General features: G+C 39.5%; 1 protein-coding gene and 3 pseudogenes across 4 annotated transcripts; 2 read left to right on the forward strand and 2 right to left on the reverse strand.

Moving 5' to 3' along the window:
* Nucleotides 1-1,205: 1,205 nt before the first annotated feature.
* SOAT1 (sterol O-acyltransferase 1) lies at nucleotides 1,206-63,052 on the reverse strand. Of its 4 annotated transcripts, none has more exons than XM_059056371.2 (17): nucleotides 62,797-63,042; nucleotides 51,280-51,451; nucleotides 50,804-50,932; nucleotides 30,964-31,022; nucleotides 15,298-15,446; nucleotides 13,842-13,901; nucleotides 13,012-13,119; nucleotides 11,639-11,921; nucleotides 10,820-10,898; nucleotides 10,177-10,258; nucleotides 9,828-9,873; nucleotides 9,005-9,134; nucleotides 7,306-7,403; nucleotides 6,085-6,183; nucleotides 4,911-5,046; nucleotides 3,929-4,074; nucleotides 1,206-2,414 (listed from the first exon to the last, which is right to left on the reverse strand). In XM_059056371.2, the coding sequence occupies exons 3-17, from the start codon at nucleotides 50,922-50,924 to the stop codon at nucleotides 2,358-2,360; spliced, it is 1,653 nt and encodes a 550-aa protein (XP_058912354.1). In that variant the 5' UTR covers nucleotides 50,925-50,932; nucleotides 51,280-51,451; nucleotides 62,797-63,042; the 3' UTR covers nucleotides 1,206-2,357. The 4 variants fall into 4 exon arrangements, with proteins under 4 accessions (XP_058912354.1, XP_058912360.1, XP_058912366.1 ...); XM_059056377.2 differs by having other exon boundaries at nucleotides 1,207-2,414; nucleotides 51,280-51,374; nucleotides 62,797-63,031; XM_059056383.2 differs by lacking the exon at nucleotides 51,280-51,451 and having other exon boundaries at nucleotides 1,210-2,414; nucleotides 62,797-63,052.
* LOC131752203 (E3 ubiquitin-protein ligase RNF168 pseudogene) lies at nucleotides 33,328-35,198 on the forward strand (annotated as a pseudogene).
* A 15,302-nt stretch (nucleotides 63,053-78,354) lies between the features above and the next one.
* LOC131752374 (transcription elongation factor A protein-like 8) lies at nucleotides 78,355-78,859 on the forward strand (annotated as a pseudogene).
* A 23,044-nt stretch (nucleotides 78,860-101,903) lies between these two features.
* Nucleotides 101,904-103,837, reverse strand: LOC131752265 (T-complex protein 1 subunit gamma pseudogene; annotated as a pseudogene).
* Between the last annotated feature and the right edge of the window lie 7,395 nt (nucleotides 103,838-111,232).

Below are 111,232 nucleotides of genomic sequence, written 5' to 3' on the forward strand. Positions count from 1 at the left end.
CAGCCTCAGTTTTCTAATTAAGCTCTAACATGAGGAAGCAACTTTACCTAGGCAATTGCAGTAATTAATCCACCAAAAACAAAAAACCCCTCCATTTTTCCTCACTACCCAGAATTGAGAATAAGAGCTTCTAACAAATTTATGACAAAGTTAGAGATCTTAGTTGTTCTCTTAGATAACACACCCAAACTAATGATTACTATCATTAATACTTTATAGGAAAGAAATTTTAAACTCATTACTTTTCTTTTTAAAAAAAATTTTATTTATTTATTATTTTATTTTTGCCTGCATTGGGTCTTTGTTGCTGTGCGCGGGCTTTCTCTAGTTGCGGCAAGCGGGGGCTACTCTTGGTTGTGGTGTGCGGGCTTCTCACTGTGGTGGCTTCTCTTGTTGTGGAGCATAGGCTCTAGGCGTGCGGGCTTCAGTAGTTGTGGCATGCGGGCTTCAGTAGTTGTGGCACGCGGACTCAGTAGTTGTGGCTCTGGGCTCTAGAGCGCAGGCTCAGTAGTTGTGGTGCACGGGCTTAGCTGCTCTGCAGCACGTGGGATCTTCCTGGACCAGGGCTCGAACCCGTGTCCCCTGCATTATTGGGCGGAGTCTTAACCACTGTGCCACGAGGGAAGTCCTGGAATACCCTTTTAAAAATAACCTTCTTGGGCTTACCTGGTGGCGCAGTGGTTGAGAATCCGCCTGCTGATGCAGGGGACACGGGTTCAGGCCCTGGTCCGGGAAGATCCCACATGCTGCGGAGCGGCTGGGCCCATGAGCCATGGTTGCTGAGCCTGTGCTCCGCAAAAAAAAAAAAAAAAAAAAAAAAAATAGTAAAATAAAAATAACCTTCTTTGAGGTACACTTTTGTCTGTTGAGGTTGGATTTGCCTAAACTCAACTGGACCAAAGGTATGGGAAACTTAGCTGAGAACTTGCGGTACAAATTAAGTTGTGACTATTAAGAAACTCTACTTACCTTCTTGTGAGATTCAAACTAACTTTTTGAAAACAATTTGAAAAAGATTTCTCAAAACTTTCTGGATAGCAGTAGGGCTGCTAAAATACCAAGATAGTTTCTCAAGTTGGCTGCTTCTCAAATTTTGGGTAATTCATAAGTCTCCCTTCTTTGGGTTGAACCTACATGGTCTTCAAAAACCCTTCCAAAGCTCAGTCTTTACCAACATAATCATATGTCATTCAAACAACCAAAATAATTCCTACACACCACACTGTATTAGCTATAGGCATCTGATAACATGGAACATCACACAATAAAGTACATTTTCTTGAAAATGATCACCTATTAATTTATTACAACTAAAGTACACTACCATTAAAAGTATAATAATTGAGCAAATGCAGAAGCCAGCTTCTGGATCTTTAATATTCCCTTTAATATTAATGGTGGTTATTAATATTATGTTACAGACTTACTAGTCTGAAAAATAATTCACATCAGTATTTATTAGATAAAATAACTGTACCAAAGGTTACTTCGAAATAACTTCAAAGAAGTCATTACCTGAAAGTTTAAACAACAAAAATTATCTTCCACATAAGTTCCACAATAAAATAATTTAAACACATGATTGACTCTGCAAGTTCTTTTTAAAAATTACTTTAGAAGTTAAAAGAGGAAATATTTTTATTTGTCCTGTGCCACTTCTTTTTCCCTTCCTACTTCTGTCCCCCTCAATTATAATATTATGGATGCAAACTCAAGAGTTCAACGTGAAAGGGATAATTTTGCTTCACAGATATCATGACCTACACTGTATAGCAAAAACAAGATAAAAATAGAACTGAACTTTAAAAAAAATACAAATTAGGATATATAACAAGATTATCTTTGAAAAAATAGATATTTTCTCTCTACTAGAAATAGCAAAACACTCCACATTATTTTCTTTCCCAATTGCATGGTTAATTAGCATACATTCCAACAATGCACATGAACAAATTTCTAAGCCAGGGGTACTTAAATGATTTCTTCATCAATGTTTTGGCTAATTCAGTGGCCAAGAAAACATGATGTTTAGTCTCTAATTCGATGCAATCAAGAAACAAAACAGAATTTCTGAGGTTTAAGCTGATATGACCCAGCAAAAATCTGTCATTATATCAGCTACAAGTCTCCCTTCTCCCAAAAAGGAAAAAATTAAGAACTGCTTAAAAGTGTACAAGCTTCCAGGAAACTTCTAACAACTCAGCTTCAGGAAACCTAGTAATGGAGTGAGCCATCTGTAAAGCCTGGAGTGGTCCAAATAACACAGATAACTTCAGTAACAGCTGGAGACAGATGCTGGCCCCAAATCAGGTAGAATACCCAATCTTCAGTCAAGGAAGGAAACAAAGTCCAAGCTTCTAAAACACATAACGACAAGTCCAGGAACGTGGCCGGATATAATCCAGAAATGTGGGCTTTGAGGGGAAAAAAAAAGAATGGAAGAGTTTATTTGTGTGCACTGTACGTATGAGATATGGGGTAGATGGGGGTGTTAATGTTACACATGGCACATCTCTAAAATGCCTCCCAGCATTTCAGTAACCTTCAAGCTATAAGCAGCTCACTAATTGAAAAGATGTTCATCATTTTTATACATAGCACAGATTTACTTGATTTAGAAGCTTTACATGAAGCTAAGTCCAGTAAAGTCTACACAACTGCATGGACTTCTGAGCAAATTCTAAAGAGGCACTACCTTTTTTCTGTATCTTGCATTTTGTTTTAGCACAGTCCTATTTTTAGTAGCCCAAAATCTAAATGGCGGTAGGTTAAGGATGACAATATACACACATTACTATAATACAAAGCTTAAACTACTGAATTACCTAAATAAGGAACAGATGAAATACTATGAAAGTTCAGAAACAGAAGAGACTAGAGCAGGAATTTTAAAAAGCTTCATGGGGACTTTCCTGGTGGTGCAGTGGTTAAGACTCCACACAGGGGGCCTGGGTTCGATCCCTGGTCAGGGAACTAGATTCCACATGCATGCCGCAACTAAGAGTTTGCATGCCACAAGCAAGGAGCCCATGTGCGACAACAAAGGAGCCAGGGAGCTGCAACTAAGACCCAGTGCAACCAACCAACCAAATAAATAAATAAATAAGCTTCATGGACGACACTGCATCCAAATCAGATCTTGATAAAATCTGACAGGTGAAATCTGAGTGCAAAGAGCAGAGTGACCAGAGACAGAGTCCAGAGTCCACAGCAGTTAGTTCAAATGCAAAAAGGGGACTCATAGGAAATAAGGAGGGGATGTGAGGGCAGCATAGCAAAATCAGGGTGGACAGTAGAAGCTTTGGGAGAGAAACTGATTAATTTGACTTTGAATATCTTCAGTTATAGGTATCCATGAGAAATACCCAAGCAGATGTATCAAGAAGCCCCCCACCCCCGATATTTGGGAGTTTTCTATAAGCAGCTGAAAGCTAAAGCTCTAAGAATGAGACTCTTACAAAATTACAAACAAGAAAACAACAACAAAAAAAGGGAAATGGGCTCCTAGGCATATGAGTCTAGCTGGACATTTTTATAGAGTTTATTACTTTGGGAAGGAAGAGGTAAAAGATGCATATTTGGGGCTGGGGGTGGATACACATGCCACTGGGAAAACCTTGGAGAAGATCTACATTTTCAGGGCACAGGAAGAATATTAGAAGGAGCTAAAGAAAAATCAGATAAAGAGAAAAAAAAGAGAGAGAGAACCAAGAACTAGGAGAGTTCAATGGGAAGAAAACCAAAGAAAAGAAAAAGTTCAAGGACAGTGCAGTAAGATAAGTTACTGCTTTTACTCCACATTTCCCTCCCCTTAACATTAATTTATCACCATCTCCACTACTCCCTTCCCCTTAACACTGCCCACCAACGCTCACAATCAGGGGACAAATAAGGTTACTTCACCACTCCAGCCTGATTGATGACTCACATTTTTCAAGGGGCAGTGTTGACGTGCATACCACTCTTGAGAATAAAAGCACAGGAGGACTCCATTGCCCGCAAAAAGGGAAGTCCACATCAGCACATTCCAAATTGGCCTTTTCCGACTGTCATTGGCAATGAAGTTGAAAGCCACTAAAGTTAGGAAAACAACAAAAAATATATATAGTCATCAAAACAAAATCTACCAGGAGATGAGGGGCCTCAGATATCTGCTACAATCATTTAGCTATCATAAACAGCATCAACTGTGTATATACACGTTCTATGCTGGTCATTGGTCCCATAAGTACAAATGAAGCTTCACTGTTGAAATTTATTAATCAGTGATTATTTGGAAATCAGTCAGTATTCAGAACAGGTTAAAACATATTTCATGGATGCATTCATATTCTAACTTGTCCTTCTCCACCCCACCCAAAAAAGGGTTATTTTTTTTCAGAGGGTAAACACTTAACAGAGTTTAAGAATGGCGAGGTTATTTATAGCTATATATATATATTTTTTGTGATACGTGGGCCTCTCACTCCTGTGGCCTCTCCCGTTGCAGAGCACAGGCTCTGGACGCGCAGGGTCAGCGGCCATGGCTCATGGGCACAGCCGCTCTGTGGCATGTGGGATCTTCCCAGACCGGGGCACGAACCCGCGTCCCCTGCATCGGCAGGCGGACTCTCAACCACTGCGCCACCAGGGAAGCCCCTGTTTATAGTTTTTATGAGCTACCAAGTCAGTGTTATCAAAAGTCTTCAAGAGCTTATTTAGTTCATTTCTCTACATCAAAGTGTAAGCATCCTGCAACAGAGTTGTACATAATTACTCAAAATTAATGTTCTTACCATCTGATAAACAAACATTGCCTTGAAATGGTATTACTATTTACTATCTAGTTTTCTACATTGATTTTATATTTTATTTTCTAAATTTCTCTTTCAGCATAATACTCAGTACTCATGGGATGCCAAGATACTTACTTCCAAAGAACATAAAGAGCACGAAAAGCACTGGATAGAAAAAGTTCAAACAAACAGCCAAGGCATATTCGTGCACTACAGCAGACACAGCAAAGACAGCTAACATGGCAGCTGACCTGAACTTCTTTGTGAAAAACTAGGGTAAAAGGAAAATATTAGATAGGCAATTTTCAGAAAGTAAGTAATTAAACATGAACTACATAAGACTTATAATTAACACACACTAAAGGCACCTATTTAATTATATTCATATTTGATTTTCTAAGTCTACTCGGAGTAATCCAATGTACTAAAATAATGACAAAAACATTTATGCTTAAAAATCCTTACTTTACTAAATGAGGCATTTTCAAAACCATTAATGTTGAAAGATTGAGCATATTTTCAAAAACATTAATAACATATTTGTAACTATGGTTGACAAAACATAGTTTTCATATATAAACGGACACATCAAATCTAGAGTAGCATTGTACAGTAGATTGGGCAGGTACCATTTTTACAGGTAACAAAACTAAGATTTAGAAACAAGGGACTTGCCTCATCCATAAGTCAAATTACATTTATAAATGAAAGAACATTTTAATACTGTGCTATTTGCACCACAACACACTGTCATTTAGCCAAATAGTGCCCTTATTTAACAATTCAAACCTGCAATCCAGAGATACCAACGTTAATCAACCATGAGACTCAAGACTTTCTTCAGTCTAAATAAGTTATGCTCTAAAGAAAGTCTCAAAGACATATACTAATAATCTATATCAGAGAGTTGTAAATCCGAACATAGGTGGTTTCTCCACTTCTAACAAAGGAAGAAAAACAAAAAAACAAATGGAAAAAGCTAGGGGAGATTATTTGCTGGCAATGAGACTCCAACAAAACGATCCATTACTGGTGGATCATTTCAACTTCTCCAAATGCCTGCAAGCATTCTTACTTTGTAGTCATGTCAAATAAAAGTCCAGAGCAAAAAAAATGGTCTTAGTCCTAGTAACTGTAGACACTGGTCTCTAAGCAGTGCTATTCAAAGCAGGTGGTTTCTTAAGACATTAATGGCTCACAAGAGAACTGAAGACAACTAAGTATAACTTCCTCCAGCTGCACAATAGTAATACTTTCTGGAAAAGAATCTCCATTTCTTAAACAACATCAACTAAATCTTGCTGCTTACCCAGAGAAAGTCCTTGTAAGCATAATAATATAGCCAGTCATGGACCACCACATTCCAGGTCCTGTAATAGTTAGAGTATGATGTGGAGTTCCACCAATCCTAAGGAAAAAAGCAAAGGTATACATATAATACACACAGAACCAAAGCAAAACCTACTCCCAGAGAATATACACACATAATATAACACCTAGAGTGTGTTATGATAAATTGTTAGTCCATACACTGGTGTCAGAAAAATCTTCAAAGGCATTTTGGTTATTAGTGTTCAATGTGACATTAATCCTAGTTCTATGGATGATTAAGTTCCCAGGTTCACTATCTCTTTATCACACAAGTTATGGTGGAAGATATACAACATAATCATTAAATCTAATGTTCATCTAAATAACAATCAGTAAATCCCCCTTACCTTGCTGAAACACAAAGAGAGAATTCTAAGGTCACACAAACTTAGATAGTGTGGTAACCCTCAAGAGCAGTTTTCTGGTATCATAAATAGCAAAATTTAAGTTGTACCACGAGTGAGCTGGTGGCAACCTCCAAGTCCTGGTGCTCCTTTATATATATCCTGTTTCTTACTCTAAGATCAGACCAGTGGAATAAGACATATAAAGTTTGCAACCCGCACTCCCTGCTTCTTTGAGAAAGGAGGGGTAGGCTTGGAGTGTTGCCAAAACATGAACAGACACAAAATTCTAGAGGGCTTTAGGTGGGATTACAGAACACTGTGAACCACTCTGTCTCTACTCTACAACTTAATTCCAACTTTGGAAGTGTAAGAATACTATTTGAAGCAGAATTAATGCCTTTCAAAATAAAGGAGGGAAAAGTTATTTCCTTCATAAACTGTTCAACAATCTTAAATTGAATAATTTGCTGAGATCACTCCTACGGCACCAGACAGCCGATTTCAAATGAATAAAATGTCAGCAAAGTCTCAGAATGCCCTCTGGACACCTGCTTTCCCACTGTAATCACCAATACAGGATCCAGTAGGAACCAAATGCGGTACTAAGGGAGCAGATTTAGAGGTAGAAGACAAGACAAGACTACGCCACTTAAATCAGTAACAGAATTTCAGACTTAATATTGGTAAAACCTGTGGAAGAAAATGATTTCACAACATTTATGTTAAAAAGCTAGTAGCCAACAACGCTCAAATACTTAACAATGAGGACACAAATAAAATGTGAAAAGAAGATGAGTCCAAGTACACATTACCTTATAAAACATCCTGTCACCAAAGCGTAACATCTCAGCAAAGGCATTGAGCCAGCAGTGCAAAAAGGCAAAAAAACTAAGGAAGAGTATCAGCACAGCTAAAAATAAGATGAACAATATTAAGATTCTTCCCAAATCACTCACATACCAATCAGTTAATTATATGTCGTCAGTTGCTTAGCTGGAATTATTTTGTAAACCAAAAGCTATTATTCCAGCTTACCCATTCCAGAAATGATACAGTGTATTTTGAAAGTTAATTATTTTAACCTAATAAAGAAATCACTTTCTTCCAAGTGGGTTTTATAGACAAAAATGACCCAGCCTGTTTTTAATGGAAATGCCTAGATGTATGGCTTAACTTGGTAGTAAAAGCCATTTAAAATCTGGCCGTGTATTCCTCTAAACCAGCTGTTTAAAACTGGGGGAGATTTTGCCCCCAGGAGATGGCTGGCAATTCTGGAGACATTTTTGGTTATCACAATTCAAGAAGTGGGCCTTGTGCTATGATATCTAGTTGTTAGAGGCCAGGATGTGGCTATTATCCTACAATGCACATGAGAGCCCCCCAAACAAAGAATTATCCAGTCCAAAATGTCAATAGTGACAAGGTTAACTTATCTCTGCCTCTACTCCCAATGTAGCAAACATCATCTGCAACTGAACTTCTGCCATTCCAAAATACTCCATGCCTTTGAATCCATCCCACTACCTGGAAGCAACTTTCCACCACCTCTCTGCCCGGGCAAACGCCTATTTTTCAATACCCAATGTTAAATGTCGTCTCCACTATGAGACAAAGTTCAACAGCACCTTAGTATATTATATATTACACTATATTTTAAAATACCCATTTACATGCCCATCCTTTTCATTCACTTGTTTTTTCAAAAAGTATTAGTCTACTATGTATAAGACAATGTAGGAGAGACTATGACTGGCTATAAGACACAATCTTTTAGCTTATGGAATTTGCAGCTTAGTGAGGAAGACACACACATGTAACACATATCCCATCAGAGGGACAGATAAAAGAATTTATTGGAGTAAATCTTGAGGGGCAATCAGGGAGGATTACTAGCAGATGTCTGGGAGAGAGGGAGAGGAAGAAAGAACGTGATGGCAGAAAACAATACCAACATTTAATGGGTAGAGAAAAAACAGTAAGTAAAGGAAACTGTAAATATAATTAAACTGCAAGCTTCCAGAGAATAAAGAGTATGTATGTCTGGTTTACTGCTTTGTATGGTATGGCCAGAAAGACAGGAGAATGAGAGCGGCAAGACAGACTTCAAAATGTGGTCAACAGCACCAAATGCTTCATGGAGATCAAACAGAATAAGGGCTAAGCCAACTACTGGAGGAGATTAGAGATTTTAATAAAGCCCATTTCAATGGCCTCGTCAGATTAGGAGCAAGATTACAGTGACTGAATAGTGAACGGGAAGATGAAGCATGAATACAGACTATCCACAGTCAGAGAAAGCAAAACTTGAGTGAAAGAAGACAAATGGAAAGATTGGCCAGGGACTGGAAGGATGCTTCATCTGTCAGATAGATGGAAAGAGGTTAAAGATGGGTATAGATGCATAGATGAGTTTATAGCGAAAAGCAGGTAAATCAAAGGTGCTCACATGCAATGGCTTTCTATTTTCCTTGCAACTTTATGAATAGCCAAATTAACCAGTACCCATGTTACCTGGCAAGATGGAGTTAAATATACATAAGACCAGAACACGAGCGCTGAAGGGCTCCTGTTTGATATTCCGAAACAAGGGGGTGCAGAGCCTTTCAAAGACGTAGTACACATAAAAAAAGCAACCAAAAACCTGGAACATAACAAAGATAATTATAATAAAGAGACCTTGATCAGGAAAGATGAAAAGTGATTTTTTTTCCTTCAAAAGAACATATATATGTGACCTGTAAACTAACGTTTATATATATATTCCATTTAACACTAGTATGTAAGATTGCCGAACTGTAATCCTTCAGGGATAGTATTCAAGCCTAATTTCTACCATACCTATTCCCAACCCTTTACCAAATGGCATTTTTAAAAGATCAGACTCTGAAATCTCTTTTTCCTGCTACATGAAACTCATAACAAAAGAACCTATTTCATAAATGGGTATTTGATTGACACAAGATTTTAAAATGGGATCTTCTGGGATTTATGATTCTGATAAGGGGTCGAGGGAGTGTCAGACCACATCCACACAGATATACATCCAAAAATAAAACAAAAAACAGAAAGTGAGGGGGAAATTAATGTAGATGCATACTGAAGTAACCAAATGGAGTTATTTTACTTAAAAATTTTTTTTTTAATTGCAGAAAACTAGTTTTGATGTATTGGCAAAGCAAACACCATTTACTGAACTGGGACTAGTTTAAATAGTAAGAGTTCTAGAACCCCCAGGAGACGTGAATTAAACACTTTAAATATATTAAATTATTATTATATTCAAATCCCCATCTCCCACCAGCCAACAAACCTTAGGCACTTAAAAAAAATTTACCTGTGCAAACTGCATAGCCACATAACCCCATCTTACAGTGGGAGTCCTAAAACAGAAGAAACAAAATTACTTTCTAAATAAAGTAAATAAATGAACTTTAAAAAAGGTCCTCACAGTATCTTCCCACACAGAACATCATTTTGACATAGGAAATACTTGTATAATTCTGTCAAGAATGACTGAAATCAAATCAGATTGCTAGAATCAAGATTTGGGGTTTCCCATGCCAGTAAGAAAATTAAAGCCCATTCTAACTGCTCTGTAGCCCTACATGAACTGGTCTACCTACCCCACCTCCTTCCTGGCACACTCCTGGTGCTACCCCATTTCTGCTTCATAATGCCATTACCTGGGATAGTTGTCACGATAGATGAGGGTAGGAGCAAATAAGAAGTACAAGTACTGGTTGACTGTGGGTACTGGAACAGTGCCTGGAAAAGGAAAAGTATGCTTAGATGGGAGGCTCTTCAATTTCTTTCAGCAAAACTGAAAGAGGAAAATAAGCACAGAATAGGGAAGACAAAAAGCTACCTCTCCTTAGCTCATGTTGTTTCTTCCTGCTCTCCCAAAATGACTTCTTATTCCTCAATTAATTGAATATTACCAATCCCTCTAAACTAAGTTACTCCTGTGACTTAGACATAACTTCTAGAGTTTGAAGCAGCAATTCAAGAAAAGTATAAGCACACGGGGTGTAATGACTCTATTAACATTCTATACAAATAACGCAAAAGTTGCAAGAGTCTAATGATCAATGTTTTAAATTTTGGGGACCAAAGGTAAAACAGGAACAATCAGGAAACAGTGAGAAGGTCTTCCAAACGAATACAGATCATATATACATTTTTTTCTCCCCTCCCAACAGGTTTCTTTCTTTTTTTTTTTTGGATCCTTGTATTTAAAATTAAACATAATGTCTACAGAATGTAATATGCCATCTCAATAAACACCAATACCCTGTGAATAATCCTTTGACTTATGGAATTACATACTTGATTTCTCCTTGGCTGAACTGAGTACCCGAGGCACATTCTCTCTGACAAATGAGTGGGCCTTCATTATCAAACGAATCTACAAAGGAGGGGGAAAAAAGATGAATTTTCTTTCATTGTCTGGTCTCTTATAAGCAACCACAGAACAGCACTAGATTATAAACATACAAAGAACTTAATTTTGTATATACCAACTCAAACTCACTTTTATGGACTAAAACAAATGAAAAACAAACTCTAAAGAGAGACATGTTATTACTCAAATTATTTCACAACTAACAGCACCATCTGTTACAGGTATATTACAAATTAAGAAATTAAAAGCCTATTCAAAGAAAGTCTCCTGAAATGGTCCTTTCCATCAGTCAAACAGAGCATTACAGACAGCCAAACCGAGCATTACAGATAGCCAATAAAAGTCAGAAAATTCTGAAGGGCGTACAAACAAAATAAATCTTTTAGATGGCTATATGACAAAACAATGAATCTGACACTTCAAAAGTAGAGTTTTTAATTACAAAAATATTTTATACTTTAGATGGCTTCTACAAAAAGTGTTCAAGAACAAAATTTGAATTCATCCAGAACAGTTCAATGTAATTTATTTCAATTATCAAGAATCAGAGAACATTGAAGCTAGAACTAATTTTAAAAGACAAGATGATGTAGTTTAACACTTTTAATTTTATAGATAATAGCACAAAGAACCAGATATGAAAATTTATCCAAATAATACAACCAAAAATAACAATTATTATTGTTATTATTATTATTATTAACTAAGCATAGCATTGTATTGAGCAACTCTCAAAACCTTACCTGTTCAAGTATAACAATGAATCGGGAAGCTGGTGGTAGTGTATACACTAATACAACATAAAGTGGTCCCAAACCTAGAACTCCAATCTGGAAGACCACAAAAAGGAAGCAATGCAAGAGAGAATGGACTACTGGATGAGAACTCCTGTGATAGCCTCTGGCCCAGCGTTGAAACAGGAAATAGGGAACTGTAAGTGTACATAAGAACATGGTGCACCACGTCCACATAGCAACAGTAAGTTTGCCAAAAGCGTAAGACATGAGATTGAACTCAAGCACTAGCCTGGGGAAAAAAAAAGTACAGAGAAAGAACACAGAAGTGGATTTTTAATAAGCACTGATTTATAAAATTAAAAACTTTCAGACCCAAAACTTTCTACTTTAGAAGACACAACAACACTAATACACATAAGTCATGGATATAACACTTGTGCTCCTAAGCCTCAGCTTCACAACTTATTTATCTATTTTCTAAAAGCTCTAGGACAGGGCTTCCCTGGTGGCGCAGTGGTTGAGAATCCGCCTGCCGATGCAGGAGACACAGGTTCGTGCCCTGGTCCGGGAAGATCCCACATGCCGCGGAGCAACTAAGCCCGTGAGCCATGGCCGCTAGGCCTGCGCATCCGGAGCCTGTGCTCCGCAACGGGAGAGGCCACAACAGTGAGAGGCCCGCATACCGCAAAAAAAATAATAATAATAATAAAAGCTCTAGGATACTATGGTCTTTAAACATAAGATACCTAAACTACTAACCTAACAAGACTCTGAATTTCTCAAAGATTAGATTCTCACATTAATACATTTTAAACTCTAAAATATGCTATGGCAAAGTAAATACTTAAAATATTTAAATAGCAATCATTTATGTACAAAAGATGATTTTACAGAGTGAAATAGTACAATTTGAAAATCTAATATACTATTATGATTATCTCAAATTTTAATTTACTAATAAAGCACATAATTCAATGTATGATTATCACACTGTCGTTTTTAGTTATAATTTGATTTTTATATTAAAAATGTTTTTCAAATGTTAAATTCCAATAAACTACCTATTTTTAGAAACAACCTAAAATGCATACCATAGCAGAAAAGTTGTTAAGTCATATATACAATATTCTCTCATTTAGGAAAACTACCTAGAAACTACTAAGATGGTCTATTAAAATAGACCATTTTATAAATAAGTCATAAAACTTCTAATATTCTTTTTAGTTGTACTTTTCAGGAGAGAGAACTCTCACCCTCAAATCAGCTGCTTTGGAATTTTCTGAAGCAATTTAATCAAATCATCTTTTTTCAAAATTTAAATATAGTGAAAACTCCCAACACCCCATACATCAACTAAGCAAACAGGTATACTGTCTTACCTTCCTTCATCAATGTAATCTACTACAAGTGTGCTGAGAATGAAGAGAATGAGAAGGGCAATGAACATGTGATATATCGTTCTGATGTGGTCCACCTCAAACAGCTCACTGTAAATGTAGTTCAAATAAAATTAATCGATATTTAATTTTAAAATACCATATATTAAAGACTTACTTCAAAGCAGTTCAGAAGATGCTTAATCCACACTCCAAAAACATCTCAAACAGTAATCACAGAACATTACTCATGAATATCAGTATTCTAATGAAGAAATCAATGATAATCAACTCAGACAGCATTTCAAAAGAAATATTCATTACCTACTCAAAATGCACCTTTAATTTTCAGTTCACAAATGAAGTCGCCACAATTAATTTACATTGCCTATTTTTTTTCCCATAAAATCTACACAATCGGGGCTCTAAAATAAGTAAATCTGAGAAAACTATCAAGTCTCAAAGTTGGCTAGCCAAAGAAGAGATGAAAAAAATTTATGTATCAAGAAGACAGCACCATCGAAACTCTCTTGAAGTGGTTTACCTAATTAGAAAATTTCTGTTCTAGATGCACAACTTCAAGGAATTTATCAGAGGACCAATAATCATTCTTACCTCCAACTCCTCCTTTGAAACTAGATACAGAACCAAAAGTTCAGAAAGGAGGAGCAAGAGATGGCAAATGTACAAAAAGAAGTATCAAAACCAATGTATTTACATGAATACAGAACAAACCTATTAAACATTCATAGAGTACTCAGTGATTCTAACCATCAGAATAGTTTGATTTTTTAAAATTCAAATAATTAACAAAAGCAACTAAAAATACTCACTCTAAGAGAGATCGCCTTATAACAAAAATCTTTCCATGTTCTGGAGGTGCTCTCAGATCTCTGGGAAGAGCAAAAAATTAAAATATGAGTACTTCAAGTATTACAAGAAATTTAAACCTATGGATAAGAAAAGCAATATTACCAACTACAGCTTACAACATTAACTGCCTTCTCACTATGATCCAGGTACTGTGTTAGGGTTTTATGCATGTTTTGTCATTTACTCCTTCCGAACAATGCTGTGAGGTAGGTGCAGACGTTATCTGATTAGGAAGGAAGAGATGTTAGACAAACCTAACTAGAGCAGCACTCAAAAAGACCCCACAGGGCTTCCTTGGTGGCGCAGTGGTTGAGAGTCCGCCTGCCGATGCAGGGGACACTGGTTCGTGCTCCAGTCCAGGAAGATCACACATACTGCAGAGCGGCTAGGCCCGTGAGCCATGGCCGCTGAGCCTGCGCATCCAGAGCCTGTGCTCCGCAACAGGAGAGGCCACAGCAGGGAGAGGCCCAAGTACCAGGCGGAAAAAATAAAAATTAAAAAAGACCCCACAGCCCAGCCCCTATGGAGATGCATTCCTGGCATCACAGGCTGACAACCACTCTTCCTTCTAAACACCCCTAAGGACAAGCCTCCAGCCATACTTTACTCAGTTCACATACTATTTTTCATCCGTCCTCCAAAACTGCACTGATGTTTATGATACCCTCCCCTAAGGTCTTCCAACAATCCCCAACAGCCTCCTGATCTAAAAGGTTACCTCCAGTTACTAAAGCTTCACATTTTAACATCTAACATTACCACCTTCTTTAGGGCTTCTTGCAGTACTATTAGCACTTCTGCTATGGCTAGCTATTCTGGTCAAAACAGTTCTCCAGAACAGGAGACTGACAGAGACCTAAGAGGCATAAAACCAAGGAAAGCACAAAATGGCAAATTAGCACACACTGGCCTTTGATAGCCTTCCATCTACTGCTCTGGATGACTGACCAATTAAAATAACGTATACTAATTGCACTGTACTTTATTACAAGTACTGTATGGAGTACAATAGAGAGGCAGTATGAGACATAGTGAAGAGCATGGACACTGGGTTCAAATCCCCACTGTGTAATCTTGGACAAAATTTAACTGCTTTGTGCTTCAGTTTCCTAACCTGTAATATGCAGTTATATTATGTGCCTCACAGGGTCATTGTTTGGTTTAAATGTAAAGCATTCAACAAGTGTTAGCTATGTTATTTTATAAGTCAGCATGGTTGTAAATGCGGTATGCATGTCTGTTATAATCCACATATTAAGTGAAGAAACCCACCCTTCAAGTGTTTAAAATGCAATACATGGCTAATAAAAGGTAGTGCGGTGTGAATCCAGGCTTTTTTAGTGCAATCCACATTGAGACCACTGAGCTGTGCTAGAGTAGACTTGTGCATTAAAAGAAACTATTACTGGTACTTACTTAGCTCTGTGGCTGTTCTCTCCTTCAAGAACAGAAAAGGATGTGAGAGCACAACCACCATTGTCTAATGATGCGGATTTTTCAATGAGATTGGTCACGAAATCATCAAAGTGACTGCCAACTTCCTTCATAAAAAAGGGCTTCAATTCCTAGAATTTTAAGACAAATAAAGGAAAGCATTAGGAGCTAACTAGCTTATGAGTTGCTGACATTTTTTTAAAGGGTTCTCCTAAACAGAGCTGGATCAAAAGGAATCCATAAGTGAATTCACAGGAATAAAAACAGAAAAGTGACTTCTATAGCTGACCTGTGGTTTCAGAAACTGCTACTGAAAAAGCAACTTGATGATTTGTCTTTTTAAGAATGTATACCCTTTGGATTTCCCTGGTGGCACAGTGGTTAAGAATCCGCCTGCCAATACAGGGGACACGGGTTCGAGCCCTGGTCCAGGAAGATCCCACATGCCGCGGAGCAACTAAGCCTGTGTGCCACAGCTGCTGAGCCTGCGCTCTAGAGCCCATGAGCCACAACTACTGAAGCCCATGTACCTGGAGCCCATGCTCCGCAACAAGAGAAGCCACTGCAATGAGAAGCCCACGCACCACAACAAAGAGTAGCCCCTGCTTGCCGCAACTAGAGAAAGCCCGCGCGCAGCAACGAAGACCCAACGCAGCCGCAAAAATTAAAATAAATAAAATAAAATTTTTTAGAAAGCATGTATACCCTTTTAGGCATAAATCAAAGTAATCACCTACTAAATGAACTCCTACGAATGATATACAAAAACAAAGTAACAGAAATGCTAAAAATGACAGTATTTTTTTCACTTCAAATTTTTATATGGAAAACAAAAATCAATATTATGTCACCATTATATAATTTTAAGTCCCCTTTCTTCTCAAGCAACCCCTCAGTGCCAAGTGTCCACAGCTATATATTTATCTAACTATAACACTTTTAAACTATAACACACTTTTATAACACAGATTATACATTTTAACACTTTAAAACTTACAGTTTTTTAAAAGTATGAGGCAAAAAAAAAAATTTTCTTCAAATTATAATGGGCCACCTACTGTGGATGCTCAAATTGTAAACTGTGGTATTTTAAAATTGGCAGGACTCAACTACACAAATGAAAACAAAGTGTTACTTACTAATTTTTCAAGAAAAAAAAATGCTCTCTCCTCTAACTATATTATTTAGGTTGAACCTAAAATATCTGAAGTAGCCTTTTTTCTGGATTCTGTTTTTGTTTTTGTTTTCCTGGACTGTTTTAACAAGAGCTTGGCCAAGTCTTTTAAAAGTAAAGCCTGAGGGCTTCCCTGGTGGTGCAGTAGTTGAGAGTCCGCCTGCAGGGGACACGGGTTTGTGCCCAGGTCCGGGAAGATTTCACATGCCTGCGGAGCGGCTGGGCCCGTGAGCCATGGCTGCTGAGCTTGCGTGTCCGGAGCCTGTGCTCCGCAACGGGAGAGGCCACAACAGTGAGAGGCCCGCCTAACGCAAAAAAAAAAAAAAGTGAAGCCTGAAAATATTAATGTATCTAATGGAACTATATGAAGATTTTCCAAACTACTTCCTTCCAGAGTTCCCAAATGTTTTGGGGATCCCGGGCAGTGAGAACTGGGCACAAAAGCCTTTCTGTGTTCCCCATTTCTTGTTTGTAGGAAATAGGCTTCATTCAGCCTCCTTGACCTTCCCCGAGTTCAAAAGGGAAGGTTCAAACAGCTGCTTATCAGGGAAGGGAGGGGATGCAGAAACAAGGGCGGAGCAGTCAAGAAACAATAGTGCAAGCCTCGGGACAGGGTCCTGGCTCCTCCTCAAGGAATATACTATATCTTTGAGCGCTTCTGCAGAACAAAGGTCCCTACCCAGATGGAGGATGGCAACCTTAGGCTGAGTGCAAGATTCCTGGAGCACTGCCCTGTTACCTCACCACCAACCAATCAGAAGGAAGCCATACACCCTACAGCCCTCACCCCAAATTTTGCTTATAAAAACTTCTACCCCCAAACTGTAACAAGGAAGAGCCAATTCTGACTCCAAGTTGGATCTGTTTCTTTTACTTTAATCTTTGCGTTTCGTTGCTTTTGTTATTATAATCAGTGTCTATAGCTGTAAGCATAGGTAGTGGCCTGCCACAGGGAAACTTGTCCCTCTGTCTGTCAAACTAAAAAGCCTTTGTTCAGCTCACAGAGAGACATTCTGACCCTGCCCACCTGTGAATGGCTGTAGAAAAGGCAAAATTAACACATCCCCTCCTATTTTGCAAGATAAATGGCCTCTTTACTTTACTTCCTCACCTCCTCCCCATCTCTTCTATAAAAGAAACTGGCATCCACACCCTGAATAAGATGGTTTTGGGGGAACCCTAGTCCGCCATCTTCCCAGTCTGCTGGCTTTCTGAATAAAGTCGCTATTCCTTGCCTCAACACCTCATCTCCTGGATTTATTGGCCTGTTCCTGTTGTGCGGCGAGCAGAGTGAGCCTGGACTCTGTAACACAAACTCCAACGTTTCAGTTTATTTGGCCTCACTGTGCGTCGGGCACACAAACCTTGTTCAGTAACAACAGCTGATGGAGATGAAAAATACAAGATATACACATATGAACAATATACAGTAGACTACCTAAATGTCACTTGAGAAATATAACCATTAATGAAGACTCAAAGAACATATAAAAGTTTAGCAAAGAAAGCAAACCAGAGATGACTGGAAATGCCTTTTTTGAGCTGGATGTCAAGCTGAAACCTTTAAGGATCCCAGTAAGTAGGACTTAAGATTAACTGAAAAGTAGGAGGAGGAGACAATAAGATGAAAACCCAAGAGAGGAAAGTATTAGCTAAACAGAAAATGTGAATGATGCTGCCTGGTTTTAAGGACAAAATATATAGAACCTATGTTCCCTGGAAGAAATAAAGTGTTTCATAAAATTATTTGTTCATATTAAGGTTATCAAATAGTATCTTATTTTAGCTCCTTTTGCTTGTTTCATTTCAATTATATGCCCATCTTCATTCTGAAATTCTTCAATAGGCATGATGCTGTGACTCTGCTCACCGCACAACAGGCCAGTAAATCGGGAGATGAGGTGTTGAGGCAAAGCATACGACTTTATTCAGAAAGCCGGAAGACCGAGAAGACGGGAGGACTAGGGTCTCCAAAACACCATCTTATTGGGGTCTGGATGCCAGTTTCTTTTATAGATCAGAAAGGAGAAGATGAGGAAGTAAAGTAAAAAGGCCATTTATCTTGCAAAATATGAGGGGATGTGTTAATTTCTTCTTTTCTGTAGCCAGTCACAGGTGGGCAGGGTCAGATTGTCTCCCTATGAGCTGAACAGAGGAACTTTAGTTTAACATTCAGGCAGAGGGGCAGGGTTCCCTGAGTCAGGCCATTATGTATGATAACAAAAGCAACGAAAAGCAAAGGTTAAAGTAAAAGAAACATCCAACGTGGAGTCAAAATTGGCTCTTCCCTGTTACAACACTTCCCTAACCAAAAACAAAACAAGCACACAAAAAAGTGACACTCAAAAAAAAAAGGAGCGGGGGTGGGTGGTGGTGGTGGTGGTGATTTTCTCATTAAGCTCTAGCATTGGACTACTTAATAAATGAAGGTTTTTTTCAGGTACACAAATGCTGTCTCACGTAGAAATATACTAAAAGAGAAGAAAGGAAAGAATTCGTTCATTCCATGTGGAATGATGGTAACTGCAGGCTCAGACCCCAGACTGGTCTCAACCAGAAGGTTGATTTCAGATTCCTGGAACAGCACCCGGTTACCTCACCACCAACCAATCAGAAGAAAGTCATACACACTGCAGCCGCCACCCCAAATTTGCCTTTAAAAACTCTTCCCTGGGGCTTCCCTGGTGGCGCAGTTGTTCAGAGTCCGCCTGCCGATGCAGGGGACACGGGATCGTGCCCAGGTCCAGGAAGATCCCACATGCCGCGGAGCGGCTGGGCCCGTGAACCATGGCCGCTGAGCCTGCGCGTCTGGAGCCTGTGTTCCACAACAGTGAGAGGCCACAGCAGTGAGAGGCCCGCGTACAGGAAAAAAAAAAAAACAACTCTCTTCCCTGAAAACCACCCGGAGTTCATGTCTTCTGAGCATGAGTCACCTATTCTCCTCATGTAAGCAGATAGGGTAGGGGGTCCCCGGAGAAAGAAAACTAGGCATGGCTTTCTTGACATATGAGAAGCCATTTTTGGCCTAAGTAATATTGTGATCTAAGCCTGGTCACAATGCTTGCCCTTGAACAGATTTAATAATTAATGATCTTAAGGGAAGTAAGAGAATGCAGAACAAAGGGAAAGGAGTCAAGAAACAATAGTCCTAGTTCCTCCTCAAGGGATATACATAATACCTTTGAGTTGAGCAGAAACTAAGGCCCTCACTCCGGTGGAGGATGGAATAATGATGTTGACCCTCATGACTTCAACTAAAGCTTAGACTCTGTGGACCTTTGCCCCAATTCTATGCTTCTCAGCTCAAGCCCATTCATGAATATGCCTGTACCCTTTGCTTAAAACTTCCCAATTTTGCTGCTGGGGAGACACTGCTTTGGGAAAGATCCCCAGTGGTCTCCAAGTAATAAAATCCTTCTCCGGCTCTTTGCCTTGGTTGTGTCTTTTGGCTTGACACCCACCAAGTAGTGAAACCAGTCTTTCGGGTAACACTTGCTTGGTCCTTGCAATAAACTTTTCTCTGCACTAAACTCTGATGTTTTGGTTGTTTGGTTTCACACTGCACCAGGCACACAAACTTGGGTTTGACGACAACAGCATGAAGGCATTTCTTAATGCTGATGATATAAAATTCACATTTTATGGCAAGACGAGAAAGATTTAAACATAATATTTTTCTTTGCCTGTTCGACCTCCTCCCTCCCCTTTAGTGTGTATTATGCATGTGCATTAACCAGTCCTCCTTAGGAGATAACATTCCTTCTTAATCTCATCAAGGGTCACAACTCCTTAGCAGATAACCTTCCTTCTTAATCTTGTAAGGGGCTCTAAAGACCATGTCCTACTACCTGCTTTGTACCTCTAGATCTGGATTGTGCAAACTGCCAATAATCTGTCATTTAATGTACAGCCCTCTATCTCAAAAATTTAATATAACTGTCTATGACCTCTCACAGGCAGACAGTTCTTGGAGCTTTCTGAGAGGCTGTTCCCTGGTTATAATCCTCAATTTGGCGCGAATAAAATTTTCCACTTCTTTCTTAGAAGGACTTACTAATTTTTTTCATCAGTGATGCCTTTGTCCTCTTTCTCTGAGGAATTAAAGTTGATTGAAGCTGCTGCCACTGGGACACAAGGAAGAACTCTATTGTGGACACTATTAAGTTTCCTTAGCCTCCTCCTTTCATGTATCCAAGTACTGATAGAAATAAAGAGTGACTGCTTATTACCATCATTCACTTTGTAAGAGGGAAACACAGTACAAGAAGTGCTCCACTTCTGCCTTCTTCTGAGTTCTTCTACTGCATGAAACTCGTGTTAATTAGAACTTCGAAACGTGACCACAATAAATCTGTCTAAAAATGTCTATCAATAACCTGAAAAGGAGACAAGCTTACAGGCTTTCTAATTTACTTATCTTCTCAATCTCATCTCTATTAACACTAATTTCATCCAGCCCATGGACTATATGATTGTCCCAGCACAACAGATGGACAGAAGGACAACAGAAGGAAGGAGGCAGGCAATAAACTAGAAACTAGAAAAGCAAGGTGCTTAGATAATCTATCAAAGAACCTCATTTTTAAAACAAGCAGCTAAAGGAGACAACCTCTAAGATTCTAAGAATGGGGAACAACGACCAAGAAGCAAAGATTCGACGGCTGGAACACAGTGAAGGCACCACGAGTGATCAGAGACGAGGCTGGAGAAGCAAACAGGGTCTACAGTTCATGACAGGTCTTTTAAGGTTTTGTGGGGTTTTTCTGCCACGTCACTCAGCTTGCGGGATCTTAGTTCCCCAACCAGGGATTGATTGATTGATTGACTGATTTAGGCCGTGCCGTGTCTTAGTTGCGGCACACGGGATCTTCAGTTGCAGCATGCAGACTCCTTAGCTATGGCATGCATGTGGGATCCAGTTCCCCGACCAGGGATTGAAACCAGGACCCCTGCATTGGGAGCATGGAGTCTTACCCACCTGACCACCAGGGAAGTTCCCCCAACCAGGGATTGAACCTGGGCCCTCGGCAGTGAAAGCAAGGAGGAGTCCTAACCACTGGACCACCAGGGAATTCCCCCATTTTAAGAATTTTTCAACTTATCCTAAGGGCAACTGAAAACCAATGATGTTTTAAGCACAGGTTTATAAACATATTCAGACTTGCACTTCAGAAAGAGAACGCTTCTAAAAAGCTTTCCAAACAGAGGTTGCTTTGGACTGAGTCTTAAAATGTGAAAAGAGCAGGGTTGTTTATGGATGAAGTAACCCTTACAGAGGAATGAAAAAATTAAAAAGTAGGCTGAGAGAAAGAAGCACAAAATAAACATGTATACTCTGAGTAGAGAGTATAAAATATTATACTCTGGAACTTCCGGGTTGGTGAACCCACGGTGACTCAGGGAGAATGGCTCACTCAGAGAGCATGGAAGCTCCGCACCCTTTCCCCATACTTGCCCTGTGCATCTCTTCCACCTGCTGTTCCTGAGCTATTATATCCTTTTATAATACACTGGTGATCTAGTAAGTAAAAAAAATTAAAAAATAAAATTATACTCTGGGCTTCCCTTGTGGCACAGTGGTTAAGAATCCACCTGCCAATGCAGGGGACACGCGTTCGAGCCCTGGTCCGGGAGGATCCCACATGTTGTGGAGCAACTAAGCCCGTGCGCCACAACTACTGAGCCTGCACTCTAGAGCCCACGAGCCTCAACTACCGGAGCCCGTGCTCCACAACAAGAGAAGCCACCGCAATGAGAAGCCCGAGCACCGCAAAGAAGAGTAGCCCAGACTCGCTGCAACTAGAGAAAGCCCGCGTGCAGCAACTAAGACCCAATGCAGCCAAAAATAAATAAATAAAATAAATTTTAAAAGTACATATATTATACTCTGACTTCACAAGGTCATATCACTAGTTCATGAATTACTTGTTTCTCTGATCCACAGCCTGGCTTTGCACAGAGAATCTTTTAACCTCACAGTGGCATGGAACCAGAAACCTGACCTTTTTGGGCAAAGCAAGTAACATAACAGAACAGGTAATACAGTGTTTAAATTGAATCCCCAAGAGAGGGCTCCCCTAACAATTCATTCTAACATATACTGCATCTTATTCTTTTCCATCATTGCACTTAATACAATCTAAAATGCTTTATATTTCTATTTTTTGGTGTCTTAATGTCTACCTCCCCCACCTTTTAAAACCATGTCTATTTGTTAACCACTCTACAGTCACCTCTCAGCAAAACAACTGCCAAGACTGTAGGTGTTAAATATATTTCCAAACAGCTTTTGATATCAACTCCTGCCCCCGAAACCCCCACTCATACCACTGCTTGCTTTATTCAATATTATAAAGCAGAAAGTAGATATCTAAAACAACACTACATAGCCCTGACTTCTTTGTGGAAACTATAAAGGGAAAGGGAGTAAAAACCACTACTCTTGTTATTATTGATAATGGCTGTTAATAACTGAATGACTGCTTTATGCTAGATACCCTCTTAGGGACTTTTAAATATTATTTCTAGTCTTAAAACAGGCTTTGAAGTAGGCAATAGAATTCCTATTTTACATATGAGAGATCTAAGCGTGAACAGGTCAAGTGATGTGACTTACCCAAGGTCACCACTTATAGGCTATAGAACTAGGATCAGAACTCCAGTCTATCTGACCTCAGAGTTCGCATTACATTATACTGCTTTCCACTGGGCTTTATATAAAATAGTTTCTATATGATTAGCACCATAAGCCAAAAAAGTAAAACCTAAAAAGTCAATGATGTACATACATGTAGCCTGAAAATGGTAGGTAATCTAGTAAAAAGGTGTTCTTTGGCTTAGTTCTATTACAAACATTTCATTTGAAAGCATCAATGTAGAAGAGGTTTAAAGTCCTAAATGGTGCACTGTAATAAATTCCTTCTACATAGTCAAAAAAAGTCTTGAGTATAACTGTTACATAATCCTCAATACAGGAAGCCAAAGGTTCAAGATAAACCAGGAACTAATCAAATTAGAGCTCTGAATTCTAATCCCTTTTTATTTAAAATAAAATTCATTCTGGGCTATTTCCCAATTTAAGTTAGACTACAATATTCTTTTTTTTTTTTTTTTTTTTTTTTTGGTACGCGGGCCTGTCACTGTTGTGGCTTCTCCCGTTGCGGAGCACAGGCTCCGGACGCGCAGGCTCAGCGGCCATGGCTCACGGGCCCAGCCGCTTCGCGGCATATGGGATCCTCCAGGACCTGGGCATGAACCCGCGTCCTCTGCATCAGCAGGTGGATTCTCAACCACTGTGCCACCAGGGAAGCCCCCTACAATATTCTTGATATCATATTGTTATCAGTCTAAACTGAGCTGAAACACATTTATTTACCTTAATCTACTTAGGTAGCTCCTGCATCTTAACTATCCAAATGGTATATATTACAGTTTCTCATCATCACTGCCTACTTTCTTCACTTCATTAGCCATTATTAAATGCTAGAAAACTAGAAAGGAGTAAAAATATTACATTCCCAGTAGTTACCAAACGATGCATCCGTACAAATGACTATCATGAAATAATTTTTTAAAAATCACATTTTCAAAGAATATTTTAACACAAAAAAAGCCACAAAATGATAAGAAAAATATACAACTGAATATATAAATGGATGCTGATTTTGCTAATGTATCTGACACACATGCCTGCATGTGTCTCCTTGGATCTGTGCATACGATATAAGAAGGAAAACAAATTACTGGAGAAAATAATCCAAAATATTATCTCCAAGTGGTGGGCATAGGGGTGGTGAATGTTTCCTTTTTATACTTTGTCTCATAAATTTTCTGCAATGAGCCTATATTACTTCTATAATCAGAAAAAAAAACTACATTAATTAAGAAAATATATTCCTCCTGTTCTTGAAACAATCCTCCTGTTGTGATATGGTATCACAACATTAAAATAAAATCTTTTAAACCTTGCACTTTTTTTCTAAAAGAAAGTACCTTATCTAATCTAAGATGCCACTGATCTTTGGCACTATGGAAAAAAAAAGCTGCCAAGTTAATTACACTACACAGCATAGCGTTTTCTTGTTTCCAGAGACATTACAAAACAGAGAGTAACCATCACCTGTAAGATCTTCAATAGAGCTCTAAAATCATGTAATTTCTTACCAAGAATACCAACTTACAGTGACATCACCTTATAGCTTTCAATGAACATTTTAAAGGTATCTAACTCAATTGCCATTCCTCTTGCTTATCCATTTTATACACAGTGTTCTCGGCTAGCATGAGAACAGAAACAACGTCTTCAAAATCTCAGCACCTAATGTAGTGCCTGACAGACAAAGGAACCAAGTAGATGTTGTTCATGGAACTAAATTACTTAACTTTCCGAAGGGGCAATGTGGCAGGTACATTTCTTCATTTTGTAAATAAGTGATGAAATCATAAAGAACAATGAACTGACTTTCCCAAGGTTCATCAAAGCAGACTAGAGACTAATATATTTATTTATGTATTTAAGTAAAATGAGAAAAGGCAGAAAGGGAAATAGAAGAATATAGTCACACTTACACAGCCAAAAGAAGGTAAGGTTTGACCAGAAGGTCCCGGGTAGTAAACTACAATGGATAGTTATTATAGTGACTGTTAATTGTCAACCTATCGTTTCCCACCCCCTTCCTTAGTACTAGAACCCCTAATTTTTACCTGGGTACCTAAATGCCCGGAATAAATAAATTTCCCAGTCTCCCTTTGCACCTAGGTGTGGCCAGGTGACTAACTTCTTGCCAATGAGATACAGGCAGAATCGGTTTCACAAAACCTCCAGAAAAACTTCCTTAAAAGACAGCTGGTACCTGTTCCTTGCCCCCTTTCTTCCCCTACATCAGTCCTGCTCTCTGAAACTCAGATGAAATGGCTGAAGCCACCTGGACAATGAGAAGACAAATCACACACTACAAATGGTGAGGCAGGGAAGTAGAAGGAGGAGTCGCTGAGGACCAGAGTCACCATACCAGCTGTGGACCTCTCACCTCTGGATCATTTATACAAGAGGAAAATGCACTTCTATCTTGTTTAAGCCACAATTATTTGTGTTCATCTTGTGTTGCTATTACGGCACAAGCTAATCTCAACTTATACAAATGATCAAAGAATTTCTGGGCAGAAAACACTTAGACTTGTCTTTCCAGCAGTCTGCCAACAAATCAAGTAAGTTGGCACTATACAAAAACTTCTTTAGTTTACTTGAACTAGTGATAAGGCATGAAGAGGAGGCCTCATTTGCAGACATGCCATTTGAGTCATACTCATTACAGATTGCTCATTTAATGGTCAGGCAACTGCACTAGATACTGATATGAAAAACAACACTAGAAATGCTATATAAGAAGCAAGCGAAATATGAATATGTATTTTTAAGAAGCGGAAATAGAAAGTAATTTTTCATCCCTTCAATTTTCACACTAGACCTAACATTTCCTCTATAAAATTGTGTACATTAATAAAAGTTCTACAAACATCGATAGTAAAGATATCCTCTTTTCTCTTCTCAACATACTCACTTTCCTCTGGAAATTGTCCTCAAAGGTGAGGACAGGCACCCTGTGTCCAGGTTAGGGCTATACTATAGGGCCCTGCCCTTCTGAACAAAATTCAATTCTCTCTGTCATAGACCTGAAACTCTGAGCTTAGAAAGTGTGACTGGAAACCTTATTAATTGAAAAATTCAGAAACGGCTGAACTCTTGCCACTAAAATAAATATCCTTTCCAAAGCCTGAGTGTGTTCAACTTCTCCTAGGATTCTATGAGATACATTAATCTCTCAAATACACTTCCTTTTATGCTTAAATAAGGCAAAGTAGGTTTCTGTTATCTGCAACCAATAGAAAAAAATATAAAACAATGTTAAACAAAGCTAATTTCTCTACTAATGTAGAGAATGTAGATCTGATGTAGCTGGTTGGAACCTAATCATTTCAATCTCCCTTGGGCTGTTCCAAGATCTTTAAAGGCTTGTTACAACACAATTCTAAGGATTTCAAGAGGTCATGATTCAGAGTTACACAGTGCTGTATGACCCCACTAGCACCATATTTTTTTAAATTAAGTACTTCAAAGTTTTTTTATGACAGCATTTAGACCTAGAAGTGACCTTAAAGAATTCAATCAGTTCAACCCACTAATGTCATCACCTCTCTCATTTCTCTTCCCTTAGGACTAAAGAGCTTGCTCAGTACTTGACAACCTTCTTCACGCCTTTCCTTAATAGGAGCTCCTCTATCTGTATATATAAATTTTCACTGAATTCTTTGTAAGTTGCCATATTTAGCAAATAAAAATATAGGAGACCCCCCCCAATATATATATTTAGGACAGTTGGTTAAATTTGAATTTGATAAACAACTAACTTTTTTAGCCTAGGTATGTCCCGAATAGTGCATGATAACCAACAAACTATCTGTGGTTTGCCTGAAATTCAAATTTAACTAGGCATACTGTATTTTATCTGACAACTCAGTGCCATGGAGCCGAAAGAGTTGCCCAGTAAGAGCTATAGGCTATCTATTCCCTTTACAACAGGAAGTAGAGAATTAGGAGCAAAAGTTTAAGTTAGCTACACAATGATGACACAGACTGTTAGAGCTGAAGGGGACCCCGGAGATAACTAGTCCAGTGTTCTTACTTTAGACATTAGGGTAAGAATGGCCAGCTGGGTTGGAACATGACACCAAATTACAAATGACTAGAAATATTGTTCATTTTCATTTGTCTCTAAAATTATTTCTAAAAAGCCACAAGGGAAAAGAACAAGTAAATTTCATGGCTCTGAACAATATTCACATACCTGCCACCTCAATGGTCATTTCATGTTAGTAAATGTTACTAACAAAGCAAAACAACAAAAAAACATAACCAGTTAGACATCACTGTTATGAATGGGATAACTTAAGTAAATAAGATTACATACATAAAGCACCTACCTAATATAAGGCCTAGCCCATAATAGGACTTCTAAATGTAGTTCCCTTCTCCTCCCTGTCCCTACTCAGTCTAGAATACTAAAATATTACAGTAGCTTCCAATCTGGTCTCAGTGTCTCCAAACTCTATAGAGTATCTTTAACTTTGATATCAGTATAGCATTCCTAATGTATCTCCCTCAAAAACACTGCAATTAATTAATAATGGCAAGATGTTCAATCTCTTCAGATACCAAATTGCCAATTAAAACACTCTTAAGTCAAATCGCCCATAAGTTCACCAAAGGAATTTTGGTGATTCATTCAGAACAAGCAGTGTATAACAAATAAATGCTAAGACCTTAGAAGTATAAAAGGGAGGACATCATTTCAAGCTGGGGTATTTAGAAAGCTTTAGAAGCAGCAGCATTTGAGTGAGAATTTGAAGGATATACATACAGTATTTTGATTGGTGAAGGTAGGAAGTTAAAGGAAATTTCAAGTAGGAAGAGCATCATGAACAAGGGCATGAAGGTAGGAAAAAAATGCCTTACAATCTAGCCCAAATTTTATTTTTCTTTCTGTCATGCTCCACCAGGGGCACAGATGCTAATCAAGTGTAATTTCCAAGACACAGTTTAAGTTTCTTTTCTCCATAGCTCTGTTCAAGCCATGCCCTCCTTCAATAACCTGGAACCAGTCTTGCACAACACAGAGTAATAAATAATACTAGCTACACCAACCTCTACCTTTCCCTCAGTGTCTATTCCCTTACTTCATCCATTTCTTTCTCTCTCCTTCAAATCTTTCCAACTGACCAAACTAAAGAATAATATTATTCACTGATTAATATATAAAGTAGAGAAGTAGAATATTCTCTTTAAAAACAAAGTTTCAACTTAAATCCTTGAAACATTCCCTCCATTCCCCCTCTCCCCTCCCCTTTCACTTCTCACTCCACATTCCCTTTCCTCTTTGGGTTACTGACGCTATAATTTTTTAAAATTCCCCTCCCACCTCAGATTTTTAAAATAAATAGCAATGACAGCAGGGATGGACTGCGCTTTCACGAATGTGAAACTTGCCCTCACAAGCAGAGCACAGTAAGGGCTTTGTGTTCTTTCTGGGAAGGGGACAAGGAGCAAAAGAGGAACAGAAGGGGAATCTGAAAAGGAATGGAAAGTGTCCAGCCCGTCTAGAGGAATAAAGGTCAGGAATACTCTGGTAAGCCATTAAAACAAAATTTCTTTATTGCAATGACTAAATTTGCAAGAATGGGTCCTTAAAAATAGCACATATGCCTACATACTAAATAGTTTTCTTTTGTTAGCCAAAATTATAAATTATCCCTCAGAGAAGTGCAAGTTACCAAATGATCAAGTCTTCAATCTCTTATAATGGGACAACGTATTTTTAACTGGAAAAGACATTCACCAGAAATGGCCTTGATCATTGTAGTTTTAAAGGCTTATACAGGTAACCTAATGGAATCAGGAAGAATAAAATGTAACACACTATTAACTAGGAGTCTAGACTCTCAGTTTCAAGTATAGTCAATATACCTTTTGAATACCACTTTATAAAGCAATGTAAAGTGCTTATATTGTAGAAAACACATATATACCTCCGGAATTGGGGTGGGGCAGAGGAGCGGCGGGGGGTGGGGGGGGGTGGGGGGAGAGAGATCGCAATGTTAAGCAAATAGGTACTTGTAGTATAAAACGTCTAGTGAGAGCACCATCCCTGGACTCAAAAAGTGCCGGATCTCCAACAAACGAGATGAGAGTGAAAATACCCCAGGACTGGAAATAACTGAAAAACTAGCTCTCACAATTACAAAGACACTAATATCAAAGTGATTGCAAACAATCTTGCATATACTGTTTTATGAAATAGGATAAAAATATCTAAATTTACAGTATTCTATATAAACGCATATATGCATGTATGCATACGTAACTAAATTAATAAAAACAGGGCTATTTCATCCACATCATTGGATGTTTATATATTCAAGTTGGCCAATAATTTTTTTTTCTTTTGCTGAGCACTTATGTATTTTTGTACCATATAAGTCATTTGCTTTTCAGGTTTATTATTTATTGACTAATCTCCTGTGTTAGAATGTGAGCTTCCTGAAGAAAGGGCCCTTTATTTTGATTAGTTATGTATCCCAGTGCTAATAACAGAGCCTGACATGTAGAAGGTGTTCAAAACAGTGTCAGTGAATGAATAAACTGAGAAGCAAATTGCCTAAGTTCACAAGGTGGGTTATAGAGGTGGGTCTGTCTGACTCCATAACCCAAGCATTTCCACTAAGCCTATGTTAGTACAAGTTATACGTATGCTTGGAGGAAACCATTCACTGAAATAAATTTTTATAAAGAATAACAGACATGTTGTATTTCAAAGGACTCTTAGAAACCTTAGAAATTTTGGAAGTGATCTTCTTATTGGGAAAACAAGAGGCTGCCTTGGATTTGAAGTCAACTTATATTTGGCACACAGAGTATTAGATTTTTTAAATATAAAATTATTTATTTTCTTTATTTATTTTTGGCTGCATTGGGTCCTCGTTGCTGCGTGCGGGCTCTCTCTAGTTGCGGCAAGTGGGAGTCACTCCTCACTGCAGTGTGCGGGCCTCTCACTGTGGTGGCCTCTCCCACTGCAGAGCATGGGCTCTAGGCGTGCAGGCACAGTGGTTGTGGCTCACGGGCTGTAGAGTGCAGGCTCAGTAGCTGCAGCGCACGGGCTTAGTTGCTCCGCGGCATGTAGGATCTTCCAGATGAGGGCGCAAACCCATGTCCCCTGTATTGGCAGGAGGACTCCTAACCACTGTGCCACCAGGGAAGTCCCAGGGTTTTTTTGTTTTTTTTTAAGTGCTCTTTGTCCTTCAGAATTTCCTGAGGGCACTGCTGAATTCTAACTTGTAGAACTGTTTGCCCTGCTTGAAACGACTGTTATTTATTTATTTTTTGGTTGCGCTGCACAGCTTGCAGGATCTTAGTTTCCTGACCAGGGACTGGACTCGGGCCACTGCAGTGAAAGCGTCGAGTCCTAACTGCTGGACTGCCAGGAATTCCCTGAAATGTCTTGATGTTGTTTTTAAGTTGATATTTCTATTTCTTCTACATCCATAACAGGGAATCTACTTCTAAATTCAGATTCAATGTTTATTGAAGGCCTATTATTTACTACGAAACATGATAGATACTTTCATAAAGCACCTACACAAGCACTTACACAAGCGTTCAACTGTATCATGTTTGCTAAAATTGAGTTTTACTGGTAAAAGCCAAAAAAATGAGAGATGGATGATAGTACAGAAAAAAAAAAAAAAAAAAAATCTGGTTCTTATGTAGGATGACGAGATGGCAGACCTTATTTTCCTGTTTCATGTCGACTGATAAGAAAGGTAAATAACTCTTTGAACAGTTTAGCATTAAAAATTGTAATGAATAAAACTCTTTACCCTAAAACTCTACATTTTTGTTTCTGGAAGAGGGAGTTACTTACCTCTGCCTCTGCTGTCAACTGTATCTTCTTTGCTATCAGCTGTTTTAAATCAATCTGACCTAAGGAAAGAAAAAAATATAACTTTTAATTTGATGGAGATAGTTACCTATCAGCATTATTTAAATTGTGAAGTTGAAAAACAAGCAAAAAATGACGACTATGTAAACTATGGTACAACCACAAAACATGACACAACTCTTAAAAATGAAGCATGGGCAATATAAATAGAAGGAAATTTATACATAAAAATGCTAAGTTGAAAAAAAACACTACTACTATATGCACACACAGTACTTACAACTATATTAATCATAGGATGCTGACAGTACAGGAAATTCTGACAGTACAGGAAATTAGTTTCTGTGAATGGATCCTGCAACTATGAGTAGTAAAATGTACAAGCAACAATAGAAGAATTAAATAAATCAGACTTCGTCAAAAATTGAAAAAAAAAAAAAAAGTTTCTGCTCCAAAGAAGTAAGAAGACACAAAACTGGGAAAAACACTTGCAAATCTGATCCGGAACCTGCATCCAGAATATGTAAAGAACTACAACTCAATGGTAAAGACGAACAGTCCAACTTAAGCATCTGAAAAGACATGTCTCCAAAAAAGATATACAAATGGTCAATACCATCTGAAAAGATACTCAATAACACTGACCATCAGGGAAATGCAAATCAAAACCACAAAGAAGGGCTTCCCTGGTGGTGCAGTGGTTGGGAGTCCGCCTGCCGATGCAGGGGACACGGGTTCGTGCCCCGCTCCGGGAAGATCCCACATGTCACGGAGCGGCTGGGCCCGTGAGCCATGGCTGCTGAACCTGCGCGTCCGGAGCCTGTGCTCCACAACGGGAGAGGCCACAGCAGTGAGAGGCCCGCGTACCGCAAAAAAAAAAAAAAAAAAAACCACAAAGAAATATCACTTCATACCCACTAGGATGGCTATAATCAAAAACACATAAGTGTTGGCCATTGTACACCTTAAGCTAATACAACGTTATGTGTCAATTATCTCAATAAAGCTAGAAAAAGAGTTGTACAAGCAGGAAATTTTGAGAAGAGCATTATTTCAGGGAATGGATGTGATAGCTTTTCTGTAATACAATGATAGAGTGTTAATAAACACTTGTAACAATGATGTTTATAAGCTTGGTAGAAATAAAACAGAGTTTATTATTTACTATTTTTTTAATTTTTTTGTTTGCATTGGGTCTTCGTTGCTACGTGTGGGCTTTCTCTAGTTGTGGTGAGCAGGAGCTACCCTTCGTTGCGGTGTGCGGGCTTCTCATTGCGGTAGCTTCTCTTGCTGCGGAGCACAGGCTCCAGGTGCACGGGCTTCAGTAGTTGTGGCACATGGGCCCTAGAGCATGCAGGTTTCAGTAGTTGCAGTGCATGGGCTCAGTAGTTGTGGCTCATGGGCTCTAGAGCACAGTCTCAGTAGTTGTGGCCCACGGGCTCAGTTGCTCTGGAGATCTGGGAGCACCTGAGAAGTTGTGGGATCTTCCCGGACCAGGGATCGAACCCGCATCCCCTGCATTGGCAGGAGGATTCTTAACCACTGCGTCAACAGGGAAGTCCCAAAACAGAGCTTTTTAAGTGAGGAGAAAAAAGCTTTGACCAGAACATGGAGAAATTAAAACCCTTCTACATTGCTGGTGAGAATGTAAAATGACACAATGCTTTTGAAAAAGTCTGGAAGTTCCTCAAAAGGTAAACACAGAGGTACCATTTAACCCAGAAATTCCACCCCTAGGTAAATACACAAGAGAAATGAAAACAGACTCCCCCCTCCCATTTATAGAAAATTAAAAATCCAAGCCTCCAAAAAACGATCTAACAAGATCGTTCATTATCCTATGATGTTCAAGTAACTAATATTAACATTTTGGTAAATATTATTTGTCCTTTTACTTTGGCAATTATTAAATATAATATTAAAAATATATATACTATAAAAACAGAGCATTATGAATACTGTTTGGTAACCTGTTTTCATTTAACATATTGTTGGCTACAGCACTGCAGCCAAGATGAGGCTTTCTGGCTGACGGAAGAAAGGCGAGGGATGGGCTCAGAGCCCCGGGAAGTGCTCGCTCACGGCCCCACAGCAATGGTAAAACGGGAGTCGCACTCCAGAAGAGCCCGGCGTCCGGGGGGGCGGAAACAGCAGTTCTTTCTCAAGCGGTGGCCTGGCAGCTGCGCACCTCACCGGCCTCAGGCAGCCAAGCCCCGAACTAAGAGAGCATCCTCACCTGGTAAGAGGGAGGAGGGGAACTTGGTGCGAGCCTCCTGCGGCGCCAGAGAGCCCCCGGAGCCCACCCTGCCGCGGCGGTTGTTAATGCCTGGGAGCAACCAAGGTTCATTTGTTTTCTTTCCGGATGTTTGTCTTAAACATGGACAAATACACCGCCTTCCAGGGTCGTACTGTTTACCTTGCCAGCAGAACATCTTTTTACTTCAAGACGTTTGATACTCCCAATCTCTGAATTCTGGTGTTTATGTTGAATATGCCTTATTAGCATACTAAAATGGCTGTACCCAAAGACGCCATCCCTTCCTTGTTGGAATGCCGGTGCCAGATCTGTGTGGAAATCCTAATTGAGCCTGACACTCGCTTGTAACCACACGCTCTGTAAACCATGCTTCCAATCGACTGTCGAAAAGGCAAATTTGTGCTGTCCCTTCTGTCGAGGCCAGGTCTCTTCATGGACTCGGTACCGTACCCGAACAAATTCTCTTGTCAATACGGAACTGTGGGAGATAATTCAAAAACACTATCCAGAGGAATGCAAGCTTAGAGCCTCTGGGCAAGAATCAGAGGAAATTGTTGATGACTATCAGCCAGTTCGCCTATTAAAAGTAAACCTGGGGAATTAAGAAGAGAATATGAAGAGGAGATAAGCAAGGTGGAGGCAGAGCTACAAGCCAATGAGGAAGAAGAAAACAAAGCCAGTGAAGAATACATACAGAGATTACTGGCAGAGGAGGAAGAAGAGGAAAAGAGACAGGCAGAAAAAAGGCAAAGAGAGATGGAAGAACAACTGAAAAGTGATGAAGAGCTGGCAAGAAAGCTAAGCCTTAATATTAACAATTTCTGTGAGGGGAGCATCTTGGCTTCGCCCTTGAATTCTGAAAAATCTGATCCAGTCACAACCAAGTCACAGAAGAAAAGTAAGAACAAACAAACAAACACTGGACATATTCAAAAGTATTTGTCACCTAAATCTCAACTTGGGTCAGCATCACAGTCTGAAGTTGTACAAGAAGACAGGAAAGACTCCATATCTAAGGAAACTGACAGCAGTGATGTGAAGAGCCCGACATGGCAAGACACAGAAATTGAGGAAGATATGCCAACACTTTCTCCTCAGATATGCCTTGAAGTTCAACAACAAGGTGCACAATCCTCAGTGGAGTCACCTATACCTCAGTTATGTGCCAGTGGTAGAGAATGGCGCCTTGAAGGAAAAGTCAAAACAAGACCAAGCAATCATGAAAAAGAGTTATGTGTCATAAATCATGAGGGACCTGAAGCCAGAGTTCCCTACTCTGGAGAAGCTGCAGTTAAGCCTTGTGGCAAAACAGAGAGTCGGTGCACTGTATCAGATATGACACAGTTGAGACAGAAAATGAAGAGTCTCACCTACTGATCAGTAAAGATATCTCCAAAAGAAAAAACCAGGAATCTTTGTCTGAAGCTGTCAAGGATCCATGCTTTTCTGCAAAAAGAAGAAAAATGTTCCCCAAAGCTTCCTCAGACCAAGAAGAAACAGAAATCAACTTTACCCAAAAACGGATAGATTTGGAATGTCTACTTTTTGAGAGACGTAAACAAGAAGAACAGGACAGGTTATTAGCATTACAGCTTCAGAAAGAGGTGTATCAAGAACAAATGAGGCCAAACAGGCAAAAAGGATCCCCAGATGAATATCAGTTATGTGTTACATCCTCACCTCCAGACAAATTACTAAATGGACAAAGGAAGCATTCCAAAGATAGAAACTTCAAAAGACAAACTGATCTAGAGCATCCAAAACCTAGGAGAGGCTCAAAAAATGAAAATTGGCAACCTTCTTTTAAGATCCAGTTGAAACGTTCAGTTAATGGAAGAAAGATAACAAATTCTACTAGAGATAATTGTAATGTACCTAAAACTCCTCATTCCCTACAGCCTAGTAAGTCACAGAAAAGTATTTTTCAGATGTTTCAGAGATACACAAAGTAGTGCTTGGGTAAGGGGAGTGTTGTATAATCTAGTGAAGTTCTCTATCATATATTCTTTATACATTTTTCATTAATTCTGCTCCGTGGGCATACTCACTGTCCTTAATTAAAGGACGGCGTGATTACAGGGGAGGAATATACAAATGTGTTGCTGCCAAACTTGGTTGCAAGGAAGAGTCCCACTCCTTTCCTTTTTTAATAACTGGTGTACTAAGTTTAAGTTGACAGTCCTTATGGATATAAAAATGCCTTGGCCAACTCTCAAGAAATCTTCATTTCCATGCATATTTCCCCCCATATGCATGTTTTGTGGCCTTCACGCACCTTTTTGTACTGACTAGTAATCAAAGCAACATTATAATATACCAAGTAGCTAAGGAATCCAGGCAGGGTTTAGAATCTAAGTTTTCTTGCAACTTTCCCATATATTTGCAGAGCACTTGAAGTACATCTTCCATAACACTAAAGTAATCTAATTTCCATGTCCACTTCAATTACTTTAAGTATTACAGCATTTTTTTTTTAACTTAAAATGGGTTAGGATCAACATAAAAGCAGAAAAATCAGTTTTCTGGAAAATTAGGACTTAGTTGACAGAAAGGAAACTAGACTCTTGATGCAAAAGTAGCTAAGCTTGGGATGAGGCGGAGTGGGGTAGATTGACAAATTTGGAGGCCTTGAAACTGAGTGGATGATTAGACAACTGGGTCCAGGCTGGAGTAGCAGGTGTAGTTTGGCAAAGTATTCTTCCTCGTGCTTTCTTTGCTAGATGGCACACAAAACATTTGGGTTTTAACAGCTTTTCATACCATACTATCTAATCTAATATTCCAAAAAAAAGGGGGAATTTACTGTAGGAAAGTTATGTCACAGTATCCTATGTTGTAGAACCTGACTAACCATATGTTTATTTCCTTATGTTAACCTTTGTATTGATACTGACTTTTATTTGTGTTTATGGACAAAAATAGAAAGTATGATATTTGGGTTTTGCCCTGTCTTGCCCCCGAAAGTTAAATCAGAAGGCTGCGATTTCATTTTGTGAAATTCAACTTAGAGACTATTAATATGAACAACTTTGAGCAAACAACCATTTTAACAGCATTGCTGCTAATATCTAGTTAGCCATCCTTTTAAGGTAATAATGCAATAAAATGTCCTAGAGCTAATAATTCTAGCTTAAATTTGTCAATGTTTTTATACATAATTAAGATTTTTTTTCTCCCCCCCCAAAAGAACATATTGTTAATATCTTTGCATATCATTATATATTCTTCCACATCATTTTTATTGGTCTACTATTCTATTTTTATGGCTGAAATAGAATTTATTCAATCCTCTATTGGACATTTTGATTCTTTATATCGTTTCACAATATTCCACTTGGAAAAAACGCACGGAGAATGTGAAGGTCCAAAATGCACCTAATAAAAGCTCTATAAGGAGAGGAAAAATTTGAAGTAATAATGGTTGAGAACTTTCTGGAAGTGTTAAAAAAAAAAAAAAAAAAAAAGCAAATCCTCAAAGGAAGATCAAAGAATCCCAAGCAGGGTAAAGATACATCATAGTGAAACTGTGTAACACAGAGGTTTATTTAAAAACAAAACAAAAAGACTCTCAAAAGCACCCAGAAAGAAAATATCACCTTCAAGAGAACTGCCATTATGTTGAGTGTCTGACCCATCAACACCAACAATAGAAGCCGGCAAACAGTGAAATAATATCTTCACTGTTGATAATAGTAAAGTTTATGACTGGGAAGGAAGCTAGAGGTCATATCACAGAGTGCCGGTGCGTATCACAACAAGGGCTTTGAGGAAACTAAGAATTTTAAGCAGAAAACTAACTGATCTGATATTGGAAAATCCCACTCTCTGGCAGGAGAGGAAGAAAGGACCACATAAGAGAAATGCAATAAATCCTGACAAGAAATGACATCACCATAAGCCAAAACAATAGCACTGAGAATGGATAGGAGAGGATAAATTTTGAAAATATTCCCAAATTGGTAACTTATTAGGTAAGAAATACAAAGGTAAAACAAATATCCATTTGATTTTTCAATCAACTGTAAAAATACTTTTATTTAGTTCTCTACCATCTATGATCAGACCATGGATTCATAAATAAGCTATTTACTTCATAAATAAATGAATACAGAAACTTCTTCCCTTCAACTAATTACCATAGGGGGATGGGGAAGAAGATACGAAAGATTAATTCTCACTACTTGTGCATCACTCCCAAAAGGAATCTGTCTATCCATAAATAACCTAACCACCATTCAAACTGGCTTTGAGGAGTCAGGGACTGGAAAGCAGGGAAAGAGTTTTTTCTCACTTAGACTAGAATCTCTAAAGGCCCCACTCCTGGGCTTCCCTGGTGGCGCAGTGGTTGAGAGTCCGCCTGCCAATGCAGGGGACACGGGTTCGTGCCCCGGTCTGGGAAGATCCCACATGCCACAGAGCGGCTAGGCCAGTGAGCCATGGCCGCTGAGCCTGCATGTCTGGAGCCTGTGCTCCGCAACTGGAGAGGCCACAACAGTGAGAAGCCCGCGTATCGCAAAAAAAAATAAATAAATAAAAATAAATAAATAAATAAATAAAATAAAGGCCCCACTCCAAGTGACAGTAAAGTTATATAAAGTCGAAGAAAAATATATTAAAAATCCAATTCAATTCATTTTCTTTCACCTTAAAACTAACCTCACACAATATTCAAAATTACTTTCTTGCTACCCACCAAAACTTAAATGTCATAAAAATCAAAATAATGATGCTCTAAAAGCTAACATCCAGTGATTTAAAGAACTATATACAGGGACTTCCCTGGTGGCACTATGGTTAAGAATCTGCCTGCCAATGCAGGGGACACGGGTTCCATCCCTGGTCCGGGAAGATTCCACAAGCCGCAGAGCAACTAAGCCCCTGTGCCACAACTGCTGAGCCCACATGCCACAAATGTTGAAGCCCGTGCACCTAGAGCCCATGCTCCACAACAAGAGAAGCCACCACAATGAGAAGCCCGCGCACCACAACGAAGAGTAGCCCCCACTTGCCACGATTAGAGAAACCCCGCGCACAGCAACAAAGACCCAACACAGCCATAAATAAATAAATAAATAAATAATTTTTAATATATAAAAATAAAAATTAAAAAATAAAGAACTATATACAGACACCCAACCACATAAGTCAACTCAAGGTTTCTAAATTTCTAAAACATTGACCGTGAAATAGGGATAAGCCAGGACTGAGGGTCACGCAATTTCTGAAATACCTGCCTAGATCTCTTAATATCACTAACTGATAACTGATCATTAACAGATAATACCTATTAGCAGACCCAAAGATAAATCCTTAAAGAAAGCTACTCTAGATTTTGTTTTTTCCTAACCCTCCTATCTCTAAGAAGTCAGGCTTGCGACATTTATCTTCATGAACATGACCTCACACTTGTAAAGTCTACAAGATTGAATTGAGTATTTAAAAATTTACTCCTTGAAGTATCAAAAATCTAATTTGAACCAGTTTTGATAAAGACCTTCCTAAAATTATTACATGCTTTACCACCTTAGAAAAAAAGAGAGACTGTACATAATCTTTACGTCGAATGAAAGATCATTTATTGCACTGTGCTATTATAGTGACACCTTTAGTAGAACTGAAATGAGAGCAATGAAGCCCACACTAAACAGCTCCAGAACGTTGTGCCTTTCTACTAGGGTTGCTTCTTCACGGCTCTTCACCAAATCTGATTCCTGTAACAATCCTATACTTACACTACTATTCCAAATTTACTGCCAATGTTACCCAGAAGGAAAAGATAAATAACCAAGCTTATTAAATTAGTAACGCACTTATTCATTCAATTATATACTCACTCACTAAATAAAAACCCTCTGAGAACCCAATACATACGGGGTACTAGGCATGTATTCCAAACCCCTCCTTTAGGATCTCAATAGAAGTATGCAAACATAGATAATTACAATACACAGAAGGGCTGTGGGATCATCAGAGTGGAGAGAGCTTTGGCAGAGGAAGTCAATATTAGAGCTGTCTCAACTGATAAAGAAAAATCACAGTGCACAAGGTGTTAGAAAGATTATTTCAGGCAATGGAAACAGCATGAAGACTTGTAAGGATTTGGGTTTTCTGGGACTTGACCCAGAGTCAAATGCCTTTAGGTGCCAAGCTCTCTTTGCTTTACAATACTGTACTTAATATAGGCTTTTGCCTAAGGGCAGCTTTTAACTCCTTACCTTCTAGGTTACCAGTACTTTCTAGATCAGTACTGCCCAACAGAAACATAATGTGGACCACATTATGTAATTTAAAATTTCCTGGGAACCACGTGAAAAACTAAAAACAGGTACAAAGTGAGTCTTTGAAACGTGGTATGTATTTTACAACTTTGGTGTTATCTCAATTCAGACTAGCCACAGTTCAAGTGCTCAACCGGACCAGACTGAACAGTGTAGTTCTAAATCAGGGGTCAGCAATTTTCTTCTGTAATGGGCCAGAGAGTAAGTATTTCAGGCTTTGGGCGCCATATGGTCCAAAAGCACTACAGCCATAAATGAACAAAAGTGGCTGGGTATGACAACTCCTGTTCTAGATGGCTGAATTTACTGTGAGTCTGGCTGACAAAACTGACAGGTATGCACAGTTATTTTTTAATCTCATGTGACTGTGGTGAACAATGCTGGTTGCTTCCGCCACAAGGGCATGTGTTTCATTCCCCTTGCCAGAGACTGATTTAAGAATGGGCATGAGTGGGCTTCCCTGGTGGCCCGCGCACTGGTTGAGAGTCCGCCTGCAGATGCAGGGGACGCGGGTTTGTGCCCCGGTCCAGGAAGATCCCACATGCCGCGGAGCCGCTAGGCCCGTGAGCCATGGCCGCTGAGCCTGCGCGTCCGGAGCCTGTGCTCCACAACGGGAGAGGCCACAACAGTGAGAGGCCGGTGTACCGCCAAAAAAAAAAAAAGAATGAGCATGAGCACCAGTCAGAGACGGCTACTCAGGTTTACTGAGAAGAGTGTAAAGGGACTGTTTTATAAATGTGTGGGCAAATTTAAGAAAAGCAACAAAGGATGGTGTAGCATTCTAGGGCTAGTAACAAGCAACAGGAAAGCTGTTACTATCCTGAAAGGGCAAAGGAGGGAAATGGTTTAGGAAACCCAAAGAGAACTCCCTGGAGAGAACTATTAGACAGAAGAGATGGTTACCCAGCCCAAAGGGAACCTACGTTATAAACACACACCTTACCCTCTGCCCTTGGACCTCCTATCAATGCCACCCACCCCAACCATGACTGAACCCTACCAGAAACCAGAGGGCATGGAAGCCATTTGATTGTGCCTGGGGAGGCTGATGCTCTGGACTCTAAGTAGGGTAGAAAAGAGTAAAGAGGTAAAAGGAAGACAGCATAAATTGTAATCTAGTTCTGGCCAATGCGACATGAGAAGTCTGTTGGGCAATTTCTAGTAAAGATTTCATTGCTCTAAAGAGAGACACAGGGAAACGGTGTTCCTTCTGATGGAAATTATTCTTTTGCTTTCCCAGTTTTCTTACCCAGCCTAGAGTCATTAACCCTCTGTCATTATTTCTATCCTTCCCTCATCAACGCCACCAATTTCCTGGACCCACCTAGCCACATCCCAATCCCAGATATTGCCTGCTATCTGCTTTCTCTGATTTCAAACTACCATGCACTGCAGAGATATAATACAGAAAATGGGCCCACTATAAACTGTTGCTGTCTAGAGTTAACCAGGCCTGCAATAAAAATGAAATCTTTGTCTCGGCCTCTTGATGAATTTCTATAACATTCCTCCCAAGCATAGTTCCAAACATTTTCCACCTTCAAGTCCCAGCCTTACAAAGCAACCTTCAATTTATCATTTTGGGGACCAACTCCTGAAATGTCTTCTGTCTTATTTTTCACTATCTTTAATCCTCTTGCCACTGTTCCTTTGTCAGAGGAAGGGGTAGCCCATCTCTTTTTCAAGACTACCCCTTTAAACTATATTGCCTTGATCCTTTATATATCCTTTGAGAAACTCTTCAAATCATTCAACACACTGAGCCATTTATATTGTCCACATTACATTCAGCACCAAAGTAGTCTTTAAAAATTTTCTGAAATTATGATATGGATGTCATAAGTGGTACTCAAAATTTATCTGTGAAGTATTACATATTTACCTAACCTTTTGGAAACAAATATGTAACTGAAACAAACTATCACTTCATAGAATTTACTGCTTAGGATGAAGATTCTCCTTTTTAGTGAAATTTTCTTTAAATTACATAATAATAAATATGGTACAGAGATAATGGCAAAATTATAAATAACTGAAAATTTGGAAACAATGTCCTTTGGAAACAAACAACAGCCCTTTCCAATGAATCGCTTATCTTTCAAGACCCAACTCATGCTGTCTTTTCCTTTTAATATAAAATGTCCTGGAAAGTGGTCTGTACTTCCTATCTTCACTTTATCACTAGAAATTCATCTCCAACATGTTTCTGCAACTCTTCCTTTCCTGGAGTCACTATGGCCTCCAAATTTCTAAATCCTCATCTTCATTAAACTTGCTGCAAGGAGTTCCCTGGTGGCCTAGTGGTTAGGATTCCAGGCTTTCAATGACAGGCCCCCGGTTCAATCCCTGGTCAGGGAACTGAGATCCCGCAAGCTGTGCGGGATGATATCATATATCACTTACATGTAGAATCCAAAATGTGATACAAATGAACTTATTTACAAAACAGAAACAGACTCACAGACATAGAGAACAAACTTCTGGTTACCAAAGGGGAAAGGGGGTTAGGGAGGGATAAATCAGGAGTTTGGGATTAGCAGATACAAACAATTATATATAAAATAGATAGGGAATTCCCTGGAGGTACAGTGGTTAGGACTCGGGGCTTTCACTGGTGTAGGCCCAGGTTCAATCACTGGTTGGGGAACTAAGATCCTGCAAGCTGTGCTGTGCGGGCAAGAATTTTTTAAAAATAAGAAAAATAAAAAGATAAACAAGGTCCTACTGTATACCAAAGGAAACTATATTCAGTATCCTGTAATAAATCATAATAGAAAAGTTATGAAAAAAATACATATATATAACTGAACCACTTTGCTGTACACCAGAAACACAACATTGTAAATCAACTGTACTTCCATAAAAGATTTTAAAATTAATTAATTAATTAAATTTTAAAAATCAAGGCCTACTTATAGTGACTAAATTCCTAAAGATGACTAAGGAGTACTAGGCAGTGATGAATCACCATTTTTCAAGTTTCACTTCTTTTAATTAGCATTTTCTTTGTCTCCTTGTGGTAAGTACAGAATTAGCTAATGCGTAGGCACTGACTAGCAGGTTTTTACTGCCTAGGGAAGTTCAAACTCATTTTAAAATCCTGATTATTTTCTAAAAAATTCTCATTGACCATGCCTTAGAAGACTTCATCCCAGCTTCACCTTGCTCTCCACAGAGATATAAGTAATCCAAAAGAGTCATGTGAAAGCCATCTTTATGTCTAAGGATGGTTGGGTTTAGGAGTAGTCCTTGAAAGAATCAATCATTTATCAATCTTAGAAGCAAAAGGGGAGATAAAAAAAAAAAGTATAATCCAACTATAGGGACTTCCCTAGGGGTGCAGTGGTTAAGAATCCGCCTGCCAATGCAGGGGACACAGGTTCGATCCCTGGTCCAGGAAGACCCCACGTGCCACGGAGCAACTAAGCCTGTGCACCACAACTACTGAAGCCCATGCGCCTAGAGCTCATGCTCTGCAACAAGAGAAGCTACTGCGATGAGAAGCCTGTGCACAGCAATGAGGAGTAGCCCCTGCTCGCCCCAACTAGAGGAAGCCCATGCACAGCAACGAAGACCCGACACAGCCAAAAATAAATTTTTTTAAAAAAGGTATAATACATCTAAATCCTCTATTGCTCCATCGACCTCAAAAACCTTTCAAAATTGTCTACTAATCACATGTCTGTACTGCTACAGAGAAAGGAATCTAAACTAGAAATGAGGGTCAGTATATAAATATCATACAGAAAAGGAGATTTAATAGATAATGTTGAAACAACTGGTTGGCCATTTTGAAAAACTGTCAAATTAGATCCCTAGCTCACTTATTATTCAAAATAAATTTCAGATGGATCAAATACTTGAATCTTAAAAAACCCAGGGCTTCCCTGGTGGCGCAGTGGTTAAGAATCCACCTGCCAATGCAGGCAACATGGGTTCGATCCCTGCTCCGGGAAGATCTCACATGCCGCGGAGCAACTAAGCCCGTGTGCCACAACTACTGAGCCTGAGCTCTAGAGCCCATGTGCCACAACTACTCAAGCCCATGCGCCACAACTACTCAAGCCCATGTGCCACAACTACTCAAGCCCGTGTGCCTAGAGCCCGTGCTCTGCAACAAGAGAAGCCACCGCAACGAGAAGCTTGTGCACCACAACAAAGAATAGCCCCCGTTTGCCTCAACTAGAGAAACCCTGTGTGCAGCAACGAAGACCCAACACAGCCAAAAATAAATAAATAAAATACATAAATTTAAAAAAAAAACATGAAAGTAAAAAAAATTCATCCATCTTCCTTTTTCATAATCTTGGGATGATTTCTAAGCATGACTAGAAATCTAAAAGCAAGAATTATGTGATTACATTAAAAACTAAACATGTTAAGGCACACTATAAGCAAAGTCAAAAGACAAACAGCTAGTTAAAAAATATTCACAGTACATGACAGTCAAAGGGCGTAATACCCTTACTATAGAAAGAGCTCTTCACAAAAATAAAAGAAAAATACTAACCATCTGATAGGGAACAAAAATGGGCAAAGGAAATGGATGGGGCTTTTGAAGAAAAAATATAGTAAATATATGGAAAAAGTTCTCTGCCTCACTTATAATTTATAAGAACAAATTTATGCTATATACTATACTGTTTTTCACCTGTGAAATCAGCAAGTTTAAAAAAAGATTGGTGGGCTTCCCTGGTGGCACAGTGGTTGAGAGTCCGCCTGCCGATGAAGGGGACACGGGTTCGTGCCCCGGTCCGGGAAGATCCCACATGCCACCGAGCAGCTGGGCCCATGAGCCATGGCCGCTGAGCCTCTGCGTCCGGAGCCTGTGCTCCGCAACGGGAGAGGCCACAACAGTGAGAGGCCCGCATACCGCAAAAAAAAAAAAAAAAAAAAAAAGATTGGTAAGACATACTGACAAGAATATAGGGAAACAATATAGATGGGAGTATACAATGGTGTAACATTTTAAAAAAGAAATTTAGTATATCTACATTTTAAAAGCAAAAACTCTTTGACTCAGCAATTTCACTTTAAAGAATGTATCCTACAAGTACACTAGCACAAGTAAGCAATGATACCATTTCAAGGATGTTCTCTGCAGCACTGTTTAGAATATTGAAACCCTGGAAGCAACCCAAATGCCCATCCATAAGGGACAAGTTAAATTACCAAGCATTTGTGCAACAGAAATACTACACAGATATCTTTAAGAGAATTATACTTCATATTACACTTCATATACTGAATAAAAAGATGCCTAAGATTTACTAAGTTTAGAAAAAGCAAATTGTAGAAGAGATCCCAAATACGATCCCACATGTAGGAAAAAAAAAAAAGCAGAACATGATTACTTAAGGGAATATTACTTCTGAATTTTTTTCAGAGTATATATTACTTCAACTTTTAAAATTCATAAGCATATCTCAGCAATTTGTTTCTTAATGAGACCAAACTATCTTGTATTTCTTGAATGAGGATAATTAAAGAGGAAATAGGCCCAATCTATTTATCACGAGGACAACAGATTGAAATCTTAAAGGTATATTATGGGTAATCTACAAAAGCAATAAAAGGATGTACCAATCACAATTGGTCTATAATTTTTAAGCTATAAACAGATTTCTAGTCTGTAATCAAAATAATCCAGAACTGGACTTCCCTGGCGGCATAGTGATTAAGAATCCACCTGCCCATGCAAGGGACACAGTTCGAGCCCTGGTCCGGGAAGACCCCACATGCTGTGGAGCAACTAAGCCGGTGTGCCACAACTACTGAGCCTGCACTCTAGAGCCCATGAGGCACAACTACTGAAGCCCGCGCACCTAGATCCCATGGCCCGCAACAAGAGAAGCCACTGCAATGAGAAGCATGTGCACTGCAAGGAAGAGTAGCTCTCGCTCGCCACAACTAGAGAAAGCCCGCATGCAGCAACAAAGACCCAACACAGCCAAAAATAAAATAAATAAAATAAAATAAATTAATTTAAAAAATTTTTTTTAAGTTATCAGCTAGTAACTCTCATTTCTTTTAACTAATCTTCCTAAAATGAACCAAGATATCCAAACTCATTCTTTTGACCTTAAAAACTACAAAAGGTACTAATTAATATTCAATAACTTTACTGCTGCTTTTAATTATGTCTCATTGTACAAAACCTTTTTCAAGAAAAGTGGAATCTGTCATCTCTCAAATGCCATAGAGTTTATTCAAAAGGTCACATCATCCATGACTGAAGAAAGGTTGAAGAAACAGGCACTCTCATATGGCTACTGGGAGTGCAATATTTCCAGAGGGCAATTTGGCAATACCCACCCCAAAAAATCTTATGACCTAAAAACAATTTCTAGGAATGTAGACAAGGAAAAATCATAAACACTTGAACGTTTGCTTATCTGCACTTTCTAAAACAAACATGTTTTGCTTTTTTTTTTTTTAACATGTTTTGCTTTTATTCTAAGAAAAAAAAAATGTGTTCTCAACCTACTCAGTTGATCAAAGTTCTATGTAGACTGGCCAGTTTTATGATTAGATGCATAAATTGGATGAAGGGGCTAAATTACAGAACAACAATGATATTAACTTTTTTTCATATATTTTTGCCAAGGGACTCTCAATCTTTACAAAAGGCAGGTTGTTCTCTCTGTTCAAATACTTATGTACATATCTCAAAGAACACTGAAATTGAATAGAATTAGAAGTATATTAACCAAGTTAATATTTGTTAAACAATTAAAACAGTGCCTGGCACATGATAAACTGTTAGTGGTCATCATATTTACTCATTAATTAGCTATCAAATGAACAATGCAGCAAAATAAACGGTAGTCAAGAATAGGCATTACCTGTAAATTAAGAGAAAGGTAGAGAATGTCCCCAGCCTGATAAAGGGCACCTACAAAAACCCACAGCTAACATAATTAACAGAAAAACTGAAAGTTTTCTCCCTAAGATCAGACACAACACAAGAATGCCCAATGTCCACTCTTGCCAATTCTGTTCAACATTTTATTGGAAATTCTAGCAAGGGCAATTAGGCAAGAAAATGAAATAAAAGGCATGTTGATTGAAAATGAAGAAATAAAACGAATTCTTATGTGCAGATGGCATGATTTTGTATATAGAAAATACTACAAAACACATACACACAAAACTCTTAGAGCTAATAAGTGAGCTCAGCAAGGTTGCAGGATACAATATCAATATACAAAAACCAGTTGCATTTCTACACATTAGCAGCAAATGATTGGAAAATGAAATTAAGAAAATTCCACTTACAACAGCAGCAAAAGGAACAAAATATTTAGAAATAAATTTAACAAAAAAAGTGTAAAACTTATCAACTTAAAACTACAAAATATTGTTGAAAGAAATCAAAGAAGACCTAAATACAGGCATACCTTGTTTTACTGCACTTTGAAGATATTGCAGGATTTTCTGTTTTTTGTTTTTACAAGTTGAAGGTTTGTAGCAACCGTGCACTGAGCAAAGCTATCGACACCATTTTTCAAACAGCATCTGCTCACTTCATGTCTCTGTCATATTTTGGTAATTCTCACAGTATTTCCAACTTTTCATTATTACATTTGTTATGATGATCTGTGATCAGTGATCTCTGATGTTACTATTGCAGTATGCGGGCCTCTCACTGTTGTGGCCTCTCCTGTTGCGGAGCACAGGCTCCGGACGCGCAGGCTCAGCGGCCATTGCTCACTGGCCCAGCTGCTCCACGGCATGTGGGATCTTCCCGGATCAGGGCACAAACCCGTGTCCCCTGCAACGGCAGGCGGACTCTCAACCACTGCACCACCAGGGAAGCCCAATAAAGTATTTTTAAATTAAGGTATGTACACTGTCTTTTTTTAGACATAATGCACACTTAATAGTTTACAGTACAGCATAAACATAACTTTTATATGCACTGGGAAATCAAAAAATTCATGTGGACTCACTTTATCGCGATACTCATTTTATTGCGGTGGTCTCGAATCAAACCCGCAATATCTCCAAGGTATGTCTGTAAATAGAAAGACATCCCATGTTCATGGGTTGAAAGACTTAATATTGTTAATATAGTGTATTAGTTTCTTGCACCTGCTGTAACAAATTACCACAAACTTGGTGGATTAAAACAACCAAAATTCTCTCTCAGTTCTGGAGGCCAAGCTGAAATCAAGGTGTCACAGCAGGGCCCCACTCCCTTTGGAAGCTCTAGAATCCAGGCCTGGCTCTGCAGCTTCTGGTAGCTAGCAGCATTCCTTGGCTTTTGGCCATTGCACTCAAATCTTCAAAGTCAGCATCTACACATCTCTCTCTGCTCCATCTTCAAATCACCTTCTCCTCTGTGTGTCATCAAATCTCCCGCTGCCTCCCACTTATAATATACAGGACTGCATTCAGGGCCCAGGTGGATATTCAAGATAATCTCATCTCAAGATTCCCAACTTAATTATAACAAAGACCCCTCCGCCCCCTTTTCCTGCCATATAAAACAGCATTCACAGGTTCCAGGTTTTAGGACCTTTTGTGGGAGGGGGCATTTTCCAGCCTACCACATATGGCAATACTCCCGAAACTGATGTGGATATCCACATGCCCAAGAAAGAAGTTGAACCCTTAACTTATACAATATAAAAAATAACTCGAAATGGATTATTGACCTAAATGTAAGACCCCAAACTCTAAAACTAAAAGAAAACATAAGACAAAACCTTCATGACACTGGGCTTAGCAAAGATTCCTGGATATGATACCAGAAGCACAGGCAATAAACACAAAAATAGACAAATGAAATGCTATCAAACTTTAAAACTTCTGTGCAAAGAACACAGTCAACAAAGTGAAAAAGCAACCTATGGAATGGCAGAAAATATATGCAAATCATATCTGATGAAGGGTTAATATCCAGAATATTATAAAATTCCTACAACTCAACAACAAAAAAGCATATAACCCAACAAAACAAAATGGCCAAAGGATATGAATAGATATTTCTCCAAGGAAGATATACAAATGGCCAACAGGTATGTGAAAAAGTGCTCAACACCACTAATCATTAGGGAAATGCAAAATCAAAACCACAGTGAGGTATCAACCTACACCCATTAGGATGGCTATTATTAAAAAGACAAACCAACCAACAACAACAAAAACAGAAAATAACAAGCACTGGTGAGGATGTGGTTAAATTGGAACCCTTGTGTGCCACTGGTGAAACTGTAAAATGGTGAAGCCATAATCAAAAACAGCATGTCAGTTCCTCAAAAAATTAAAAATAGAACTACCATAGAATCCAGCAATCCTACTTCTGGGTATAGCTCCAGAAGAATGGAAAGCAGAGTCTTGAAGAGATATTTGAATACCTGTGTTCATAGCAGCAGCAATAGTCATAGTAGCCAAGAGGTGAAAGCCAAGGCACTCAGAAGTACGTGGGCCTCCAGCACATAAACAGTAAACTGTGGGACTTCTCGGCCTCCATCTGAGCCAACTCCTCATAATAAATCTTTTTATATATCTATATATATCCTATTGGTTCTGCTTCTCTGGAGAACTCTGACTAATACACAACCCAATTGAGAACTGCCACTCTAAGAGCTGTGTCTCAAACTTTAACCTGCATGTGAATCCCCTGAGAACTTACTAAAATGAAATTTTTATTCAATTAAGTGTGAGGTGGGGCATTTCTAATAGGCCCCCAGGTGGTGCAGATGCCCCTGGGCCTGGCTGGTAGGCCACGAGATGACTGGCATGGCGTGGTGTCCTTTAAGCCCTGACTACTCGAAGGTCACATTTTACCCATCTGCTTACTCCCCCAAAGTGAACCAATGTTAAAGTAAGTGGAGAAACACACGCAATTTTCAGATCAGCGTTACTTACATTAAACCAAGGAGGAGGTCAGACTTCTTGTTTTAGGCTAAACATTTCAATTTTTATTATCTGCATTAAAACCTGGAATGATTAAAACTTAATGAACTGAGGCCATAAGGAGTACTGAAACCATGTAGAAATTAGAATAGTCTAAAAGCTTTTCTTTAAAAAATGGGACATAGTGAAAAAATCATATCTGGTAACAGAAAGTTTCAATAAAAAGACAATGTGAATTAGCACCCAGTCCCTAAATCATGGATGGGGAAAGCTTCTACCCAATGTTGGCTTACCCTTTTGCACAAATTCCACATTTTATATCACACTAAAACTAGTCCATATGCCAATATAAATATTTCATAAATAGCTAATTAAGAGTCCAACAATCAATAAACTACATTATGCAAACTTAAGCAGCAACATTTATATTCCTGGATCCAGCTGCTGTATTTAATTTACAATTAAATTTAAGTAGGAAAAGCAAAAGCTTTTCTTTATGAAGGAAGTCTCAGGATGCCAAAGACAACCAGTCTCAGAAAGTTCCACACCTATTTGTTAACCAACCAAGCCTCAAATTTCAAATCCTCATTGAAATCAAACCTATACAAATGTCACTGCAAAAATAAATAGCCTGAGGCAATAGATGACATCAGTTGGAGTTGTGTTTACAGGTCTATCAATCTTAAGCACAAACCTTGACCTTAACAAGTACTGTGTCATAGTCTTCTTTGTATTCATGTTGAGCAAACTTGGACATGAGAACTAACAAAACTCCCCCAAGATTTATAACCTAGTATTGAACTAACTAGGTTAGGTACCCTACTAATTGCTCTCGTTATGCTCATTATACCTATTAAAAGAGTAATTAGTAGCACTTATTTATAATAATCTAATTATGTTAATGGAAGGAGAGGGGTTCTCATTCACTTGGAACTCCATGAGGGCAAACACATCTGTACTGATCACTGCTGTAGCCTCAACACCTAGCAGGACACCAATAATTTTTGACAGGTTAGGTAGTTGAAGGAATGAATAAATGAATGAATGATGTCTAAAACATAGTAGATACCCCAAAAATGTTCAATGAATTCATTTAAAAGGGCTTACTTTCTAGTTTCTTCGTTAACAGATATATAAAACTAAAGCATACATTGCAAACTCCACTTACATCAATAAAGCTCACCTCTATGAGAGGTGCAGCAATTTACACACCAGTGTCACCAGCAGTATCTAAAGCAGCTGTAACTGGCAACTAAACCAAATTGTTCCTTTCTATTCTCTTAATTTATTTTTCTCCCCTGCACTTTACAGTGCCTACCAGCATATCCATTTATAAGAGCTAAAAAGATGGCAAACCTTGTTCTAGAACACTGAATTTGTTGCCTATTTCATTAATTCACCTCAGAAACAGTAAAAGCCTCACCATTACTAGGTGTCTCTTGGGACTCCTCTGTACAGTCTCTCTGGCCTTCTTCCTTTCCCTCAGCATGTTTACTGGACTTTAACAGCCGTTTTCTTACAGACATCTTCTCTTCGCCCACCATCGTGTTGACTAAGAAAGAAGATATAAAAAGCTTTAAGTATCTGGCTTAGGCAAATTTCACAATAAAACCATACTTTTAGGGGATGCAACAAATGATGTATTCTCTTCCTTTTGTTTTACTTTAATCACATTTAAGCATTTTCCGAGTACAAGATACTATAACAAATACGAAGAAATTGGTCTTTACAAAGGAATTGGCTGGTTTCAAAACACAGCCCCCATTCTTAAAGAAAATTTAGTTGAACAAACAAGGCATAAGTACATGAAAAATTAAGAATTAAATAAAAGTTAAGTACAAAGATGCCACAAGGTAGAGCACAATCAATAGTCAAGTCAATGGCAAAAACAATACATACCTGAAGTGCAGAGAGAGAAGAGATCATTAAGAGGTGCAAAGGTTTCACAGAACAGAAGGTATGTGACCTGAGTCTTGAAGGATGAGAATGGAGCACTTCATGGGTGAGAAAGGATGAAAACAAGGTCCTTGTAAGCCCTGTTCAGGGGACCATGACTGATCACACTACTTCACTAGAGGACAAGAAACAAGCTTTTGTTGAGTAATTACTAACTACCAGGACTCTGCTAGGTGCTTTATGTTTTCTCATCGAATCTTCAAAACTCTGCAAAAAACCTGTTATTACTCCTTGTTCATAAATGAGAAAAAATAAGGCTCCAGGTAGTTACTGCCAATGCCTTCCACCCACACACCAGGAACATACCAATGGCTGAACAAGCTGAGTTTATCAAGAATGCACATCATGGGAAACTGTGGGGCACCTTGGTAAGAGAATATTAGAAAGGACTTATTTAGGATTTGGATTTGACTAAGTGATTTTGGGGGACAGCCCAAAGAAGTGGGGGTTCACTCTGGCTTGAGTGCTGGCAGAAAGCAAGGACAATGTGATGACTGGGTACACCAACAAATCTCTGTGGGGAGGCAGACTAGAGGGAGGCTAAAGCTGTAATTGGTAAAGCATCAACAATTATTCCCAGTAGCCTGGAGAGGGGAATGTTGGATATTTTGTGACTTGGGCAACATGCATGTCTTTACCTGTGTTAAGACATGATTAATAACATGGTCTTATTCTTGTCTTGACCCATCATATTCAACGAATGGCTCTGTGTGATGCTGATGTTCAGTGAAATGGTTTGTGTTCAACAGAATACCCAGAAGACCTAGCTCTTACGTTCCAGGCTAGGTCACAGCAACACCAAGGCCTAGCTGACTGCACCTGGGCAGCTCCAGGACACCAAGGGCTGTTTGCTTCTTCTCATTACAGTAACTAGCCCAAGTCCACAAAGCTAATGGCAGGGTCAGATTTGAACCTGGGTCAGATCCAAACTACAAACACCACCCACTATTTGGATTTTTTTTTTTTTTTAAGTTGGTAACAGAAAAGTGGTGAGGGAAAAAGACTTTGAAAAAAAGAACTGGGGTCAAACTGTAAAGGTCTAACAAATTAGGACTTTTTTCAGTTAGGCAGTAGTGAGACATTTCAAGCACTGAAAAATATGACCAAAATCAAATTTTAGGCAGATCAATATCAGGACAGTACAAGGTTTACTCCAAAGCAGTGTCTTACTATGTAGACGTTTTCAGCAGTCTGAAGCAAAACATAATGAAGTACTCACTACATTATTTTTAAAATTCTAAGATTATGTTTTTTTAAAATGGTTATGTTTAAATGTCCTTTTCTGTATGAAATGGAGTACACGGTGAGCTTGATTGTTTTCTTAAATATCACTGCTTGGCAAAGTAAAAATCTGACAAATCTAGATCAGTTTCCTTTTATTTTTTTCCAAAATCAAATGAAACAGAATTATGGAATAGTAAATGAATGTATCAAGTAGAAATTTTAGGAGACCAATAAGATCCAATTAAAAAGAGGAACCTAGGAAAGAGGTCAGGGCAACTGGTAAATTTTAAAATCATTTGTGTAACACTGACAGAGGAAGCCAGAAGAACATCTAATTCTCCAACAGAAAAAATTAGAGAAGTGAGAACTGACAACTAAACTCTGAGGGATGCCCTCAAGTAAGACAACAAGAAGTAGAAAAGAAATCAGGGACAAAAACAGAAAAAGAAAAGATGCAAAAAGAACCAAGATGTTTCAAAAAGGAATTATACAGGAATTAATAGTGCGGAATTAAAAAATAGGGACTCTACTTCTGAGTGCTTATGTGTTTTACGTGTATGATTATTTTAGTCTCTATATAATCTTTAAAGTAGGTACTACTATTTTATTCCCCCAATATTGTCTTTGGTCACCATGTCTTCCCATACACTCTTTCCTGTCTCTAGAAAGCTGTTTCTCCTCTGCCCTTTCTAGCTAATCTTACCATTCAAAGTGTCCCAGCAGCAGCAGTAATAACAACAGTTTTGACTTAATGAGCAGCTGTTTTGTCCCTACGAGGCACTGTGCTGCTAAATCCTTTAAATTTTCTTATTCAACCTTTACAATTTGAGAGGTAGGCATTCGCTCATTTTACAAGTGAGAATAATACAGGTTAGGGAGGCGATTTAATTTGCTCCAAATCATATAATTCTCCAACTGCAGAACAGGGATTCAAAACCAGAACTACTGGATTCCACAGCCTGCACTGTCATCACCAGATGGCTTTGACTCACCTCCTCTGCTAAAGTTTCTTTGACCACTATCTCTCACCTCACCCTCCTCTGTGATCCAACTGCACCCTGTACAACCTGTCACACTAGGATACTCAGTGAGCAATAAATACTATCTGCCTCTTATACTCAGCATAAGCTTCTTAAAGACAGGGACTAAATGGTATCTTCTCTTTGAATTCCCAAAATCCAATGGGGCATATCTGGAATATGATAGGTATATATTAGTACAGAAAGTGATGTACCAGTTAATACCACAACCAATTATTCTGAGTAATAAGTTCTCTAAACTCAGAGAATCAAGAGGAAAATATATGCTGGGAGAATGCCAATGAGAATCATCTTCACTGTTAACAGCTTTATACCTTCTACTCAACAATAGGACCTACAACAATCGTTCGTTCTTAATTGGGGGTGAGGGGACCCCCTAGACTAAGGGTATGCAAAAGCTACTCTGAATATTTCAGTAACTGAAATAAACAATTATACATTTATCACATAAGGCAAGCAATACAGGCTAACTAAAGCAATGTTATTTTGCTTTTGGCTGAGACTGTATCAACTCAGTGAGAAATCAGTTAGCTCTCTCTTGCTAATTAAAAGGTGAAAAAAAGAGGTTAAAAAAAATTTAAACCAAGTTTGACAAACAAATGCTGTTAAACAGGCAAAAAGGAAAAAAAAAAAAATCTAAGCCTGGGTACCCTGTAGAATAATGAAAAAATTTAAAGGAGTCCTTGGTGATGAAACTGGGAACCATCAACCTAGTTTACAGAATAAAACCTGACTTCAAAAGCTAAAGCACAGGTATTGAGTTTGCACAGTTTGCCATAGATCCATCGACATTTTAGAAGTGAGCCAAAGAAGAAAACACTAACTCTTCATGAAAAGCTTTATGTCACAGTCTATGCTATTTGGCCTCAATTTCCTCCATTAGCAGGAAGAGAGAACCATAACACAGCCGGGAAAGCACAAGATTTGGTATCACAACACCAAGAGGTAAGTTAACATCTCTGCTCCATCATATTGCATCCTCAGGTAAATCCTCCAACCTCTCAATCTGTTTCTTCATCTAGACAGTTTAAAATACTACTGCACACACACACACACAAAGATAATACACACTAGAGTGCCAATATTCTATTAACAACCTAGCTTAAAAAATTAAGTGAATCTGATCCCTACATATCTATGCCCTGTATACTAAATGACACAAAGTCATATCATCCCTCAAATTCTACTTGTGTTTGCTCTTAATATGTGATAGATGAGGGTAAATCAAGTTCCATAATTATACACTTTCTCAAATGCAGCTCAAACACCACGTGGCTTCCAAGAAAACATTAACAAATTTCGTTATTGTCACACATACAGATGTTAAGAAGGATAATACTTATGTCTCGCCTCAATTTTAACCAAATCCTCATATCATGTAAATCATAAGATTATGAGATGATGTCTGAACTGAGCTCCTCCTGCCATGTATGTCAGTAACAGTACATGGCTATTGCGGCAGAAAATGGAGGGAAAATACAGTAATGCTCGGTTCAACTGTTCCTTCTCTACACAGACAGATCACTTTGGCCTCTGTGTGGAGAGCAGACCACAAGGAGGGCAAGAGCATAAGAAAGGACACTCTGGCAATCATCCTCCTAGCAGACTCCTGCAATCACCCAGGTGAGGAGGAGGAGAGCTGAACTTTCTGACCACTCATTCAGGACTGTGAATCCACCCCCTTACCAATCTAGACACTAGCTAGCCAGACTACTTTAGCTGTTGCAAAGTAAAAAATTCAAACTGTAATTAATTCTAAGTGGTTTCTAGGTGCTGACATGGATCACTGCCCTTATATGTGAGGTGTACCATAGTTTTTTCTTGCCCTCCTATTAACACAGGACAGGAGTGGAAGTTATCCTCCTCGTTTCCTCTTACTTCCAGGTCACCGTTCCTCATTCCCTTCCTTAAATACCTCCGCCAGATTATTACACCTGATACTTCTCTTTGTTGTATGTTCTGTCTTCCTGATCACTCCCCTCCTTTACTGAGGATGTGAACACCTCACTCACTCCCCCTTTCTCCCTTCCACCAATTCTTCCACACTTCTTTCACTTCAACATTTATGTACTAGATCCAAGCTCCTGGCCTCCAAGCTCCTTGACTTCTTCCTTTCTCCAAAAAGCTGTTCTTATGTCCCAATCACATCTTCCCCTAGAACTTACTGTTACCAACAACTGCACCATGTCCATAATTTTAATTTCTAGCGTCTAACCCTCTGATCACCACCAGTTCACTTACTGTGATACCCTCGTCCAGACTTCCCTGAGCTCCAGACTCCTATCCAAAGGCCCACCGGACACCTTTATGTAGGTAGATGTCTTACAGGCATCTCAAACTTTAACATGACCAAAATTGAACTACTCATGTTCCCTCCAATTCCATTCTTCTGTCTTTCCTAATTCAGTTAATGGAACTAGCAGTCAGTCTTTGCCCAGATTAAAAATGAAAAACCCGAAGTTATCCTTGATTCTTTACCTTCCCTTAATCAATCCAACAGCAAGTCCATTTTACTCTGCCTTCAAAATATATATCCCATTCTAAACTTTTCACCACATCCATCACCTTCACCACAGTCTAAGCCACCGCCACCTCTCACTGTAGTAGCCTAACTGGTCTCTCCTCATCTTCTTCCTTCTGGTCACACAGGGCCCAGAGTACCCTTTTAAAAGGTAAATCTGAGCAGGTCATTCCCCTGGCTCAAAATCCTTCAGGCACTGAATTCTGTTCCAAGCCCTCACCATTGTCTAGTAACTCCTCCATGATCCGCCATTCACCTCCCGACCCTCCACTTCCACTACAGTTCTCATTGCTCATTCCCATTACTTTGGCTTTCTGCTGTTTCTTTGTCAAGCCAAGTTCACTCCCACTTAAAGGTGTCCGCTATTTCCTCTATCTGGATTATCTCCCCCAGACACCCTCCCTCAAGGATTTCCCCCTCACTTCATTCAAGTTCTCAAATACCCCCTCCTCAGGGACTCCCCTATCTACCCCAACTAAAATAAACACTCTCACACCCTGTTAGTCTTATCCCTTACCCTGCTTTATTTTTCTTCAGTGCATTTATTTCCCAATACATTATAGTTTTAATTGTCTACCCCACAAGACTAATCCCCATGAAAAGCAGAATTCTGACTTGTTCACCTTTTTAATCCAACTATCTAGAACTTTGCCTGGAACAGTCTGTATTTTATACATGAATGAATGAATGGTTATCAAGCATTTTCACACACAGTAAGGAAATAAAACAACTTTCCTTCACATGTTCATGAAACAATCATCAAGAAGATAATATGAGAGTTGGAACTCATGTTCATTTCTAACTCTATCTGTTAACACTAAAAGATAAATATAGACCCCAGTTTGGGGTTTAAGTTGTATGGATGTACACAAAAATGATCCGTTCTAGAGCTTAAGACTTTTCATCAGCATCTGCCATTCTGCACCCAATTATAAACTCAGGCTGTCTAACAGACTTTGAAAAACAGTTTGCTAACAAATGCAATGACTTTTACTTCCCTGGAAAATCTCTCAAACTTGAGAGATTCAAATAATTAGAACAAACATTATTAGAATTGCTGGTTAGTTCCTTTTAATGGGTACTTACCACTGGCTACACTTTCTGATAAGATCTTTGTGTATATTACCTCCTTTAAACTTAACAATAACCCTGTGAGGTAGGTAATCCTGTCCCCAATTCACACAGAAAAAGGTAGTGACAACCAGAAGCATAATTATAGACAACCATAAAGAAAGAAAACTTTACAAGTAGGAATCAACTTTAAAAAAGAGAAAGCAAGCATAGGTCTTTTCATGTAGGGTTAAAGGGCTTATATTTCTTATGAGTCCCCCAACACATCATTTTATCAAAGCAGACCTGCAGGGACTTCCTGGTGGTCCAGTGGTTAAGAATCTGCCCCTCAATGCAGGGGACGTGGGTTCGATCCATGGCTGGGGAACTGAGATCCAACATGCTGCTAGGCAACTAAACCCACGCCTTCACAACTACAGAGCCCATGTGCTCTGGAGCCCGTGGGCCACAACTAGAGAGAAGCCCAAGTGCAGCAATGAAAGAGCCCCCGTGCTGCAACTAAGACCCGATGCAGCCAAAAACAAAAAGAAAAAAAAAAAAAGCAGACCTGCTGACCTTAGCTGAATTCATGCTGTTTTTTTTGTTTTTCGGTTTTTGGTTTTTTGGGCCGTGCCATGCGGCTTACAGGATCTTAGTTCCCCTACCAGGGATTGAACCTGGGCCAAGCAGTGAAAGCCTGGAATCCTAACCACTAGACTACCAGGGAACTCCCCTGAAGTTCATGCTTTAATGACCCTTGCACATCTTGTAAAAGGCTATGGTATTTTAAACATAGAAGGCAAGGACAAAAATTTTAATTTGCCTTGAAAAACAATTTTTTTAAGTTTTGACGCTTAAAAGGTATGTGTCAATTATCTGAAAATCCATGTATTTTAAGCACCTCTTTCTACAATGATGTTAGATGTACTGTAAATAATACAGACGTCTACCCCATTAACTGTTCTCACACACGCACACATGGTGTCAAGAGAAGGCATAACCAACCACTTAGAAAAGTTGAGTAAGTCCTCATGGAGGTGACATTAGAGCCAGAGTTCAAAGAAGACACAGAAGTTTGCCAGGCATCAAAACAGAACCAGATGAAGAGCACTCTGAAAACATGAAGATGTACAGACCTTGGTGACAGGTCCATTATTTCAAACATTTTATTGACCTCTACTATGTGCCAGGCCCTGGGATACAAAGATGATTAAACAGTCTGAGCCCTCAAGGAATGAAAAACTAGTGAAAGAAAGATATAAAAACATAATTATAGGAGTATTACAGAACAGTAATTTAGATGTATGTACATTATGAAGGGAATACAGGCCTGATGCCCAATAGAGTTTAGGGGCAATTAGGAAAGGTTTCCTGAAGTAGGTAAAATCTAGGTTAAATCTTAAAGGAAGAGAAGGAAAAGGCTGGAGCACAGGGTAAATGGAAGGGCAAAGACAAAAGGTCAAGGGCCCTTAGGGGCAATGCTAAGGAGTTTGGAACTTAACACACAAACAAGGAGTTGATAGAGGCTTTTAAACAGAGGGCAACTTGATTATCTGACTTGATATTTGTCTTTTAGTAAGAAACTCAGGCAGCAACGTGGAGGATGTGCTATTGGCAGTGCTGGGGCCCAGGGTGGGCTGCCCCAAAATATGCCTCAGCAGCATACTATTTTGAAGAAACAGCGGTTGCAAGGGGGCGACTGTGACCCTCCTCTCTGTCTCCCTGAAAGCAGGATATAAATCCCCCACATAAAAGGTGCCCTTCCTGTATTGGGAGGTAGAAAGACATCCTTATCACCAGAGATGGGGAGTTCAGGGCCCAGGGGCCTGTATAAGGAAACACCTGCCACTTCTTTGCTAATTTACTACCCAAGCCCAAACCTTGCTTAAATTCCTTACTAATTAAGCACCCAAACCTAAGCTTCTTTGTCCTGTCAATTTCTCTCTAATTTATTGTTGGTCTAAAACATATAAAAGCTGCCTACTTTGGCCACTTCTTAGGTCTTGTTTCTATGAGACCTCCATGCACAGGAATCAAAGATTCTTTTTTCTCCTGTTAATCTACCTTGTGTCAAGAATTCAAGAGGGGGTTAAATCAACTATACTCCAGTATAAAATAAAATTGTTTTTAAAAAGGTTAATTTTATGATATGTATATTTTATCAGAATAAAAAAGCAAATACTGGGGGGAAAAAAAAAGAGAACTCAAGAGGGGTAAAGGGGGAAATTTTGCCCACCTGGATCACAAGGAGAACAATGAGCTCTCACAAATGATAAAGGCCTAAAGTAAGGCTCAAATGACATGTATTTCTTAAATGGACAAATGATTTCATGAAGAAGAGATAACAGAGATCGGATAAATTTACAAACATTAAGCTGAGGCATCTATGAGATATCCAGGTGCCTACATCCAGAAGGCAGTTGGAAATACAGATCCTAACTAAGCCTACAGGTGTGCCATTAAGCTAAGTAACTACAGGAGAAGAGAAATGAGTAGATAAGTTCAATATGATACTCCTGTGAGTCAGCCCAGTGATGACGGCCAACAGGCAAATGAATATACAAATCTGGACTAAAGAGAGAGATGTGGGATTCATCGGTGTATAGGCAGCAGCTAAGGCCAAGCACAGGAAGGAAGTCTCAGGGAGAGACCATAAGTTAAGAAAAGAGATTACTTAGGAAATAACAAAGCTAACTTTCGCCCAGTACTTACTTTGGCTCATTTAATCCTCACAACAATCTATGTGGCAGATACTACTATCCCTTTTTTCTTTTGGCCACGCCACATGGCTTGAGGGATCTTAGTTCCCTGACCAGGGATTGAACCCAGGCCACAGCAGTGAAAGAGTCCTAACCACTGAACCACCAGGGAATTCCCACTATTATCCCATTTTAGAAGTGGTTAACATTTTCCCAATATTACAAGGCAATTAAAGAACTGTAAAAAAGCAAGGCCTAGGAAAGATTAGAGGAGAACCAGGAGCAAGCAATGTTCCAAATCAAGTTAGAAGATACAAGAGGTAACCTACGGTCAATACCATGGAAAATTCAGGTAGGACCAAAAAAATACAGGAGGGGAGAAAAAAAAAAAAAAAAAAAAGAACGTGGGGCACTGAATATTTCACAATTTGGGGACATTAATAGCTACAATTTACGTGCATAGTTAGTTTCAAGAAGAAGGATAAAGAAACATTGAATTGGGTTGCAAAATGAGTTGAGGAAGTGAAAATCATGATCATAAGACTAGTCTCACAAGAGGTCCAGCAATAAAGGAAATAGGCACCCATGTTTATCATGCCAGTAACATTTACAGTGCTGGGCGCCAGGGTCAGTGCATTCACATCCCTCACTTAAAATTTCCATTTTAAAAGATGCAAAAGATTCGGAAACACTACTAAACTCAGTCACATGACAGTAAGTGGCAGTAGAAACATTTACACCCAAAGTGGCATAAAGCTGACTATTTTAAAAATACAACACACTGAACAATTATTTCTTAAGAATCCAACCAGTTCACTGGTTTTGGAATGTTCAGTGTGGTAGTATCTAACTTGCCTTAAGAAAGTGAAACAAAAAGAATTGGATTGAACCACTGAAATGAATCACGTTGGAAAGAAGTGTTCACTTTAGCCTGCCTGCAGTGTTCCTTATTAATAAAGCTTTCAAAAGCACCTTTAAATCTATTTTAAAAAGAAACATTGAACAGGAACGCCTACTCTAGGTGACGACTTTGCTACATCACTCCCAGGTTCAGTAGGGGTAAAGAGAAACACTTTACAGATACAATTCAAAACATAAACGTTCCCTTTCTTCTTTCCAAATAAAGGTTTGCCCTAGTACAACCCTATATTTACATATCAAAGAACTGGATCATCAATTAGCAAAACTAAAGAACACAAATTCTCATTTACATCTGTATGGTCACTATAATCATTTATCCTATGTGATAAATTCCAAAAATAAATTTTGTTAACTGGCCTTTGTTAAAAACTTCTTCCTGTTCCTTCCCAAAGGAAACAGGTAATCTCTAGTTAATATTTTTCATTCAAAAGTTCCCTCCTCGGGACTTTCCTGGTGGCGCAGTGGTTAAGAATCCGCCTGCCAATGCAGGGGACACAGGTTCGATCCCTGGTTCGGGAAGATCCCACATGCCGAGGAGCAACTATGCCCGTGTGCCACAACTACTGAGCCCGTGTGCCTAGAGCCCATGCTCCACAATGAGAAGCCCGCGCACCGCAATGAAGAGTAGCCCCCACTCGACGCAACTAGGGAAAGCTCACGCACAGCAACGAAAACCCAATGCAGCCAAAAATAAAATAAATAAAAGCAATCATTAAAAACAAAAAGTTCCCTCCTCTGTCCTCCAACTCATTCATTCTTTCATTGTGCCAGGTGCTGGGCCAGACTCTGAGAACTAAGACCTAAATAAGATGGACTAGCCCAGCCTTCATGAAATTTACATGCTAGTAGAAGAAACAAAGCATCTAAGTAACTAACGCAGCTCATTACAAATGATGATTAACCGCAGCTAAGAAAAATAGAGTGCTAGGAGGGTTTAACCCCCCACACGATGTGTTTCCTGAAGAAGTGATATTTGGGCTGATATTAGAGGAAATGAGCGAATTAGAAATGAAGGAAACCCCTAAAGACCAGGAGATAGTAAAGAGAAAGAGGCTTTCTTAGAAGAACAAAAATAAAACCGGTGTGGCTTGAGCCTAGAGAGCTCAAACTGAACTGGAGATAAGAGTGGCAGGCAGCAGTGTTTGGATCTTTATCCTAATAATGTGAAATCTTGAAAGTTCTCAGCACATGACGCAATGAGACACGTGCATTTTTAAAGGATTACTCTTGAATGCATCAGAGCTCCTTCCAAAATCCATCCTCATGCCTAAACACACAACTTCCCTAACATCAATACTGCCCAACTTAAAGCGGGAAAAAAAGAAGAATGCTTCGAGTTGAATTCTACTCGAATTCAAGGGACTCTGGAAAAAAATTAGTTTAAACAGCACCCACCTAAATATTAAATGACCAGTAAACTTCATATATAAACATGGAAAAGAGAGCTTATAGTGGTTTCTCGCTTACAAATAACTTCTAAATATGCATATCATTTAAACTGCATGGCTATTAACATTTACGAATGACAGAAACTTAACCACATCCTAATACTTCAAAATAAAATGAGTTGATTAAAGGTTTTGGTACCCAGATTTCGATGTCTTGAAGTACCACCTATCCCTTCACACTTTTTTCCCCTAAAATCAGTCAGAAGCTGACACCCTGAGCGCGTTTTTGGTTTCGCTTTTTAAGGAATAAAATGTATTCTAATTCATAACTTTCTTTACTACTGGCTTGAAAGATGTCACAGGATTTGGGGGGACACCAAACAAACCTCCAAGGTTTAAAAGGTTGCCAGCCATACCGGCGCCCGAAGGTAACTTTCCCGCCCGTCCCATCCCCCAAACTGCCCAGGACTCGCGGAGCCTCCCCCTCCCCTCAGCCCAGTACAAGGCCAGGCCCCCGGGCCGGAGTTGCAGCCGCCACTTTTCTCCCCTTCTTCGCCGGCAGAGGCGGGTGGACCCTGGCAGGAAGTGAGGAGGGGACTGGGGAGCATGGGCATTACCTGGGGCCGGAGCCTGGCAGCGGGGACCTCAGCAAGGAGGGCAAAGCCGAGAAGCCGTCACAGCGCGGCTGGCAGGAATGTCGGCTCCTGGCCGCTCGCTCCCCGGCTGCCCCAGGCCGCCAACGCCGCCAGCCCAACAGCAAACGAATGTAACGCGCCCGACTCCCCAACCCCTCCGCCCCCAGCCTCACAGCCCGCTACGCAGCGTCATGCGCACGGCCAGCGCCGGCTGAGGCTTTCATTGGTGGCCCCGCCCGCCGTCAGGCTCCGCCCACCTCCCACGGCCGCCCCGCCCCGCCCCTTCCCGAGCAAGGGGGGTTTCCAGGGCGAGAGACCTTCGTTGGCCTTGGCCCAATAAGTGGGAAGCTTTGTGCGAGCAGACCTTGATTCCCGCGACAGTAGCTTGCTTTCCATTTCTACCCCAGCGATCCAATGTTCTGCAGAAATGGGACCGAGGCAACTTGCTGCCTGTCCGAAAAGGAGCCCTGCATTGTAGCGCAAGACTGACGAGTCTGGTGCCTCTTCCAGAGACTCGCAGAATCCGCCTATAGAACTGTGGATTATTGCAGTTTGAACTGACCCCCTAGGACAACTAGAAGCGCTAGCCAGAAGCGTTTGTCATGGGATGCTTTAATGCTTTGAAAATTGTTCTTAACTGTGTTCTTCAGCGAACTGGATAAGGAGACAGTAAGGTAAGTGAAATACCGGGGCAATGAAGTAATTTAAAAGGGGGCTTCACAATTAAAGAGAAAATAATGTTGCAGAGAGATTAGGACACAGATTAGTTACAGTTAGATTGTATCTGTTTAGATCGCTTAGATTTTATGAAGGCCAATACGTAGGTAAACTCAGAGTAAAGATATGTGAAAAGGGAATGGTATGGGCAACAGGGACTGAAGGGCCACACTCTTAGCCTGCAAACCAGTATGAGCTAACCTAGCCTGTCTAGTCAGTCCAACCCTACACTATCAGGTTGAGATGGCCACCCATGACCCGGTCAGGCTGCCCTGAACAACTGGATCAAGGTTACCTAAACTGACTACTTTCGGTGGACCTTTTAACAAGGAGATTTGTATAAGTTCCCCTGGCCGCCCAGAGCACCCAGCATTGTTCACCCCGAAGCAGAACCTGGCTTCAGCCAATTCAGGACTGGCAGTCATTGGCAGGCACACCCAGTTTACCTCTTCTACAGTTGTGATTGCTAATTCTGCCACCTGGATGACAATAGGATCTGATACATCACCTCTCCCCTCCTACCAGTTTAAGAGCAGCCTACACAGGGACTCCTTTCCTGAAGACTGCTCACCACTATATACACACACTAAAAAGACTCGTTTTTTTCCCCTTGTTTCATTTATTCATTCAAAAAATATTGTGTTTTGTTCTTGGTGCTAAGGATACAGGAGTGAATATAACAGAAGCCCAGCACCTAGATGCTTATGTTTCTAGTGGAAAAGATAAATTTTTTTAAAAAGTGAATAAAATAATAGCAGGTAGTGATGTGTTAAGAAGAAAACAAAACAGAGTGGTCAAGAAAGGACTTTTTGAGGAGACGATCTGAACTAAGCCTTAAATGAGGAGAAGGAGCCAGCTATGCCAATTATGGGGAAGAAGAGCATTCTAGCATTCCTCATGGGTGCGGAAGTGCTGATGCTGAACAAGGTTGGCTTGTTTGAGGAACAGAAGGCCAGGAGGCCTGAAACACCTTGTGTGGAGGGTGTGAGACTGAGGTTGGCAAGTTAAGCAGAAGGCTAATCCTGTTGTTTGGATTTTTTGTTTGTTATGTCTTCTCTTGTTTTTTAAGTCAACCTATTTTGTAGAGAATGACTTACAGAGGGTTAGAAATGGAACAGGGTGAAGCCAGAGAATGATAGAGAGCTATTGGACAAGTCCATGTGATATATGATGGTGACCTGGACTAGGGTGGTTGCTATAGAAACAGAAGTTGAAGGATCTCAGGATCTTTTCCTGTGGTGCAGGTGAAAGGTGGTAAACAAGGTGACTCCCGGGTGGTTTTCTTAAGCAAGTAGGAGGATGCCATTTAGTTCGAGGGGAAAGATCATTTAATATGACTGGAGGGACCCTGAATGCCTCTGCCCAAACTCCAAGCCTCTCCCACCACTGACCTGAAAATCTCACATCATTCACTCCTTGGGCTCAAGGCTTGGTTAAATATGAATGTTGGCTTTATCACATTCCAAAAACCACATGTACGGAACTTGTATTAGTTGCTAGGAATCTAAAGATGAATGAAAACAACTGTCTATTGGGGAGATTGATAATAAGTTAGCCATTTTAAGACAAGTAGGACAAGTATTATAATAAGAAGGAATAATAGAAGTGCCTGCCTTGGTGAGGGGGGGTGGGGAAAGGAAGCTGGGATGAAGTGAGAGAGTGGCATGGACATATATACATTACCAAATGTAAAATAGATAGCTAGTGGGAAGCAGCCACATAGCACAGGGAGATCAGTTCGGCACTTTGTGACCACCTAGAGGGGTGGGATAGGGAAGGTGGGACGGAGATGCAAGAGGGAGGGACTATGGGGATATATGTGTACATATAGCTGATTCACTTTGTTATACAGCAGAAACTAACACACCATTGTAAAGCAATTATACTCAAGTAGACATAAAAAATTAAAATTAAAAAAACGTTTTTTTTAAAGTTGCCTACCTTACAGGGTCACTGTAAGGATGAAATGAGTCAATGCCTACAGAGCTCCAAGTACAGACACTGGCATACAGAAGTACTCAATAAATATCAACAGTTATTTTACACTTTTCTACACTGAGGTTTATCATTATTTTTGATGTTGTTATCTTCTGGATTCTGTAGGAGCAGATGGAATGATTATCACAGCCTGCTACTCTAGGAGAGGGAAGGTTGAATGGAGGAAGTCTACCTGACTCTAGCTTTCTGAACCAGTAGGAAGAAAGAGAAGTTTAATTGGCAGGCAAGGGAGGAGGGACATTCTAAACAAAAGAAAAAAGAGGTCAAAGGCTAACAAGACAAGAGGGAGCCAGAACTAGAGCCAGCACTATGCAAGAAACTGGAAAGTAGTTGAGTATTGTTGAAGTGTAGGTTACTTACCAAGAAGTGGCAAGAGATAAAGTTGGTGTCAGGGCTTAAGAAATGGGAAAAGAATTTGAAAAAGAATAGATACATGTATAGGGATAACTGAATCACCTTGTTGTACACCTGAAACCAACACAACATTGTTAATCAACTATACTCCAGTATAAAATAAAAACTTTAGGGCTTCCCTGGTGGCGCAGTGGTTGAGAATCCGCCTGCCGATGCAGGGGACACGGGTTCGTGCCCCGGTCCGGGAAGATCCCACGTGCCGCGGAGCGGCTGGGCCTGTGAGCCATGGCCGCTGCGCCTGTGCGTCCGGAGCCTGCTCTCCGCAATGGGAGAGGCCACAACAGTGAGAGGCCCGCGTACCACAAAAAAAATAAAAATAAAAAAATAAAAATAAAAATAAAAACTTTAAAAAAAAAAGAAATGTGTAGACCATGCTGAGACATTCTGACTCAGACTCCCATAGACAGTGGGGAGCCAGTAAAGGATGTTAAGTAGGGAAGAGTCATGATTTAGGAGACTGTACTGTACTAAATGAAACTGAAGATGGAGAGACCAGTTAGAAGGACATTACAGTACTATGGTTGAGAGATGATAAATGCCTAAACTAGGGCAGTAGCAAGTGGGGTGGGCATATTTGAGAGAGATTTAAAAACAGACAATTAACAGTATTAGAGAGTGTTTGGATGTGGTGGTTCAGGACGTATCCAGGATTTTCAGCATAGCAGGCTGGGTGGCAGAAGTTAATGCTGACTGAAGTAAGAAAATGCTTCCTGGAGAAGGAGGAAGAATAAGGTTTAATCAGGTTAATATTTAAGCTGCACTAGTCCATCTCCACATGAGACCTAAAGAAACTGAACAAGAAGCAATCAAGATTTGTTTAATTTTACAATAAAAATAGCTCTAACGTTTTTTGCTGGTTGTGTCAATAATGCATACTTACTGCAGAAAATAAAATCAAGTACAGAAAAGCACAAAGATAAAAGCCATCTAAAGTCCTACCACCCAGGGATGCAGCTAAACTTTGATGTGGGGAAGGAAGAGATCAGTGGCTTGAGCCTGGGGACTAAGCCATATCACAAGAAGACACTGGAGTCTACAGGGAGCCAGAACGGGAAACTGAACAGGAACCAAATTGGGTTTTAAAATACAAACATCTCAGTTCTTTTTTTTTTTTTTTAAGAAAGGTTGTTGTTTTTTAAAAAATTTTAATTAATTAATTTTATTTTTGGCTGTACTGGGTCTTTGTTGCTGCCTGCTGGCTTTCTCTAGTTGTGGCGAGTGGGGTCGCCAAGATTCTCATTGCAGTGGCTTCTCTTGTTGCAGAGCACCAGCTCTAGGCATGCGGGCTTCAGTAGTTGTGGCTTGCAGGCTCTAGAGCGCAGGCTCAGTAGTTGTAGCACGCGGGCTTAGTTGCTCTGTGGCACGTGGGATCTTCCCGGACCAGAGATCGAACCAGTGTCCCCTGTGTTGGCAGGTGAATTCTTAACCACTGTTCAGCCAGGGAAGTCCAACATCTCAGTTCTTCAAAGGGTCACATCTCCCTTAATGATACCAAACAAGCAACAAATCTTTATCCCATTTCAAATATGTGTAATTTCTCCATTGGCACTCAGGCATAGTGAAAACATAGACTCATCTGGAGTTAAGGTTTTGTGACTAAGTTAGTACGAGGCAAGAGTGTAAATCAGGACAACCTTTATTGGTATGTCCCTGAAAACTCTTGGAGAGTTGGACTCCTCTCTTTTTTATGTATTCTGGAAGCATCCAGCAAAATATGTAAGAGCCACCTGAAATATATATTGAATGAGTTAATGAAGCCAACTGAAATATGAGATTGTGGGCAGATCCCAAACTAATGAGAGGTCAGACGCAACTTCATTCCTTCTCTTAGTGATTCAGTCATCTTGCATTCTGTCATCACGTGTTTTTCTACAAACAGATTGCTTTATATTCAAGGAAGAGTGCCACCTATCTCTGTTAAGTAGACTGCAGGTTGATTCGATAGACTGCCTCTAGCTCTAAATAGCAAAGTATTACATTTTAGGCACTGCCATAGATGTAATAATAGTTCAGGTAATATACACACGTAAGAAAACACCCTCAAGATTTCCTGAATCACCAGATGATTTTTTTTTTAATCTTATTGGAACTAAGTTGGTATAAATCTAAAGAAGATTCTGGTCAGTTAAGATGATATGGTAAGACCTAGAGAAACCACTAAGAAAATAACTCCAAAAAATATAGGGAAAAAATCATTAAAGAAATTTAAACGTTACACTAAGGAATATTCAATTAAAGAAAAAAAGAGTAAGGTAGGAAGAGATGAACAAAAAAGACATGAGACACAGAAAACAAAAATTATAATGGCAGACATAAATTCAGCTATATCGATAATAATAACATTGTGTGAATGAACAGAATACATTAATAAACAAAATCCATCTATATGCTACCTATAGGAGCAGTTTAGATTCAAAGATACACAGAGGTTGAAATTAAAAGAATGGAAAAACATGTATCATTCAAAAAGCAATCATAAGAAAGCTGGAGTGGCTATATTACTATCAGATAAAATAGACTTTACAGTAAAAATATTTAAGTGGTGCAACCACTTTGCAAAACAGCCTAGCAGTTCAGCATATAATTGCAATACGACCCAGCAATTCCACTCCTAGGTATATATCCAAGAGAAACATTTGTCCACACAAAACCTTGTGCAAAGTATTCATAGCAGCATTATTCATAATAACCAAAAAGTGGAAACAAACTAAATGCTTATTAACTAATGAATGAATAAATAAAACATAGTATATCCATATAATTGAATATGATTCATCCATAAACAGAAATGAAGTACTGACATATGTTTCAATGTGGGTAAAACTTGAAAATAGTATGCTAAGGGGAAATAAGACTGTCACAAAAGACCACATATTATATGATTCCATCCATGTGGAACGTCCAGGATAGGTAAATCTGTAGAGACAGAAAGAACGTTGGTAGTTACCCAGAGCTGGGAGAACTGAGTGGAAATTGGAAGTGACTGCTAAGAGATACAGTTTCTTTTGGGGGTGATGGAAGCGTTCTAAGATTGATTGTAGTGATGGTTGCGCAACTCTGTGACTACACTAAAAACTGTTGAATTGTACACTTTATTTTATTTATTTATTTTTAAAGTACGTTGCTCTTTTTTAAAAAATTTATTTTATTTATTTATTTTTAGCTGTGTTGGCTCTTTGTTGCTTTGTGCGGGCTTTCTCTAGGTGCGGCGAGTGAAGGCTACTCTTCTTTGTGGTGCATGGGCTTCTCATTGCGGTGGCTTCTCTTGTTGCAGGGCATGGACTCTAGGCACGCGGGCTCAGTAGTTGTGGCTCACAAGGTCTAGAGCGCAGGCTCAATAGTTGTGGCACACGGGCTTAGTTGCTCCGCGGCACGTGGGATCTTCCCGGACAAGGGCTCGAACCCATGTCCTCTGTATTGATAGGCGGATTCTTAACCACTGCGCCACCAAGGAAGTACGAATTGTACACTTTAAATGGGTGAATTTTATGGCATGTGAATTATATCTAAATAAAGTAATTTTTAAATACAGAAAAAACTAATATAGAAGTCTGAATGGTGGTTACCTTTTGCCAAGTTATCAGTTGAGAGATGGCATGAGGGAGCCTGCTGCTGTGTTAGAAATATTCAGTGTCTTGATCTGGGTGGTGATTACATGGGCGTTCACAAATGTAAAAGTTCTTCTAACTATATACTTAAGGTCTGTGTACTTCACTACATGTAATACATGAGACAAAAAGAAAAACTTTTTTTTTTTTAAAGATGTTGGGGGTAGGAGTTTATTAATTAATTTATTTATTTTTGCTGTGTTGGGTCTTCATTTCTGTGCGAGGGCTTTCTCTAGTTGTGGCAAGTGGGGGCCACTCTTCATCACGGTGCGCGGGTCTCTCGCTATCGCGGCCTCTCTTGTTGCGGAGCACAGGCTCCAGACGCGCAGGCTCAGTAGTTGTGGCTCACGGGCCCAGTTGCTCCGCGGAATGTGGGATCCTCCCAGACCAGGGCTCCAACCCGTGTCTCCTGCATTAGCAGGCAGATTCTCAACCACTGTGCCACCAGGGAAGCCCAAGAAAAACATTTTTAAATGCCAGTTTTATTTAAATAATATGACTTAAAATATTGATATTCATTAATTTTATTTTATTTTTCCATTTAATTTTAGTATATTTTATAAATGAAATAACTTTTAAAACATGTTAAAATAATTTTTATTTTACATTTTACATGTACTTTCCTAATGAAAATATATTCAACACATTCAATTTTTGTACATTTTAAATTCTACGACATTTTGTATACTAATACTTTGAATCATTCCTGTAGATAGTTCACAAAAAATTAAAATCTTAATGATAACATAATTAATGATTTTGTTGATGATGGCAAGATAAAAGTTATGAAATAAATACATGATAATATATGAATTACATATGTTTTAATTTTATTCCCCATCCAGATATCATTGGATCATCAGCCCAAAATCTAGACACATGCAATACTATTTAAATTGTGATATTTGACATTTTACTTCTCTTTTAGTCATACAAAAGTTATAGCTTTAGATATATTTTCCCATTTGATTGTTATAAAGGTTTGTTTGTTGATAAAAGAAGATATATTTTATTTGATAGTCCTGTGTGAACTTGATTTATAACTTTTAAAGACTTAAAAATAAGGCACGTGGGCCTCAATTTATTCTTTGGTTCTCAATCCCACAAATGTTATTGGTGGGCCTACAAATAGCATGTGTGACCTGCCTTATTTACAGTTATCTATATACTTTCTAACCACCTACTTCAACTTCCTGTATACACACACAAACACAAACATACACACATACACACACACAAAATTCTCTGTTGTTCCTGAAGAACAGAGATGGTCTTACCCATTCTTGATTCCCCTGTGTAGTGTGTAACACAGTAAGTATAGGAAACAATAAATAGATTTTGAATTTAACTGAATCACATATGTAGGAAGTGGAGGTACACCTCAAGAGATTTCGTGAGAAATCATGGATTTAAGAAATCAAAAAATAGACAGGAGTGATAGGTGTGAAGAGTGAAGACTTTTGCCTTCAAGACATCTAGAGCGGGCTTCCCTGGTGGCGCAGTGTTTGGAAAAATGCCTGCTAATGCAGGGGACACGGGTTTGAGCCCTGGTCTGGGAAGATCCCACATGCCATGGAGCAACTAAGCCCGTGAGCCACAACTACTGAGCCTGCGCGTCTGGAGCCTGTGCTCCGCAACAAGAGAGGCCACGATGGTGAGAGGCCCGCGCACCGCGATGAAGAGTGGCCCCGGCTCTCCGCAACTGGAGAAAGGCCTCGCACAGCAACTTAGACCCAACACAGCCAAAAATAAATAAATAAATTTATTAGGAAAAAAAAAAAAAAAGACATCTAGACCATACGCAATGGAGAGCAAGTTTACCCAGTTTGCTTCACTAATGTACATCCTTTGGCACAATGAACAATCTATGGAGGTGAGAGGTTCACTGACTCAGAGTCGGGCTGGGCAATGTGTGGTAACGAGACATGTCTTTCGGTATATTGTTTTAGAAGAAGACGTAGGAGCACATTAAACTTCATACTCAGGGATGAAAAGCCACTCTCTGGAACTATATAAGATCCTCTGTGCAATGTTCTAACAGTCCACTTTTAATTTCCACCGGAATCTTAACTCTGCAGAAATTACCAGTAAAAGTTCAAGAAATAATTGTGGTGGTTTTAGCAATATAGTAAATAGCCATCTGTTAGAAATTTGACTAAGATTCCCTAATAGGTTGTCAGGGCTGAATGAATTTTAAATAACAAAAATAATGTCAAGCAACAATTAATTTCACCAAACTTCTATCAGCTGGAAACAATCCCCCTTATTGGCTGAGTTTGAACAGTTGCAGAGTCAGTATGAAACAATGGATCCAGGTCTTCAAATTTTAGGTCATAAGGCAGACTTGCACCAATGTTAGAGGGTTGTTTTCCTTCTGTAGGAACACAGAATGTAGATCAAATCATCCTGGTTCTGAACAAGAACAAGTTGGCTTTTTACCTCCTCTATTTTACCAACTAAATGTTGTGACTTGAAAGGTTTGGCAGGAGCCAAAGCAAGTCAGAAGATATAGGATGTGTTCAGGAAATAATGAGTAATCAAGTTGGCCAGGAGACTCAGAGCTTCTCAAAACTTTTCTGCCAAAATATCTCCTTACAGAGAAAGAATAAACTCAAATGTCCCATTCATCAAGAAATTTAAGCGTTTGTCCCCATATCCCCACTCAATGTCTTTGAAATCTCACGTTTTATCTTTAAAATGAATGCAAACTTTGCATACCAGTCTATCATATCAATGGTGCTATGTAAAATAATGTTTCTAATGTCTATTATCAGAGGAGAAAACAAGTTTTCTATTTCTAAACCTGGCTAATATACTTTCTTGGGAAAGGAGGTTCATTATACATGTGGCAAAGCCCTTTATGTAAATACATATTTTTTGAATTTTGTGAGAATTGTCAGGAATATATACATATATTTTAAATATTATTATTAAACTGTTCTGTTTTCAAACCTAATTCAAATTCAAAACCTAATAAACAGTTTATTATTAAACTGAACAGTAAGTAACTACCACTCAGCTTAAGATATAAAACAGCCCAGAACCTTAAAGCTCCCAGTATACCCCTCCCAGACTATTCTCCTCTGCTTGTTTTCCCTCCAGGAAACCACTATCCTGAATTTTATGTTACTCATTCCTTTGCTTTTCTGTATAATTTACTAGTTTACCACAAATGTAGATATTCCTAAACAATATAACATAAAGTAGCATAAATAGCTTTACTTATTTGTGACCTTGATATAAATGATATATATATATTCTACAATTTGCCTTTTCAGTTCCACATTGTTTTTGTGATTCTTTCATATCAATATGTGTGGTTAGAGTTCATTCACTTTCACTTGTGAAGAGTATTGCTGTATATTTATCCATTCCAGTGTTGCTGGACATGTTGTTTTCAGTTATTTGTAATTACAAAGTGTTGTGTCTCCAGATGCATGTGGGAAGGAATTTCTGTAAGGTAAATATCCAGGAGTGAATTAAATTTTAGTAAATAGTGCCTATGGCACATAATATTTTCTAAAGATAGCAACAAAAATATCTTCCATCCAAATGCTCTTTTTACAATGGGACTTTGACACATCTCCCATCAAGATGTGGAGTCTATGTCCCCTTTCTTTGATAGTGGGTGAGCTTTTGTAACTTTCAATCAATAGAGAATGGCGGAAGTTACTGTGTGTGACTTTCAAAGCTAGTTCATAAAGGGCCATACACCTTCTATTTTGTTAGCTCAAATACTTGCTCCTAAAAGACTTTAGCTTCCTTATAAGGACTCTGACCAACCAGAGGCCTGAGGCCACCATGCTATGAGCTCAATCTAGCTGCCCAAGTGGAGAGGTCCCAAGGAGGGACGCTGAGACAACATGAAGAATGATTCCAGCCAGTTCCTAGTGGCCCCAACTCCCACATGACCCACTGGAACTGAATGAATGATTCCAGAGCTGCCCAGCCAAGCCCCTTCCAATTTGCCGACCCATAGAAACTGTGGAATGTTATTTTAAGTCACTAAATTTGAGGTGGCTTGTATGCAGCAATAGAACACCAGAAAAATACCAACTTGTCTTCCAAAATGGTTGTACCAACTTTTGCTAGTAGTGAATGTGAGTACCTGTTGTTCTACATCTTCATTACCCTTTATGTTTTGCCTGTACGGTACACATGATATGAAATATGATTATAGTTTTAGATTGAATTTCTCTGATTACCAGGGACTTCGAGCATTTTCATATATTTAGTGGCCATTTGTGTTTTTACTTTCATAACATCAAGGCTTTTGCTTGTATTTCCATTAGATTTTCTCTGTAGAATTTTAAAATATTATGAGTACTAATACTTTGTCAGTTATATACATTACAAGTCTTTTCTAGGTTGTTTATTGCATTTTCCACTCTTTTTGTAGTGTATTTTGATGGACAGAAAGTAACAATATTTTCTTTTATGTTTTCACCTTTTTCTGTCTTAAATTCTTTCACCATGGGATCACAAAGAAGGTTTTCTTAATTTATTTTAGAAGTTTTACAAGTTTTATTTTTCATATTTAAGTCTTTAATCATCCACTTGGAATTTATTTTTGTTTGATATGAGGAAAAAACTTTAAATAGGTCCAATTGAGCATCTTTTCTGAACTGAAAACTCTATTGTATCTCAAGTTCCCAAAGCATGGTCTGTTTCTGTGCTTTCTTGTCAGTTCCATCAACTTATTAATCTTTTTGTCAATACCACATTGTTTCAATAATTACAACTGAATGTTAAGATTTTTTTCAATCTAGTAGGGCATGACCCTCTTGCCTGATTTTTCTTATTCAAGAATAGGCTATATCTCCCTATTTATTTAGTCTTCCTTAATGTCTTTCAATAAGCTTTTATAAGTTTCTCCACTAAGATCTTATACGTTTTTTCCAGATTATTTAACAGTTTTTGTTGCTACAGTAAGGCTATCATTTTAAAATAAATGTTCTTTTTTGCTGCTGGTATAATCTTATATCTAGAAGTTTTACTGACTGCTCTCATCAACTGTTCATAGATTCTTTCTCAGTTTTTTATGTAGGAATCATATCATCACCAAAGAATTACAGAGTCATGTCTTCCTTTCAAATTCTTTCCTTGTCTTGCCTTATTACATTGGCCGAAGCCTATAATACAATGGTGAGTAGAATGGGGAAAGTGGGCATTTCTGTCTTTTTCCTGGTTTGAAAGAGAATGCTTTTAATGTTTTGCCATTAAACATGATGATTAGGGTAAGTATTTTGAAACTAGCCTTTATTAGATTTAGAAGTCTGATTGTATTACTAAATTACAAAAAGCGTATTTTTTTATACATCCAGATAATAATTACATGGTTACTGTTATGTGGTACCTTGCCTCCAAGATGGCCCCAAATGATTCTCACCTCCTGGTACTCAGAGTCTTATGTAATTCCTCTCATACTGTACCAGAGTAGATTTGTGTAATCAACAGAACATGGCAGAAGTGATAAAATGTCATTAGATTAGGTTATAAAAGATATTATGGCATAAGGTTATAAAGGATCATAAGAGACTATGAACAATTATATGCCAATAAAATGGACAGTCTAGAAGAAATGGACAAATCCGTAGAAATGTATAATCTCCCAAGACTTAACCAGGAAGAAATAGAAAATATGAACAGATCAATCACAAGTACTGACATTGAAACTGTCATTTTAAAACTCCCAACAAACAGGAGTTCAGGACCAGATGGCTTCACAGGCGAATTCTATCAAACATTTAGAGAAGAGTTAATATTTGTCCTTCTCAAACTATTCCAAAAAATTGCAGAGGAAGGAACACTTCCAAACTCATTCTACAAGGCCACCCTGATAGCAAAACCAGACAAAGATATCACACATACACACAAAAAAAAATTACAGGCCAATATCACTGATGAACATAGATGTAAAAATCCTCAACAAAATATTAGCAAACTGAATCCAACAATACATTAAAGGGATCATACACCAGGATCAAGGGGGATTTATCCTAGGGGTGCAAGGATGGTTCAGTATCCACAAATCAATCAATGTGATACACCATATTTAAAAATTGAAGAATAAAAACCATATGATCATCTCAATAGATGCAGAAAAAGCTTTTGACAAAATTCAACATCAGTTTATGATAAAAACTCTCATCAAAGTGGTTATAGAGGGAACATACCTCAACATAATAAAGACTATGTATGATAAGCCCACAGTTAACATACTCAATGATGAAAAGCTAAAAGCATTTCCCCTAAGATCCTTGTTCCACAAGACAAGGTTGCCCACTCTCGCCACTTTTAGTCAATACAGTATTGGAAGTCCTAACCACAGTAATCATACAGAAAAAAAAAAAAAAAAAGAAAGAAAAGGAATCAAAATTGAAAAAGAGGAATAAAAATGTTATTGTTTGAAATGATATGATACTACACTTAGAAAATCCTAATGACCCCAGCAAAATACTACTAGAGCTCTTTAATTAATTTGGTGAAATTGTAGGACACAAAATTAATATACAGAAATCTGTTGCTTTTCTATACACTAAGAACTAACTAATGGAAATTGAGAAAACAATCCCATTTACCATAGCATCAAAAAGAATAAAATACCTAGGAATAAACCTACCCAAGGAGGCAAAAGACCTGTATTCAGAAAACTATAAGACACTGATGAAAGAAATAGAAGATGACACAGCAGAAAGATAGATACGCTGGGTTCACAGACTGGAAGATTTAATATTGTTAAAATGATCGTACTACCCAAGACAATCTACAGATTCAATGCAATCTGTATCAAAATAGCAAAGGCATTTTAAAATTTTTATTTATTTATGGCTGTGTTGGGTCTTCATTGCTGTGCATGGGCTTTCTCTAGTTGCATTGAGCGGGGGCTACTCTTTGTTGTGGTGCGCGGGCTTCTCAATGCGGTGGCTTCTCTTGTTGCGGAGCACAGGCTCTAAGCCTGTGGGCTTCAGTAGTTGTGACATGTGGGCTCAGTAGTTGTGGGGTATGGGCTCAAGAGTGCAGGCTCAGTAGTTGTGGCACACAGGCTTAGTTGCTCCACGGCATGTGGGATCTTCCCGGACCGAGGATAGAACCCATGTCCCTTGCATTGGTAGGTGGATTCTTAACCACTATGCCAAAGATATTTTTAACAGAAGTAAACAAATAATTTTAAAGTTCGTATGGAAACACAAAAGACCCCAAATAGCAAAAACAATCTTGAGAAAGAAGAATGGAGCTCCTTGACTTGAAATTATACTACAAAACTACGTTAATCAAAACAGTATGGCGTGTGTGTGTGTGTGTGTGTGTGTGTGTGTGTGTGTGTGTGTGTGTGTGTGATGGCGGCGGGATGAATTGGGAGATTGGGATTGACATATATACACTAATATGTGTAAAATAGATAACTAATAAGAACCTGCTGTGTAAAAAGTAAATAAATAAAGTAAAATTCAAAGAAAAACAGTATGGCAGGACTTCCCTGGTGGCGCAGAGGTTAAGAATCTGCCTGCCAATGCAGGGGACACAGGTTCAATCCCTGGTCCAGGAAGATCTCTCATGCTGCAGAGCAGCTAAGCCCGTGTGTCATAACTATAGAGCCTGCGCACTAGGGCCTACATGCCTCAACTACTGAGCCCACGTGCTGCAACTACTGAAGACCACATTCCTAGATCCCTTGCTCCACAACAAGAGAAGCCACCACAACGTGAAGCCCATGCACCACAATGAAGAGTAGGCCCCACTCGCTGCAAATAGAGAACGCCCGCACACGGCAACGAAGAAGCAGCTCAGCCAAAAACAAAACCAAAAAAAACCATTATGGCACTGGCACAAAAACAGACACATAAATCAGTGGAACAGAATAATAGAGGGCCAGAAATAAATTCACACACTATGGTCAATTAATCTATGACACAATAGGCAAGAATATCCAACGGGGAAAAGACAATCCCTCCAATAAGTGGTTCTGGGAAAACTGGACAGCTACATGTAAATGAATGAAATTAGAACATTTTCTCATACCATATACAAAAATAAACTCAAAATGAATTAAAGACCTAAATGCAAGACCTGAAACCATAAAACTCCTAGAAGAGAATATAGGCAGAATATTCTTTGACATAAACTGTAGCCATATTTTTTTGGGGGGAGGGCAGGGTACGCAGGCCTCTCACTGTTGTGGCCTCTCCTGTTGCGGAGCACAGGCTCCGGACGCGCAGGCTCAGCGGCCATGGCTCATGAGCCCAGCAGCTCCGCAGCATGTGGGATCTTCCTGGGCTGGGGCACAAACCCGCATCCCCTGCATCGGCAGGCGGACTCTCAACCACTGCGCCACCAGGGAAACCCTGTAGCCATATTTTTTTGGATCTGCCTCCTAAGGCAAAGGAAACAAAAGCAAAAATAAACAAACAGAACCTAATTAAGCTTAAAAGCTTTTGCACAGCAAAGGAAACCATTGACAAAATTTAAAAAGAATCTACTGAATGGGAGAAAATATTTGCAAATGATATGACCAATAAGGGGTTAATATCATATATATATGTATACATATATACACACACATAGACACACAGACACACACAGCTCATACAACTCAATATCAAAAAATGAACAACCTGATTAAAAAAATGGCCAGAAGACTTAAATAGACATTTTTCACGGAAGACATACAGATGGCCAACAGGCACATGAAAAGATGCCCAACATGACTAATCATCAGAAAAATGCAAATCAAAACCACAATGAGATATCATTTCACACCTGTCAGAATGGCTATCATCAAAAAGACTACAGGTATCTCCCTATTGCTGGAGGAGAAAAGTGCCCCGGATCCTTTCAGGACTCTTGGTCTTTTGGAAGCAACCCAAATCGAGTGAGGGAAGAGGGAGGAAAATCCCCTGGATCCCTGCAGGGTTAATTTATTCAAAAAGGAAATAAGAGAAAAATACTCAACATGCAAACGTCTTGTGAAGAAAATGAAGGAAAAGCACAGAACATGCCAAAGGCTGAGGAAGACCACTCTATGGAAGCTGTACCACAGGAGGCAGAAAGAAATCCTCAACCTTCTGAAGAAGGTGTAAGCCAGGAAGCAGAAGGGCTGACTTAGAGAAGGGCTGACTCATCCTGGTCAGGGATATAAAGAGGACACTCTGGTTAGGCATTTGGACCCAGAAGAAATGATAAGAGGAGTAGATAAGTTGGAAAGGCTTAGGGAAGAGATAAGAAGAGTAAGAAACAAGTTTATGATGATGCTCTGGAAACAAAGACATTCACGCAGCCGTCCTCATCCTGTGTGCTTTAGGCCTTGAATTCTTTTCTCTTTTTTTTGTCGGGTATTAAAATCTGGCCCCTGCTTTCTTTCTGTTAGCATTTTCTGATGTATCTTTGACTTTTGTTTTATTTTTAATCATCTGGTAGAGTTTTATTTTAGGTAGTGTCCTTATTACCAGCATCTGGATTTTGTATTTTGACACATTCTCCAGGTCTGTTTTTCAATTGGGAAGTTTCACACATATGCGTGAAAATATGTTCATTCCATATTGTAAAGTAAAACATAACAGGTTACAAAGCAGCATATTTAGTATCAGCTCACATATGTAGGAGAAAATCTCAAATTGTGTGTGTGTGCGTGTGCGTGTGCAAATTGTGTGTGTGTGCGTGTGCATGTGTATACATACATACATATATCAAAAATTTAACTGTGCTTATTTCTGTGTGGTGTGAGTTTTTTTCTTTTTGCTCATATGTATTTTTTAATGAATGGGTCACACAAAAAGAATTAAAGTTTTTTCTATAATTAGGAGTCAAATAATTTGCAACCAGCTTATAAGGGCAATGGGGCCACCTAAATTCTTGATGAAAGAACTATTTTAAAAAATGTAAACCTCAAATTACCTCTGGATCGCTTAGCCAGAGGAATAAAACTGGCAGTTATCACAGAAAAAAAAAAAAAAAAGACCACAAATGACAAATGTTGGTGAGGACAGGGAGAAAAGGGAACACTTGTACACTGCTGGTGGGAATGTAAGCGCATTCCCTTGGCACATCCACTAGGGAAAATAATATGGAGGTTCCTCAAAAAACTAAAAATAGAACTACTTTATGATCCAATAATTCCACTCCTGGGTATATATCCAAAGAAAATGAGGGCTTCCCTGGTGGTGCAGTAGTTGAGAGTCCATCTGCTGATGCAGGCGACACGGGTTCGTGCCCCGGTCCGGGAAGATTCCACATGCCGCGGAGTGGCTGGACCCGTGAGCCATGGCTGCTGAGCCTGTGCATCCGGAGCCTGTGCTCTGCAACAGGAGAGGCCACAGCAGTGAGAGGCCCGCGTACAGCAAAAAAAAAAAAAAAAAAAAGAAAGAAAGAAAATGAAAACATTAACTTGAAAAGAGACATGTACCCCAATGTCATAGCAGCATTATTTGCAATAGCCAAGGTATGGGAGCAACCTAAGTGTCCGTCAACAGAAAATGGAAAAAGAAGATGTGCTATATATGCTCAATGGACTACTATTCAGCCATAAAAAAGAATGAAATTTTGCCATTTGCAACGATATGACTGGACTTGGAGGGTATTATGCTTAGTAAAATAAGTCAGAGAGGGAAAGGTAAATACTATATCTTAATCTAAGAAATAAATGAATGAATATAACAAAAATAAGCAGACACAGATATAGAGAACAAACTAGTGGTTACCAGTGTGGAGAGGGAAGGGTATAGAGATAAGATACGGGTAGTGGATTAAGAGGTACAGACTACTATGTATAAAATAAATAAGCTACAAGGATATATTATACAGCACAAGGAATATAGCCAATATTTTGTAATAACTATAGGTAGAGTATAATTATAAAATTGTGAATCACTCTGTTGTACACCTGAGGTTAATAATATTGTAAATCAACTGTTCCTCAATAAAAAAAAAAAAAACAGAAAAACACTTGTGTAAGTTTAGACATATAGATCAATGGAATAGAAGTGAGAGTCCAGAAAAAAAAACAAAACCCTACATTTATGGTAAATTGGTTTTGAGAAGGGTGACAAGTCACTTAAATGGGGAAAGAATAGTCTTTTTCAACAAATGATGCTGAGTCAACTGGACAACCAGATGGAAAAGAATGAAGTTAAACATCTATCTCAGATCATGTACAAAAAAGAAAAAAAACCTCAAAATAGAGCTAAAACTATAAAACTCTTACAAAAAAAAAATAGGCCTAAATCTGTGACTTTACATTAGGCAATGATTTCTAAGGTATGACACCCAAAGCACAAGCAACAGTAGAAAAAATAGACAAATTATACTTTATCAAAAGTACTTGTATTGAAAATATATAAAGAACTCTTAATTCAACAATAAAAAGATAAAAACCCCAATTTTAAAGTGGGCTAAGAATTTGAATAGACATTTCTCCAAAGACCTGATAGCCAATAGCACATGAAAAAAATGCTCAATGTCATCAGTCATTATGGAAATGCTAATCAAAACCACAATGAGAGGGACTTCCCTGGTGGCGCAGTGATAAAGAATCTGCCTGACAATTCAGGGGACATGGATTCAAGTCCTGCTCCAGGAGGATTCCACATGCCACGGAGCAACTAAGCCTGCACGCAGCAACTACTGAACAAGCGCTCTAGAGCCCGTGAGTCACAACTACTGAGCCTGTGTGCCACAACTACTGAAGCCCGCACGCCTAGAGCCTGTGCTCTGCAACAAGAGAAGCGACCTCAATGAGAAGCCCACACACTGCAATGAAGAGTAGCCCCTGCTCACCACAAGTAGAGAAAGCCCGTGTGCAGCAACGAGGACCCAATGTAACCAAAAATAAATAAAATAAAATAAATAAAAAGAAACAAAAAGCCACAGTGAGATACTATTTCATACCCACTAGGGTAGCTATAATAAAAAAGACAAATAGTAACAAGTGTTCGTGAGGATGCAGAGAAATTAGAACCCTCCTATGTTGTTGGTAGGGAGGTAAAATGGTGTAGCCCCCTTGGAAAACAGTTTGGCAGTTTCTCAAAAAGTTAAACAGAGAGTTACCATATGCATGCTCATATTTCTTGGGCTGTCTCTGAGGCCTAGGTTTAAAGTGCATTTTCCCAGAGAGTATTTGAATTTGCTCTTCAAGGTACTTCTGCCAGGTGGAGAAGTAGCAATCCAAGCCCACTTTAAACTACATTTTTAGTTGGAAACTTTTATTTTGTTTTTTGCATAGTTCAGAAATTTCGCCAAAGTCATGTTTTTCCTCCAACAAACTTAAGTTGAGACAGACAAGAGTCACTGATAAATCCTTCTCTGTGGTATTTTTTTCCTTGTTTATAAGCTGAAGTAAAGTACTGTATCTCCTTGGGGTTCTCAGATCCATGTAGGGATTTCCATCCAATCTTCCACCATAAGGGGACAAGTCTTTAGTTTTCTCTCCTGCTCACTGCACCTGTTAGAACTCAAGCTTTAGGCCATCCATGTAGACAGATGCCTTCAGAGCAAACACCAACATTTGATGATATATATATGTATATATATATACATTTTTAGGTGTTTTATACCAGGAGAGTTTCTTTAGACACCTAATCCTCCATAATGCTCGAAATGAAAAATCTGACAAAGCATATTTGTGCAGAAGTTCACATTCCCCATCCACCCCCATCTCTAAGAAAAAGTCTTTAAGTAAACACTAGTCTCTGGGAAAATATACCATGTTCATTCTGTGAATTTTTACCCTCTGGACATTCTCACATCAACCATGGTTTCAGGAACACAGTGGAGGAGGGAAAGATTAGATTGAAAAGTTAAGTTGCAGTCACATTAAAACAGTCTTAAATGCAAAGATAGGAATATTTAGATTTCCAAATTATCACTTTTTGATTCAATAGGTTGAAATTCCATGACAGACATACTTCCAACTGACAATATATATTTATTTTTCAAATAGGTTCTTTCATTCAAACTATTGATGGAAGAAAATTTTACATACTAAGGTATGGGGAAATCATTCTAGCTTACACACAAATTAACTTGAATTTTATCCTAACTAAAACAGCCTGTTTGTGGCCTATCAAACATACATTGTACATCTGCTTTAATTATTAAAGAAAAGCGTGCATTGACCATAAGTAAAGAATGTGCATGTAAAATAAGATTAAATGCCTCCTTTCCTGGGACACCGATACTGGTATTCTTTCAATGATAAAGACTCCCTTCCTAGGTGCCAAGGCCACACTGACTCACTATGTGCATGGTGATGTGGTTTTTTTGAAACTTTGGAAGAATGTATCCCTGTTTGATGTTCTTTGTTCTTATAAGATATAATACTGCTGAAAACCATGCTTCTCTGGAACAATTCCTCAGAGTTATCTGAGAGGCTGTCTCCTTGGCTATAGTCCTCAGTTTGGCTCAAATAAAACTCTTTTCTATTCTTTTTTTTTTTTTTTTTTTTAATTTATTTATTTTTGGCTGTGTTGGGTCTTGTTGCTGCGCGAGGGCTTTTTCCAGTTGCGGCGAGCGGGGGCCACTCTTCATCGCGGTGCGCGGGCCTCTCACTATCACGGCCTCTCTTGACGCACAGGCTCAGTAGCTGTTGCTCACGGGCTTAGTTGCTCCGCGGCATGTGGGATCTTCCCGGACCAGGGCTCGAACCCGTGTCCCCTGCGTTGGCAGGCAGATTCCCAACCACTGCGCCGTCAGGGAAGCCCTCTTTTCTATTCTTATTACAGATTGTTTATTGATTATTTCCATCAACATTGCTTGGCATAGTTGGCAGGATATCAGAAAAACCCGTCAGAGGTTATCTGGAGTCTATACTGGACCAGCGCCTTGGTACCAAGCACAGCCTCTTGAGCCCCCCTGGCTTCACAGAACCCTTCAGGTGCTTTGGTGAGTTTTTCCTGATATCTAGATCTCCTTGTATTAAGTGACAGTCTATGACTTTTATTTGAGCTGTTATCTTAAGACTGGGAGTCTTAAAGGGGTACTGTTACATTTCCTAGGTGAAAAGGACCTAGGGGAAGATCCTAGGCAGAGGGTCTAGGAGTATAAACTTTAAAAATTGTGAATCACTATACTGTACACCCGTAACATATAATGTTGTATATCAACTATACTTCAATTTTAAAAAAAGAATGATTATATTTTATGGTCTACCTAAAAATAGTTTCTCCAATTTTTGGTAACTTGAAACTGTAGAGTTTTGCTAAGTTAAATTGAATTATGAGAATTCATTGAATATCCAGATCATTTCTCATTAAGATAAAATACTGAAACATTAATTGCTAAGCAAGTCTAAGTTTACCTACTTTTCTTACTAAAGAAAAACTAAAGATGTTTGGATTTATTAGACCTATGTCTTATACCACATTGAGGAAAGAATGTTGTAAGAAAATGTACGTATCTAGAGGTTATAAAATGTGTTCACAGATTTACCAATCAGGAAGTGCTGATATGACAGATTACAATAGCCTGCTTCTCAAGAGATTAAGGTTTTTTAAGGGTTAAAAATTATAACATAGGTGTAATTAAAGCTACTAGAAGTAATAAGGGAAGCATTTCAGTATACAAGGAAAATAAGATGTGTGTTTTCAGTAAAAGGAGATAAGAAGAATGGAAATGCATTTTAAGGGAAAAGAAAGTGATTTTGTCCTGAAGCACCTCAAAGAGAGATATATTAGGCTTATTTTGTATATTAAATTACATGGGAAGCATTGTCAGATAAAAGGTAACATTAAGCCTTCTTTATGTTGTGTTTATATCTAAGTATTTGAGAAATTATATGAAATTCATAGAAATCTTGTATGTCCTAACATAAAATGTTATTTGTTAACAAAATTTAGGCTCACATGAAAGGGACTGAACCTGAGTATTAGGGAAATACCCTAGTTGACTTTCATACAAAGACAACAACAGGAACTTCCCTGGTGGTCCAGTGGTTAAGATTCCCCGCTCCCAATGCAGGGGGCCTGGGTCAGGGAACTAGATCCCGGGTGCTGCAACGAAGATCCCACAGGCAACAATGAAGATACTGCATGCCACAGCTAAGACCTGGTGCAGCCAAATAAATAAATAAATATTTTAAAAAACAAAACCAAAGACAACACCAACAGAATCTGTAAAGATTATGGCACGTGTAGATGAAGTCCATTCTGTTGTTTTTGTTTGTTTGTTCTTTCATTCTGTTTTTGCAAAAATTTACCCCTCATTGTCACACTTTTGCCATCCTGATGTCCTGGTAACATGGCAAGAGTCTGCTCCTAGATCAGAGAAATTAAGATGGGTAAACAACAGCTGTGAATTAAACAGTCAAGGCTATGGGAAACCCAAAACAGCTTGGCTCTTCTTGGCTCCCTGGCCAACCCCATCTTTTTGTATGAAGGTTAAAGCCTGCCCTTGCTGCAAGCTGATGCCCTCACAATGAAAAAGAAACTTAGAAAATGTGTTTTCCACTTGGGGTATAGTTCTACAGTCTCCAGTGATCAAGGCACCCACTTACTGGGCAAATCAACAAAAAGCTCACAAACTTCTTGAAATTATCACTGTCAATACTATCACCCTCAATCATCAGGCAATGTGGACAGAACTAATGGAAAAAAACTGGACTCAAGTAGAACAAAAATTAATATATGGCTTTGAATGAACTGATAAATATGATTGTAATTTTACAACTTTTTGTCTGAAATATTACTAGCTTTTAATCTTTGTTGTCCAGATGCAAGGGAAATTTTCGCCTTAAGCTAATTATGACTTACAGCAATTTAGTAAATTATACCCTTGTTAAAAGAATCGAAGCATTTATCTTTTTTCTCTACCTGATCCCTCCAGAATTTGGAAACTCTTAGGTTCCCAGCAGGAGCTTTCCAGGCAGGAAGGAACGCCACTTCCTGGCAGGTGCAGGAACCTCAAGATATTTTGGACCTCAAGAAGAGAGATATCCACCTAAATCTGTAGCTATTGCCGATGGGATCTGATGACAAGTCCTTGGCATGGCTCTCCTGGCCTTGAGAGGTCTTTTAAAAGTTCAGTTTGAGATTCCTTATGAAGTTACAGCGAAGCGAAATTTAAAAGAGCCTATACAATCAGTTATACTTATGTAAATAATCAGGCCACATTTATTGAAACCAGACTTATTTAGCAAACAAACTGGTTTTAATTTAAGTATATTTGATAGAAATAGGATAGTTTTAAAGATAAAAAATTATGTTTCAACAATATACCTTTATGGATATTAAGTTTTAGTGTTACTGTCTTTGAGGTTTGGTATTTTCTGCCTTCTACTTCCTAGTTGGCTTCTTGTTACTATGTTACATTATAATAAAATTTAATTGAATTATTAAAAGGATATTCTAAGCTTGTTTCTGAAGCTGATCACAGTAATCTGCATTTGGATGAAGATCAGATGCCCCATGACCCACAACCAGGGGATTATACATACTGCAGAAAGACATCAGTTAAAGGACTGTCTCTCCAACCTAGATGAAAGTGCCCTTATCAGGTATAGTAGCATATGCACAATAAAACTGAAGGGCGTTGACTCCTGAATTTATATTTTCCACTTAAGAAGGGCCTCTGCGCTGGACTGGTCTATGGAAAGAACTGCTGACCTCCAACAACACTCACACCAGGATAAGAAAAAGATGACAACAGTAGTAAACAGCTTACCCAAGAACCCAGACCCGGACTGTGAGACCCATTCTACTTGTTCAATTGAAAGCTTACCAAATGTTTTTCACCCTATCAAAATCTAAAGTTATTGTTTTACTTCTAGCTATACTTTTGACCCCGTATTCAGTATGGCAGAAAAAATTCTTAGTAAATTTATCACAAAGTATAATTCTGGGGCAATGTAACCAATTGTTGGATCGATCATCAAATTCCTCAGTCAACGTAAGACCAATATAGGCCCCTCTTAATACCTATCACTGACTTTCAGATGTACTTAATATTGCCATCCCTCTAGACCAACCCCCCTCTGGCCTAACCTTTCACGTTCAAATCAGTATGTGTCCATCTAGTATTCTCAGATACTATCCTCAGTCCTCAGAGACTGAGCACAACTTACCCCAGGATCCCTTCACTCTGTCTCTTACTCTATTGAAAAATGTCTTAAAGAGAAAAATGTAAATAACTTATGCCAGCTACTCCCATATGTTACATACAATGACTTTTGGAAAGCCTACAAGAGAAGTGACCCATAGTTTAATATTGTGTTGACAAAACTTCCAGTTAATAAGGCTATCAATGAGAGCACTCTGGGAAGGATCACTTGTGCTCCCTGAGGTTTTGTCTTCATATGTGGTACTGGAACTGATCCACTTTCCCAAGGATGGGCATGTAAACGTCTTAATAGCTGGTAAATAGAAGGTTTATATTTATAAGGATATTATGTTACCCCATTTTCTGTACTTAAGGAAACAGATGAACTTACTTCCTTTCTTCATTACAGAGTCAAAAGATTCATGTTAGCAAGAAACCAAGATACCTGGTGGCAAAATCTTTTGGGAATCCTGGTTCCTAATGCAAGAGTATATGTAAACAATGAGATGATCAGAAGTCTCTCAGTCACTATTGGTCAAATAGCCAAAAGACTGTAAAAAGCATTTTAGCACAATAGACACCCCTAAATTCCTTAGCCCAAGTAATATTAAATAACAGGGTTGCCTTAGACTTTCTTTCTTTTTTAAAAAATTTATTTATTTATTTTTGTCTGTGTTGGGTCTTCATTGTTGCGTGGGGGCTTTTTCTAGCTGTGGTGAGTGGGGGCTACTCTTTGTAGCCGTGCGTGGACTTCTCACTATTGTAGCTTCTCTTGTTGTGGAGCACAGGCTCTAAGCATGTGGGCTTCAGTAGTTGTGGTGCGTGGGCTCAGTAGTTGTGGTACATGGACTTAGTTGCTCCACAGCCTGTGGGATCTTCCTGGACCAGGGCTTGAACCCATGTCCCCTGCATTGGCAGGTGGATTCTTAACCACTGTGCCACCAGGGAAGTCCCTGCCTTAGATTTTCTATGGGCTAAACAAGGAGGTATTTGTGCTATTACTCATACTACTTGTTACACATATCAATACCTCTGGAGAAGTTGACACACCCAGAAAAAATTTCCCCAAAAGCAAAATGGTTACAAGATGTAAGAAAAACTAACCCTTTAAATGATCTGTTCAGTAGACTCCCCTCAGGAATAGACAGTTTTTTTCTGGTTTGCTTTACAGAGGATTATCATTGTCATAGTATGTATTATTATTCTTTTCCTAGCTATCTTGACATGTATCAGTGCTTGCTTTAAGCCTACTGCTAAAAGCATGTGTACAATGTTTGTGTGACAATTCAATGCAGTTGCTAAAGTGTACAGTCTCTAAAATATTTTCCCATTCGCATACCTATGTGCTTGTTCACTATATCTGATTAGTTTACCCTCAATGTGAGTAACTAGGCAAATCTCTATACACATATAAACAATTAAAAAAAGAGGCCTAGCCCTGAGGGACATGATGGACCCAGGGAAAGCAGCAATCACTCTGGCATCAAGGGACAAATATTTTGATCATCAATGCTTTCTGTTGAAAGATTTACAATCTAAAGGGGGAAGTGATGAAAGAAATTTTCACATACTGAGGTATGGGGAAGTCATTCTGGCTTAAATGTGAGTCAACTTGAATTTTGTACTAACTAAAACAGCCTGGTTTTAGCTTACCAAACATACATTATACATCTGCTTTATTTTATTTTTTTTTTTATTGAAGTGTAGTTGATTTACAATGTTGTGTTAGTATATCTGCTTAAATTATTAAAGAAAAGTATGCAGTGACCAGAAGTAAAGAATGTCCATGTTAAAAATAAAGATTAGGGAATTCCCTGGTGGTCCAGTGGTTAGTACTCCACGCTCTCACTGCTGAGGGCCTGGGTTCAATCCCTGACCGGGAAACTAAGATCCCACAAGACACGTGGCATGGCCATAAAAGAAAAGAAAATAAAATAAGATTAAATGGCTCCCCTCCTTGAATGACAATGCTGGTATTCCTTCAATGGTAAGACTCCCTTCCCAGACACCAAGGTGATACCAACTCATTGTGAACAGGGTGATCTCTTTTTTTTGAAACATTGCAGGAATGTATCCCTGACTTGTTTGATGTTCTTTGTTCCGACAATGTATAAAACCATGCTGAAAACAGTGCTTCTCCAAAGCAGTTCTTCACAGTTAGTTATCTGAGAAGCTGTCTCTGGGGCTATAGTCTTCAATTTGGCTCAAGTAAAACTCTTTTCTATTCCTATTATAGATTGTTTATTGATTATTTCCATCAACACAGCTAACTGGTTCATGTGTGCCTGACACTGGTTTCACGCTGTATGTAGTAAAAGAAATCATTAAAGACAAGTTCTGTCCCTAAGTAGTTTATAAGGAAACGTTTATCTGGGAAACATTTCTTGTATGCAAATAATTACCACATAAAGCAAAAGAAGTGCTAAATTAATGGTGAGAGTTCAGACAGCTAAAGAGGTTCAAAGTAGGGAGTAGTACTTCCAACATAGACTGGGGGGAGGGTGACCAATGATCCTGGTTTGCTGGAGACTGAAGGGCTTCCTGGGACACAGAACCTTCAGAGAGAAATGCAAGATAGTCCTGGGCAAATAGGCCAGCTGGTTACCTTAATAAAGGCAGTGTTGTAGGCGGAGTCAGAGAAGGCTTTGTGGAGGACAGGAGATGGAAATTGAAAAGAACCCTGTAGAATTAGTTGGATTGGATTGGCTACCTTCATTAATACCTTTGATATATATACAAACTAAACCCCTTCACCACTCTTACCAATAGCAGTCCTAACAATTGTGCAGTGATTCCATTTTCGTGAGTACTTTCTTTTGATTGTCATGTGGGTTGAAATCTTCTATCAACCATTGGCTTCTGCTTTCACTATTGTACCTGTGTATCCTACATAGTTTTCTAATTTCCAGTTGTTCTACTTCCCTTCAATACTGTGTTAAATGAGAGCTTTTTGTAATGCCTTCTCCTCTCCAAATGTATTAAATTACAATGGAATCTGTATTGGTGGGTCAAAAATTAGAACGAAGGCTGCTTAGAAGCAAAACTGGGTCTTCATTTGAATACAGATTCTCATAAGCAAGAGTTAGCTGACCTTAAACCAGAGAGGGGAAGTGTCTACCTATGTGAAATACTGTAAACCAAAGCTTCTCAAACTTTAATGTGTAAAGAAACTACCACCTCCTCCTCCTATCTTGTAAAAATTGCAGATTTTGACTAGTAGGGCTGGGAGGGCCTAGGATTCTGAATTTCTAATAAGCCCCCAGGTGATTCCATTGCTACTGGTCCTAGTACCGTACTTGGAGTAACAAGGCTGTAAAGCAGAAAGGCCCTTTCTGGCACTTGTACTTGCCCAAATTTCCCTCCACTCCCTAAAATTCTTCTACTTTGCTGCTGAGTATGAAAGTCCACCAGTTATACTTTCTGAAACAAAGTGCAGATATATTCACTACTTAACATTAACTTGTTTAATCAGATAGTTTTCCTCATTATACCCACTGTATTAGAAACTTTAAGAATGGACATTGATTGTTGTGGGTAAGTAATAAAGAATTTAGTAATTGAGGCACTGTATTAAAGGGTGAGCATAAAGGTGGAACATGAAGAGTTTAGGAAGAAAGGTGGGTATTGGGCACCTGCAGAGTTCTGTGAAAGTGGGGGCACTTGGGATTCTGCCAAAGGCCATATTAGCAAATAGGAGGAAGTGAAGAGGTGAGAGGGCTACTTATAATGAACCTCATAGTTTCATAGCCTTGCCTTGGGCCAGTCTCAGGAAACCTGATCCTAGTAAAAATAGCAAGTCTAGTCCTTATTTTTTATAGAAAGATAATATGACACTTGTATATATCAGTAAAGATTCACTGTTTTTTCTCAATTTGCTTATGCAGTTGTGAAATTCAAGAAGCTAGTTTGGTAAATGCACATGCTAGTTGAAACTGTACGAAATGTCTTCTAATAAATATGTAAGATTTCAAGATAGGATTTAGAGCTAAAATTATGACCAGTGACTGAAAATACAGAATGATAGCACTTAAATGAGCCAGAGATCACCAAGCCTTTTTATCCTATGGATGCAGAAACTGAAAACAAGCAGGTTTAAATGGATTTCTCAACTTCGTTCAGGTAGTTAATGTAATAGTGTGGACTTGACTACCATGACTGTTGACTTTTAACCAAGGGCTTTCTATAATACTATGTACAAGTTTAAAAACTCAGGTTAACATTTCCCAAAAGGTTTCATATTTTAATGTCAGTAAGTTTGGGGTTTTTTTTAATGTATAGAAGTTTTGTTTTGTTTTTTTTTGGCCACACAGCATGTGGAAATCTTAATTCCCCAAGCAGGGATCGAACCCATGCCCCCTGCATTGGGAGCACAGAGTCTTAACCACTAGACCACCAGGGAGGTCTTTTATAGAAGCATTTTTGTGCTTAATGATCTCGTACTTAATGGTTCAATTACTTTTGACAAATTTCCAATTTTTTGAAACTTCTCTTTCTTTCTTTCATTCTTTCTTTCTTATAAATCCTTGCGTCATGAGCTCCATTTTTAAAAAATTTCTAGGAGACCTATGCAATTTATTATAAATGAGATCAACACCAAGATAAACCCATTTATTTTCTGAACATATTCCAGGTGTCACCAAGAGCCCTCCTTTTTTTTTTAACATCTTTATTGGAGTATAATTGCTTTACAATGTTGTTAGTTTCTGCTTTATAGCAAAGTGAATCAGCTGTATGTATACATATATCCCCATATCCCTTCCCTCTTGCACCTCCTTCCCACCCTCCCTATCCCACCCCTCTAGGTGGTCACAAAGCACCCAGCTGATCTCCCTGTGCTATGCAGCTGCTTCCCACTAACTATCTAATTTACATTCAGTAGTGTATATATGTCAATGCTACTCTCTCACTTCGTCCCAGCTTACACTTCCTGCTCCTCGCGTTCAAGAGCCCTCCTTTTGATAAAACAGTAAAATCTACTCTCTTATCCTGAAAGTAAGTCTGGTTTTCTTCTGAAATTCCTCCACCTACTATACACATATTTCCATGTCTGAATTTGGATAGCTAAAGGCAGATGTGAAGTAGAAGTTAGAGTCAAATGAGATATACAATGTGGGTCCTGACCTCTGATGTTACCCCACCTGTCAGCTTAGCCTACTTGGTCAGGACACACCTTGAAGCAGTTGGAAGGTAAATATTAAACAAATAAAGGTTAGTATGTACTACTTCACAATGGAGATTGTAAAGCAGTGAAATTTCTCACCAGGAAAGTCACAGACTAATATGTTACTTTCCCAGGCTCCATCTTCCCCCTTGTCAAAAATGTATTATGATATCAGACTTTCATACTCTAATGTGAGTTTTAACTCAACTTACTGCATTTTCTAAAACAATTTGGATCTTATACCTCTGTGCTACTCTAAGGAAGAGTGACAAAAATGGGAGGTCTCCAATCTTATCTGTTACTGACATTGGTAGAGGACAAGAAAGCATTGTTTTAGTGGAGAAGGTTTTCAGAACCCCTGAAATCTCACTTGGTAGAGAACAGACTATTCTGGCATTATTGTTCTGGTGCTTGCAGGTTAATTCATTAGATAATAAAGCACAGAGTTCACTATAGTTAGCCCAAAAGACGAATGCAAAATTTTGGATTCAGTGTCTCTGAAAACAAAAACACACCTTTTTAGAGAAGTTCTTCAAATACAAGAGAACTGAATTTATGTTATGCCAGCAGGACTTTCTTTTTAGTGCCCCATTAAGTGGAATTTTATTTGGAATACTTCTGGATGTTAATTTATAATGTCTTCAGGATTTACGTATAAACAACATGTTTTTAAATAGATTACTTTAGAGGCTGATGAATCAGAATAATAAAAATAAGAAATATGTACATTCATTTCTCAGAGGAAAGGTATTAGATAAACCCATAGTAATGCTGTTACTGTCTTAAGATTGTTCTTTCTTTTCCTAGCTCAAGAAAATGTACTTAATAATTTTCTGAATGTCTCTAAAAGTCCAGATGTCATTTCTCTATGTTGAAATTTTGTCTGTTTTAATGAGATTTAATTTATATACAGCAAAACTCACCTGTCAGAGATATTTAATTGTCCTGTAAATCGATCCAATGAACTAATCACTGCTAATGTTTTAACAGGTATGGACTTACCAATGTGTTTTCTAATAGAATTACACTCTGGGAACTTTTTGAAATATTATCTTACCCAAAGTCAAGATTCTTCTGGAATGATTCCAAGGATGCTTGCAAATCTGTGGTCAGAGTATTTTGGAACAGACAGTTCTCAAAACAATCTCACCACATAGACCCTTAACTAGCAGCCCAATCCTTTATACCAGTATGACTGTACTGCCCCTATAAAAATTTTCCCTATAATTACAGAGCTAAATGAGAATTCCCCTTTCTGATGTGTAAAACCTTTTTACAGGTCAAAGATGAGATAGTATAAAGTAAATCCCTTCAGTGTGAGAGACAGAACATAGTATGTAGAAATCTGTGCTTTCCTTTTTTTAAAAAAAAATAATAATAACTAGCACACATCCCTCTAATACCTTTTTTACCAGAATACCTTCAAATACAATCATTTGGCAAATGAATAAATATTTACTGAGCACCTACTATGTGTCAGACACTGCTGTGTGGTTTTAAACGTGCACATTTCATTATTCTTACTGTACCCATTTCTCCCTTTTATAACGCCAATCCAGTGTTTATAATGCTTACAATCAAGCCTCTAAATTTCACATATGTAAATATAAATAAAATGGTTATATGATTTATATATCCATTAGACCATATTCCTTGAGGTAAAAGACTACCTGTTCACTTTTCTACCTCTGAGCCTGAGCCTAGTCCAGTGCCTGCCACTTAGTACATAGGATCTCATTAAATCTTTTTTGAATAATTCTTTTTTGGGTGGGGCTGGTCCTGTGGCTTGCTGGATCTTAGTTCCCTGACCAGGGATTGAACCCAGGCCATAGCAGTGAAAGAGCCAAGTCCTAACCACTGGACAGCCAGGGAATTCCCTGGAATAATTGTTAAAGAAATTGTGGAATGGTTTGTTGGACAGATCATTGTGATTAGTTCTTCATAAGTGTATTACTGATATAAATGGTGTTTCAAGTTACTAGGTAAAGGGGAGTAATATGTGAACTTGATCTTCCTCAACAGTGCTTTGTACGTAATGGGTACTCAATAAAGATTTAATTAAATGGGGAATTTTAAAAAGCATTGTGAGGGATATAAAGCTCTATATGACATGGTTTTATAAAAATATATGTAATCAGAGACTCCACTTCCCTAGTCTCCAGGCTTGGGGTTTACTCATGCCCTCGTTTTTCCTCAAGAGTGTGAATACTGGATCCTTATAGTCTGGGACACTTGGGGAATTCAGGGTAACCAGTGCACAGAATTTCTTGCTGCTATCATGAAATGGAATGCTGATAGCAAATGGTAGCTGGCCTCTACAGAGTGCCGGCTGGTCCTCTGTTCTGGCTTCTGCCAAGGCACTGGCAGGATACTTGTTCATAACAATATCCTCTATCCACATGCACTGCTGCCTTATGGGCCACAATCTGGTCCTGGACCCAGAATCAGGAAGTGCTCAGGTATTTGCTACTTTATGGACCCAAGCCTCTGGCTAATTTTTCTCTTTTCCTCTTTGGAAGCTGGGCAAATTACTGCTAAATTTAGCTCCAAACAGAAAGATACATTGTTTTTCTAGCCTGAAGTTCCAGCCAAGCCTTCATCCTCAGAGTTATGACCATCTTCTAAGTCCCTGGGCCCCACAGAAGAGAAGAAATAGCTCTTTATTTGTATTTATGGGCCCTCCTTCCTGTGCTTAGCTTGGTTCCTGCCATGGGATTCAAAGAATGGACAGTAACTACCTTTTAGGCAGCCAAGTAGGAGATGGTCTTGCTTGGGTGTGGCCAGCCCCCATACTGCCTATTTTCTGTTGTTTTGTGAGCATCCCAGCCTCTTCTCTCCATCTTGGATCCTTTGCTACCTATGAAAGCAGAAAGAGCTTCTATCAGCCTTGGGATCCTCTTTTCTCTGGGTTCACCTTTGTTTCTTGAAAACTCCAAAACATTCCTTAGCTTTTATGGTTCTCCTTTGTGTAGCCTTCTATAAATACCCATCTTTTCCGGAGCAAATAAAAGCAAGGACATAGCTGGGCAGTTCCTTCTGGCCTTAAGAGTCTTTGATGATTACTCACAAACAAAACTCAGAGCTGCTAACATTCCCAATTGACTGTAGGGACCTTAGAGTGGGTCTTGATGGCTCTTTGAAAAGGATTACGTCTTCTTTTCCTCTTTCAGAATTAACCTTCTTAATTTTAGAAATCTTGGAGGCAGTTTCACAGCTTTAGCCTACGTCTCTGCCCTTCGTTAAAAGCAGTGTCTCTGGGGCGTCTCTGGGGCTTCCCTGGTGGCACAGTGGTTGAGAGTCCACCTGCCGATGCAGGGGACACGGGTTCGTGCCCCGGTCTGGGAGGATCCCACATTCCGCGGAGCGGCTAGGCCCGTGAGCCATGGCCGCTGAGCCTGCGCGTCCGGAGCCTGTGCTCCGCAACAGGAGAGGCCACAACAGTGAGAGGCCTGTGTACTGCGCAAAAAAAAAAAAAAAAAAGCAGTGTCTCTGATAACTTGATTTCTCTATGGCATCCATTGGAGATAAGTTTTTGGAGCAAAGCCCCTAAATGTATATGATGTCTTAATAGTTTTGAATTTGGAGCTTCCCCTTTCTCTGAGTCTAGTCTTAAAACTTTTGACCAGAGAGATCTGATGATTCTCTATATTCTCAAAAAAAAATTTTGGTTAAGTCTTAAGGTCCTAAATCCTAATACATGCAACAACATGGATCGATCTCAAAAGCATTATCCTAAGTGAAACAAGACAGACTCACAAAGTTACATACTATATGATTCCATTTATATGATATTCTAGAAAAGGCAGAGGTCATAGGGACGGGAGAGGCAAGAGGGAAGAGATATGGGAACATATGTATATGTATAGCTGATTCACTTTGTTGTAAAGCAGAAACTAACACACCATTGTAAAGCAATTATACTCCAATAAAGATGTTAAAAAAAAAAAAAAAAAAGAAAACACATCAGTGGATGCCAGGGATTGGCAGGGGTTGGGGGAAGGGTTGATTACAAAGAGGGCAGGGGTTTTTTTTTGTTTTTTTGTTTTTTGTGGTACGCGTGCCTCTCACCTTTGTGGCCTCTTCCGTTGCGGAGCACAGGCTCCGGACGCATAGGCCCAGCGGCCATGGCCCACGGGCCCAGCCACTCCGCAGTATGCGGGATCCCCCTGGACCGGGGCACGAACCCACGTCCCCCGCATTGGCAGGCAGACTCCCAACCACTGCGCCACCAGGGAAGAAGAGGGCAGTTTTTTAGGAGATAGAAGAACTGTTCCATATCTTGATTTTAGTGGTAGTTAAATGACTCAAAACTCACAGAAATGTACTAGTGTACAGTGTTAGTAAAGAGTGAGTTTTAACATACATAATCATAATTTTTAAAAATGGAAAAGACTGTTTCACCCAGATACATTTTTTTGTTTGTTTGTTTTATTTTTGGCAGAGCTGGGTGTTGGTTGCTGCTTGAGGGCTTCTTGTTGCAGTGGCTTCTCGTTGTGGTGCACAGGCTCTAGGCGCAAGGGCTTCAGTAGTTGCAGCACATGGGCTCAGTAGTTGTGGCACACAGGCTTCAGTAGTTGTGGCGCATGGGCTTAGTTGATCCGCGGCATGTGGGATCTTCCAGGACCAGGGCTTGAACCCGCGTGCCCTTGCATAGGCAGGCGGATTTTCAACCACTGCGCCACCAGGGAAGTCCCCCAGATACCTTTAAGAACCTACAAACACTTGGGGGTGGGGTGGGTGGTGGTGATGGGATGACTTGGGAGATTGGGATTGACATGTATACACTAATACATATAAAATAGATAACTAATAAGAACCTGCTGTATAAAATAAAATAAAATTCAAAAAAAAAACCCTACAAACTCTTCACCGCATTTATAAAGATATTTTCTAACACGGGGTCATCAATAACTTTTAGGGCACCGTCATTGGAACACTATATTGATATCTAGTCCCCTTCTAATATCTGCTTCTTTTGTAGGACTTAAGCAATTTGTCCTAAAATTTTATTTCTTTCTTTCCCGGGGGTGGAAAGGTCATTCCAGGTAATACCCTCAGATTCTGGAAATCATTACTTCTATCACAGGCTGAATGCCCTTTCCCACAGACTATGCAACATAAAGCGTTGGGCCTGTCTCTGATGGCTTATCCAGGCTTGGGGTAATTTGCGTTTTCTTGAACACCAAGACTTGCCACAGTCCTTGCTTCAAGAAGAGTGCTATAATTTTTTAGAAATTTTTGGAGTCTGAGTTAGAAACTTAATAAACTACCTTCTATATGTCTACATTACAGAAAATTCTCCAGGGATGGGGATCACAAAGAAGAAATATCATCATGTTCTCTCTCCTGCATATTCTGCCAACCACTCTATATCTGCCTGGTTTTGAAGCATAGTTTAGATTCCTTTCAAGCTCAGACTCACCACATGATACACGTGGTCTCCATGAACACATGATACATGTGTTGTCTCCATGAACACATGATACAAATATTGTCCCACCTTTTCATCTTCCCAAATAAATTGCACTAGTCCCAAATCCACTTATCAGGAAGTCTAGAATTGCTGTCTCTTCAGGCTCCTTCCTCTCCCTGAATTTTCAATTAACTAAAGGCCTTAAGCAGTTCAACAGGTCAGTCTGACATCCTGCCTGTGACAAAGACTGTCAGCTGATCACCAAAGCTAGGATTGTTAGATTTAGCATGTAAACATACAAGATGCCCAAATATTATATGGAATATAACTTACACTAAAAAAATTGTTTGTTGTTTATCTGAAGTTTAAATTTAACTAGGTGTCCTATATTTTATCTGGCAATCCTACACCAACCATTTCTTCTCTCTGGACATACAGCTCTACTATATTTCCCAGCTTCTCTTGCAGTTAGGTGGGGTCATGTCACTGAATTCTAGCCATTAAAACCTCTCAAGCACAATCCTCCTTTCTCTTTTTCTTTCTAGCTGGATGGGGAATCCATCTGGTAAAGATGATGGGGCCACAAGATGGAGGGATTATGGGTACCTACATCATCACTTGAGTGGGAGCTGCCCAGGAGAATCACCCAGGACAGTCATGTGCCATGACCCATGAACACTGCATTAAATGTTATTTTTATTGTTAAGCCACTGAGATTGAGCCTTTATTTGTTATAGCAGATAGTTTTACTTTAACCAATACAGGACATTAGTATCTTGAAATGGATGGAGTGCTGTTATCTTAGTTTGTTCAGCTGCTGTAACAGAAAACCATACGCCGAGTGGCTTATAAACAACAGAAATTTATTTCTCACAGCTCTGGAGGCTGGGAAGTCCAAGATCAAGGTGCTGGCAGATTCTGTGCCTGGTGAGGCCCTGCTTCCTTATTCATAGATGGCCTCTTTTTGCTGTGTCTTCACATAGCAGAAAGGAAAATGGATTTCTCTTTGGTCTCTTATTTTATTTTATTTTTTTTATTTTGCGGTACATGGACCTCTCACTTTTGTGGCTTCTCCCGTTGCGGAGCACAGGCTCCGGACTCGCAGGCTCAGCGGCCATGGCTCACGGACCCAGCCACTCCACGGCATGTAGAATCTTCCCGGTCCGGGCCACGAACCCGCGTCCCCGGCATCGGCAGGCGGACTCCCAACCACTGCGCCCCCAGGGAAGCCCCCTGTGGTCTCTCTTAAAAGGGCAAAATGTCATTCATAGAGCTCTGCAGCTAACATATACAAAACCCTAAAATCTGTGACATTAGCTTAGTGGATCAGCAGTGGGAAGTAAGGAAACAGATATCCAAACTTAGAAAAATGGAGACGCATATTATGCGCTAAAAAAAAATTTGATAAGACGTCACTTGAAATAACTTAGAAGGATGACTTTGTGCCTAAATGCATTTGTAATTCTAGGGCAGAGAGATTAATCTTTTCATCTCTTCTCTTTCTTTTTTCCCTTCCTTCCTTCCTTTCCTTTTATCGTTTTGGTGCCATGTACCCCTATGGCAGTTTGGTGAAGCTGACAGACCCCATTTCAAAGTAATATTTTTAAATGTATGAAATAAAATGTGTGCCAGAACACCAACTGTACTGACCAATGCTTAGGAAAATACTTTTAAAAAGCAAAGATGTAATACAGTAACATATTAGCATGTTTATTAATCCATTAACAAGATCTAAGAATGTGTGATGGTTAATTTTATGTGTTAACTTGACTGGGCACTGGGTGCCCAAGTATTTGGTCAAACATTCCTGGTGTGTCTGTGTGTTTCTGAATGAGATTAGTAATATGAATTAGTAGACAAGCAAAGCAGATTGCCCTCCCCAATATAGGTGGGCCTCATCCAGTCCATTGCAGGCCTGAATAGAATAAAAATGCTGAGTAAGGGAGAACTCATTCACTCTCTGCCTGACTGTCTTCAAGCTGGGACACTGGTATTCTGTCTTGAGGCTCAGGCTTGGACTAGAACTTACATCATTGGCTCTCCTGGGTCTCAGGCCTCCAGACTCAGACTAGAACTATACCATCAGCTCTCCTGGGTCTCCAGCCTGCCAACTGCAAATCTTGGGACTATCATAATTTCAAAGTAGTACTGATTATATAAGTGTTAACAATATCTTGAGGTATGTTACAACATGTATATACAACAACTATAATATTATATGAATATACCGGGGACATAATTCACAGGAGCTGCTAATACTACTTACTGTGATTTGTTGCCTACATTCATAACTGAATAAAGGAAATGTTAACTTTCAGTTGGGGTTAGTGAAAATAAAGATGTAATTTGTTTCCCATGTTGGTTGGAGAACACTGTTGGTTCCCTGCCTGATCTTCTCAGATCCTTTGTAGGAGTTCCAGCTGCTAATCCCACAGTTTCTATTACCTTTGGTTTACCAGCTTTCACCTGAGACATTTCAGAGCACTGTCCATGGGCTATGGGAGCCCTTTGTCTACAGATGTGGAAATTTGGAAATGCATGGGTGTTTAAAGTCCAGAGGGCAGCCATGGCCAGTAAGTGACTGGTGAGGATGTATGACAACCCACCTTCTTTGCTTTGAGGTATAACATATGCTCCAGAGTTCCCCTGTTGGAGCAAGCTGAGGTTGGAACTTTGCCTAAAATTGCATCCTATCATTATTCTGTTTTTCTCTCATTCCTGGTTAATCCTTAATAAATCACTTGCACATGAATCCTCATTTCACTGTTTGCTTCCAGAGAACTTGACTTAATACACCATCCAAATTACAAATCCTTAGGTCATGAATCCCTGCTCTAGGGAAGTGGTTGGAAAGAGTTTGAATGCTAGTGTACTTGAGTTTTAACTTTCTGCTCTCATCAAGTTATTCTTTTTTTTTTATGGTATGCGGGCCTCTCACCGTTGTGGCCTCTCCCGTTGCGGAGCACAGGCTCCGGATGTGCAGGCCCAGCAGCCATGGCTCACGGGCCCAGCCGCTCCGCGGCACGTGGGATCTTCCCGGACCGGGGCACGAACCCGTGTCCCCTGCATCGGCAGGTGGACTCTCAGCCACTGCGCCACCAGGGAAGCCCTCAGCAAGTTATTCTTGAAAGAGATGAGTGTAGGCTAGAATTGAGCTGGGCTCAATTCAGGCAGAGATCAAAGAGGATGAGAAAAACCCAGAGATCATGAGCTTTACAGGGCTGGGAAATCCTATGGCTTCTAGATTCCAAATATTAAGGGATAAAATTTTTAAAAAGCCTTGAGAGAGAAAGGCTCAGCAAGACTACTAAGTAAACAAAATGACAACTGTGTGGCAATTAGGCAATTAAGGATGTTTTGTTCTCTGCCAACCCTAAGGTAACCACTTTTTAGGTGAAAGAGCAAATCATGAGGTAAAGAAGCAAAGAATTAAGATGACCCTGAGAAATGGGTCTAGATATGGTTGCCAAATTTAGCAAATAAAAATACAGGATACCCAATATTTTATCTGGCAACCCTAGGTCTAGTAAATAACTTTGGGAGTAGGTACTGGCACCTGAGTCTCAAAGCAAATAGATTGCAAGAGTCAAGTTCTGGAACTTGGAATTGTATTGATAAAGAACCCACAAGCCTAGTCTATAAAGCTTTTGCCTATCCAGGAAATTTTAAAACAACTCTCAAGCCTCCACATTTGCGTGGGCAGGGAGCACACTGTGAAAGCCCCCAAAGATGATGCACTCTCTGACATTGGCTTCAGATGTGGCCATGAAGGACAATGGAAAAGGAAGAGCCTCTTAGAAGATGGAGCCAGGGACTGCAGAGAAAATTGGGAACAGAAATTCTTCCCAAAGAGCAGGACCATGGTCTAATCAAGGAAATTCTTCCACCCCAAGACAGAGGTCTTCACAGTGCCTGCAGGGCAGCTGGTTTTCACAATTGCAAAGGACTGGCAACTGTGTGTTACCAGTTTTTTTTCCTGAATGGGGGTTGGTTTGTTTGTTTGTTATGTCCTAGCCCTGCCACTGAATGTAGGGGATGGGAGAGGACAATTTACAGAAAACTTGTTGTCCTAATTCTAAAGTCATCAGACCATGAGGAGCTATATCCAGACCTAGTGGAAAATACTGTGTCACCCAGAGATCCTGGATTTTGAGTTTGATGTAATGACTTGGAAGAGACTTTGAGTTGTTTCCCTTGGTGGAGAAAGAGGATTGTGTTCTGTATATGGTAAAAAGGGATGAAATGGATATTTGATGGCCAGGAGAGAAGACTGTGGCAGAGACCAAACCCATGTTCTCTTCTTCCTCAGCACATAGTTTGACAACATTTCCTAGTCTTTCTTGCAGTTAGGTGTGGCCATTTGTCTGAAAAATATAGTAATTTCTAGGCTGGGTCCATAAAAACGTCCCAGGATTGGGGAATTCCCTGGCGGTCCAGTGGCTAGAGCTCGGTGCTTTCACTGCCAGGGCCCAGGTTCAGTCCCTGATCAGGGAACTAAGATCCCGCCAACCATGCAGCACAGCCAAAAACAAACAAAAAAGAAACAAACAAAAAGCTTCCCAGGAGTGATCCTTCATGCCTGTCCCCTATCCCCCACTTTTGATCGCTGGAAGGTAATGATCCCCAGAGCAACCTTGGCAACACAATATTGAAGGTAGCAGAACCACACGGAGGAACTTGGGTACTTGAGTCACCATTCAGAGGAGAGCTGCCTAAGAGAACCACCTAAACAGAAACACACTCTTTTTTTTTTTTTTTTTTTCAAGTGAGTTAGATTTAATCATCGGAAGCAAACTAAATGGAAAGCTTACAATAGAGAAGAATTACATGTCAGTGCCTTTTGCAAACTGAGCTGGGACAGAAAGGGACTGGGGCTGCCCCTCAACCCGATCCCTTCCCAACAAAGACATCCACAGTGTCCCTGGCAGTCTGGCTCAGAGAAGGGGGAGACTGTTGGCTCTGTGCGTTGAGGTCGCCTTGCCACCGCTCACTCCTGGCCAGCATCAGGAGCCCCGCCTTGCTGGCTCTGGTCATCACCCTTTTTTTTGTGGCCTGATACGATGTCATCAATCCGCAGCAGTAGAACTGCCGTCTCCACTGCTGTCTTATACGCTTGCAGCTTTATAGCCAATGGTTCCCAGATGCCCAGTTCTTTCATGTCCACCAAAGTACCTGTCTCACCATTTACGCCCCAGGTCTCACAATTCTCCTGGGTGTGCTTGGCCCGAAGGGAGATAAGTAGACGGATGGTGCTGGCCCCACAGTTTTGAATAAGGGTACGAGGGATGACCTCTAGGGCTTGGGCAACAGCCCGATATGGCCATTGTTCCACACCAGTCATGGCCTTGGATTTTTCTGTCAAGGCATGAGCCACAGCCATCTCAGAAGCCCCACCCCCAGGCATCAGCTGAGGGTCCAGGAGAACATTGCGGCACACCCGCATGGCATCCTGGAGGTTGCGTTCTACTTCCGAGAGAATCTCTTTGCTGGCCCCCCCGGAGGAGAATGGTGCAGGCCTTGGGGGTCTCTGCACTCAGTGATGAATGTAAAATACTCATCTCCAATTTTCTTGATTTCCGACAGGCCTGCCCCTGTCCCAACATCTTCTTCTCTCAGTTCCTCTGGTCAGCTGACTATCAGGCCCCCCCAGGCTCTAGCAATGCCATTATTGTCTGTCTTCCGGACTCTGTGGATGGCTGTGATATTGGCCCGCGTGAGGTAGTGCTGAGCTAAATCTGAGATGCCCTTTTCTGTGATGACCACGGCTGGCTTCAGATGGATAATGTCCTCACAGAGCTGCTGAATGTACTCTTCTTCCATTTGGAGGATTCGGGTGAAGTCTTCCTCTTGTGTGATCTCAATGTCAGTCTGGCTTTCTCCTTTCTTGTATTCTAGAGAAGAATCTAGCAGCATGATGAGAGGGTTCTTGATATAGCGCCGCATCCGTGGATGGGTCACATCCTTGTTAATCATGACTCCACGTAACACACACGAGTCTTCAATGATGCCGCCAGGTATCTTTTCTACCCTTGCATATTTCTTGATGTCAGTCTCCTTCCGACCGTTCTCCTCAAACTGTACAGTTTTGACAGCATCCAGGGCAATGTTGCAAGCCAAAGAAGACCACCAACTGATTACTTTGGTAGTAAGGGAGCTGTTGATGATGTTCAGCATCGCATCTCGGTTACTGGTGTCAATAGGGGTACTTATTTTCTTAAGGGTGCTGATCATATCGTCCAAAGCCCTGCGGTAAGCACTGATCACCACTGTTGGGTGCATCTGCTGCTCTAGGAAGTGCTCAGCCACAGACAGCCTCTCCCCTGCAAGAATAATTACAGATGTGGTCCCATCTCCAACCTCTTCATCCTGTGTCCGGCTAATTTCAATCATGGACTTGGCTGCTGGATGCTATACTTGAATCTCTCGAAGAATAGCATTGCCATCATTGGTCATTACAATGCCTCCCATTGGGTCCAAAAGCATTTTCATTATAGACTTGGGTCCCAAACATGTTCGGATAATATCTGCAATAGTCTTGGCAGCATTGATGTTTCCAGATTGAACTTTTCTTCCAGATTCACGCTTTGTCTTCTGGCTAAGCACGAGCACTGGACGATGGCCCATCATGGCGGCGCGATGCAGAGCCGGGTACCCAGAGCTGGGGGAACCAGCAGAACCTTCTGGAGAGAGAGAGAAACACACTCTTTGGACTGTTGGATGAATTAAGATTATGCTAAACTACTGAGATTTTGCCGATTATCTAATATTAAGATTAAGCGGCTCTCAAAATATGGCCCCAGACCAGCAGCATCAGTATCACCTGGCAACTTGTTAGAAATCCAAATTTTCAGTCTCTTACCCAGATCAGAACTACGGAGATGGGGCCCAGCAAGCCTCCAGTTGATCCTGATGCACACTGAAGTTTGAGAACGACTGACTAAGGAAACAGCTGGTGTTAACTAATACAGTATCCAAGTGGGCAGTCCCTAAAGTGGACCAGTCTACTGTTCCTGTTGTTTCACAGTGATACTACTGACCACTGGTCTAACTCTACTGACGGAAGATACTGGTACCCTTCTGACCCTGATCTCAGCACAGGCCATGATAGAACCTTGAGGGAGGATGGTCCTTTTCATTCAGTGATAAGCTCATCTAAGGTTGATTTTCAAAGGGGTTTCATTGGTGCTCGTTTTTCTCAGACCCATTACCTCATAGACCAGGCACCACAAGAGCACTGTGTCAGTTAGGATGATCGACTTGTCCTGGTTTGCCTGGGACTTTCCTGGTTTTAACAATGAAAGTTTCTTGTCCTAGGAAACGATCCCCTATCTCAGACCATCTGGGACTGTAATAGGGAAGAAACTTTGTATTCTATTACAAGTTAATCACTAAAGGGATGCTGCCTATAAGCTTAAATTATACAAAATGGCCCATCTCTGGGCACCCTGCCTTCCAGGTAATAAGTATTAAGCTAAAATACCTTTGTTTAGCTCACAGGAATCATCCTGACCAGGCCCACCTGTGAATGACTGCAAGCAGGAAGAAATGAACACATCCCCTCTGGAGGCTGACCAGAACCAGAAAATGTTTGACTTTACTCCCTTCCCTTTTAGTATAAAGAACCCTGAATTCTTTTTTTTTTTTTTTTTTTTTTTTTTTTGTGCGCGTTACGCGGGCCTCTCACCGCTGCGGCCTCTCCCCTTGCGGAGCACAGGCTCCGGACACGCAGGCTCAGCGGCCATGGCTCACGGGCCCAGCCGCTCCCCGGCATGTGGGATCCTCCCGGACCGGGGCACGAACCCGTGTCCCCTGCATCAGCAGGCGGACTCTCAACCACTGCGCCACCAGGGAAGCCCGAACCCTGAATTCTGACTCAGGGAAGGTGGTTCTTTGGAACACAAGTCCACCATCTTCTCAGTCTGCCAGCTTTCCAAATAAAGTCGCTAATCCTTGCTCCAACGACTTGTCTCTTGATCTGTGGGCCTGTCACGCAGCAAGCAGTATGAGCTTGGACTTGGTAACAGGATGTTTGGTCACCTTAGTCAATGTGGGTTGAAATGTTCACCATTTGTGACCCAGAGCCTTTTCTCTCACAAGGGTGATCCATAACTCAACAAGTCAGGGAAATTTTTATTTTCAACTCCCAAACACAAAAGTCCTAATTACACTATCTTTCCCAGATAATTGACCTACTCATCTTTGAAGCCAGATACCCTGACTGTCTTATAGTTCCCTGCACACCTGCTTTTGTGGATGTGTGATTGCCGGGGTAGGGGTGGGGGACCTCTTTCATGGTCAATGGATAAAGGTGACCAAGGTAACTTTCGAGTGCTTATCTCACTAAAGGGAGGGAGGAAGGGTAGGTACATTGATGTGTACCCCAACTTTATTTTTTATTAAAAAAATTTTTTTTGCATTTTATTTTATTTTTTATTGAGGTATAGTTGATTTACAATATTATGCAAGTTTCAGGTGTACAACATAGTGAGTTAAAATTTTTAATGATTACACTCCATTTATAGTTATTAAAAATATTGGCTATATTTCCTTTGCTGTACAATACATCCTGTAGCTTATTTATTTTATACTGTATCCCAACTTTATAATGCAAGGTAGAATGTTAACTTTGCTGTGAATAATACACAAGATAAGGATTTCTTGGGACTTCCCTGGTGGTGCAGTGGTTAAGAATCCACTTGCTGGGGCTTCCCTGGTGGCACAGTGGTCGAGAATCTGCCTGCCAATGCAGGGACACGGGTTCGAGCCCTGGTCTGGGAAGATCCCACATGCCGCGGAGCAACTAAGCCCGTGAGCCACAGCTACTGAGCCTGCGCGTCTGGAGCCTGTGCTCCGCAACAAGAGAGGCCGCGATAGTGAGAGGCCCGCGCACCGTGATGAAGAGTGGCCCCCCTGTTGCCACAACTAGAGAAAGCCCTCGCACAGAAATGAAGACCCAACACAGCAAAAATAAATAAATTAATTAAAAAACTCCTACCCCCAACATCTTCTTAAAAAAAAAAAAAAAAAAGAATCTGCCTGCCAATGCAAGGGACACGGGTTCAATCCCTGGGCCAGGAAGATCCCACATACTGCAGAGTAACTAAGCCCCGTGCTCTAGAGCCCACGAGCCACAACTTCTGAGCCTGCGTGCCACAACTACTGAAACCTGCACGCCTAGAGCCCATGCTCTGCAACAAGAGAAGCCTCTGCAGTGAGAAGACTGTGCACTGCATTGAAGAGTAGCCTCCACTCACCGCAACTAGAGAAAGCCTGCACACAGCAATGAAGACCCAACCCAGCCAAAAATAAAAATAAATAAATGCACATCCTCTATTAAAAAAAAAGATAAGGATTTCTTCTTTCCTTAATTTCTTTAGGACTCATTCAGAGCACTGGTTTTCAGTGGTGGGTGTGGGGTACGTATCTAAATTAAGTGGGGGAGATATTTTTTGAAGTACAAATCCTCCAGTGATATGGAGTGCTGACTGGCCCTTAAATCCTGCCTGCTTCAAACTCATTAAAAACCTGGGGTTGGATCCAGGACGATCTTCGGATTTGGGGTCCAAACCTTAATGTTCAGGCTTATGTACAATTACATGAAGTTTTAGCAACTTAGGAAGGGAAATTCTAAAATGCATTCAAATGGTTTTGGTTGATCCAGCACCTGAAGATTAAGTGACCTCTCATACTGTTTTAATCCTACATTATGACCTTGTGGCAGTAACTATCTATGAAGAAAAAGAATGATGACAAATGAAGACAAACTCATTATTTTGTAATGGCTTGATAGCATCATTACAGGAAGAAGTCCATGGACTTTGGAGCCAAACTACCTAAGTTTGAATCGTAGCTCTGCTCCTTACTAGGTATGTGACCTTTGGGCAAGTAATTTCATCTCTGTGCCTCAATGTCCTCATCTGCCCATTTAAACAAGCAGTAGTAACAAAGGCACAATACTGAGCAATAAAAAAAATCCTTTTAAAAAGGGATGGAAGTGGGGGAAACAAGTCTGAATACTTACGCTGGTTTATTTTTGCCCTGTGATTTTATTTATTATCCTCACATCTCCCAGTTTGCAACCTAGTTCACGTGTGCCAAATGTTTGTAGAACCATATAAATTGAGCTTATTTATGTTCTGTTTAGAATTCTTAGACATGATTAGACTCTTTGATCTATGTTGACCAAAGAAAAATGTATGTCTTCAAATAATGACTGCTCTGGAAAAGTCCTCGGTAGCAAACAGCTACAGATTTCTTCTATCCAAAGAGGACACCTAGAGGTTACTTTTGTAATGTGGTTGCCTATCCTGAAATGCTTTCCAAGTTGTGTTCTTCACAGATCCAATCATAAATCATTCATCACAGATCTAGTAAGTCCAAGTAGAATAAATGTTAATATGTAGCTAATCTTTAAGGAGAGGAAATAGACCCAAAGAGGTTACATTTGTTTTCCAGGCACAGTAGAAGTACATTACAAGGTACAGAAGAGCTTTCAAATGTGATAGGTGGAGGGAACAGTGATGAAGGAATGTTTGGGGAACATTTGGGGAAATCTGAGTATTGACTGAATGTTGGGTGACGTTATTGAGTTCATGATGATATTCTTAGGTATAGTTAGGGCATTGTGCTCCTGTAGGAGAATGTTTTTGTTCTAGGAGATGCAGGCTGACATATTCAAGGGTAATGTACAGTTGTCTGAAACCTAGTTTCAGATGTTTTGGCAAAAGGGAAGTGTCCACATATGGAGAGAGATGAAGCAGGTGTAGCAAGATGTCAATAGTTGGTGAATCTAGGTGGGGAGAAATATGAAGCTTCATTATACCGTTCTTCTAGCTTTTCTGCACATTCAGTTTTTTTCCCAAAAGTTTCAAATTATAATGTAAAAACATTGAGCTAAATCACTTAAAATGTTAACTGAATTTGTATCTTAACTTGTGACATCTCTTGTGCTGTTTTGTTCCTGTGTTGATATTTAACTATTTAAGTCTTTTATTCCCACTGTATTGTAATCACTCACATGATTATCCACTGCTCTTTGTATCTCTCATAGGAGACACAGCAAACACTCAAAAATATTTGCTGATGCTTGAGAAAAACCTGATAGAAAACTTTATATCTCCCCACTTGTGCCCTGCTCTCACTGACCTTATTTAGGGCCCGGAGGATGCTTCTTTCTGCCCTTTCTCCAACCCCCAGCTTCCCCTGGCTGACTCATGTTCATCTTCCAGATTCCCATTCTAGTGGAAGCCTTCCTTGCCCCGCCTCTGTGCTCTTAGGTCATTTCCTCTCTCTTAGCACTTCATTATATTATAGTGTCTGTTATTATCAGCTGAATACCCCATTAGACTATAGTTTTCTTGAGAAGGGATTTTTTTTTTTTTTTTGCCTTTTTACAGCTGTAACCTTAGACCCTGACACAGTATCTGACACATAGTAAGAACTTAATAAATATTTAGTGACTGAATGGCCAGTGCTAGAGTGGCCAACTTTTTAGAGGGCCAAACTGGAATACTGCCCTACCAGACTGCCCCCGTCCCCAAATATATGTGTGTGTTTGTAAACTATACACATATGTGTTATTAATTTCATATAAAACATTTTAAAATAAGTGTTTATTTTATATCAAAGTGTTTAGGAAAAGATACAATAATGCGTGTTAATCCATGTTAACTTGCTTGGTATGGCCTAACTAATTCAGTTCAGTCTATTTTAGACTGAGTATTGATGTCTTTGGGGGAGAGGAGAAAACTTATGATTGATTTAGAAGTACTTGCCTTTCTCACTCTGGATTTGTGAGATTCTCAAAGTCAGAGCTTTCACTTCCCCTTCACAATGTTCAATTCCAAATTCTTTTCTGCAAATTGTGTAGTATGCTCTGTTTTGGTTATTTACTTTCTTAATAGTGCTGCATGACTCCTTCCATCTACCTCTCATTACAATAACACAGTTGTCTAACTTTCTTTTTCATGTTTAGATCATGCCGGTGTAGGTGTTGTGATTGTTCTTTTTCATTACCTGAATTCTTAGAAAATTCACAGTATTCACGGTGTTAAAAGTTAAACTAGTACTATCTTGATACAAAGCATAATAGTTAATCCACAGGCAAAGCCAAAAATGGATTGTTACAAGGCATTTAAATTGCCCACTTAAATTGTATCACTCCTAGCAAGGCAACAATGGATGATTCATTATTGTGAACTGGTAATTAAGGTTGCCAACATCAGCTTCAGGAGTAAAAACAGCAACCAGTGATTACACAGGTGGGGTAGTTTGTGTTGGAGCCATTTGACCCTAAAAACAGTGTTGCTTTCAGACTGTATTTTTGTGGGCTGCCACAAGGCTTTTGCCTTTCCCCCAACCTATAGCACCGGTGTGGAAACTTTGTGTCCTGTGGAGGGGTTTTCCATTAAATGGGACTTTTCAGTGCTACAACCCTGGAAAACTAGGACCATTGATCACGCTAGTACTGGCAGCAATCCCTAAAACGTCAGAAAGACATAAGCAAAGAGAACGTCAATAATCAAATTTCAGATATATGTTCCTTTGAGACTGTAAAATCAATTCTTAACCAAAAGCTAATTAATAGGTAACTTGTCAGTATATATCAAAAAAAGCAGTAACCACTGAAGACAGCCATTGTTCATTAAGAACAATTCTAATGTACCATTGTTCATTTTAAAGTACCCTTATTTCAGGACCTACTGTATAGCACAGGGAACTCTACTCAATATTCTGTGATAACCTATATGAGAGGAGAATCTAAAAAAGAATGAATATATGTGTATGTATAACTGAATCACTTTGCTGTACACCTGAAACTAACACAACATTGTAAACCAACTATACTGCAATAAAATTAAAATATGAAAAATATAAAGTACCATTGTTTCTTTTCTCAATAAGGTTATTAGATTAGTCAATGAGGGTAAATTCATAGACCCATATATGTTGATTTTTTTTTTTTTTTTTGGTAAGGCATTTAAACTGTCAACTGAAAAAAATGCACAACCTAAAAGCTGAGAATTATGTTTTATGCAAGGACATTACTGAGGACTATAGCCCGGGAAGATGCCTCTCAGACAGCTCTGACGACTGTTCCAAAGAGGTAAGGGAGAAGCCAGGATACATAGAAATTTTTGCAGGTTAATGATTTTAGTGTTTTTCTGTGTATGGGAAGATGCAAGAGTCTGGGCTTGTTAAATTTGTTCCCTTGATATGCATCTTAACTATCTAGGGCCAGTATCCTGTTTTTTTCCGTCCCAAATTCCCCTCAGGGTGCACCTTCAGGGGTGGCTGCAGCAGTGGCTGATGGCTTTATGGCCACAATATGCTTTGTTTACTGAAAAGGCAGGTGACATTCTTTGTCTACAGAACTATTTGAGAGTAAGTTGCTGATGTGATGTGCCATTATTCCTTAGTACATTAGTGTATATTTCCTATAAGCATTCTCTTGTATAATCACAATACAACTATCAAAATCAGAAAATTAACATGCATACATAGGTACCTTGTACTTCAGACCCTATTCAAGTTTTGCGAAATGTTTCTTAGAATAAACAGACCAATCCAGGATGATGTTGTCTTTAGATTGTGGTGCCTCTTTAGTCTATTTCTGAAATAGTTCCCCAGTCTTCCCTTGACTTTCATGATGCACTTTTGCAGATTACAGAATGTAGAATATCTCTCATTTTGGGGTTTCAGTGTCTCCTGATGATTAGATCCAGACTCATTTTTGGTAGGAATATCCATGTTCTCTCCCTGCAACCTATCAGTGGGAGCATGATTTTGATTAGTCATGGTGATGTTATTTATTTTGATCACTCAGTTAAGATGGTATCTGCCAGTCTTCTCCATTGTAGTGTCTCTTGATTAATAATTACTTATTAATAAGTATTTTGTAGGGAGGTTCTTGAAACATGTATATAACTCGTGACTTATCAAACTTTCAAATTATTTATATATTAATTTATATAAGTATGGACTCATGGCTTCCTATTTTATTCAATAGTTTTCTCCCTTTCCATATCTCTAATATCCTTCTCAAATAGTGAGAAACCTGGATTCCATTATCCTGACTATATT

The sequence above is a fragment of the Kogia breviceps genome, chromosome 1, assembly GCF_026419965.1.
Source record: "Kogia breviceps isolate mKogBre1 chromosome 1, mKogBre1 haplotype 1, whole genome shotgun sequence".
Taxonomy (NCBI): domain Eukaryota; kingdom Metazoa; phylum Chordata; class Mammalia; order Artiodactyla; family Physeteridae; genus Kogia; species Kogia breviceps.

Coding starts and splice junctions, on each gene's coding strand:
- SOAT1 (XM_059056371.2), bottom strand. CDS start 50,924: ATGGTGGGCGAAGAGAAGATGTCTGTAAGAAAACGGCTGTTAAAGTCC. Junction 10,259..10,819: donor TTCAGCCAAGGAGAAATCAA/GTATGTAATTCC, acceptor TTCCTTTTCCAG/GCACTGTTCCAGTACCCACA. Junction 4,075..4,910: donor GCTCTTTATGTTCTTTGGAA/GTAAGTATCTTG, acceptor TCCTAACTTTAG/TGGCTTTCAACTTCATTGCC.